The sequence below is a fragment of the Rattus norvegicus genome, chromosome 19 (assembly GCF_021556685.1).
Source record: "Rattus norvegicus strain SHRSP/BbbUtx chromosome 19, alternate assembly SHRSP_T2T, whole genome shotgun sequence".
Lineage (NCBI taxonomy): Eukaryota > Metazoa > Chordata > Mammalia > Rodentia > Muridae > Rattus > Rattus norvegicus.
In genome coordinates, this window is record NC_141552.1 from 29,217,596 (window position 1) to 29,361,774 (window position 144,179).

A 144,179-nucleotide genomic window follows, 5' to 3' on the forward strand; every position below is an offset into this window, starting at 1 on the left:
GCTTCTGCTTGTGAGCAGAGAATCCACCAAGTGAAAAACCCTGGACTAGAGAAAGCACACTACCTACACGCTCCTTTTCTTTTCTTTTCTTTTGAGTCTTGTTATTGTAGCTCAGGCTGGCTTAGAACCTATGATCTTCTTGCCCAGGAGACAGCTCTCCAGGAAGTCTACCTCCTGGAAGATTTTCAATGCTGAAGATGAGCTCATGGGAAATAACTTCTCTCCAGAGAGTTTCTCCTAATATTATTACAGCTGGGACTGAAGACCATGGCTCAAAGGCTCAATGCCAAGATCTTGCTAGCCTCCACTGTATATGTGCAATGCTTCTAGAACTTGAAAAAGGCAGAATAAACCTTAAAAGGAAGATTCTCTTCCTCTTTACTGTCAATCCCTCTCTCCTCACAAAAGTAGCCAATATCAGCTGGGTCTTCTTAAGGATTTCCAGGAAAATTGTGTAAATCACCTGCCAGTAGGTATGCATTCTCTGATGTAAAGGGATCACAGCATGTAGGAAACTGGGGATCAGCATTTGAATTCGAAGTGAGACCAAGAAAGATAGATAGGGCCTGTTGTCTCTCATGCAGAGTATGGAGGAGGTGGAGGAGGAAGAGGAGGGGGAGGAGGGGAAGGAGACTTGTTTAGGGGCCCCATCTGGGAAAAGTATAAGAAGGGTAAATCGGGGTGAATATGATTGAAGTAATTATATCCATGCATGAAAATGTTGTCAGGAAGTAATTATTATTTTGTACAATTAAAATACACAATAAAAAATCAGAATCCAACAAGAAACCCCTTTTAATTTAAGGCAACCAAACCTTGTACTAACTATATGTTGCACCTATTTTCTCTGATGACTTTTGGCTTTAGGCCATACATTTTGAAATGTATATATGGTAAAAATATATCAATGCCTAAGAGACTGGTTTATGTTTGGATTAGATCTCAAGATCTCTCTATTAAGGAAGATTCTATAAATACTAAGAAACAATGGCAACGACTATCCAGATGTGGGTTCTGACTGTGTTCTTTGCACACATGGAGGCTCCCTGACTGACCGGCCTTCCAGTGGTTCTTTGAGCTCTCCTTTAAGATACTTGATTGCACATTGCAATAGTTAAATAGTTGACCCTGAAAGGAAGTAGGGTGGTGTAACCCACAAATTCTAGCGTACAAGAGACATGGGCAAGAGGATAACGAATCGAAAGCCAGTCAGGACTCCATAAAGAGTCCCTTGCTCAAAAACAAATAGAGTCCAATCTTGAGTATTCTATACTCAAGATAAGATGTTAAAGTGTCTTTGTGGTTGTTCTGGAAACCATATCGTTATTATCTTGTCTGGGTTTTCAAAGTCAAGGATGGAGCAGTGCCTAGCGTTGTGCAGTGGCTTGGATGAGTACAATTATCAGGGTAAAAGAAATGTCTGAGGAAGAGGCAGACCTTCCTGGAAGGCCTGGAAAGCTCAAGACACTTTACGATTTCTCCAAGGGGAAGAGAAGAAAACAAGAAGGACTTGGACCAAGACTTAAAGCTTACTTTGAGAAGGTTTGAAATAACTGACTTATGACACAGTTTCAAACTTTTTGTGAAACAGGGATCATTTTAAGCTGCAAACTTACATAGCTGTCAACCTTAAACTCTGGAAGAGAAGCAGCCACATCAATTATGAAGTTCCTCAAAACCTAGATATGTGTGTGTGTGTGTGTGTGTGTGTGTGTGTCACCTGGGTTCCCATTAAAATGTAGATTTTGATTTGGGTGATGGCTGTCAGAACCCAGTTTCTACTACATGTTTGAACAACTACTTGGCTTCAGAAACCAAACCTTTCAGCAGACACACACACACACACACACACACACACACACACACACACACACACACACACTCCTTGACCATTTGCCCCAGGCTTGCTGTTCCCTGCTCCCTTCTCCTTCCACCCCCTTCTCTTGCTTCCTCTGATAGTATTAATGTATGTGTATAAGCATGTTTCTATGTATTTATGTATGTATATACACATGCTTATGTGTGTTTATGTATGTGTGTATGTCTGCTTATATACATCTTGATCTTTCTACTTCCTAAAGCATCAAGAACCGGGCTGTTTTTACAGAAACCACAAATGTATTTCATGGAAAACCATTGGGCACCAAGGCCAAACATCAACAAATTGATACTTTCTTGCTTTGTCACGCCTGATTTAAGGAAATCAACACAAAACGGGCTACGATTTGGAAATTGACTTCAACCACATTTAAACTGTTCTCTTTTAAAATATTAGCAGCTGAGTGCATAAACCAATATTTATTTTCTAATCAAAGGTTTGTGGCAAACGGTTTATAAATGAGAGGGGAAAAATGCCTCAGAAATGTTTCTGGAATCGAACTAGAAATGGGATATTTTATTTCTTTAAGTGGCAGTCGTAGGCCTTCATCCACTAAGATTCTTACTGCTCTGGAGAAAGGGAGAGAGCTTGGAGAACTACTGACCGCTGCAGAGAAGTCCAATGCCAGGACTCCCCACCAAACATCACCATAAATAAATTTTTTTTGTAGAAGTAAGCTGGAGATCCTGCTACATTAAGGGGAATCTATTTGCAGAATGACCGTGTAGAGAGGACCCCTTAAGAGAAGCTTCCAGAATTCCATTATCTCAACTGTCACTCGCCACCGGATTTGTCTTGGCGCTGTGTGTTTTCATGAATTACTTGAGCTGTTTGTTTTTCCTTTATCAGCCATCACCCTGTCAGCCAGGCCATTCATAACAACTTTTGGCAGCTCATCAGGGGAGTTCAGAGGCTGAGTAGGACCCTATCGACTCTCACACCTCATTGTGTGAGACTGTTTACCAGCTCTGCCTCTTCTGTAAATATTACAAGCAGAGCCTGAAAGGAAAGATGTGTGGAAATGAAATGGCTTGCCTGGGAGCACTTGGCTGGGGTGGAGGGAGGACTGAGGAGTGTGTGAGCCTCACTGGACTAAGTCATACCCACCTCTCCTGGGAAGTTTTGTGTGCGCTGGTTAATTAGACAACATTGAATCTGACTTTGCATCTTTGTAGCGGGGGGAGGGTGAAGTGAGACTTCTGTAATTAGGGAGTACAGATCACTTCTGTCACAATTCCACTCCTGTCCTACTTAACGCCTGCTTCTGTAGTATTTTCTTACTCTGTCTTTTGTGCTTGACTGGCAAGGGCGCTGTTATTCCATGAACCAAGTGCCGGACAGTCCCTGGGCTGAGTTTCTGCCAGTCACTCATTAGAAATAACCTCCTGTTTGAAATGAAAGCCACTGATTATCCACTAAGCACATAGCACTGTGGATAACAACAACAACATACACCTTCTTCGGTCTTTATTTTCATCAGTTACACAGGTACAGATTTTTACAGATTTTAAAGTGTTAAATAATTCTGAGTTTATGAGGAAAAATAAAGCTTTCCCAGTTTCTCTTTTGACCCACTTGGGGTGTGTGTGTGTGTGGGGGGGGTGGTGTGTGAGTGTATGGTATGTGTGTGTGCTATATATGTGTGTGGTGTGTGATGTGTGAGTGTGTAGTATGTATGGTGTGTGTGTGTGTGTTATGTATGGTGTGTGTGTGGTATGTATGGTGTATGTGTGGTGTGTGTGTGGTATGTGAGTGTGTGAGTGTGTGTGGTGGTATGTCTGTGTGTGTATGTGTGGTGTGTGAGTGTGGTGTGTGTGTATGGGTGTTGTGTGTGTGTGAACATGGCAAAAGAACTCACTCTGACAATTTTGAAGGTGATGGAATTGGATGGTATTTTTGTGATCTTTTGGTTACAATGCAGATGTTTTTACTTTTTCGTAAGACAAAGGTGTAATTCACACAGGATGGGGTCTATGGGTTTCCTGTGTTCAGCTCAGTGAATTTGCTCTGGCAGAAATTCCCTTTTCATTGCTGTAGCACCAGCGGTAATCCATGGTGTGAAAATGCTTGATGTTCTTGAAATAAGCAACGTCTATCCTTCCAGTATACTCTTCCCGGCTCCTACATTGTGTAACTATGCGGGGGCTGGGGATTTAGCTCAGTGGTAGAGCGCTTACCTAGGAAGCACAAGGCCCTGGGTTTGGTCCCCAGCTCCGAAAAAAAAGAACCAAAAAAAAAAAAAAAAAAAAAAAAAAAAAAACAAAAAGCTCTGTGTAACTATGCATACTCGCTCATTAGTATTTGAGCATAATTAATATTACTATAGGCCGTCATTGGTATGCTTGTCCTGGAGCAGGCAGTGAGGACACTGAGCACAGTCTTCTCTACTATTTCAGTCACCCTTTGGAGGACTTGTCTTGTATCCCTTCCAGACAGGCCATCCCCTGTGCTTGAGGCACACTAACTTCATCCTGGGAAATACTCCTGCGCCATGCTTTCGAGCCCATCTAAAGCACACCGCTCCTGGCCCTATCGTATAACTCTTGTCTCAAAAGCCCCAGAAGCAGAGACCTAGAGGAGGTATACTTGTGTGTGTCTGCCCTCTTTGACCCAAAGTGATATCGAGGTGGGGTAGAAAGGAAGGGTAAGTCTTGAGAACACGAGAATAGAAATGATCCTTGAATCTGCTTCAAGCCTGTTGCCAACAGGGCAACAAGAATTCCAACACAATAACTGACTGTTTGAGGCCTTTCTCCCTCCCCAGCTGCAAACCTACAATTTTCTAGGAATCTCACCAGAACCCCTACTTAGGGGGAAAGGACATGTGTTAGACCTTTTGTGCAACCCTAGTGGCTTCTGTGTACTGTAGTGTAGGGTTACAATTCCACTCCAGGCATCTCTGGGGCGCAATTTCATACACAGAGAGGAAGGGAGAGAGGGAGGGGTTTCTTGGCAATCTTTTGATATGTAATTTGAAAGTCATCAAAAAAAAAAAAACTGTATATGGCTAACGCTAAGACTCCCTCAGAAAGTCCATACCCACCTCTGGGTATGTCTTACTTTCTATAGCTCTTCTTTGAGAAGTCCACGTCCATTCTCTTTGGTGTACCCAACTTTCTTCTGGGCACCTCTCTTTCTCCTCACCCTGGTGCTTACATCTGCACTAAAATATTTTAGGTAAGGTTTACAACTCTGCTTCTAAACTGGCTCGTCCTGGAATTGTTTTTCAGCATTGAAACCATGACCCCTGTTTTGGCCTGAATCGAGGTTCCCTAATAGACTAGAGCAGTCGTTTTCAACCTTCCTAATTTACCTTTAATACAGTTCCTCTTGTCGTGGTGACCACCAACCATAAAATCATTTGTTCCTAATTCATAACTGTAATTTTACTACTGTTATGAGTCACAATGTTAATGTCTGATATGCAAGATATCTGATATGTGGCATCTATGAAAGGGTCATCTGACCCTCCAAAGGCTCATTACAACCCATAGATTGAGAACTACTTCTTAGGCTGCTAAGGGTGCAGTATAGATCTGCAACTCTCCTCATCATCCACAATGTCTTTGAGATTCACCAAGAAGTTTGTGTCTTTTGCCCGCCAAGCTGCGGTCATTCAGTCTTAGCAGAGCATTTCGCCTATGTGAAAACTCATTTGTTGACTGTCATTGTGGTATCCTCCTTTTGGGGGGCACTGAATTGTCTATGACTGATTGTAAAATGCCTGTATAGTCTAGATAACAAGTCCTTTGTTAGAAATGGGTATCAAGGGCTGAGATGACTCTGTGGATGAACACTTGTCTTGCAGGCATAAGGACAGGAGATCTACATAAAAGCCCAGCAGACCTGATGGCTCCCTGACAATTCCTGCATTAGAGACTCAAAGAATCCTGCACTAGGAAGAGAACCCTCGAGCATCATTTATTGCATTAAAGACAGCCCCAGTGGACACCAAAACACACTGATGTCTCATTAAGGAATGACAAGAGAGCAACTTCCTCCTGCATTGGTTTGACCAAGAGTCAGCCCAAATGTGAATTCTCTACTTCTCTCCCTTTTGTCCATCTGCAGTTAGCAATCTATCTGTAATCTGTCCGCTGTGTGTCCGATCTGCCTGTTCCTGATGCTTATGTGTCCTGTGCCTGTCTGTCTATACCTCAGTGTCAATTGAACAGCACAGAAAACACAGCATAGGAAAGGAATAAGGGTTCTTTCTGTTTTGTTTTACAGAAATCGACAGCAAAGTTTCACAGAGGAAGAGGTTGCTTGGCTTCTGTCAACAGACCTAGAATATCATTCAATGCTGCAAACAGAAGCAACTGAGCTATGCCCACAAATGCGTCCCACATTGACGCTTACATACAATGGTATTTGTTATATAAGGTGGCTTGCAACCTATTAGCTGCTTCCAGCAAATGATTATAACAAATATATACACACACTCCTGATTATGGCTCAGGGGCATGGGATAGTACAGAATTCAAAATTAAAGCTATGCACTTAGCTGAAGTTGTGGAAGTTGGCAGCATGGGGAAAATCCAAGGCATAGCAAGGTTGGCTATTTTGTTTCCTTAGAGGCAGGTTAAACTTAGGCTGACTATACAGAAGGCTAGCAGGTTGAGTACATAGTCTTCAGTGATCTCCAGGCATGCTATTAACTTGACTGCGAGGTCTAGCAAAAGTCTTTCTGGAGTTAAGAGATATTTTTATAAAATCGTATCAACATAGCCTGGAGCAGACTGACAAGCTAGAGTTGCAGGATTGGCCAACTCTGGCTTCAGTGAGCCACCTGCTTCAATAAATAAAGTGGAGAGTGACAGGAAGATACTCAACATCTGCTTCTGGACCGCACATGCGTGTGCACACATGTACCCACACACATACACACGTAAACATGTGAATATGTATGGCACACATATACATGCAAAAGATCGGTTTTGAATAATTTTCCCTTTCTGTGACTGTCTTTGGTTTTCAGTTATGTTATTTGTTGACTTGAAAAGTTAAGTTTTGGCTGTGTCCAAGTTATGTTTTTTCTCTTGTATCTCGTATCTGTGGAATGTCAAGGTTTGTCTACACACAGGCTTCTGCAGAGCTTCTCTTGTTTTCCTTTGGGAAGCTTTGTGGTGGCTGACTTCCCATTAAGCCTCCTGTCTCAATCTCCCTTTAGCCCACACTTTAAGAAAGAGATTGAAATTTGTTTGAGGTTTGTTTTTTAATTGGATGTAGTAAATTATTGTGGAATTGTTTTTGTCACCATGTCTTTCTCTACTGGACACACACACAACACACACACAGATGCATAGATATACACACATTCACACACAGATGCAAAGACACACACACACAAACACACACACAGATGCACAGACACACACACAGATGCATAGATGTACACACATTCACACACAGATGCACAGACATACACACACATATACACAGATGCACAGACATACACACATACACATACACACAGATGCACACACACGATGCACACACATTCACACACAGATGCACAGACACACACACACATGCACAGACATACATACATACACACACAGATGCACACACACGTTGCACACACATGCACATACAAACACAAATGCACAGACAGAGAGATACGCACACACCACACCCCTTTCTTGAAAATCAATTGATCATAAGTACATTCGTGATCTATTTTAAGACTCTATTCTGCTGTGCCGGCTTTTCATCTTCATGTGATAAGTTTAAGTTTGGAAGCAGGAAGTACGCTTTTCAAACTTGTTCTTTTAAAGGTTGCTTCAACTGTTTTTCATCTTTTGCATCTTTTAATACAGGGTTAGTTATTTGTCAGTTGCTGGAACAAATTACCAAAGCTTAGAGATTTAGGGGAGAACAGATCGCAGACAGTCTCAGAGTATCCTGGCCAGGAAAGCACCATCCACAGAGACACCTCAGTCTATGGTGGCAGGAGCAATTGGCAGCGGCCGTTCACATGGAGCAGACCAGATTCAGGGCTGGCGTAACACTGAAAGGCCACGGGTTAGGGAGGGAGTCTTAGCGGCCTGCTTCTAAAAGCCAGCCCCGACCTCGAAAAGCTTCAAAATAGCCTCAAAATAGAACCACAAACTCAAGACCAAGCTTCTGAAACGCAATTCTGGAGGAGGGGCTGGAGGCTTTCAGAATCTAATCATCAGGTATACATTTTATAAGAGCTTGTCAATTCCCAGTAAAAAAAATCTTCCTGGTCACCAGTGTCACAAACCTAGCCTGTCTTAGTTGGGGCTTCATTACTGTAAGGAGACATAACCACTGTAACTCTTGAAAGGGCAACATTGAATTGTGACTGGCTTACAGTTCAGAGGTTTAGTCCTTTGTCAGTAGAGCAAGAAGCATGGCAACGTGAAGATAGACACGGTGCTGGAAAGGTAGCTGAAAGCTCTACATCTTTATCCACAGGCAGCAGAGGACTGTTTCCAAAGTAGCTACAGCTTGAGCATAGCCTTCCTCCAACAAGGCCACACCCACCCAACAAGGCCACACCCACCCCAACAAGGCCACACCCACCCCAACAAAGCCACACCTTCTAATAATGCTACTCCCTACAGACCAAGCATTCAAACACGTGAATCTATGGGGGCCATTCCTACTCAAACCCCCACACAACTCGACTCCTCCCTAGAATTTGGGGTGTTATTACATGCAGATGAGTTAAGAGAGACTTGATTGGCACCTTTGAATCATGGATTTTTTTTCCATCCATAAGCACGGTTTTTAATTTGTTTACTTTCTGTGATATATTCAGCTTGTGTTGTTCAATTCTTATATGACTTGTATGAAATTTAAGCAATTTATGGTTGTGTAACGATTGTAGTTGTTTTGTTTCCGTTCAAACTTTTGCTGAAAAACTAAAGTGCAAACGTTTTGTTGTTGTTCATTGACTTTGGTTTCTGCGGCTGATTCTTTAGGCAGTCCTGAGTATACGAACACCGTCTATAGAATAAACATCCTTCTAACTTCTGTGCCCTTGCCTCATCAGAGGGCTTCAGGGACAATGTTGGCCAGAGATGAAGGAGGTGGAGTTCCCATTTCTGGTCTCAAAAAGAAAGCATTCCAGTTTGGACCATAAGTATGGGGTTTTATATATGCTTTTTATAAAATGTCTTCTTTTCTTGTCTTTTAGAAGTTTTCAGCATGCATAGTTGATTTTTTTCTAAAATGTTTTTCTTTCCTTTGTGTGTGTTTTATTTATTTGTTTGTTTTTGTGTTTTGTTTGTTTGTTTTGTTTGCTTCTGTATTTTGAGACAGGGTTTTTCTGTGTAGCCCTGTCTGTCCTAGAATTCACCCTATAGGCTAAGCTGGACTTGAACTCAGAAATCTGTCTGCCTCTGCCTCTCAAATGCTGGGATTAAAGGCATGTGCCGCCACCAACTGGCAATAACGGTGACTTTAAAAAAAATTATCTGTTTTATGTGCATTGGTGTTTTTGCCTGCATGTGTGTCTATGTGAAAGTGTTGGATCTCCTGAACCTGGAGTTACAGACAGTTGTGAGCAGCCATGTGAGTGCCAGGAATTGAACCTGGGTCCTCTAGAAGAGCAGCCAGTGCTCCACTGAGCCATCTCTCTAAGCCCCTAAATGCTTTTCAATCAAGTAAGAAGTACTGTTTTCACTTTTTTCTTACATGATTCACTGTACAGATTTCACTTCTAACGCAAATGATCAATCCAATCTTAAGTCCCTAATGGTAATTTTTTTTAATCCTTTGTACAGATCACTAACTTGAATTTCTAAAATGTGTTCAGGGCTTTGCAACTTCATTCATGGAGGATGCTGGTCTGTGATTTTTCCTTCCTTCCTTCCTTCCTTCCTTCCTTCCTTCCTTCCTTTCCTCCTCCTCCTCCTCCTCCTCCTCCTCCTCCTCCTCCTCCTCCTCCTCCTCTTCCTTCTTCATCCTCTCTCTCTCTCTCTGCAATATCTTATCAGCTTCTGCAGCTAGAGGATCTTACAAGCATGTGGCTGCACCTGGCTCCCTCTAACCAGGCTCTCCTGTGGAGGATGTGCCAGCCTCCCACAGCAGCCTGCAAAGTGTTTCCTCCCATTCTTAGAGTTTTCAGAAGACTTGAGTTTGTTTTTCCTTCAGCCTCCGGTAGAACTAAAGGGGCTGGAGAGTGAGGGTGCTTACGGCTAAAACAGGAGGCTCTAAGTTCAAACCCTCGAAAACTCTTGTAAAAACCTAGGTATGACCATGCATACCCCGTAACCATGGCACTGGTGTGACCATGCATGCCTGCAGCCAAGTTGCTGGTGGGGTAGAGACAGGAGGGCTACCGGGTCCACAGAGATCCTTTCTCAAAGGAGTAACTTGGAAAGTGACAGAGTAGGATACCAAATCTTGTCTGGCCTCCGTGTACACATGGGCACTGTTACCCTCAGGCATATCCACATATAGCAAGCATGCCCCATCCCCCCAAGAGAGAAAGAAAGGGAGGGGGAGAGGGAGAGAGAGAGAGAGAGAGAGAGAGAGAGAGAGAGAGAGAGAGAGAGAGAGAGAACCCTTTAGAAGAACAATTTGCACTTGGGGTTTTCTTTGCTGAAAGATTTTAAATCATGAATTCAATTTTGAGAATGGACATGGGGCTATTTGACTTCTGTTTTTCTTCTTATTTTTGGTAAGATGTGTTTTTCAAGAAATTCATCCACTTGCGCTAAGACGTTGAATTTATGGACAAGAAACCATTCTTCGCTCTGTCTTCTCGGAAAGTGGAGCCCTTTTGTCACAGTGTAATAGCTGTCTTTATCAGTGGCAATACGTCTTGTCTGCAGCCTCTGCTGGTGTTAATAAAGCTGCCCCGATTCCTGATTTGTGTCTGCACGGCGTATCCTCCTACCCGTTCTTCATTTCTTTTGGCCCTCTCACATTTTTGTCCCTTTTTGACTAATTGGGGTTTTGGGATACAGAGCACCTCTAGTAGTAGATTATCACATATGTGTCTTTTTTAAAAAAAACGTCATAGATGCTGTGGGTTTCACCACCTCATCTGACTTGATCAAAGTCAACTTTCAAATACTGTACGATTTGACTGTGTGTCTCTAACAGTGCAGCGGCCTTTCCTCCTGGTCACACACAGCTGCCTGTTCTTCCTGACAGAGGTCACGACCCGGAGCATTTAAACCTAGTGGGTCATAGAGCTGGGGAGATGGCTCAGTCCATAGAGTCTTTGCTGTATGAGGATCCAAGTTTGAATCCCAGAACTCAAATGGTCAGTGCGCTCACAGTCTGAGTGCTGGGAGGCAGAGAAGTGCAGGTCCCCGGCACTCACTGGGTAGCCAGGCTAGCCCAACCAGCAAACTCCAAGTCAGTGAGAGAACGCCACTTTGGCAATTAAAACAAAGTTGAAAAATCTGGCACGGCGGTACGTGCCTATGACCCTAGCACACAGGAGTCACAGACAAGAAGGCTGTTGCGAATTTGATTTGGGGCTACATAACAAAACCTTGTCTCAAAAAATAAACAAAACCAGCTAAGTCAGCTGCTGTGTGCCTGTAACACCAGCCCTCAGGAGATGGAGGCAGGAGAACTAGGAGTTCAAAGTCAGTCTCAGCTCTGTAGTGAGCTTTGAGGCTGGCATTGACTTTACGAGAATATGTGTCAACACAGCAAAGCGGAAACACAACAACAAAACACTTATCATTTGAATGCTCTTGGATGGGCGTGAAGGGGCACATAGGTGTGATACAATCTGCCAGCTTTATCTGGACACCAAATTTGAATGTCCCTAGAATAAGCTTAGCGGTGATAAGGAAACCTGCCACTGTCTTTGGATCTCCTTTTCACATTTTAAAGGAACTTTGCATTCTTGGGGGGGGTGGGGGAGGAGTGGCAACAGCTGGTGTTTATTGTTCATGAGCTCTGAGCTTCCCTGCTCCCGACGCTCTCCCCCACCCCCACTGCTGCCTGAGGAGCTAGACTTGTAGTTACTAATTTAACTACTGCAGCCAGTTTCCCAAACAGAAACCCATCGATCTTTATCGAGGCAGGTGAGAGCACACTAAGTGCAGGAGGACTCTATCATCTGTCCAGTGGTGCATAATAAAATCACGGCAGAATTTAAAAGGACATTTTTCAGGATATACGGGACAAGGTGACGTGTTTCAAAATGACATTTTCAACCTCGTAAGTCATACAGTTTGGCTACACTCATCCTCTCTTACTCCTTCCTGTTTTTTTTCTCCTCCTGCTAATCCCCTCCTCAAATCGCCTCTCTTAAACTCTCACGTCACGTGTACATCTACGTCCTCCATATCTGTGTATGACTACCTACATCTTTGGGTCTGGTCAAATCTAGGTTCGGCATATGAGAGAATGCATACAATGTTTGTTTCTCGGAGCCTGGTTTATTTTGCTTAGTACAGGAAGCTCCAACTCTATTTTACTTTAGACGGCTTGGGTTTTGTTCTTTTTTTTTCTTTCTGTGTGTGTGTGTGTGTGTGTGTGTGTGTGTGTGTGTGTGTGTGTGTGTCTGAATACATAAAACCCCATCTTCTTTTTTTTTTTTTTCTTTTTTTTTTCTTTTTTTCGGAGCTGGGGATCGAACCCAGGACCTTGTGCTTTCTAGGCAAGCGCTCTACCACTGAGCTAAATCCCCAACCCCAAAACCCCATCTTCTTAAATGATTCTGCTGTGGATGGGCATCGAGGCGGTGCCTGAACTTGGCTGTCCTGAACAATGCCCCCAGGAAACAAGGATGCGCACAGCTCTCTGTGACTGGCCGGCTTGGAGTCACGTGGGTATACTCCCAGGGGATGGATGGTTTAGCTGGGTCCTGAGGCAGTGCTTGTTCACAGTGGTGCAACCGGTTTACCTTCCCACCCGCTGTGTGCAAAGGTTCCACCTCCCAATCCCCCCCTGCTCCCCCCCCCCCCAGGGTCCAGTTTAATCCCTCTACATGTTTGTCAAACCTGTTGTTTTCCAGTGCATGGTTTGGGAATCTTTACCAAGAATCAGAGAGCGGTGGAGACACTGTGGATTTATTTCCAAGTCTCTGTTTATATTTTATTGCTCCGTGTGTCTGTTTTGTGCCTGTGCTGTGCTGCTTGTGTTACTATGGCTTTGTCATATAGTTTGAAGTCAGATGCCTCCAGCGTTGTTCTTTTTGGTCAAGATTACTTTTGGCTCTTCCTGGTCATTTCCACTTCCATGTAAATTTTAAGACCCCCCCCCCCATTTCTAGAGGAACGCCAATAGAATTTTTATGAGGATTGCCTAAAATCTACAAGTTGCTTTGGGTCATCTAGCCAGTTTTCACAATATCAATTGCTGTTCTGTGAGCCATGGGAGGGCTCTCTGTCCTTTAGTGCCTTCTTTAGTTTCTTGTTTGGTGTTTAAGGATTTCAATATAGAGGTCTCATGCCTTCATAAGTTGTTTTGTGTTTTTGTTTGTTCATCTTTTAGAGGCATTGTGAATGGGATTGTTTCCCTGACTTCTCTCTCAACATGATCATTATTGCTATACAGAAAAGCTACCGGGTTTTGTGTGTTGACTTTGTGTCCTGCTCCTTTGCCGTAGGTGTTTAAGTGCTTCCAGTGTTGGTAGTAAGGTTTTAAAGTACAGGATGACATCGGCAGCACTCAGGAATGATTTGACTTTGGTCTTTCCTGCTTGCATTCCTTTGAGTTCTTTGTCTTGCTTCTTTCTGGTTAAGACTTAAAGGATTCTACTGAATAAGCTCTATACTGAATCAGCTGCCACATACTGAATAAGAGAGGTCCCTGAGTCACAGACCTAATTTTAGAAGAAACACTGAGTTTTTCTATCTCAGTTTAATGTCAGCTCTTAGGTGACATTGTGACACCTAAGACATTATACTGTCATATAACACCAGAGCTCCTAGACCAGCCTTTATTATGTTGAAGTATGTTTCTTCTATGTGCAGTTTCTTCAGGATCTCCTTTATCATAAAAAAAGATATTGAACTTTTAACGGCACTTTCAGTGTCTCTTGAAGTAGATTTGTGATTTCCAACCTTGAGTCTATTTATTTACTTGTGCACTTATTGGTTTGTGTATGTTAGACCATCTGTATGTCTGCCTGGGGTGAAGCTACCTCACAGGTCACATCATATGATCTTCTTAATGTGTCATTGAGGTCGATAATCTCACCTCTTAACCACTGGCTTTGAATCGCCACCGACAGAAGACGTGATCTCTGCTCTTTGCCTACCATCGCCCCTCCAAGAATACCAAACAAATACCCACTTAGTGCCCAGTACGTACCCCCAAACTGCTCTCTTACTGTGGGTTACCGTAGAGTGGGGAAGCACCATCTGCTTTACAAAATCTCCACTCTTTACCAAGAAGGCTTAAAAACCAAAAAGTGTTTTAGCTAGTACAGTGTCTCCTTCTAGGAGAGGAAAGCTTGTGTTGGTCTAAATGCCCCGAATCCTTGGTAAGCACAGGCAAAGAGGAGGGCTGTGAACATTCTCAGCCTTTGGGGCTCACCCATCCTCCCCACTGTCTCTCCTCCTCAACCCACTTCTGGGTTGCACCCCAGTTCTTGGCTATGATGCTCTAGTAGGAGGACTTGCTTAAGCTCAAAGGAAAATGTAAATATCTCAAGTGTAAAAGAACCCAGGTTCTTAGTCACTTTATTTATCTTTTATCCTGATTATTTTCTTTTCCAACCAAAGTGGGTAACTGAAAATTAGCATATATCCACAGGAGGTGTTCTCTACTGTTTCTGGAACAGCTGTGATTAAACAGGGGGTTCATGATGCAGCTTCTACGTTTAAATTGACTAGACAGAAGCTGCCTCCCACTAGGGACCTAATCATTCTTTTATCTTTTCATGGAATTGAATGAACAAAATAAAGGGGATCCTGGGTGAATCTTTTTGGGAACGAGAAAAAAAGTGCTAGTTTGTATTGTTTGAAGAATAGATTTAATGTCAAGTGCATTAATATAACATAGGAGGAAGCTATAGTTCCTTGGAAGCCCCCAGGACTATGGGATAGGATGCATACCTAGCAGAAGACTATCTCCTCTCCAGTGCCGTACCTGCAAGGCAGGAGAGATATGTAGAACGATGCAATGATAAATCACCCGACTGCATCCAGATTGATCCAGACATAGTCCTGTGTGCTCTATGATAGTGTGTCTCACAGGAAGATTACAGACAAAAGTAACAGTAACTGAGCAGCTTCTCAGGAAAGATATGATGATGCCAAGGTCAGATGGCACACTATGTCGGTCTAGGATCGGGTCCTATCCCTGCCATTCACCAAGACACTCTGTAACATCAGGGACGTAGCCTCACTGTCCTTGCTAGAAGATGAGGTACATCTAATCGATGCTCCAAGAAACTGTTTTGAACACTTGGGCTTTCTTTCAGATCTCCTGTACCCTTTAGTGAGGACATACTGGAAATGACCTGATAATACAGCCACTGTGACATATCCTCTAAGTGTTCATTTGTTAAAACCACAACCACTGGGCCAGCGAGGCAGCTCAGTCAGTAAAAGTGCTTGCTGCCAAGTCTGATGCCCTGAGCTTAACCCTCAGGATGCACATGATGTAAGGAGAGGACCAATTCCTGCCAGTCGTTCTCTAACCTTCACACAACACACGCATGTACACATATATACACAGTTTTAAAAAATGTTTTTAAAGACTACAACTATTTTACACATTTCAAAAAGTTTTTGGATAGATTATGTACCATGGCTACCTCTATGGTGCCATATATATTAAACTAGGGGTCTAAATCTGTCTGCCTATGTCTACCCTGAAGCTCCAACTGTGCACTTGATTATCTGAGGAGATCAAGGCATCTCTGTTCAACACCAGAAAACATGCGCCTGAGAGGACTTTTAAATATGAAACAATGACTCTTTGCAACCCGTAGTCTTCTACAAAACCCAGAGGAAGCTTCTAACATATTCATTCACTTACTTATCTACTGTTCATATACAATATTTACATTTGCAAAGTGCCCTACAGAGTAACTTGATGGGGAGACATTTCTAACAGGGTGTACACTTGTCTTCTCTCTTACATTAATTTATTCTTTTGATTTCTGTAATATGCTCTACACACTTGGTCTTCTGAGATCATGTACAATGGTAATGCGTTTAAAATAATATTAATAAAAGATTGTTTTGTGTCACTCTTAGGGAAGGCTGACTCAAGGATGTACAGCTCTATCCTTCATAAGCATTATGTAAGACAGTGCAACACCATTCCCAGAGCAATGTCTAGAACAACAGCCTTGTTCCATTTTGAAATATATTTACCCTCCCCCCTCCAAGTTAGTTTTCTTTGCTCTTTTCTTTTGGGGTGCTGAAGTGCTCAACACTTTTGATAATGGACAGCCTCTGATTAACCTTTCTACTTCCTTTTTTCTTTGTCATCCCCCCCTTCCTCTAACCCCTATCCTTTCTTTTCTGTTCAGAGCAGGGAGTCCCAGGCTTGGGTGATAATAGCTAAAAACCATATAAGCCAATAGCTTGTCACTTTTCAAGCAACTGTAGCATGTTTCACAGTGTGCCTTTGCCTGCATGTTTTCAGTGTACAGTGCTCAGTGTCTGCCTTCATGCTGTCTCTTCAGTGAGTCAGACTTGCTATGAAGTTCATGGCAAACAAGGGCGGAGGCCAAGGCTGCTGATTGGATACCTTATGGGATCCCAACATGATTCTGTGTAATTAGTAGCTTTAAAAAGCTACTTCTCTCAAAAAGTCCTGGAAGTCAAGTGCTTCTCAGCCCGGGGCACATGGAACTGACTGTGAAGCACATTACCACAAACCTACTGAACCTGAGGTGAGGGGGAGAGAGGTAGGTGGGCTGGGTGGGCCAGATGAGCCAGGACTGAGAACCAGTGGGTCAGGAAGGCTCCCATGTGGCCTCTGTATATATAGAAGTGCCTTACTTTTACAGAAGTCATCAGTCCCTGCTGTCCCCAGCTTTAGGCCCCCAAGTCTCACCTAACTCCAGCTGACCTTAAACAGATACCAATTTGTCAATGTTTTCTGGACCTGGTTTGGTTGTCCATATGGATGGACAGCATCCATACAGCCTTATGGTGCAATGAGAAGTCCAAGTCCCACCAGGAAGATGAGGTCCTTGCTACTGGTTTCTATGAATCGCTGAGCACTGAGCGGCATACCGACAAGCTGACACCCAATGAGCGAGAAGTCATCACTGTGTCGTACAGGGTCCATTATTACTGCTGTTTTCACGTTCCATGGACCAAGTAGGTCCAAGTTCCCCTGAGAACCTACATCCTTGATAAAAGACATTTCTCAGAAAATTCAGCTGCTGTCTCCTGTCTCAAGTTCCTAAATGCACTCCTAGAGTCTTTGCCCAATACCTCAGTGTCTGTCCAGAGCCCGGCTACTGACTGCTCGCACCTGTAGGTCAAGATCTTGCTCTTCACATGGGAGCTGTTAGTTGTGTCCCTGCTTCCAACAGGTCTAACCACACAACACTGAGCAGTCTCCCTCCAGAGTCATCCCAGCCTGGAAACTGTTGTCATCGAGTCAATAGTGAGGTCACTTTCCTTGGGCGTGAGCCCCTTCATAAACCATTTGACCACCCTTCAATTCAGAGAAATCAAACCTTCTTCCCCTTCAGGAAGAGGCCAGGCAAGGCTCATAGCAGGAGGCCTGAATACAAAGGATGGGTGGAGAATAGGGACCATTTTCTCAATCAGTCAACCTCAGTGAGAAAACCAATGATCTACTCATTGGGCATTTGTGGGAAAGGAGCAAACTGTGAAGGAACACCAGCTTTTCAGGAGTTCACTCTGATCTGATGTGAAAAGAGGTGTCTGGTGCCAAATTAAGTCATTTCACCAGAAAGCACCCGAGTTTTGGCCATTTGGATGCAAGACTAGGCTCACATAGGTTCCACCAAAGCCTGGTGACCCATTCACAAAACTGAATGCTCCTAGGAGGCAAATGGGGCTGCAGCTAAGGGCCCTGGGCTGCTGAGAGCCTCTCTGGACTACCTACCTGAGGCAGGGACTCCTTTCTCCAGGTCTCCTCAAGGCACCAGAGCGGACTGAAGAGAAAGTGGCTATGCCATACAGCTCTCCCCCTTGGAAGCAGTGACAAGCTACCATCCCCACACAGTGAAGAGTTGACATCATGTTGAGATGGTAAACTTCCAAGGGTCATGGAATCCCACATCTGTCTGTGACAAAACTAAATGTAATCATTGGTCTTCTCATTGGGCATGAAGTTCGGGAGAAATATTGAGCCAGGGAGCACTGGGTATTGCTTTTTACTGCAGCAGAGACTGGCCTAGCCTGACGACCTGAAGGCTGGATAGATGGCTCAGTAGTCAGAACACTTGCCCTGCAAGCATGAGGATCATAGTTCAGATTCCTCAGATTCTATATAAAATGACAGGCAGGAGTAGTGGCCTTCCTGTTAATTTCCATCTCAGAAGGCAGAACTGGAGATAACCAGAGCAAGCTGGCTAGCCTGAAGGGCAAGCTCTGGGCTTCACTGAGAGACCGTGTCTCAATAGACAGTGTGGAGGAGGAAAGGAGAAGGATTCTTGACATCAGCCTTGGGCCTCGACATGTACTCATACATAGGCAAACATGCCAAGACATACATGCAAACATGGCTGCGTACATGCACATAATACACACATGAAATGGGAAAAGAGGGAAAACTTTACTGATAAAGTAGAGGAAAGCTAATTTTTTGTTACTAAAGGAAGAATGATTATGTACAATAAGATATATTATTTATGTGTGACATATCCTAGTACTATGTATACTACAGAATAATATGTATATGCATATACATACATGTGTATATATACATACATATACATATATATGTATATACATATATGTGTATATATACACATATATACATACATATGCACATACATATATACATGGTATATATACATATATATATATTCTATACTGTGTGCCGCAGTATTCTATCAGTATACATATAGGACATACAATACTCTCCACTATTTAAGGACACTCTTCTTAGATAGCCTTTAAGATATGGTGATTGGCTTCCCCGGAAATGGCCGCCAACAGTCAAGGAAACTTTGATGGAAAATTCGAGGCACTGGACCTTGCAGAATTCACTAAAAAGCAACCATGGTGGCGTAAGCTGTTCAGGCCGGAGGTTGGAAAGTTGGCGGCCACGGCTGTTGGAGGCGGCCTCTTCGTCGGCTGGCAGAGTGGAAAACGACGGAAAGACAGCCAGGGCGCAGCTGAAGATCCGTAAGCATCCGCAAAGGCCAGCCGAGGTCAGGAGCACAGCTGAGGAGGTCGTGTGGTTCGTGGAGAAGAATGTTCCGGTGACCGCAGGGTTTCTCGGGGGCTTCCTGCTGGGCCTGGCATCCTGAGGACTTCAAGTCGCTCTTATAGCAAACCTTATAGAGAATCTTATAGCAAATTTTATAGCAGATCCGATAGCAAATCTTACAGCCAATCTCATAGCGAATCCGAATGGCTTCCGCAGGCTTCTCCTGGTGCAAGGTTCTTCTAGGCGCGCCTCACGCTCCACTCGTCGGAAGTCACCATAGATGTGAACTCTTCCACTAACCTCCCAGCTTGGTTGCTGTGTCGCTTACCACAAATGTTCCTTTCCCCAGACGTGAAGTCCTTTTCCAAACTCCAGTTGGGAAAAGCAGCACGCGGTTACCGTAGTAACATACGTGGGTGGAAAGGAACCGAATGCATTTGCCTTTAAGCATGAAGGGATTTTGGTATCTTGGTTTAGGCTTTCTTTTTAAATGGGTTTTAGGCTTTCAAAAGAGAGGTATTTACACCTCATATTAACATCACTAAAAATATTGTATTTATACTTGACATAATTACATGGCCGAAATGGCAGTGTAAGCGCCGTGACTGAAAATATTGAATAATATTGAATATTAAGTGAACTTGTGCTAAAGACGTATGACGTAGTAAGTGTTATATAGTAACATATATATAAGTAAGTGGTAAGTGGGTCTCTATGGAAACCGCCTGTAAGAACTTCATGAAATACAACATTTAAACAGGAATCTTAAATTTACTTTTTTTTTTTTTTTAACACCCGAGTGCTCCATCTGCACAGACACCTCTGGGCCAGAGGAGTGCATGGGATCTCATTACCAATGGTTATGAGCCACATGGTTACCGGGAATCGAACTCAGGACCTCTGGGAAGAGCAGTCGGTGCTCTAACCACTGAGCCACCTCTCCAGTTCCTTAAGCAAGAACTTTAAAGAGACCTTCCGAGCATTTGGAAGTAAGAGTAGCACATGTGTCATAAATTATTTTCATCGAACACAATCTCCTTCGGAATTATTGTTTAGAATAAAAGTCTGTGTCTACTGTCCATTTTTCCACCATAGCTGTCACCGAGATCTCAACTCCAAGTGTAAAATCGTCTTCCGGAAGCCGGGTCTCCTGCCATCGGCACTGCGCCACAAGGCTCGCTACTTAATGGATTTCAGGTATTTTTGAATACATTATTTGTATAAAGGAAACTCCTCATGAGAGGTCAGGTCTACCCCAAATGAATTCTCAGATCTGTAAACGCTCCTTTGTGCCATGGTGTGTTTTTAAGGCCATATATGAAACAGAATCACTTTTGGACGTACCTTAAACAACGGCACCCTTTGGAAAAATCGAAACTACCGGTGGGTGTGTCCATTCGCCTGTTTGCGTTCCCTCGGTGCGTTTTTATTTTATTTGGGCCAGTGTAAGTTATTCTACTTGTGATACGTATTAAAAGGCAGCATAACCCGCCTCGATGTATATTTTTCTAAAAGAATTTGAAGATGATTTTTCGCTATTTATTGTGGAAACAGAAGTATAGTGATTTCCCCACGTACCCTTAGCTTGCCGACAGCAATCATGGAATTGTATCTGTTCGCCGATTACTGTAAAACGCCCGCCATTTTATTATTTACAATACGTATTTAGTACTGAAAAAAAATCTTTATTATTTACAATATGTATTTAATACTAAAAATCTGAGTCCTTTTAAAAACTTAAAAAATTTGTTTTAAAACTTTTGAAAAATCATTAGGATATATTTTATATATATACATATATATAATATTTTATGGTATTTTATTATATATTATGGTAATGCCCATGGAGGCCAGAGGAGGGAGTTGGATCCCTGAGACTGGAGTTACAGATGGTTGTTAGCTGGCAACCAAACACAAGCCCTCTGGAAGGGCAGTTAGTGCTTTTAACCACGGAGACATCTCGTAGCCTCAGTGAATACACGTTTAACCCCTTAGGACTTGGTTAGTATCCTTCTAGCCATCGTCCCGTTAGAACAGTTATAAAAGATGAATCTGGTTCTCCGAGCTATAATTAGGCTAATTTCGGGGTTGGGGATTTAGCTCAGTGGTAGAGCGCTTGCCTAGGAAGCGCAAGGCCCTGGGTTCGGTCCCCAGCTCCGAAAAAAAGAAAAAAAAATTAGGCTAATTTCACTCTTTGATTTCACCTCGACTTATTTCTACCGACCTTCGCCATCCGAAGGCTGCCAAACCTGCATGATCGTTAAACACTCAAACACCATCATGTCTGTTCAAAGTGTGAGTAATTGGAAATGCCTTCACCACAGGCTTAAAAGGTGCAAGGCTCTCCTTATCTGATGGTGATGTGGGGCGAGACAGCGCAGACTGCGACGGAGGCAGTTAGGGGGTGAAAACTGTAAGCGACCAACAGACACCCTTTGGTACAGGTGCAGAAGATGTGTCTGGCTCCCATCCCGATGACTCTTAGAAGCATCTCTGTACTGGAGATGGACCTTGGTGACCAGGGAAGCCCTGATGCAAATCTCCAACTGGCCCTCTGCCTGCAGCGTGGGGCAGAGGGCTCCCCTCCACCCACACTCTCTGACTCATGGCATGACTTCCTGATGGAAAGCCAGCATTTCTCTCAAGTATAACAATATTAATTATCGAGTCATTTTAAAACACGTGTGATGTATGTGTGCATTTATTTCAAAGGAATGGTATAAAGATTAAATACTTAATGAATCCATTTTTCATATCAATGATATATTTGCCCTCTGCCTAAATATATCTCTCCCTTCTGTTTCTCATGAGAACTACAGCTATCTTTATTATGTAATCAGCAATGCATCATTCCTTCTAAGCAGGATCTAATTTTAGCACCTTGATGAATGGCCTGGGAATGAATTCCACTGCCCTCCACAGAGAGGAATATACATCAGACCTGCCCAGGTGTGTGTCATCTCCTTGTCTCAGGGGCTCTCCTCTCTCAAGGGGCAGCCTGGCTTTTTCTGGATGGAAGCTCTAGCGTGCCTGTGTTTCAGTTTGGCAGGCAGTGCTGGTAAGTAGCCAGAGGTGCAGAGTAACTGGTGCTAGAGAGGTCTGCGTCTCTCCTGTGCCTGCATCACTGTGTAGAATATGGCATCTGGTGCTCTCTCCAGTTTACTCATGGGATCGTGTATATAGGACCACACTGAATTCTCCTACTGACTCACTGTTTGATTAAAATCAGAAACAATCAATCCCTTTGTCCTGTGTAATAGGGCCTTGTGTCATTTAGGATGGTCTTGAACTCTGTGTAGCTAGGGATGACCTGTAATTCCAGTTCCTCTAGCCCAACCCTTTGGGATTGCAGGTATGTGGCACCATATGAGGTCTAAGACTCTCTCTTTCGCCTCATGCTCTCGGTGACGTTAACGGGTACGTCTGCATATCAAGAGTTCACGGTTCAAATTTTAATTTTAAAATAATCGTTCAGTTTTCAGTTCTTCTGTGGGAGGAGAGTCAAGGCCGTAGTTGGTTCCCATTTTATAGATGTGAAAACTGAGACCAAAAAAAATGAAATGATTCATTGAATGAAGGCTTCTGGGATATGGTGTGACAAAGACTAAACCCCTTGGTTTCACACTGTAGTTTCCCATGTGCTTTCTTTTAACACCACTGCTGTGAAATGGAGCATAAAGGCTAAAGATGTTTGCTTGAGTCCGTGTGAGGCTCTGAAGTTCTTTGAACTGAAGCTGTTGATTCTGAGATGAATTTTTCAATTCGTGTTTGAATCATGAATCATGAGACTTAAGTTCAAGTCCTTGAGTAATAGCAGTGCCGTTGGACATCCCTTTTCTTCCTCAGTAGTTGCAGAAGACTGATTCTAAGAACAACATAGCTTAACCCGCCTACTCCCACACTGCTTGCAAAGTCATCCAGTCAGGCTGACTTCTCCTCACCTTAAGCATGGGTTTGTCTTACCCTTGCATATTCCTTCAGTGGTGCTCTACCCTACCCCTGACTCTCACCCCTCAGCCTGCCTAACTTGCCTGAGATTCTACTTGACTTTTGCAGTAACTAAAATAGTGTGTATTCACAAATTCTTTTTTTTTTTTTTCCGGAGCTGGGGACCGAACCCAGGGCCTTGTGCTTCCTAGGCAAGCGCTCTACCACTGAGCTAAATCCCCAACCCCGTATTCACAAATTCTTTAACATCCCTCCTTCCCTTCGACTTAAATGTGTTCCAGACTTCATAACTTTAACATCGTGTGTTGGAGCAACTGCCTTCCTAGAGACCAGACCATAATAGGTCCTGTGTCTCTGTCTTGCTTTCATCACTCACCTCGGTAGATGGGACGCCTCTGAGAAACGATGTTCAAACAGTTAAATGGGAGGTTCGCATCCTGAGGAATTTGACTTCCGGCCAGCAGCGACTAGCACCAACCACTCAGCCATCTAAGTGTCTTACCTCCTGCCCTTTTCAGACAGCAAGTTCCCCCTTGCTTCCCAGCAACCTCATGAGGAACTCCAAAGCAGAAATCACCAGTATTCACTATCCCAGAATTCCTGAGGTGCATATTCATTACTAGGCTAAGCCACTCAATTTTGGTATGGTTTGTCGAACCTCGATATATAATAATTACACCCATCCAGATGTTGTGCTGGCTGGGCTTAGTTGTCCTATGGTAGACGTCCTGAAAGCATTCCACCAGGTGGAGTAGCTCTGTGGATAATAAGTGCATCCTCACACTCTGAGAAGGATAAGTGAACTCCTAGAGTCTCGCCAGGACTGAGCTTCCAGTTCCGCAAAATAGTAACACAATAGATCGCACTTGCTGAGATCACAAGGGAATGGAGGAAGCCCCGAGTAAATGAATTCTAGAGCAAATGTGTATTGTGGACGCAGGCAAAGCCAGGACAGAGACTGGCGAATAGGATCCATGGAAATTAGCAAAGCCTTTCCTGGGCCAAGTCCAGCCTTCCTCTGTCCACATAAGAATGTGTACAAATGGCTGACCAGTGTGTACAAATGCTAGCAGCTACGGGTTTTTCTTTCAGGATGGAGAGCACTGAGACTGCTTGTGCAGAATAGATACACCGAGGCTCCAGGTTGTGTCACCATTAGGTACAGCTCCATCAGAGTGCACATAGCCCACTGACCCCAGATTTTCTTCATGAGTATCTATGTGTCCATTGTTTCTTTAGTCTCTGTCCTTTCTATTCCCCCAATGACGTTAATCAGGGTTGCAAGACCAAGCTGTACAAGGATTACCTCAGTGCCTTTGGTGACTGCCTTCCCTCCCCTGTCTGACTTCCTTATGTCCCTCCTGGTGTTTCTTTCCCTCCCCATTTGACTCTCTGGCTCCCAAGTCCTCATCTTAAAATCTCCTTTGTGGTAGGAAGTGAGCATACAAGTAAGGTCATGTTGGTTACGTTTCTCATAGACTTGACCGGAGCAACTAACGGGAGGAAAACGTTATTTGGGCTCATGATTTGAGAGAGACTTCGTCCACCATGGTAGAGAAAGCATGACAGGGGGAGAGGCTTATTTCATGGCAGTAGGAGCTGGTTACACTGGCTTGCTCAAATGGCAGCCAACGAAACAAGACAGAAGCAAGAGTGGGTAAAACCTTCAGAGGCTCTCCCACTGGGGCTGGCTCTGCTGGCTGGGCTCTACCTTTAAAGGGTCCAGGCGGTCAAAACAGCTGTGTTTCTCACATTCAGTTGCCAATCCCTGAGAGTTTCTTCCATTTAAAATATTCTCCTCAATGGCTCTCACTCAAATACAATAGTTTCAGCTTACACACAAACTTCACATGTAGATATATTTCGGTGAAAATACCTGCTTCTCACATTTTAACACTCTTTCAAACTCAAAGACAAGAAAGAGAATGGGGTGAGGGCATCAGTTGGGGAAGGGGCCTGAGAGCTATGGCTTTGGGGTTCCTGTAAACTGGATCGGGAAAGTTTGAGCCATGCAAGTTCTGGGAATGCAGACAAGGTATCTGGTGTCTTGACTTGCCAGTCTGGCATCTCCTGGGTTAAGCATCAAACTGTCTGCCAGCCTCAAAGACTCCCGAAGACTCAGAGACATCCGCAACATTGCTGGGCTATCAGAGTAAGAGGATTCGTCTCAAAGACACAGGTTCACACTGCAAGCAGCAAGGACCAGATTCTGTCTCTTGGGCCACAAGAATCTCAGAGTTAGGAGCCACTGTAGAATACTGTTCACGATTGAGCCATGTTAACACGCTCAGTAAGGATGGACCAGAGCATGTGAGACCTCCACAACCCCCGTCTCACTCACACACATCTCCACAAAGATGAGTTTATAAAAAGCTGAAAGAGCGAAAAGAAACAAACCGGCAGGTAGGAGAAGTGGGAGGCTTTTCATCTCAAAATAATGACAATCTAAAAAGACCTTAGATCTGTGTGCTCAAAGCACTCCCAGATGTAAAGAAAGGGAAGGGAAGTGTAAGTCACAATTAGAAAGTCTTTGAAAAATAATGAGAGAAGCGGGCAAAATAATTAAAGTTTTAGTAATTGGAATAAAAACCCCGAGAAATCAGTTGGATGTTAGAGGAGGTGTGGCCGTGAAGAGAATAAACAGAAGACAAATGATGTGGAAACACCACTCAAGAAGTCTTATGTTTATTGGCCAAGAGTTTTGAAATGGATTTTAAAGAAAATAGGAAGGAAGGAAATCAAGAGTTTCCATTTTTTAGATCTCACATGCTCAAATTTAAGAAGCACTTAAGACCCTGCTAAGGGCAATGCACCAATTCATTTGCAGAGGGTGAAACTTTAAAGCCACCATGGTGAAAAAAGAAGGACTGTCAGACCAGAATATGCTTTCCAGAATCCAGCAGGGTACTGTGGGATAGTTCCTTATCTCCTGAGTAAAACACCATCACTCCTGACCTCCTGACCGAAGGTAAAGTCAGGACAATTTCAGACAACTTGAGCAGGCAGAAGAATCATAAAGAAGAAAATCATAATGATGACACGAGGAACACATGGAAAACAGTGTGTGGAAGTCGAAATCAATCTTCACCTTCCACAAAGTATCCACTTGTGTTTCAAATCAATACTCAAATAAATTTATAAGCAATAAAAGGCATGGGACATTAACTGAAGAGCTCAATTGAGATGTATTTGTTTAAGAGCAAACTTGAAAAGCAAGAGGATAGGATGTGCCCTTTGCATAACTGAACTAGAATATTACCCAGAGCACACAGCAGCTTCTCCCACTGGAGATCAAAGTTGACTAGAAAGGGTGGGGAGAGAGGTAAAGCAGAGAGAACTGCTACTTTATCTGAAAGAGTAAACAGCTTTCTAAATTTTCATTACATTTAATTATTTGTGTGTCTGTGTGTGGAGACCTGTAGGTCAGAGGACAACTTGAAGGAATTGGTTCTCTCTTTCCACCACGTGAGCCCTGGGAATGAAACTCAGGGTGTCAGGTCCGGCTGCAAGTTCCTTTACCTGATAAGTCACCTTACCAACCCCTTACGGCTTCCGAACTTTCCTCCTCTTAAACCCAACGCAATAGCCAGTCTTTCAGTCTGTACCACGTCCAACATGATTTTATTGTGCTAACTTGCCTTCATAAGTTATCTCATGCTTATTTTCTTTGATTCTTGAATTTCTTTCAGAGGATTATGAAATCCAGAACTATGCATCCCGCCTAGTGTCCAGAAATCTCCTATGGAATGATCCACAAGAGCTCACAGAGTCCATGCGCTCAACTGAAAGCAGTGGGGGAGACGGATGAAGGCAGGGGAGGGATTTTGACCATCCTGTGATGGAGAAATGGCACATACCAAACCATAATATCACGTGAGGTTACTTGCAGCCTTGGCATCATGGGAGGTGGAAGTGTCGGTTAAGAACATGGGCATCGGTGTGGCACCGATCCGACTTGGATATCTAGCTAGCCACATTGCCACTCTGTGATCTGGGCAAGCGGGCACCTGGTTTGAATCAGTCTCTTATATGAAAAGGGAGACGTAGACGCATAGGAAATGTCTAGCACCGACTGTAGCTGTGTCCGTCAGCTTTCACTGTGGCGAACTGTCTGACGAAAACAAATGAAAAGGAAGGAGGATTATTTTGGATTACACAGTTTTGGCTGTGTTTGGCTGGCTTCCAAGAGGCAAGCAGAGAATCCGGGAAGTGGGAGCAGACATGTGGAAGAAATGACTGCTCACATCAGCCAGAAGCAAAAGGAAAGGAATGGGCCTCCTTGGAAAAAGACATACTTGACTAGGGCTCACCCCCGAGGACCTTCCCCCTTTGAATTAGATACCATCTCCAATGGTCTGTAATACTTTGCACATGAAATGTGCCTCCCCTTAAGAAGGGTCATGTATTAAAAGCACACACACACACACACACACTGAAATGGAGTTTGTCGGCATGGGCATCTGAGGGTCCAAACTGACCCTTCGTGAGACCAAGTCAAGCATCCAAAGTACATGAGAGCTGACCTTCAAGTACAGGGACTTTTGTCCCTGCAGCAGATCTAGACAGTCCTGACTACTATAGTGCCACACAAACTAGAAAGGGCTACCTAAAGCCACACCATCTTTTTTTTTTTTTTTTTTTTTTTTTTTTTGTAAACTTGTAAACTTATGATTTCTCTTCTGTCCCCAGCCAAACGGAATTCCATTGTGTGTGTGCACGGCAACTTCCTCATGCACTCATGTGGTGTGGAGGCTGAATCCATTCTCTAGTTATTGGGAAAGGGATCTACTGGAGGAAGGCAGGGAGTCATCAGAAGTGGGGGGGGGGAGGATGGAACCCATAATAGCAAAGTATTCTGAAAATCCCACAAGGAAATCCATTACTTTGCATGCTAACTCAACACTCTCCCTCCCTGTCATCCCTTTCCCTTCCTTTCCTCTTCCTCCCTGTCTGTCTCACAGGGTCTCACCATACGGCCTAGGTTGGATTTGAACTTGTAATCCTCTTGCCTCCTGAGAGTTGGTAGAGCAGACATGTGCTTTGGTGCCCACATACCTAAAAATAGCATCTGGCCTGGCTAGTTCGTTCCCTGGGTAAGGATGCTTGCCAGCAAGCCTGACACACTGGTTTTCACCCCAAGGGCCCACATGGTGGAAAGAGGTTGCACACACTCCTGCAGGCTGTCCTCTGCACCCCGCCCCCACCGATAACTAAATAAATATACTAAAATTTAAAAACGCCCTACTCGTTTATATGCCTGCCCTCTGTCACAGAGGTTATTAGGAGCAAATGCTGGGCTGGATGCCTCCTCAGGTGGACGCTGACCCAGTGAGGAGGCAGACGCAATAGGATGTTCAAAGGCAGCTTTTGAACTACGCAAGGAGATAAGGAAGTCAGCATAATAAGGAAGCACTATCATGCTCATGGGCCATTTAAACGGGATCAACTGCGATTCAGCAGGGCTTTGAAGCCATTTTCGATCACAGCAGCGCACACACTAATTTATTACTGTTTTATTACCCTTGAATTTTGCTTATAATTTTATTTTATTACAGTTTTCTTTTTTTTTACTATGCTTTTTCTTTTAAACACACATCATCTTCAAAGGATCATCTGAAGCACTTTCAGAAGTAGAAGGTCACTTCGCCCTCGGTCCCGGCATGCCTCGGATGAGGTCTGTCCCCTGTGTGGATGGAGCATCATGGTACCTAGGGATCGGCAGCTGCCCACGGTCTTGAGTCTGATATGACGACACCAGGCTCACCAGGCTGCCTGGATCAGAGAACCCCCTCAATATCATACCCACCCCCCACCCCCCGCCTTAGCCGAAATCATAGCTTGACCTGCAAAAAAGGCTAGATTCTATTTCAAGAACGTCTACTTTAAAAGGCCCGCAAACATGTGGGACATTTTGGGAAATGTTTCTATTTAAAAAAAAAAAAAGTCTTCTTTTTAACAACTGTTGGTGCCTCTAAGGGAATAAAACGTGGGTTATCAGGAAAAAAGCCACACGTGGGAAGCAGCAGCCAGGGCAGGATAAATGAGCAGCCCAGAGTCTCAGTGATCTTATAAACGCCGCGGGAGTGATAACCATAAACCCTCTAAGCTCTTTCTCGTAGTAAGAGGAGTCTGTTTTCTTTGGTCGTATAGCTTTTCCTTTTAACTGCATTTTTCAAATAGAAAGAATTTGCTCGCCACTGAGCCACTGATGAGCAACGTCCCTGACTTTACAGCGTGGGAGAAAGGGTCAGGATGGGAGGGCGGGATGGGAGCAGTGGCTGCCAGAGAGGCCTCCATGGTGTCTTTTCATCTCAATTCTCCGTTCCTTAGATGGGTAGGAGCTGAACTCGGAGCTCTGCAGGATGCCAAGGTGGAGGACAGAAGAGGCTGGGATTCTGTGAGGGTCTCTCACCAGGAAATACTGGGCACTTAGCATCTCTTAGGATAGAGCATTTTTCTCCTAGCTGCCGGAACACCATCTACACGGCTTCTCTAATGCTGCTCTGGAAACCAACGGGTGCCCCAGGGACCGGATCCAGGGCCCTGAGATGGACCGGGAATGGCTTACCCACCTTCGCGGCAGCTTCGGCTTCGATGTGCCAGGCTGGGTGACCTCGAGTGCTTCGTCTCTATCAGGCCACTTCTGACGACTCCTAATGTGATCCACATTCGGCACTCTAGTCGCAGGATTTATGAGGTCTAACAAGGGGAGAGAAGTGAGGCTGGGATCTAATTGTGACTGATGTGAAACAGACATGTAGAATGAATGGCTTTACAACATTTTCTTTGAAGTTTGTTAAAAGCAGTAAAGTGATATTCGGCATAAGTAAAACCTGCTGTTAGAGACTCGCTGCACTGGGAACCTTGGCGTTTGCTTTATTTCTTGAATTTTAATTTGCCACTAGGAGGTTTTGAAATTTTCTCTTTAGACATGGGATGGGAGAGAGAGAGAGAGAGAGAGAGAGAGAGAGAGAGAGAGAGAGAGAACTACACAACTATAGGGTGCCTTCTGTGTGACATTTCTTGGCCAGGTATTACAATAACAATAATTATAAAATAGAGTGTGCCGTTATAATAAAATGAAAATCAGTATGACATATGGTGACGAATATGCCTGTAATGATGAATTACATCTAAATCACACTTTTCCGTTCATCTTGTCTGTTGTTAGTTTTTTGTTTTTTGTTTTTTTTTTTCTTTTCTTTTTTTCCAGAGCTGGGGACCGAACCCAGGGCCTTGCGCTTATAAGCAAGTGCTCTACCACTGAGCTAAATCCCCAACCCTGTTAGTTTGTTTTTAAGATGGTATCTTGCTATGTATCCCAGGCTGGCCTTAAACTTGCGATCATGACCACCATACCCATAATTAAAAGAAATGGTTTATTTATTTTGGGGAGATGGTGCCAAGGTATGCAGTAGGCCACGGGGCGGTGCTTCTCAACCTGTGGGTCGCGACCCCTTTGGACATCAAAGGACTTTTTACGGGGTGGGGGGGTCACATATCAGATATCCTGTATATCAGATAGTTTCATTGAGATTCATAACAGTGGCAAAGTTACAGTTGTGAAGTAGCAATGAAAACAATTTATGGTGTATGTGTGTTTGGGAGGGGGTCAGCACAGCATGAGGAACTGCATTAAAGGGTCTCGGTATTGGGAAGGCTGAGAACCACTGCTGTAGGAGATCCTTCAGGAATCGTGTAGATTCCCAGGACCGAACTCGGGACATAGGGTTTGGTGGTAAGTGCCTTTACCCACTGAGCAGCCTCAGTGGCTGCCACGCCCAACTTTGTAATTCCTTTTTTTTTTTAAACGGAAGCTGGTGTGAGGGAGTACAAATGTCACAGGCTCACATGCTCGTTAATATCTCATTTAATTCTCCAGCATGAGTCTAAAAGATGGCAAGGTCTCAAGGAATAGGAGTGACACTTCCAAGATTAATGAACCGTTCGCAGGGTTCTAGACCTAGAAGTGGGAGATCCGGGTCCCCAAACTGTTGCCCGACCCCTTCCACTGAGGGATGGCGGCGACGCTGCCTCAGAGCACATGGGTAGGATTGTAAAACACAGGATGACAAATAAGGAATGTGCTCGGACATTCCTTATCAAAGGAATCAATGGAAAAATCAACTCTGGGGTTGGCATGTGTTTTTCCATATAACATAGGACGATATCTGGATGTATATGTAACCCAGATGTCACTAGTGTACCAGCTCCAGGGACAGGATTTCCTTTTAATCCTCAAATAACGCTGTAAGCCCCGAGCCGACTGCAACACAGGAAGTCCCAGCTTTATTCGTTTCTATGGCCCTCTCTGTCTCCTTCTCCAGAAGCCTCAGAGGACCATTTAGGTGCTCTAGCTGGTCCTGGTTGGTATTAAGCGTCTAAGAGGGCAGCTTGGCACCAGACACTCAATATCCCTTGATGGCTCTCCTCAGTTTGCCATACCCTCCCTTACAACAACTGCTGCTTCCTTGTCACTTCAGGATGGCCAGCCCTGGTCTAACCTGGTCACAGCTGAGATGGCACTGAGATCTCCACTCAGGTTTCACTGGAGTCTCTGGAGGTATAAGTTGTGTAACACAGACAGGATAGCTTGTGACTACGGCCTAGACTGGCATGCAACCTCAGGGTTCAGGGCTGAGATCGTTCCTAGAAACTTTAAGTTCTAAACCCAGGGCCATCACAGACTAAGTCCACTCCTTAGTTGCCCTTTAGCTCATCACCATGTTCTGACCTGACTTTGGCTTCAGTCTCACAGTAAAGCTACTTCAGCTTTCCCAGCTGCTTTGCCCAATCCACCAGCTCTCAGACTCTAGAGTGAGCTTGACCTGAGAGAGTAATAATGGACAAAACTTCCCCTCTGGAAGGTTAGCAGAGGCCCTCTGCTCCTGGTTCAATACAATCAGCAACATGAACAGTCTTTACCTGGCCCAGTTAATGAACAGCAATAGGTCACCACCCCACCCACCCCACCTCCACCCTCAGACTTTCTGCCCTCAGACTTTCTGCCCTCAGACTCTCCCCAACTGAAAGCCACTTGGCAATGGCATATACAGGGCCTGAAGAGCCCAATACAGGAGGAAGCTCTCCATTATACCAAGAGAAATGTTCTCCTCTGAGTCACTGGCTTTACTAAGTAAAAGGGCACCCAGGACATTGTCTTTGTGTTCTGCAATCTCTTGGGGGCAATGTTAAGATTAGAACATAAACACTTTTTCTTAGGAACAACGTTATATCAGCAAATATCAAGAGAAGGCCAAGTTATTGGGGTAAGAGGTGTATTATTCTCCATGGACTCAATGCTATGAAAACACAATACCTTCATAGCCATTGGGGTGTGAGGGTCTCCACTTGGCTACCACACTGCCTTCAGGACTTCTGCCCAGGAAGCGTGAGGGGCACTGGCTCCTTTCACTCAAGGGTGATTGGTCTTGGGGGGGCTTCCTGCAGGTACCAAAATTTGTAGTTGCTAACATCCTAAGTATAGACTAGTGTGCTAGTTGCATATAACATAATCATCCTCCTATACACCAATGGTTTATAACGGCCAATAAAATGTAAATGTCACCTAGGTAGAGGCGGTAATCACTGTTCGCCAACAATGCCACAGGATTTCACAAATATTTAATTTAAATATTTATCACGGAAGTACTATCGTTTTCTGATTCATGGAAATGATGTTTTTTACCTATACCTGGTTAGATTGGGAACATTATGTTCTAAAATGTGGTTTCTGTTCTCGTTTTTAGAATATTCGTGTGTGTGTATAATGTATATTTGCATTCTTGGTTCAGCTGATGAGGGGTCAGACCGGGCAGGGATGGAAGCCTGGAGAAACGGCAAGAGAGGAGCAGCTGGGCCAGGCCCAAAAACCTGAGCTTCCTATGAAGTTGTTCCCATAATTACACTCTCAGAGTTAGGATGTGGGGGACAAGCAGACAGGAGTGACATCAGCACAACAAGGGGGACATGTCCCCAAAGTCATCCTCAATAAAATGTTACACCAGTGTCTGAGTCAAAGGCCAAACCAAAGGGTTTTGAGTTTCTAGGAGTAAAGTGGGGCCAGACAATGGGGTCACTGTCCAGGAAGGAAATGAGAAAAGTCAGGAATGTTACGTACGATTAATTGGTGAGGACTTTGACATTTAAATTATGGCTATTGGGGGAAATGGATAGACCATAAGACCAGTGGGGGAGTCTCAGTAAAAACAAACAAACAAACAGCCCTTAAACATTTGCAGCAGTAACTCTAAAATTGGATGTCTTCATGCTTGGAAACTTCTTACTCATGTTACTGGATTTTTAGGGAATCTGACATTGCAGTAGAGACGATGAATGCGCTTGGATGTAAGACAAAAACTCTACTAAAGCAAGGGGAGAAAGAAAAGTTGAAAAGAGAGGCGGAGTCTCAGACTTCCCTGCATCACTAGACTACACAGATGCTCTTACATGCATCTCCTTCAGAAAAGGAGAGAGCTGTGAGCTCAGGCATTCCTAGCAGCTGACAGATGATGTCAATTCACAGGTACAAGCAGGGCAGTAAACTCCAGGTGACACAGACTGAGATAGAAACATACCCAGCCATGTATCCTAGTGTGTTTCTTAAAGTCTAACCACAAACACAAAACCTTGGCCAGACGGCGGTGATACACACCTTTAACCCCAGCATTTGGGAGGCAGAGGCAGGCAGGCTGTGAGTTTGAGGCCAGTCTGGTCTACAGAGTAAGTTTTAGAACAACCAAGCTTCCACAGAGAAACCCTGTACCAAATCAAACAAACAAACCCCAAACCAACCAAGCAAACGAACAAAAAACACACCAAACAAACAAAAGACAAAGACAAAATATTAAGACCAGAAGATGAAAAGAAGCATGACGTTTAGGGCAAGCTGTAGTAATTAGTGTAGCATTAATAATGAAAGTCAGAAACAACAACAAAAATAGTTGGAATTAATAAGCTAACCCAGCAATCTAGAATTCTATGTTAGGTAAGTATATGGATGATGTGTTCATACATAAACAGACACCTCTCTCTCTTTTTTTTTTAACATTTTAAAATTTTTTATCTGTATTGTGTGTGTGTCTGGTGCCAGATGAGGTCAGAAGAGGGTATCAGATCCTCTGAGACTGAAGTTACAGGCCTTTTTGAGCTGCCATGTGGTTGCTGGGAAGCGAACCCAGGCCTCCCGGAAGAGCAGCCCCTGGTTACAAACTTTGAATCATATCTCCATTTCCCTTAAAATGAAGGGAAAAAATAAAGATAATTCAGGAAAATTAAAGTTAAGAGAAGGTGTTGGTAACAGGAGAATCTCTAAGAAAGAGAACAGAAACCTGGATCCCTACAAAACATTAGAAATGACATCTGCCAATGAATGGAATGTTCCAGAAATAGTAAACAAGTATGTCACTTAAAGGACTTTGTTTAAAAAAAATACCCAAGTGTAATAGTAAGTGCAAGTGAATTAAACAATCTGCAATGAAAAGAATTTGTCAGAGTAGATTTTAAACAATTTTATACAATTTCTACCCATAGGTGACCACGGTAAGAATATAACCGTACAAATTAAGGATGGAAATATTACAAGATATATCTGGCAAAACTTTTATGTCAGGAACACATTAAAAATGATCATGCACTACTAAAAAGACTTTTTGAAATGTGTAAAAGGTTGGAACAGTTGATTCGCAATGGAAGAAAAACACCCATGGTCAGTATCATAGGAAAGACACAGAGCCATTGCTCATCAGAGAAACAATCACGCAAATCATAATGAGGCAGCCGTGGCGGCAGACACCTGCACACCTAGAGTCCCATAACTAGGGAGGCAGAAGCAGGAGGATTACTAGTTTATACCTCCAAACCAAACCAAACATGAAACCATAAATGGGATATCATTATATACCCTCTAGGACCAGCAGAGAACCTGTAAATAATTGGCACTATCACATTTTAGCAAGCATGTAGTTAGTGTGATAAGAATTGAGCGCAATACTGGTGTAGGAATTTGTTTACCCACATGAGGCTGAATGAACAAATGGATATACCCATGAGGCGTGTCGATAGAAGGAATAAAGTGCCTACACGTGAAAACATAAACAAAGATTGAAAACGTTAGCAGGACTTAGTGTTAGAAACACATCTCTTGGCCTAGCACTTGAGAGGCTGAGTCAGGAAGATCACTGACTAGTTCAAGGTCAGCTTGAGTTGCTCGGTGAGGCTGTGCGTACAAAATAAAACAAAATGATCCCGAAGTTTCAAAATCATTTGGAGATAAACAAAACAACAACAACAACAACAACAACAACAGCAGCAGCAGCAGCAGCAGCAGCAGCAAAACAACTGAGTACGAGAGGAATGATTCCATTTGTAGCATGTTTTCTCATAGGCAAAATTAATCTGGGATCCTAGGTACACACTAAGAAGAGTTGAAAGCACACGGCTAAACAAACAAACTTACATACTCAGCAGAATGGGTGATAATAATGCTTCTATGGGTCAGAAAAAAACCATCCTGCCATTTCAGGAATTCTCATTCCACACACACCCCCCCAAAAGAAAAAAAGAAAAGAAAAGAAAAAGAGCAAGGTCCTACAACATGCTTCAGTATGGCTACATTTTACAAACGCTGGTAACGGAGACCTAGGCACAAAATTCCACACATGTTAAATGTCCAGACAGGCAAATCCATTGAGACAGAAAGCAGATGAGTGGTTGTCTGTGGCTTGGGGGGAGCTGTGCAGAGCAACTGTTAATGGCTGTGTGCTTTCTTCAGGGCTGATGAGATGTTTTGGAACCAGAAAATGGTGGTGGTTGTAGAACTTTGTGAACATAACAAATGTCACTAAATCGTATACTTTAAAAGTTTACATTTGTGGTAGGTAAGTTGTATCTTAAACACACATACACACACACACACACACACACACACACGCACGGACACACGGACACACGGACACACTAAACCATAGTGGCTGGAGAGATGGCTCGTTGGTTAAGAGCGATTGCTGCTTTTCCAAAAGGCTTGAGTTCAGTTCCCAGCACCCACATCATGTGGCTGCCAACTGCCCACAACTCCAGGGGACCCAGAGGATTCCATGTACCGTGTTTTGGTCTTCTTGGGTACCTATTCTCACATGCACATACTACTCCCCCCCAACCCCACACATGTGCGCGCGCACGCGCACGCACGCACACACACACACACACACACACACACACACACACACACACATCATTGAAAATAAAATTCATCTTTAAAACCACTGCCATTGATATCTCATGAGAGATTATTAGAAACAACATGGTTTCCTGTCCTCAGTAGTTGTAAAAGGAATAGCTTTCCTGTGTAATAGAGAACTCTGGTAGGAAAATACAATGGGCCAGCAAGCTGGGGCAGCAGATGAAGGTGTTGCTGTCAAGCCAGACTACCAGAGTTCTATCCCTGGAACCCACATGGTGGAAGAAGAAAACCGCCTCCCGTGGGCTGTCTTCTGACTACACACATGCACGGCGGCGCTCCTGCCCACACACTTGCACTCACAAAGGAAAAAGAGTAAAAAAAATGATAAAGAAAATGCAATGGTTAAAAACAATTCCACTAAAACAATGAGGGGAAATGGAAAAATGTAAGGGGGAAAACTTAACAGGTACCTAGAACTGATGTGAACCATTCTACTAAATTCTACCAAGAGATTAATCTAAAAGTAACTTTAAGAATTTGACCGCACACCTCATCCTTACACGGCTTAAATGTTTGAATTTTTCTCCAAGCCTACTCTCATCTATAGTCCTGTGCAAATCCCAACAGGGCTGTTATGAAATTTGACAAAAATAATTCTAAAGCTAATCTAGATGGACACATAGGCAAGATGGCCAGAAGAGTAATGAGGCTGAATTTCATCTCCAGTTATTTAGTCTTCATCAGTTAGAACTGATGTGAAGCTGGTACAAGAAGAGAAGAAGATCTAGATGGAAAATTAACACTAGGAAGTGAAGACATAAAACAAATAAAAAGCAAACAAACAACCAATAAACAAAAAACAAAACAAGACAAACAACATCAACAAAAAACCAAGCCCAAACCTTCAACATGATTGGGACAAAGGAAACATAGCATCAAAATGATTGGGCAAAGATTTGATTGTTAGGATGTGGGGATGGCCTTGTCTATCCGCAAGGAAATTTGAATGAAAGATTAAATGTACAGACCAAAGAATAAAAGTACCAGTAGAAATGGAGACCTGTCATTCATTTCATCAGCAAGGCTTATTGAGGGAGATCTGTAACAGCATGTGAGCAATGCTAGATGCTAATGGGAAGAGAACCCAATGTAACCGGAAGTGGCGGCACATACCTGCAATCCTAGCACTGGGGAGAAGGGAGGCAGGAGGATCGTGACCATAAGGTCGCCATCGTAGAGGCCGAGAGTTTGAGGCCAGCCTGAGATAGTCTCATGAGACGCAACCATGACGTTGTAATCTTAAAATAAGAACTAAAAACTAAAGGAGAACAAAAGCTTCCGGGACCGGGCTGTGACTCAGCTAGGAGCATTCGCATAGCATGTATGGGGTCCCGGGTTCCGTGTCCGGCGTTGTAAAGCATCACATGAGACAGAACGCCTATTGCACAGAGACCTTCTTAAACAAAATTAAAGGGTGAACAAGAGGCCGCGGGTGGGCACTCGGCCTTATGAAGATGTAGGGTGTTGATGGCTTTGGTACATGATTTTGTCAGGCACTTTTAGCTGAAGTGAAGGGATCTAACTGAAATGTGTTTGAAGCATTCCAGATTTCTTGCTGTATGTACTTGGGAAGCCTAGCAGTGAAAAGATTCAAGTATCTGCTAAGGAGGCCATCCTGGATGTCCTGGTCCTACCCGTTTATCCTAACAGCTTGACAGTCCCCAGGAAAGATGGCTGCTTCTCTGACAGTTCTAACAGAAAACCTTTAGGAGGATTTGGGTCCAGTGTGGATCACAGATCCATCTCTGGTACACTCGGGTGGTCCAGAGGTGGGCCATGAGTCACCCTGGAAGTAGGAAGGGGGTAAGTTATGATATCCAAATGATTTACATTTCTCACTCACTGTAATGCAACAGTCCTATTACCAGAAGAAAGGAGAGGGCCAAGGGGCAGAACCCGATAAGTTCCTACAACATATATAAAGAGCTTCAACAAGTCAGTAATAAATAGTATTATCAAAAGAAATAGCACCGTGAAAAGCTACACAGCTCACCATTAATTAGAATTTACCTTTCCCCGTTCCATTCTTCTATAGCCTTGCCAAATGCTTCCCAAAGTAGAGTGAGCTAATTTGACAAATTAAGCTGTAATAATTTATCACACGATGTTAATACTGCCTAAGGAGTTTTTCCCTCCCCTTAGGAGATGTGCGGAACGTAGAAGCCTTCTATGGTGATGTTTCAACTCAAAGGAGTTTCTCTCATTGAGAACTTTAGACTGGGTGAATGACTCAGACACAGCCCCTCAGGCTGGGTGAGCACATCTTTATTTCATGAGTTCAATCAACCCCTCTTCTTTCATCCTCAAAAGTACAGGAGGGTCCTTCCTGTTCACATGAATTTCATAGAGGAACCTATGATTGCATGCAGTTACTTATTTCTATTTCCGAAATCCAGGGGCCTGAATGTCACTGGTTTTATTTCAAATTGTCTCATTGAAAGAAAAGTTTGATAACAGTTATGTGTGTGTGTGTGTGTGTGTGTGTGTGTGTGTGTGTCTTTTACACAAAAATTTCCCTGTTAATAGTAGGTTTTTAAATTGATGGCCCTTTTTTCTTTTTAAAAAAAAAAACAAAATAAATTGTATGTTTTAAGCCTTCCAGATCATAGCTATAGAAGATGGAAGGTGTTGCTAATGTTGTCATTGTTTTAGAAAACCTAACATTCCTATTTACTTACACTCCCCAAACCTAAAAGGCACAATTTTGTACGGTTTTATTGTTCATGTGGTTTTGTCAAATTGTTTGTGTCTTTTTATGGCTCTGAGAAAGGGAGAGTCAGTCCAGGTAACTCTTCCTGGTGACCTTTCATGGAAAACCACTCGTCTTTTCTGGGCCTCTGGTTCTTCATCTGTGAGTAGGGATGGTGTCAGCACCTGCCTGGTGTGTGGTTACCTGCATCATCTTTGGAAGAACAGCTATGGGGATCCAGTTTCATAGATGACGCACTTTCTGCATAGATGCGAGGACCAGGGTTTGAATCCCAGCACCCAATGAAAAATCCAAACAGGCAGGATGACCCACTGATGATCCTAGCCCTCAAAAGGAAGAGACTTCTCCAGCTTCCCAGGGCAAGCTGCTTAGCTGGATTGACCTGACTCAGAGGTCTTAAAACTGGTGATATTGTGGAGTTGGGGATTTAGCTCAGTGGTAGAGCGCTTGCCTAGCAAGCACAAGGCCCTGGGTTCGGTCCCCAGCTCCGAAAAAAAGAAAAAAAAAAAAAAACAAAAAAAAACTGGTGATATTGTTACAAACTAAAGGCTGCAAAACAAAACAACAACAACAAAAGAAGCTAAGTAGCAAATATTTTCATTCATGGTTTTATTGGTATTTAGTCAGTGTACAAAATGGTGAGTTTCAATCTGATACATACATATATATGAATATGTTTATATACACATATACATATATATATTTGAACATATTATTTGCTCCTATTTGTCTCCTCACCCCATTACCCTCTCTTTTTCCCAATCCCTCACTTTTCCCCCAAAATCCTTCCAACTTTGCTTCATGTCATGACATACATATACATGCATATGTCTGCCTGTCTGTATGCATGTACATAGTACATAGAAGAGAAAACATGCAGTGTGTGTATTTTTCGAACCACCCACATGTCTGTTCACACTTTTCTGTAAACTTTACTCAATACCACTCTCTGTGTCTGCTGTGAGCCTAGCCCTGAGGGGTTTGTCTCATACTTGTGAATGAGCGGATGGAGTGAGTGGGTAAGTGAATGAATGAATGTTCCAGCGAATGAACAAATAATAAAGCAGGTGGAAGACGCTAAGTCCTCTTACTGAGACAGTCCTGTCCTCGCTGGTTTGGGCACTGTGCTTGCCAGAGTTAAAGCCCCCTAGACTGACTGTGCAGATGGCAGTGCTGGGATGGGTCTCATCGATTCCAGGTCTATTAAGAAATCACTCTTCAAAGACTTTCTTTTAAAGCTTCTTCAAAAGCAGCAGTTCTATCAACATATGTGCCTCAGCCAGGAATTCTAAAACGCCTTTGAAAAAATGTGAAATACGACGCTGCTTACATGAAATCGTTGGGTCACTTTTGTTGGCCATTCATGCGTATATATTGTAAAAGATGAAATACCATTGAAAGGTGGTCACCAAAAGGGAGCATGATTTCATTTAGGGGAATTAAATGGATGAGAGGGAGGCAATAAATATTGTTGAATTTGCTAAACACTTTCCTATGTGTGGGGAAAATATCATGTGTATATGTTAAATTCTTGAACGAAACAAAGTATCACTTTGGTTGGGGATATTTTGAAGTTTGATTTTTTTTTTCAGTAGGAGTGGTCCCTCCCTCTCTCCCATTCTTTCACTTTCTTCCGGAAAACAGTTAGGTTGTGTTCTGTTTGAATGGCCCTTTACACTTTCTCTTTGTAGGACTTGGCTTATTTCAAATGGAGTGGCATGTGCAGTTGGGTTTGGTTTGGCTCAGAGTCCACTGGAGAAGTGTGACCAGTGCTGGTGTTACTGGTGGCGGTGACATTCACGCACTGGCTTAGTTGACACCCCCTTCACTTACCTGCAACTCAGGGTTATCTTCTAGCACAGCTTGGAACCAAAGGAGGGTGGACCCCCTCAGAGAAGCTTTCTCCAGAAAGACGTCTTTGCAGTGTCTCATAGTCTAAGGCCTGATTCAGAGATAGATGGCAGATGGCGGGAACATGTTGGGCTGTTGTTAAGTAGCCAGTTGAACTTCTTTTCTTTCTATGTCCAGAAAAGTGTAGAGAAATAGCCCTAAGAGTCCAAAAGGCAGAGGCCAACACACGTCTGTCTTCGTTTACAGCACAGGTCAATTAGGAAACAAGTGTAAGACATGACCACACTCACAACATTCCAGAATACTTTGACGGTTTTCTGTTACTTTAGTTTTTAAAGCAGAGTTGAGGCTTGATCAAGATATTTTAATATAGGCTTAGGCATCAGGGTTAAGGGAAAGAGGCACTCAGAAGCAAGTAAGGCAGACTTGAGCACATGGGTGGTGTGGATTTCCAGAAGTCTGCTGGGTTTTCTCTTTCACTGTTGTTTTATTCTGGTGCCTTGGGGATGTGTTCCTTGTGCAGTTTGGACTCTGAGGAAGTACACTGGGATGCCCTCAGACCTGACTGCATGCAGAAGCAAAGAAAACACCCTCAGCAACTGAGGCAGGGAAGAAACATGGCGGGTTGGTGAGTTCTTTGGACAGTTTGACACAAACTTTGCCTAAGAGGACAGAACCTCAATAGAAGCGATACCTCTCTTTTCCTGATTAGTCAGTGATGTGGGGGTCCCTCCTCTGCTGGTGGTCTGGGAGGTACGAAAGAGTAGCAAGGTAGAGAGGAGGTACTCATTCTCTAAATGGACACCGTGCTAAAATAGCGATGAGCCTTCCTTAAGGCCTAAGGCTATATGACCTTACAGTGTGCCCTTACTCTTTATCCAGACCCTCAGAAACAAGAGTAAGCCTCTTTTCGGTGAGGAATCATCTTAAATTTTACAGCCCTGGGTTTTACCATATTGGCTACAATCCTATCCAGTGCAAAGGAGTCACTGTGGGATCTTATTCAAGTCACTTAGCAACCCTTTGAGATGTGACTTCAGAAGCCACCAAAACCCACTCTATATGGATACTGTAAACACACTTGATTTTGACTCTCATATTAGCAATCCATGCACATGTTCCTTAGTGAATCTCATTTTCTTCTGAGAGCCTCTTTTCTTTTAACTCTCACGCTTAAAGAACTGCATTAAAAGCAACATTTAACCAACTCCAATTCTGCTCCAAAATAACTTAGAGGGTCCCGGAGTAACGGTCAGCAGTTAAGACCACTTGGCTGCTTTTCCAGAGGACCTGGTTTCCAGGTCCACACACGGTGGCTCAGAACCATAGGCAACCCTAGTTCCAGGAGAGACATCGCCCTCTTCTGGCACCTGTAAGCACTGCATGCAGGTGGCGGGCAGACACAGAGACCCTCACACAGACTGTTTTTTACAACGAATTTGTGAATGAGTAGGTGTCCCCTTGTAAATCTGTATTATGAAAGATGAAACTCCCCCGGGATTGTGGCATTTTTGACAAGTGAGTACACACAATGACCACAGGGATGAAGCCTTTGTTCTATTTCTTTATGAAGTTAGCCCATCAGCTCATGAGTCTTGAACAAGCTATTAGCATGATCGGGTTTCCGTTCCTGTGGAAATGTCTGTTGTGTAACGTGTAACATGACGTGTGTTGCCATGTTTCTCCAATACGCTATAAAAAGATGCGATTGCTGGTCATAGCCCAGGGCTCGGGCTTCCACATTGGCTCTCTCACGCTCTTCTCTGGGATAAGGGATGAGGATGAGCAAAATCCTCAGAAAAATCAGAAAACAGGTTTTTTTGGACTACTGGATGTGACATCAGTCTCTCCTGACTGGGAAGCGTAGCCGGGATCCCTAAGATGATGGGATCTGACTCCAGAAAGCAGGCGGCAACTCTGAGGTGTGTGTGGGAGTAGGTGGGTACTCCCCGATAGACAGACAGCCCGAGAGAGCCAAGAGCGGCCGTGCGAGGCTCACGGCCTCTGGCAGGCTACGCAGCACCCATACCACTTGCCCTTTGGAGTCAGAAAAGTGTTAATGGCAAAAGGTCCCATTTGGAAGTCAGATTAGGGAACAACCATGCAGTTTTCAGAGGGTTGAGTCTACTATCTATCTGGGTAGGGTTCAAATCCTGTTGGCAAGGCTGGGCCTGGGAGTTATTCAAGACCCGCAAGCCACAGCATTTCCTTCTCCCAAAGGGGTTGCCCCATTTCCACTGCTTCTCTGCGGCCCCTGACAGAGACAGAGATCCAGCTCTAGTTTGATTATTTATTTATTTATTTATTTATTTATTTATTTATTTATTTATTTATTTATTCAATCAATGTGAGTACACTGTCACTCTAGAAGAAGGCATCAGATTCCATTACAGATGGTTGTGAGCCACCATATGGTTGCTGGGAATTGAACTCAGGACCCCTGGAAGAGCAGTCGGTGCCCTAACCACTGAGCCGTCTCTCCAGCCCCTCTCGTTTGATTTTTTTTTTTTAATGGAGAGCCTTTCCTAGGTTTGTAGTTTTTGTCTTAGGGGTTTTATTTTTGTTTCTATTTTCCCAGACAAGGATATTGCTATGCAAATGGATCCCAGGCATCTGATACTTCCCTTGCCATTGAGCCTGTCCCTTCTCAGAGGGTCCTGCCTTTGTCACACTCCTCAGCCCAAATAGCTGAAAAGTCATTCTAGGGTAGCCTCTTCCACAGTCACAGAAACCCAGCTGGTTGTATCCACACAGACACTTTCCTCTCCCACCTCACCTAACCCTAACTCCTGCCCTGTTTCCATTTATGCAGACTAGGAGTGTGGGGCTAACCATGGTCTCAGCCATCTGCTGGTTCTAGGCACTTACTAAAGTCACAATTCTTGTTAGAAATGTTCCTGGGGAATCTTACCATTTCTGTATATGCTCAAATACTTATAGATCATAGGAATTTGAACCCTTGTAGCTAACAACAATGAATTTTGTTGTTCTGGTGGTGGTGGTGGTGGTGATGTGTGTGTATACATGTGTGTATATGTGTGTGTGTGTGTGTGTATATATATATATATATAGTGTGTGTGTGTATGTGTGTGTGTGTGTTCGTGTGCTTGAGACAGGGTCTCTTGCAATGCAAGCTGAAACTCACTGTGAAGTCAAAGATAACCTTGAATTTCTAACTGGGAAAAAATGACCTTCTAAATGGGAAAAAATAAAAAAAAAGAAAGCATCTTCAACAAAGTGGTGCTGACAAAATTGGACAGCTTCATGAAGAAGAATCCAAATAAAACCATACTCATCACTCTGTACAAAACTCAACTCCCAATGGACCAAAGACCTCTCTACATAACACCAGCTGAGCTAAACGTGACAGTGGGAACTTGAAAGCCTTGAGACAACTGATACAGGAAAAGACTCTCTGAACAGAACACAATTAATACAGGCACTAAGATCAACAATTAATGAACGGGAGCCCACGAAACCGAAAAGCTTCTATATGGCAGAGGACACCACCATTCAGACAAAACGGTACCCTACAGAATGGGAAAGAATTTTAGCGACTACATCTATGACAGAGGGCTAATGTCCAAAACACTTAAAGACTCAAAGAAAAAAAAACCTCTTACATATCAAAAAGTAAATAATCCAATTAAAAATTGGGTACAGATCTAAACAGAATTTTAAAAAGAGAAAATGCAAATGGATGGGAAACACTTAAATATTCAGTATCCTTAGTCATCAGGGAAATGCAAATCAAAAGTTCTCTGAGATTCATCTCACACCCATCAGAATAGCTAAGATCAATAAAACAAATGGCAGCTCATGCTGACGAGGATGTGGAGCAAGGGGAATGCTTCTCCCTTGCTGGTGGGAAGCGAACTTACACAGCCACTATAGAAATTAATATGGAAATGTCTCAGAAAGTGGAGAATCAATCTGCCTCGAGATCCAGCTATACCACTCGTGGGCCTATACCCAGAGCATCCTTCATTTTACCACAGAGACTTGTTCAACCATGATCATCACTGCTATATTAATAGCAGCCAGAGATTGGATGCAACCTAGATACCCCTCAACAGAAGAATGGATAAAGAAAATGTGATATATTTACACAACAGAGTCTTAGTCAACCATTCAAAAAGTTACGAAATTCACTCATAAATGGATAGAACTTAAAAAAAAATCATTCTGAGTGAGGGAACCCAGACCGCAAAAGACAAAGCTGTAGGCACAATTTTTTTTTCAATCTATTTTAAATAAGGGCCTAACTTTTCCTCTAGCCCACCACCAGCAGGTAGTGGAAGAGAAAAGTTATTAGGACATGGGGGAAGTGTTCAGCAATAGTTCTGTGGGGGTGAGCTTGATCTTCTTGGGCAGCAGTTCAGTCCTGTAACAAACAACAAATACGACGCAGCAGCTGCAGACCCGTCCTCTAGGCGGGCGGACACCAGGCCTGAACCAGCAGCTACAGTCCAGTCCTTTCAGCAAGCAGACACCAGGCAGCTGTAGTTCACTCCTGAAGAAACCGCGAGGGTGGCCAGCCAGTCTGAGACGAGGCTGCAGAAGCAGGCAAGCTGCCACAGGAACCTCATGAGCGGTTCTTGGGTGAGTTTCTCTCAATGGCAGCGTTACCACAACACTATGTAAGGTGACCCAATATCTGCATGCCGTTAGCAAAGAGTAGCAAGGTGGAGCAAACCCAGCCATAACTCAGAGCCAGTCTCCCACTGACACTGTCTGTGGGGTCATAGTTATACTCCTTCATTCAGAGTCCTTTCACGTGTTCGCCATATCAAAACATCTTTTTGCCTGTGTAAAAATGGAAACAGAAACATGCAAACAAGCAAAAAACTATTATATGAGTTATACTGGCTGGTTTTGTGTGTCAACTTGACCCAAGCTGCAGTTATCACAGAAAAAGAAGCCTCAGTTGAGGAAATGTCTCCATGAGACCCAGCAGTAAGGCATTTTCTCAACTAGTGATCAAGGGGGGAGGGTCCAACCCATTGTGGGTGGTGCCGTCCCTGGGCTGATGATCTTGGGTTCTATAAGAGAGCAAGCTGAGCAAGCCAGGGGAAGCAAGCCAGTAAGTAACATCCCTCCATGGCCTCTGCATCAGCTCCTGCTTCCTGACCTGCTTGAGTTCCAGTCCTGACTTCCTTTGGTGATGAACAGCAATGTGGAAGTGTAAGCTGAATAAACCCTTTCCTCCCCAACTTGCTTCTTGGAACCCTGACTAAGACATGAGTTCTGGAAAGTAATGAAACCAAACTGCCAAACTCCTGGTCCTAAACACAACTGAACAATTTCTGAGATATAACACCTAAGGTTGGGCTAAACACACACGAGCATGTACACACACACACACACACACACACACACACACACACACACACGCCCTGCCTGTCCTTAGAGAGCAGCAGAACAATTCTGTGAGAATTACAGGCAGCTGATTTCAGAGTTTTTCAATCAAGTCAAGTTGCTCCAATTCGTTGATTACGGAGTCAAATGTGTCATTTGCTAGTTCAAATTCAGGAGGTGTTTTGTTTTGTTTTAGTTTGGTTTGGTTTGGTTTGGTTTGATTTTTTGTTTTTTGTCTTTTTCTAACAGAGCACAGGCCGGAAAATCTCTAATTAAGTGACTCCCTTGGACAGGAAGGAACTGAATCTGAACATTGAGGTGGCTTGTGAATGTTCCAGGAAGCATTTACAACTATTTCTGGGTGGTGAGTAAGGGGTTGGGGGATGCTATGCCTTAGGTAGACAGGAACCAAGGACAGAAGCTTTGTCTCAATTCCAGACTGGCACAGAGGACCTCTGACTTCCATCTTGACAGGTGACATGTAGATGTTGCCACCAGAGGGAAAAGAACAGAGATGTACGAATTTCAAAGATCACAGGGTGCTCTCCCTTACTGCCATGACTCTGAAGCCCCCAAAGTGAGTTCTCTGTGGGGCCTTGGCCAATGGCCTTGCTCTACGCAGATGTGTAAATTGGAACTTTGTAGTTTCCAGTGTCCTTACTGGCTGGCTCCGAGTGATAGGGAAAGCTCAGGGCTGGCTCTCTTGGGAGAAAAAAGGCTCTTTGTCACCAGAAGTGAAGGCATTGTTTTGAAGATCCCTCCTCTCTGATTTCACTCTTCTTTGCTCTTCCCTGGGAAAATCCCAGCCCTGGTGGAGTTGATGTGCCAGTGTGCGTGCCCCACACATCAGGACTATTACTGTTTTGGGACCATGTTATACATTAACCTATTTGCATCTCTCTTTCTCTTTTTTTGTCAAGTGAAGATGGTGAGGGGAACCATTTTATAGAAATCTAGGAAGAAGTATACCACCAGCCCAACAAATCCATGTTCAGGACCTTACCATACCCAGAATCCCACTAAGAGTCAATGTTGGTATCTTAAGACTTGTCCTAGCCACCAGTGGCTGGCTGTACTCAGCTTATCAGCCAACATGAATATTCAGTCATCACAGTGGCTCCTCGGGAAGGTTATGGTGGGTATAAAAGGCAGCAGAAGGGCAAACACAGCCTTTAACACTTTCTCAGGAGAAGGGAAAGTTTCCCTCGCCTAAATAGCCATTTTAAAACACGCCATTTCCTTCAATAATGCTGCACACCGGCTCTTTGCAAAAAGCTGTTTCTTTCTCGGCCTCGATTTTCTTTGCCGTTCCACTTCTGAGGTGTGAGATTAATTCCCACAGTCTGTGCTTCCCCCCGGAGTTCAGCGCCCATGTTTACTGAGGTGTACAGCTCTCAAATAACTTCGGTGCCTCTCTCGCTCACTGTTAGGAAGTATATTTAAAAGAAATTGCCTTTTATAGATTTAAATTACAAAAGTACTGATATCATGCAAAAGGCAGTTTAACTCATGCAAGCATACAAATAGGTAAATCTTAGGGAAAAAGATACCAAGGCTAATATGAATTTAAATAGGATTAGCTGCCCGCATTAGCAGATGGCTGTGAAATTTAAAGTACCTCTGGTAGTTATTCTTTTAAATACACCTATAGTCCATGTGAGCGTTTGTAGATTTGAGGAATATATTTTACTTTGTCTTTGGTTTGAATTTTGAAACAAGGACGACTAAGGGACGTTCGCTTCTGCACACTGGTGTCCAAAGAAGAAACGGAATGTCTCGTGGCTCGATATTTGTTGTTGTAAAAATTTTAAATCTCTAGGAGAATATGATGAAGTGGGGCTACAAAAATGTAGATTCATACTACAGAGGAATTAGACACTCAAATGTGGTCTTATTTCCCTCTTACAGAAGCCTTGTCTGCTCTGCTGTGCTCTGCAGTAACAGGGGTTGGGTGGGGGAATTTCAAAGCCATGCTAGGTCAAACACTTCCTGGTTTTTGTCTACTCTGCCAAAGCAGGAATCCTTTTTGTGTTTTGTTTTAGCTTTAGAGGTTTTGTTTTGTTTTGGTTTTGGTTTTAGGTTTTTTTTTTTTTTCTTTTTGCTATTCATTTCTATTTGATTATATGGACAAGTAATTACAGGTATTTATAGCTAGTTCAGCAGGTGATGACAAACTATTACGGCATAATTAATTATCAATGGTGTGGCCTGTGGGAATGAAGTTTGGCTAAGGGTGCCTTACTTCATAAAATGTTGGTGTGGTTTTGAGAGAGGGGTGGATTGGGTCATTTATGGCCATGATGAGCATCTTCTCTGGGGGCTGAATGGCGTCTGACATTCTTCATGCAGGGGCTGCACCCTCGCTGTTGCACTCTGGGGAATCTCTATGCTCGGTTAAGGGCTTGTAAAAAACAAACAAACAAACAAGCAACAACAAAAAACAAAACCCAAAAAAAAAAAAAACCCAAAAAACAAAAGCCAGTTCAGACTCACCGACCAAATCTGGTCCTTGTTTGGTCCATATGGGCCACTTCTTTAAGGCTATGGGCACCAAGTCAAATTCTCTTGGAGGCCGTGGGAAAGAGGTCAGTTTTTGAGGAAGTTATCAACGTCTGCTGGACAGCCATGTGAGTCAGCCATGTCCAGTTCATTAACTGGATGCTGTCTCAATGTGGTTATGAATATTCATTGCATGTGAACCATAAATCGTGGATGCTTAGGGTGCATTGAGGACAGGTGATGTATTTGTCAAATATTTAGTGGAAGCATTTTCTGAGTCCCTAGACTTGTACAAAGCCTTGGCTACATATAGTAAGGTGGCAACCATGAAGGTGTCCTGTTCAGATCTCCTTTCAAAAGGGAGAGTGCCCATTTAGCTTCAGGGAAAGCAGTTACTCAGCAGTCTCTGGCTATTGGTCCTCAGAGTTCACCTCAGCCTCCAGCCAAGACCTTGTTTTGCACAGGCAGTCTTATCTGATGGCTGATTCTTGGCCAGTTTTGCTCTATGCTGTTTTCTACCAATGGAGGAACTTTGTTCGGGAAGTCCCCATCAAGCTGGCTCAGGCGATGTCGGCTGAACATTGAGTTCTGAGGCTCAGTCCTCCCTGTCTCATGTCCTCTCTATTTACCATTCGCAGGATGAGAATCATTAGCCCAGGTGTTCCCTAGGCAACCCTTCCTCCCTTGACCCAAGCTGTCTCTAACCTCATCCCTGCCTCTCAGTAGCCTGGCTCTCTCCTTGGGCCTATATGGAGGCTTACTGACAGATTTCTGCTAAAGTGAGGGAAAGTCTGAGGTAAGGCCACAAAAGACTAACTGTGGGCTTGCTGGCACATTGTTTCACTTGCCCCTGTTTGCCACCCTGATGATCTTGGCTACCATATTCTAAGGAGTCCCATAATAGGATGGCATGTTAGGGTACAAGGGTAGACTGCTGTCCATGAGATAAGACACTGAAGGCAGAATCACTGTAACAGTCGGAGATGAACTGAGGGCCTCAGTTCAAGAGCCAGGGAAGGATTCAATCAACCTACCAATGGATTGATCGGAAAACAATTTCTTCTCCAGGTAAGGATTTTTATGGTAACTCAGCTTCAGCTGATACTCGATGACAGCCTATGACAAACTCAAAGCTCCTAATCCATGCTTGCCCAAATCTATAGCAACAAAGAGGAAATATCTTACTAGTGATGGCTAAACAACTCGACTTCCTCTGTCCCCTTTCTTGGCCATCACTTCCATGAATTTCTCTACCACGTGACACCATGTTGGCTTCTGCTTTCTGTAGGACCCAGTTAGGACCAGCAGACTCTCACGAGTGATACTTGTAGGAAGTCAAGCAGGTCAGAGGCTTTGTCACGAAGCACCATCGCTGGCACATCAGGGCCTGAAGTTAAGAGAAGGGACTCTTCATGCACAGGAAATAAAAAGCCAGAATAAGAAACAGGAGCATCGCCGGGATGTCCTCCTCTGGGACATCCCTCTTCCACTCCCCAGCTCTACAGTGATGGAGGGATCACAACCAGGCTAAGGAAGGATTTTCTTCCTGCTGTGTTATAAATTAGAAGGAAAATGGCGCTTTGAACAGAGGTGGTGTATTGAGAGGCTCTGTGCAGGAAACTCATGGGAGCTAGGTGACATCTTCCTGGATCCCAATGTGGCCCTCATCACACTCCCTCAAAGCTACTGGCTTTGCTAGCGGTCTCCTTATGAACCCGGGAGAGATTCTTAAACCCAGGCAGGCTACCTCTGTCGGCGCCTGCACCGCCAATGTGTGAATATCGGGTGTAGGTCTGTGGGATTGAAAGAAAACACATACACGGGTCACCCATTTTCAGCTAGCGCCACCAAGGCTTTACTGAGATCTCCTTATATACCCAAGGCAAAAGCTGTGGAAAACAACAAGGCAGGTGAAAATCCCCAACCAGGAAAACAGGAAAAGTCTATGTGGTGAAAGTTCCGGGCCCAATCAGGGGGTATAAACAACTTCTTAAACAACAAGCTGGAAGGCTCCATGGGGAGGAAGGGTGCCATGGAAAATCCCAGCCCCAAATGAGGGGCTAAGAGCAGCTCCCAAGGATGTAAACAATTTCTTGCTATAGCAGGCTAAAAGGCTCAGTGAGGGGGGAGGGAAACACCAAGGGAGGACCCAACATACCTCTATCCTTGACTTCATCGTTTTTCCCAAGGCAGGTGCTTAGTAGGACCTCATTTAATGTTCAAACAAACAGATGAGAGAACTAAGGGGGCTAAGTGGTCCAGCTTCCAAGTAGCGTGGGTACAGAGAGTCTGTTCCAATCTCACAGCACACTAATGAGGAGACCGCTTAGCAGAACCCCAGATGCAGGAACTCAGGACTCATTACTGGGCACCAGAACGATTCTTCATGTTCTGATGCCACACATGCAGGGAACAGTCCACCTTCTCTGGGAGGGTGACTGTGTAAAATTGCCTAGGCTGATTGTGTGCACTCCCCAGTGCTGCCAGGGACCAGGCCTGCAACGTGAGGATCCTCATATTCCACTTATCACTCAGCCAGTTCCCCCGTGACTTCCCTGCTTTCAGAGTTGATTCACAGCCTATCTTTGGAATTGTGCCCTAGTCTCTGTCACAAGGCACAAAGTTGTGACAATAGGCCGATCATTGTGGCCATTAACTGTCTCGCTTCCTCTTACCTGACAAGGTACACAGTCGGCTGGTTTTCCCCTCAGTAATAGGAACCAGGAAGTCTGCAGGAATCATGCAATGCAGGTAGGAAAGATCTGGAAGCCCCAGGACGAGCATCCTGTCCTGCTGAGCGGGACATCTGGCAGGCATTGTCTATTTCTATGTTGACAATAGCTGGAGTGTTTCGCTATTGTTGAGCAAATTCTAGTTAGGTGGGTGGGATGTATTTTCCCCAGAATTGAAACATTCATGAGAATGGCCATAGGAAGTATCTTTTTGCTGATTCAATTCAATCAAAAACTTGTTTTTGAATGATTTTTTTTTTTTTTAAATCTAGATTTCTAGACTGAGCCTTGGAACGCATCACTCCGATCAACAGTGCTGTTCTGCTTCTAATTTATAACGCAGCCAAAAGGAGATTCATTTCAGGAGCTGAGGGATCCTTCATTCATCTCCACGCATGCTTCTGTCACCACGGGGGCAGGCTTGGAAGGACAGCGGACGTCTCTGCTCCACAAACAAAACTCTGATCAGGTGGGTGCTGCTTTGTCAGCAGAGAAGCCAATTCTCTGAAGAGGGTACAGTGCTGTGGGGACAAGGTCAGGGGGCCTGCCTCTTGCCCAAGCCGCTTGCCTTGTTAGTCAGAAGACGGCATACTGTATGACCGACAGGGTCGCAGACTGGAGCTGGTTATGGTGCAGAACCTCAGATCTGTCCATCAATTTACAAGTCACCCAGGTGATCCTCACACAGCATTAAAGCATGCAAGGTCACTGTCCTTCCGGACTGGCAGTACATACCTGCCTCCCCCCTAGCTTTAAAATGGCTAATCCAGCCAAGAGCAGTGTCTTTGAGTGAGCTCTCCCAGGCACCAGTGTGATGAAGATGTTCCTTAGAAATAAAAGATTCTGTGGGGAGGCATGTTTAGCATAGTACAGTGTTAATTCAATATTGCTCATTGGCCTGCTACGGGCTCTGAGAAGTGTTGCAACAAAGGGACCTTTGTAACCAGCATCAACCTATTTAATCCTTAAGGCCCTTTTCACATAAAATTGAATATTACTCTCAGTGCACTGAAGGAAAGGGCCTATAAATACCTTTTGCCTTCATGATTTCTAAGATTGACTTGATGCGTTTCAGACAGCTCTCGGGCTGTGACCGACCACACTTCCCAATGATGGCCAATTTAATCTAAGGGCCCGGGCTCAGCTAGAAATCTAAAGAGACAGGAAAGGCAGCAGGCGGTGAGCATTGCCTCCCTGCTGCCCTGAGGCGTCCACTTTTAGCACTGGCTGCTCCCAAGCCAGAACCTTTGGTCACTCCAAGCAACCAGTCTTTGTCCCTGCCTCCTCTCTCTGTCCGCTTCCCATGTGCCCATTACATGAGCAGCACGGGGAAGGTGAGGGGAAGGGAAGAGGGTGGGAAAAGCGGGGAAAGAAAGGAGAACAGTGCGCAGGCAGCCATTGGGCTTCTGTCCTAGTGAATTTGTCCCTGTCAGTTAAAATCAGGAACAGACTCACATCTTCTGGTCCTGTGGGCATCGCGGATCTGCGTCAGAGAACTCTTTCATGGCAAAGACATCAGATCTCTATTGCCTGTTCTATCGGTTCCTGAAGAGCTGTTGTAACTCTCTAGTAACACCATGTAGGTCATTCGAGTTTCTAGGGGTGATGCTCAACCCTGCCACACCTTGAACGTTTGCTCCTGGGTCTTTCTTTAACATATCTTATATTTGACAGAGCAGATCCACACTTGCACAGACACATCCAGATGTGGAAGTGTGGTTTCCCCTGTACTGTCCAGCCTCTTTGAAGGATGCCTTTAAAAAAGAATTTTAAAAAAAGAGAGACTTGTGGCATTTCCAAATCCCCCTCATCCTGTTCCCTATAACCCGCAATTTCAGCCTCATTTTCCTAGGCTTTGTTTTCATAATTTTAGTTAAACAGAACATTGAAAAGACACCATCGCCATCAGAAACGGATGCCTGTTTTTTTTTTTTTTCCTTTTGCAAAAGCACAAACAAGTCGGCTCACCCTTTAAATAACAATATTTCCTGATGTTGGTGTTGAATTAATCCAGGAAATGAATATGTATTGATGGTATTCTTTGGGGTTTTGAAAATCCTTACAACCACATAATTAAATGAGCGCCTTCAGAAATACTGATAAAAGAGCGTTGCCATTCAAATATCTATACAAGACAATGGCCCTAAGCTGTGGGTTTGAGAGATTAGTTTGGCCAAGAGCCAGTGTTTATCACAATATTTCCATCTCAGCTGATAAAATTTAATCATTCTTATTTAAATAGAAATCAGAATTAATGCAGGTCGTAAAGAGAAGGAATAATAAACGAAGCGCTATCTTTATTTCTGAGCTCCTGGTGCAGACGCCTCTTCAGAATGGCGATGCTGGCAGTTCTTCTGGGTTTTTGTTTTGTTTTGTTTTTTTTCCTACCTGGAAGTTTTATTCCAGAGTCCTCAAAAAAGAATGAGGCCATGCTGCTCACTAATTCATTTCTCTAGTACTGCTTTAAGGCAAGTATATCCTCTCTTCTCCGCAGGGGGACATCAGGGTGGTGAATGATGGGGACAGATTTGGACTAAAGCCATCAGGACAAGTACAGGAAAGCCACTTCTCTACAACACAGCCAGCATCAGTGGTCGAAGGGACTTCGACCTGGTGCCAGCTCCATGGCTCTCCAGACTAGAAAGCTGCAGGTGCCACCAGACTGGTGGGGACCTTGGACTGAACCACTGTTCACCAGGGAGCAAGTCTGGGGCCAAGCCTGACCTGCAGAGAGGTGCATTGTAGAATTTGCCATCTTGTCTCTTCATGCAACCCACTTGCATGGTGGGGAAGGAGGCAGTAAGAAGTCATTGCTCACAGTTGCCCTCGGAGTCAGGAGTAAATCCACTCTCTACTCAGCTGGGTACTTACGACTTCGTGTAAGCCTCTTAGCCCGGGTCTAGACCTGGTGTGGACACAGGTCTGAGCATCACTTTGACACATCTACTTCTCTCTGGTGAATGCCTCAAACCAGATCTGCTCAAATGAAAGCATCTCCTTAGCCACAGAAAAACCGACTAAATTTAGTCACTGCGTCTCCCCCACCCTTGGGTCTTATTCAGTTGGGCAGAGAAATGCAGAACATCTTCAATTTCTCTTTTATTTTACATTCCATTTGACTTTTAAAAAAACGTTTCCTATTTAAATGTAGTATAATGTATGTATGTAAGTATCCCTGGGCCTGGGGGCACATACCTGCAATCAGAATCCTTCAGCAGGCTTAGGCAGGAAGATGGAGGCTTGCCTGGGCAATTCAAGGCCAACCTGGGCACTTCAGCGAGATAGTGTCTCACCACGAAGTAAAGGAGGCCTGGAGAACGTGACAGGACACTCGCCTGGTTCGCAGGAGAGCCTGGATTCAATCCTTGCTACCCAGAAATAAGCAAACAAAATCAAAACGATAAACAGCCCTGCCATCGACTGTAATTATTTATAGCATTTAAAACAATAATTAAGGTAGAATTTCATGAAGGTTTGGCATAGTCTATCGCGGTTTAGACACTTCAGACTTCTTTAAGCCATCTAGCACCCTCGTGGAGCAAGTGCCACTTTGTCTCTGTTTTAGAGGGAAGAAAACCCAGCCACAAGTGGCAAGGCTAGGCTTCCCACGGGCTGTTTGGCTCCAGAGTCAGGAGTCACATGATAGGATGTCCCTATCGTCCTGAAGAACTGTGACTTCAGGAACAGGGTTTTTGCTGAAGCCAATGCTGAGGACTTAGCCCTTAAGTGCATCTTTCTGTTACCATCGCTACATCGATCCCCTATCCCCCCCAGCCCGGAGCTGGCCTGAGAAAGCCTGAATAAAGGATCAGACTGGGTGGAGCAGGCAGTTGGAACCGACTTGACTCTATTGCTTTTGACTTTGTTATGAATTTTGGTTTCGGTTAAGGGCCTATCAAACTTCAAAAAAACGGCTGCTTAGGTCACCGAGGAACCTTCCCGAGGCTTCACAACCCCTTAAGACTTCCTTTCAAACCCAGATGTTTCCTCATCATTGCATTTCTAAATAAATGTTTTGAGAAGCTGTGAGCCTGGTACCAATAAGCCGTGTCACTAAGAAAGCTTTCACGCGGCGACCACTTAGATTTGCAAATGCTGTACATTTTCTGAATAACTTTTGGCACTTAGGGCCACCTCCCCACCCCCGGTGGTTAACCATTGCTTGATAATCTAGAACTACCATTATAATCAAGGATAAGATTGCCTGCACAAGAGTGAGTCCCCTACAAAACGCTCTTTGGGGGTTTGTGGGTTCCCAGAGAGTATCACTTTGCCACGATAGCCCCTAAATTGCTTGACATTCAGACTTTGGTGTAAACAGGATGATGGACATTCTAGCTCTGATCACATAGGCAGAGGTCACTCCCGGTAGACACTTAGATGCAAAACCACAAGACATCGTCTACTTTCTTTGGTGCGGATGCATGGTTTGCACATTGCCCTCTCTGTTTAGTTTCCATTCCTCTGGCTGAGAACAGAGGCAAAGAGGCTTTAAGAACAGGCCCGGCTGTGAAGGACTATTCAAATAACACCTGTTTCCCCCTTGGAATGTAGGGGAACACACTGGAACCCATGGAAAGAACACATAGATATGGCCCAGGGATGTTACATTCTCATGAAAGGACTAGCGTTATCTTACCTCCTAATCTCAACAAGATTTGGAAGTTTGGACTTCCAGTACCAAACCTCCCGGGTATTTTGTTTTGTTAAATAATGTCAAAATTTTACTCAAATTTTAAGTTAAAGGGAAAGAAGTCACTATGTTCGTGAGGGCAGCACACCCCTGACAGAAAGCCCAGGGACCATTTCTAGGGTTGCATGCCCTTTACAAGAGCTTAGGTCTTTCAGGGCCCTTGTATCCTTAGAATGTGCTAAGGCTACCCTAAGCACGCATTACCAGCACCTGAAGTTCAGCTCTGCTCACATAGCAGTCTCTTTGGACATCTCGTCAGTTTTTCTGACTATTGCATCTTCATGTTTTGTCTCGCTGTGGAGATCGGACGCCTCACAGATGAGCCAAAACCAGACAAGGGACTAGGGAGCACCTGGGATGGGAAAGTTGTGGAGAGGTTTGGACTTGGGAATACAAAAAAAATGCAGCCTTGAGTAGAAATGAGGCCACCTCCTTCGGGCTCCTGTCATCATCCTCATCTCTGCTGCACCTTCATACTTCATCTTTGTTGTCTCCTGCCCACACCATGGCAGATGTCCTTCCTAGTGGCTGGGCTCTGTAATATGGCGTGTCATACACCTCTTGGGGGCTTTTCACTCTCTTACAATAAGCCCCAAACACTTAGTGGGGCCCATGAGGCTAGATGACTGGAACCGTCACCCACATTGTCCAACCCCGACGACTTTCATGCTTTCTCTAACTTTTGCTTTCATGGTTCCTCCCATCCCAGGGCCTCTGTTGGACTCTATCCTAAAACCCTTCTTGGTTCAGATTTCAACAGGACCCTTGACTCGTTGAAGAAGCTTTTCTCAAGCCTGCAGATGAGTCTAGGTTCTTCTATGAACCTAGTCTATGGTGGGCTGTTTCCCTGAGGGCAGAGAGCCCTGGAAGAAGATGTGAGGATGAGTTTTGACTACCAACTTGATTGGACTGAGAGACTCTGAGGAAATTAGTGGAGCAGTTCTCTTTTTTTTTTTTTTTTTTTTTGTCCTGGAGCTGGGGACCGAACCCAGGGCCTTGTTGCTAGGCAAGCGTTCTACCACTGAGCTAAATCCCGTAGTGGAGCAGTTCTTACTGCCATCTGTGAGCGTTTCCAGAATGACAAAATCTTGAGGCCTCTGGTCAAATGAGTGGTTAATTCTATTTATAGCTTCAAACTTTGGATCTACTATTTGGAGGTCTTGGAACTGTGGGGCCTGGTAGGCATGAGTGGATCACTATGGCTACGTCCCTGATGGCTCTATATTTCTCTGGCTTCTTCCGGTTGCTGCTCCACCCTTGCTTCCTGCCATCTGTCATGATGTGAACTGTTCCTCCACACTCTCCCTTCTCTAAAAGACAGAAACCTCAGAAACTGTGAGCTGAATAAACTTTCTTCTTGGGGCATATGTCAAGTCTTTTCTCACAGCAAGACAAAGTTTAATTATCGCAGAGGGCCTGAGAGACTTTCGTGTTGCCTCAGAAGAGAATTGGCCACCCAGTTAGAGGGGCAGAACTCCGGTTTGATGCTGGGAAGGCTTCAGAATCTTTCTTGTTCAGGTCTACTCAGTGGCACATGACAGACCCACATTTGGGGATTAGTCAGAAAACACCAAGGGCATTTGTCACAGCTAACTAGCTTCAGTTGTCAACCTGACACAAGCTAGAGTCACCCAGCGAAGAGGATATCTGCCATAATCTCATTGGCCTGAAGCATGTCTGCGAAGTGTTTTCTTAATTACCAATTGATGTAGGATGGCCTAGCCCACTATGGCTGGTGCCACCTTTAGCTAGGCATGTTGTTCTGGGTTGAATTAGAAAGCTGGCTGAGCATGAACCAGAGGGAACAATAAACAACATTTTTCCATTTTTTTTTTCTGCTTCAGTAAATAAATGATGGTTTCTGCCTTGAGTTCCTGCCTTAGAATCCCTTAGTGATGGAGTATAATCTAGAAGATGAAATAAACCCTAATCTTCCCAACTTGTAGTTGATTGGCATTTCATCCTAGCAAAGGACTAGCACACCATTTAACAACAGGCTTGCAACTGCTGTCTCCACACAGCTTGCTTAACTTGCTGCCAGTGGTGAGCAGTTTAAACATGGCTCCCATCTGTTGACCCTCATGACTCTTAAGGCCCCTGGGAGCTTGCCATGGATCCACAAGAAGATCCCAGACACAGGGGAAAGAGCTAGCATGAGTGGCCAAGAGCTTGCTGATGAGTCTGGGTGGAGGCCCATAGATCCAGGCAGAACTCTTTCTTACTGCAACAATGTCTAGGAGACATTGAGAGCTGGTGAGTGTGGGGCCAGGAAGGTGGTGTAGCTTTTGAGGAATTGTCAATCATGATGAAGAAATTGGCAATAGTTAGTACTTGCATAATACTAACTTGGTTAGGCGTGGTCCCAAGAAATTTACTTAGGTTAAATCAGTTGACTTATATAACGCACACCAGGAGAGAGAGATTGGAGGTGAGGAGAAGAGAAGAAAGGAAAAGGAAAGAAAAAGAAAAAGAAAAAAGAACAAACTAAACCAAGAAACAAGGTGAGCTTCACCCTCCTCTCTGCTCCAGCTGGGGTGTCTATCCTCTCCCACCCTCAGACCTCGATATCCTGTTCCTTGGTGTCTGAGGCATTTTTACCACCAACTCCTTGTTTCTCAGCCCATCAGGTCTATCACAGATCTTTTTTTTTTAATTTTCAGATGGTAGGATCTTAGACTTCTCAGTCTCCCAGACCACATGGGCTACTTCCAAGGCAAAGCTTTTCTAGCGGTCTGGAAGTGCTCAGACCTGATAACTACAGAGAATGCATTTTAAAGCCATGAATACAATGCCCCGTGGAACGCCCAGATCAACCAGCCTTGGTCTCCATTCAGAAGAAAATACTCTCCGGCGTATGTCAAGAGGCCTGTTTCGCAGCTCGCAGAAAGGATTATGGGACCACATTTTGCTGGCTTATGGATTTGTTGGCCCACTGTGAAGGTTCACCCTTTTGTAATGAACTCTCATTAAAATGCCCAGTTAGTTATATTGATAAGTTTATCCTTTGCAGAAGGCAAGCCTGCTGACGCTACAGTGCCATGGGCCCTGGGTGTTCTTAAGGCATCGATTAACCCTCACCTGCCAGAAATCATTAGCGAATGGATTGCTATTTTCTGATAGTTTTGAAAGGAGAGTGACTCTCGGTAAATAATCATTGGCTGCCTTCCCAGGGGAAGCCTGCTTGGAAGAGTTCTGAAATAGCGTGTTGGTTCATTTCTGAGTGGGTATATGTAAGAAGGGCTGGAAATGACATTCCAAGCAGCTAATTATAGGGTAAGTGTGCCTGCTTACCCAGGCAGTGAGCACGTCAGCTCTGCTCAAACCTATCATATTACATACAGTTTCTGTTCTCTAGATAATTAACAGGATCAAAATATTACTGTCAAATTCAAGGGGGAAAATTAACACATTATCTTAATTGTCTTTTCCACTCAGGTACTAGGAGACATTACCATTTCAAAAAGGGCTTGTCTAGGGCCCTGGAATTTTAAACTGCAGTTCTTAAAGATGCAGTTAATCCCTCCCCAACTTTGATCTGTTGTTGCTGTGTGGTTGGGACACTGGTTACTCCATTTCAATGGTGAGCCATCTAAAAATGGCTACAGAAGGCCCTGCAGTGTGCTGGAGACAGCTGGGGCTGCTTCACCAGCTGTTCCCTGTTCAGAGATGCAAACCTGTCTAGGCAGAGCTTCCGTAAAAAGCCCAGTTAGTAAAGTGCCATTAAAATTAAACCATGACTCAGGTGACAAATACTTAGAACACATTACTTCCTGATTGTTTCTGCTAAATGTTGGTATTGCACAAGCTTGAAAATGCGATTGCCGCGATATCTGCATGCTGGGAGCAGCAGGTCTTAAGGAGCTGGTACCCGTCTCTTCCCAGATCTGCATCCATCACAGCACGCTTACCCTGGTCCAGTGGAAGCAGGGCTTGGGTATTCACAGCATGAAGACTAGAAAAGCGCAAATGACATCCTTTAATTGTTCATATCAAGGACTGGTAAACATGACTCTCAGAGAAACAAATACTGCCGGGTTTGTTTTAGACCAGAGGCACACATGAGCATCCATCCTCCCATGGAACCCAGCATTAGATGTTTTGGCCAGACTGACTGGCCAGCAAGTCCCCAAGGACTTACCCATCCCTACCCTTCACCCCACACTGGGGTTATACGCACTGGTGGCCATACCCCGTGCTTACATGCGCTCTAGGAATCTGAACTCAGATTCCCATGCTGGGCAGGCACATTGTCCCGGGAGCCATGCTCAACACTTGCTTTTTCTTTCTATTGACTTCCATCTTTACCATGAGGGGAAGAAGTGTCTTCTCAAAGTCCCTGACTAATACCCTAGTTACAATATAGAAGCCACGGCTAAGAAGGTCTTTTCTATGCTATAGTGACAACAGCAAAACCCCTGTATTGTATACGACCGTGCTGTGAGCAATGTGGTTTAAATATGAGTCAAGCACGGAGACGAAGGGCCTTGGCTTCATCGTTGGGGACCAGGATAGGCAGCAGAGCCTGTCTTTGAGCCTACTTGATTGTTCTGATAGGAAGGGAAAGTGGCTGTCTGAGGGGAAACTAAGCTTCTTTGAAGACAATAAAGCAGTGGATTCTGGGTCGGTGGAGCAGAGGTACGGACCATACATAGCATGTAAAGTGCCACCATTGAAAGTGGTCCAGGCCAGCTGCTTAATGTCACTAGGAAACTCTTAGAACTGGAGTCATAAGTGCCACCCCGGACCTACAGGACAATGATTTGATAAGAGCCCTGGGTGTTTTAAATACATGTGTTATGGGATGCAAGCCCTTGTTCTGAGGTTAGAAGGCCTAGTGACTTAACCAGCGTAAGGCAGGGAAAGTCAATCCCAAACCAAAGCAGTTCTAGGCAGAATCTACTGTCGGTCTTTCTGCCTCCTCAGCCTGCAGGCAGCCCTACCTATGGTTCCTGCTGACCTCTCAGACAGAAGTCGCCTTGAACCCTCCACCCTGTTAGCAAAGAGAATCTAGAGCAGAGGTTCACAGATGTGTGTATTACGATTCATAACAGTAGCAGTTATGAAGGGACAATGAAAATAACGTTATGGTCGGGGGTCACCACGACAGGAAAGCTGTCTCAAAGCGTGTCAGCATTAGGAAGGTTGAGGACTGCTGCTTTAGAGGAATCTCCACTTTTACATATGGTGAACTGAAGTCGAAGGAAAAGGAATGCTTTATTCCAAATCTAAATAGTCAGATAGCCAAAGCTAGACTCCCCAGAAGGATTCTTTCCTTAGCACTTCATCATGAAAAAACACAAAGCCAGACTTCCAAACTCATGTGCACACATGTGATAGTGGCATTTCCGTGAGTCCTGGACATTATGGCCTGGCTTTCATGATGTTGGCTGACACTGAATTCTACATACTTCTATCATCATTGGCAGCAGCAGCAGCAGGGTCACAATCATCATCACCACCACCTTCTCTACAACAATGCTAATGATAGTGGAGGGGCTTTTGTCCAAGCCACAGGTGCTCCAGGCCGTCCTTGGAGCTGGTATGGAAAAGCACACATGCTCGCCGCTCCTGAATTTCCTTCCACGGTGACATCAGAAACGACACACATGATTAACAAACTTTCCGTGTGTTTTTCTCTGTGTCTGACATCTCCGCACTCAATCAGAGTGAGGGCTGTGATCAGAGCCAGTGTTGATTAACTGCTCCCAGGGCACGAGACTTCTCAAAAACATAGGAAAGACAATTTAGATAAATATCGTGACACTTTCCCCTTAGTCTCTCCCCTCCCTAAGTTCCCATTTTTACTTTTTTCTTTGAGCTTAAAATTAATATTTTCTTTGCGGACATGCTCTGTCCCAGCATGCCTCAGAGATCACTCAAGCAGCTTGTTAGCATTTCCGACTTAATTGGCTCTAGCCCTCCCTCACCCATGTGGAATTCGCCTGCCACAGGTTTCCAATCGCTCTAACGTCAGAGGAAGAAAAAAAAAAAAAAGACCATCTCTTTGGCTTCGCAGTGTGGTTTTCCCTTTCTTTTCAGAGAATCGGCACCATAGTTTAGACATACACTGATATTCTCTTGGGGTCAGAGGCTGGAAAGTTCTAGTCATCTGGTTGACTTGAGCAGATAGGAGGGTCTTGTCTCTCATTTGTCCATATTCTTGTAAATGCCTGGTTCTAACCTGGAGGAATTTTGGCTGCTTCCATGGAGCATGTAATGAATGATGTTATTTCCTTTGGAGCGACATGAAATTTGGAAAAGATTTGGATCTGTGCAATTTCCCCACTGATAACGTGTCGCATTACCTTCTGCGCTCTCAGGGGTGGAAGGAAGATTTTAGTCTTCTGACAGAAAGGAGATTCGTGCTTTTCGTTTGTGGTCTCAGAAATCTGTCAGGATTCGGGAGTATATATTCCTATCAATGGTCACAGCCAGCAGCGAGCTTGGTGACTCAGTCTTATGGGGTTGGTCCTGGGAATGGGTTTATCCAGGATACTCCCCCCTTTATAAGCACCAGGTCTTGCACAACAAAGGACCTTCTTCTCCCTGCTTTGCCTTACTTTTTACCCTTACTTATCCACTTTACTCTGAACTCTTACTAGTGTGCTAGCTTCTAGGAAGCTAATTATCAAGAGATAACTCCTGAGTCCCTCACAAGGCCTGCTCCCTCCCAGGGAGCTGTTTAAGACTCTGTCATTTCAAGGAATCTAGTGACCAACTCTTTCTTTACACATTGATCTGTTCCCACACCACCCCCACTCCTCAATCAGTGGCTACCATGCCCTAGTTTACCTTTCCTTATCTGTAAAATACTGTAAGCAAAAACAGGTTGAGAGGCAAGGGTTTATTTCCTCTGAGAGCCTGTAGTTCATCGTCCTGGGAAAGTCAGGGAAGAAACTCAAGGCAGAAAACAGCGTGAAGGCCAAGGCCGTGGAGAAGTGCTGCTCACAAGTACGGCTTGCACAGACTGCTTTCTTATCGTACCCAGGACCACTGCCCAGGAGTGGCACAACCCACAGGGAACTTGGCCCTCACACACTCAAAAATCATAACCATCGAGTGAGAAAAATTGCCACAGGCTTGCCCACAGGCTAGTCTGATGGGAGCGTCTTCTCAAACTCGATTCCCTCTTCTAAAAGTACTCTGTCTTGTATTAGGTTAACATAAAACTAGCCAGGACAAGTGTTTGTTTCTACTTCGGGCTATCCCGATGAATGAGACAGTTAGATCGCAGTTTCCTCACCTGGAAGGTGGAGGACATGGGTCAAACAAGTCGGGGTGAAACCCAAATCCAAAAGATGTATGAATTTCAAGAGATTACCCCCACACCCAGAGTTGGACACTGGTTTTTCTCTTATTGATTATGTATTAGTAAGAGCCAGCCCAATAATGACCAGTCTTTATGAAACTAAGAGCCCTATTGCTTCCTGTTACCACATACACCCAGCCTCTGCCTTCCCCCACCATGGTTTGGCTGGTGTCTGCTTCTGTGAGAATTTAAGCAAGTCGAAAGATGGAGTTTTCAACCTTGAGCGTCTCCTCTGTGGGCAAGTCTTTTGAACTGCAAATATATGAGCAGAGACTACGTATGCATTCTGCTATTTGTGCTTGTTTGATTGGTAAAATAGAGGGTAAGGGACTATTTACAGATGTCTTGGGGGAATAATAGGAGTGCACGAGAGGGCCAGGAATAATAGGTCAATATTACAGAAAGTGCAGACTGGCGCGGCCTTACGAGCAGTTTGCATGCCTGGATTATGAAGTAGCATCCCCAGGAAGGACTTTGATTGTCCACACCTGACACATTTTCATCTTTGTTGGTTTTTACAAAAGAATAAAAAAGACCTCTTCAAGCAGTCTGTGTAAAACCAGGGCGATAGGCTGCTTTTCTCCATAACCATTGCAGTGAAGAGCATCTAGAGATTCATTCTAGATTCAGGGTGCCAAGAGTAGAAAACAGGCAGTAATTCTGGCTTTGCCAAATAATTACTTAACATTTCTGCTTTTACCTACGCCTAATAATTGATATAATTTTAACAATATTCCAAAGCAACAGTGATTTCTCATGGGAACAGTCAAGAGGCTAATTTCTGATTGTGACCCCATTGGACCACGAGTCACCTGAACTGAGAGCAGATGCCACATGAGGAAGGCAGGTAGCCCACCTGTGAACCCTGGCCACTCACGAACAAGGACGTTGTGAAGGTTCTATTTGAGGAGACAACTGAGGGCTAGACTTTCCCTAAGGCACTATCCATTCAGTTCTAAGTTGGGATCAAATGTGAGTCTTATTTAAGCTAAAGCAAGTATCCTCTCTAACACATACTGGACCCAATCATTGAACATGCCCTACCAGAGTGCAAGCGAGGTGATCTCCCTGTCTCCCAAGGTGAGCCATGGAACAACATTTATTGGCTATTACAGGAATTTCCTTTTGCACGAGCCAATGTGGTGCCTCAAACACCAAGCCAACACTTGCCACCCTCCCTTTCCAGTAAGGCGGAGAGAGACACCTCAAGGGCAGAACTCTGATCAAGTGATGTGCTTATTGGTGCTGTCCGTATCCTTCTATTTGTCTTCTTTGCGGTTTTCTTTCTTATTCTACAAGATAAGAGTGCCCGACTTATGATGTGGACTTCTGAAATGCTTCCTTTGAAAGACTCTCTGGAGTTGACAGGATGACTCAGCAAGTGAAGACGTGTGCTACCGCTTGACGACATGAATTTATTACCCAGGACTCAAAAGATGGAAGAAAAGAACTGACTCCTCATGGTTGTCCTCTCACCTGGCTCACACACACACACACACACACATGCGCGCACACACACACACACACGCGCGCGCGCGCGCGCGCGCGGGGCAAAAGGAAAGAATTGATGAATAAAAGCAATACAGCATAAAAAAACACATCTATATGAAGTTTTAGAGTGAGTCAATCTAAAGGAACTATTGAGTACCACGGGGACTACCCACAGGTGAGAAGCAGAGGGCCTAGTCAATAGACCGCCATGTTGGAAACTGCATTTTTGATGCTCACTTGATAACGGCTGTAGGGAGCTGAGCCCTGTCTGGAAGCAGGGGATATAGAAACAAGCTGGTGCCTGTCTCCATGGGCATTAGCACCTCCAGGGTACAGTGTCCAAATATCTGTCTGATACATTTCTTCCCACTCTTCCCTTTGGAGAGTTGCAGTGTCGATGGGGCGGGTCTGACTGATGCTTTAGTCACTCTGACAGATGGGCGCATGACAAGCATTCATAGTGAGTCATGGGTCACGTCTAGAAGGGGTTGGAGCAGGTTTTTAGAATGGGTGGTTTTCCCAGGTCACGAGGAGGCTGCGGTAGGGAAGGTAGATTGAGGTGAAATCATTAGCTTATTTAAGGGCAGGCCACTCATGGAGATGGGGTTTATTTGGGATGAAGGCAGAATTGACTGAAGGCCTTTCCAAAGGGATTAGGAATCATTAGGACCAAAGGAGGACTCAGCTATCCTCTGACCTCACATATCCCCAAGCTTCTCCTTTCAGTGTGAATTAGTTCAGCTGCTCCTCTGGCCTTACTGTCACACCTAGACGTGTTGTCCAAAGTGCCTATAGTGCTGACAGATCACTCTACAATCTCCTTTCTAGGCTCTGTGTTACAGGCTTTTCTAGGGAACATCTTCTGTTCTAGAACTGTGTGTGTTGTAGAAGGAGCTGGGTCTCCAAGTGGCTGTTGCCGAGGATTTGGGGTTTTGGTGCTGCTTGGCTTTCCACCCAGAATACAAGAAGTGATAAGCACTCCTTTTCTCTGTTTCCAGCACAGTCTCCATAGGAGCTTATAGAAGGAACTCAGGAACTGTGTTCACGTGTTATTCAAACACACATCAAGGTGTTCATCTTCTGGGCAACAGGGCTGGTTTTAGAATCACCTAGGAAATGAACCTCTAGAAGTGTCTGTGAAGACATTTCCAGAGAGATTTAGCTGAGGAGGGAAGACCCACTCCGGATATGGGTCACCATTCCACAGACTGGGACAAGAAAGGGGGAGGGAGGAAGCCACCTGAGGGTCAGCATTCCTCTCTCTCTCTCTCTGCTTCCTGACTGTGGGGACACTGTGACCACAGACCTCCCTCAGACCAGGAGTCAAAAGACACTTCCTTCTCTGAGTCATTTGTGTCAAGAAACAATAAAAGTAACCGGGTCACGAGGTTTGTATTCTCACACAATGGAGAATTTTGTCTTCTTCTAGATCATCTAGAGGTCTATTTCCTAAGTGTCTGGGGGCTAAGGCTCAGAGCTCAGCTTTATGCGTATTTATGAGGATTTGTGTGTTTTGTAATTTTGTGCTGTGAGCTCATTTTTCATGAGGCTTCATGTTCAGAAGCCATGTTGAGGCTGGCCTGTGATTACGTCCTCTCAGCATCCTTGATAATGTCTGACAGGTTTTCCTCCTCAGGGGATGTTCCCAGTTTGAGACCACTCGGCTAGATGATTCTAGGATGAACCTCAACTTAAGAGAATCATATTTGTAGCTATGAATTCTCATAGTAGATACAATGTCCCTCTGCCCAGGCTGGGGCCTAGACAGAGAGTCAAGTTCCTTCATCCTTCTGGCCTGGAGAGATTTGCCAGTTTCTTCTGTCACGGAAGAAGTAGCTCTGGCTTCTGCTCTTGCTTGCCTGCCAAAGCCTTAGCTCTCACTTTGCCCAGCTGGGCAAGCAGGAGCCCTACCCTCAGACAGCTAGGGCATTGGTTCTCATACAACCCCCAAGTTATCATCTGCTTCTTTGTTTTAATCCTCTGGGGATCCCCCCTTACCTTTTATTTTCAAATTCAGCTTTGCATTTAAAGTGATTCTCACTCCACGTCTTTCATTATTGTCCCTAGAGGCTTCATAACTAGAGAACCTGGAGGTCATCTCCCACAAACCATCCCCAGAGAGGAAGCTACAGAGGAAACCTTCATATTCACTAGCTATACCAACCTTGCATGCTCTGTGGTTTGCTTTCCTCATAAAATCAACATGGCGGTGGGGTGGGAGGGGGCGGGGAGCAGTGTCACAAGAGTAAGGGGGAAGAAAGAAGAGAAAGTCTTCCCCACTGAGATGAAAATCAAGTTAAGGGTCCTCCAGGCAACTGAGTGCATGAGGAAGCAATGGTGACAGTGGCAGGCACCTAACTAGATGACGTATGGATTTTCCCCCCTGAAATTATGAAAGAGTCAGGCAGGAGAGAGAAGGATATTTCATTTTAATCTTTTACATCTGTTCGCCAGGTACAGAAGGATAAAATAAGATAAAGCGGTACTCTCTTGAGAAGTCCATATTTTCAAAGGCTTTTTGGCATTAATGCTCTTATTAATTGTCATAGATGGCTGCTGTCATCAAAAGAGTATTACATAATGTATAGTGGTCTTTATGGGATGTGGGGAGAGAATTTCAAGTTTCTAACTCAACCTGAACCACTCAAAATGAAAAACAAAGACCATTAAATCCTTTTCGTCTCTAGTAGGTCCTAAATATTGTTTATTGGGGCTCTTAATTCACCCTGAAAAATGCTGTAATTATTGAAAGTGTCCAAGCTGTTAACTGGAAAACAACATATGCCACATTTACATAATGATTTGCATATAATTTCCATGTAATTCATTTTATGTCAAAATATACAGTTATGTTTCTAGCCCCTCTGTCTTTTCTCTTGTGCCCTTCCCTGGTCCTCCTGAGTGAGTTAGAATTCTCGAGTTGCTAAGAGTTGACCATGAGTTGGATGCTGGGATCCAGTGTGTCATCCTGGTTACAAAGGTTTGACCAAACATTTTTATTTTTCCTGACAGGATTGACCAATGCATTGGGAAATCATGGGTACCAGATACTACATTCTGTTTGAGCCATAAGGGCTCATTGTGCAGATGAAGAACCAGGGTCAGAGAGATTCTGTTTGCTAGGTGGTGGCCTTAACTTGCTTCCTCAGTCCCAGCAACCCAAAGGCTTTCCTAGTTGTGATGGATTTAGGGTGGATCCCCAGGTCACCTGCTTGGTCTGGTCTTCTTGAAAGTGAAAACTTGAGACGAGGACTTTGATGTGGGTGCTTTGCTATAGGAATGAGCCTGAGGGGCAGGGGTGAGGATGTAGGGAAACCCTACTAATTAAGGTTGCAGTCTACCATAGCTCAGGGAGTCCGGATAGCTCCCCTGAGCTCAGTGAGAAGTGGGGGGGCTCTCTTTGCCAGCAGGGTTTCCCCTTCTCTGACCTTGTCTGGGGAGTCTGACCCCTGACACCCTGTACCTGGAGAAGGTCGAGTGGTCCTTGGGAAACCTACACGTTCACTTCCGCTTTCCTCATGAGGACCCGCCCAGCAAGTACCTGGGGGTCCTGGGATTCCTGGGATGCCTCCTGTAGAAATGAGGTATCCATAGTACTTTAAAGTCTAGCCAATGATTTCATTCACGCTGAAAACTCCTTCCCACTCTCCAAGGTTCATCTCTAGCCCTGGTTCACCCCGATAAAAGTGTAGGTGCACAAGGTAAGATTGTCTAAGTCAGCTGTTTCACAGAAGACTCCAGCCTTCCAGCCTGGTGTGCAGCAGCATCTGGATACCCTGAGAAGGAGGAAGCTTGGGGCCACAGCTGGACCCCAACCCATGAGGGGCCTGCCGAGGAGGCAACTAGGGGATCGATGATCCAATGTATTGTGGTGGCGACTGTTGAGATGCACTGGATGCTCCTAGAAAGGTCTGGAATGCCTCCCTCTGGCATGCCCAGCTGGAGGATGAGGGGCTGGGACATTGCTTGGCTGGCTGAGTATATCGTCCTTGCAGTGAATTTCCCCGCACATTTTTAAAATGACATTTTATTTATTTATTTTGGTTATGTGCGCACTAGTATGCCAGGGTGTCAGTTAGCAGAGGAACTTTCAGGAGTTGGTTCTTTTCTTCCATCACGTGGGCCTCAGGGATAGAACATAGGTGGCAGCCTTCACCGGCTGAGCCATCTTCTCTCAGTGTCTACTCCTGCAAGTCCATGAACTCAGCAAGCTCTGTGAGTGTTTGCAGCAATGGGCGGGAAGTGGGTCAGTGTGCCACTGGGACTGAGTGAACTGGCACCACCTAGCAGTTCTGCCCTGCTGAGGTCAAAGGTCAAGCCGAGCCCATACAGAGTGGTTTCCAGACATTCTAGCCCTGTACGCACCAAACTGTCCTGTTTCCGCCCCCTTTGTCTTCAAGACCGAACACTACTTCAGGACAGGGCCTGCGTGACCGTGGGGGGTCTGCAGAAAGTCAGCACCCCACAGTTCAGAGACGGACGCATCGGGTATCAAGCCTAGCTTGAGCTCTGCTTCAGATGAGCTGGTTGCTCTGAGCTCAGGGAGATGCTAAGAGCTGCATTCTCTAACGTGGCATCCTTTCTCCTTGGTTCTGAACAGTCTGAAAAAACCTGGAGAGAGAAGAGAGGAAATGACTCAAAGGCAAAGCTCACACACATCCATTGTAAAGTGGCCAAAGGCTAATGGAGAACCAGCTTCCTGGAGACCCTCCTTTGAGACAAGGTCTAAGACAAAACCTGAGCTTTTAATTGGCTTTATTCAGTGCAGGAGCCTCCAATAGGGCAGCTCAGCATGCAGTGCCATGGAGACACCACCACACATCTTGTGTGGGAATTGCATTCTCTTGAACTATCTCTTCAACATTCTTCCCTTTCCTCTGTTGCTCTCTTCTCTTGCTCCCTGGTTTGTCCACACTTGTACCTGTCAGGTATGTCCCTAGCACACTCCCTAAGTACGGGGCCCCATCCAGACACTGCCCTCCATATATCCCTGACAGCAGAGACAGGTGCTTTGTTCACTCTGACTCACAGTGAAGGAGAGGTGCCAACTGTCCACCACTCGTCCCCCAAGCATCCCAAAGGCCTGATGACCATGGGCTGAGGGTGACCATGCAAGCAGACCAGCTTTGAATGCAGTTGATGGGTCTGCAGAGGAGGGTGGCAACCCCCTGCCATCCCCGTTCTTCTGTGTCTCTGTGGCCCTGATGTTGAGGCTGGCTGCTGAGATCTGCCAGGAGAGTTCCCTCAGAGCTGCTCATGAACCAAGGGGCAGGAACTGCTGAGGTAGGGACTGGGAGAGGTGAGTGGGCCAGAGGAACAGCTGGTGTCGAGCAGGTTTGTATCAGCCTCTCCTTTTTCCTCTTTGTATAACTGTCAGATGCTCAGAGGGAATCCCTGTCGGCACACAGGTCTGCCTGGTGCATCTGCTTTTAGACACGGCTGTGTCAGACCTTCCAGAGATTGTCCCTGAGCCCTTCAATGTGTTCTCTCTCTCTCTCTCTCTCTCTCTCTCTCTCTCTCTCTCTCTCTCTCTCTCTCTCTCTCTCTCTCCTGTGTGTGCATGAGACAGATAGGCAGAGACACAGAGAGCAGTGCATAGGGGAAGGAGTCTCTTCTCTTGATACCCAATACTTATGTGTTTGTGGTCAAGAGTGACAAATTTGTTAAATGTTTAGACCCATTTCAGACACAACAGTAAAACTTTACACATGTTCAGTCTGTACAACAACACTTTGACAAACAGGCTCTATGGCTTGTCCCACTATACAGATCAAGGAGCAAATCCCAGAGTGCAGAAGTGTCAGACTGGTCACGCTGAGTAAATGGACTTTCTGGGCCTCTTCCCAGGGAGAGAAACTGCAGAAACCCATCTGTAGTCCTGGTAGACAGTCAGTGGACCTCGGGGTCAGTTCCTGACTGTGCATGTACCTTTGTGTTTGCGGGGTGTACACATTGAGGACTCTGTTGGGTGCTGTGTGAGGGTGGGCGTGTCTTCTCTGTGCACATCTGTGCAGACAGCAGTGACTGCAATTACAGATGCTGGGCCTCTGGATTCCAACATGGTATTTCCTGCCTGGGTGATTCCCATCAAGTCACTAAGATCGCCCTGTGCTAAGTCATCATCCATATAAAAGTACCTAGCACAGAGCGTGAGAAGCACTTAAAGGCTACTCCAAGTGGCTTCCATAGGCCAGCACGCGCGCGCGCGCACACACACACACACACACACACACACACACACAGAGAGAGAGAGAGAGAGAGAGAGAGAGAGAGAGAGGGAGAGAGAGGGGGGGGAGAGAGAGACAGAGGCAGAGAGACAGAGACAGAGAGACAGAGACAGACAGAGACAGAGAGAGACAGAGAGACAGAGAGAGGCCAGTAACCAGTGGTAATGAGTAATCCCACGTTTTTACAGATAGGAAAGTAATGGGAGGAGACAATTCTGGCACAGAACTAGAATCTCACTCTTTGGTTTGGTCCCAACTCTATCTGGAAGTAGGTGTGGTTCTTTCTACGTGGTAGGGGAGGGTTGGCCTCTTAGTAACATCAAATATTCTGCTCACGGTCAAATCTGTAGTTGAGGTCAAGCTGAGAAACACCCCTTTGTCTCACACTTTTGGGGGAACCTGCGGTTTTTGTTCCATTCACCACTAGGCGCAACGCTTCCACGGAGACCTCAAATTTTACTTTTTTCCAAATTGGGGACTGTGTCCTCGTGCCTGCCTGAGACAAGTTTGCCACCAAGCAGCTTTTCAACGGGACCCCTTGTGGCTTTGTAACTGCCGCTATCTCTTTGAACATTTGGAATTTGTAATGAAGTCACTTTCCAGCCCTGATTCATCCCAAATTCAATATTCTGTTTCCTTTCGGTTTTTTCCCCCCAGCAATGAAAAGATCGGTAACTTTATAAAACATCTGAAAGCGTGGTGGAAGCTTCCTGGGGCTTGAAGTGTTGTGTTATGTTATCTGTGGAATAACTTTGAAGTCCCACCGGTGTAATGGAAGCCGTTATTATGTCATGAAGCTGATTAGCATGCCTGTAGGAAACATTGATTGATGCTGACATCATAGCTGGCTTTGCAATCAGTCAGTTTGTTTTTGCTTCTTTTTTGTCCTCTCTGCCCCGCAATGCTCTTAATGTAAAGGTGGTGGACCACTTTCGGAGGAGGGTAATGGAACATGAATGGATGAGGCCAGATTCACCCAGCAGCCGCAGCCTCCAGACAGCACTGGGAGCAAACGGGAAACAAAGCCTTTGGCAGAAGCTTGGGGGTTGGGGGGGTGGCCGATGGCCCTTTGATTTGCCTGGAAAGGTTTTGATTTAGCTGGCATTCAGACTCTTGATATATAAAACTTTTAAACTCAGTAGTCAGCATGGCTGCCTGAATCCATTTGGTTCCAGTCGCTTCTGATTAGATTGATTGCTGGAGGCTCGGGGACCGTGGGGAGCCTCACTGGCCTTTACTGAGAAAGACGAGCACATTCCAAACTATCTTTTTCTTCTGCCCAGAAGTACATTTCATTGACAAAGAACGCTTCAGAGAGGAGACACAGTGGACTCCTCTTGTCTCAGGTTGTTAATATTTAACACACATAAAGTGATAGCTTTCTGTTTGCCATGAACAATTAATTGATCCACTGAGTATCTATCGGAAATCTGAATTTTTTTATGATGTATTAATCTGGTCATGCCTTTCCTTTTACCTTAGACTTAGGGGTAATATTTTCTGTCATGCGGACATTCTCTTGGAAGGAAGGAAAAAATCACAGGAAGTGTATAGAGCCCATTTGATAGAAAGTGGGAAAGTTCTAGATGTTTCTAGATTCAAGACAGTTTGGTCTTCTTTCTCCCTTTAAGGCACATATGTGGCCTATTCTCCTCCCTCACTATTCCCACCACACTTCCATGCCACCTACCAGGGGAAATGGCCACAATCATTTCCCAGTTTTGACTGGGAAAATGGAGTCTTGGTGTCTGTGGTGAACCAAGGCAGGGAAGACTGGGAAGGGAAACATTGTTATTGTGGTAGTTTATACATGATTTTATTAGAATATATCAATTACATGAATGATGGTTTCATCTTGACATTCTCATACACACGAGTACATAGTGGACTCTCCTCATGTCGCTCCTGCCCTTCCTCCGTTCTCCCACTGCTCCCTTGTTCTATCCCAAATGGTCCCCTTTATTTTCCTATCTATCCTTTAAATCTAGATTCTGCCTATGACAGCAAACACTCACGGGGTTAGAGCATTCTTTTAGCTACATACATAGATGGTATGGCGTGGTGTTTCACCTGGAAGCCCCCCGCGCCCAAGCATCCTCTTGAAGATAACCCACTACAAAGATGCCCACTGCTCATTTTCTTGTGCCCTCTGCATGTGGGCTAGTGAAAAACAAGAGACTTATCTGCCTTGCTCACTCCTTTCCTGATGACATTGAGCACACAGTAGGTCCTCAACAAGTACCTCTTGATTGAGTGAGCACGGGTAGAGCATGGGTTAGAGGTAAGGGAATAAAGAGGGGCTGGAGCATTCAGATCCCAGCAAGAGCAGAAGAGCCACCACGCCAAAGTGGGAAGGGACAAAGGAAGGGCAGACTCGGGAATGCGCCTATAACGTCAGCACTTGGGAGGTAGAGGTAGGACAGCTAGAAGTTTAAGGTCACCCTTGGCTGGCAAGTTTAAAGATCTGCCTGGCTATGTGAAGCTCAGTCTCAAAAAAGAGGAGGGGAAGGGGGAAGGAGAGGGAGGAAAGAAAAGGAAGACATTGAGACAACCCAAAGGAAGAACATAAGGCTGATTGGATAGAGTCCGTGAGATCGGGAACGCTGGAGGACAGGCCATCTGCAAGGAACTTTGGTCACAGAAGGTGACCTCCCAAGGAATGTGGCCCAGAACAGGGAAAGAGTGGAAACTTCAACCATAACCTCCCAATCTGCACCCCAACCCCATTCTCCAGGTGTCATGAATGCCCCCCTTTAACAAACAGATAAAATTTAGCTGCCAGGTGCATCTAGCCAGGATGGCTTTCTTTCCTTTTTTTTTTTTTTTTTTTTTTTTTTTTTTTGCCTACAGATGAGGCCAGATCAAGATGGGACAGACCAACACTCTCAAAAAAATTGAATTTGGGGTCATTTTGGAACTTGTATTTTTAGGCTAGAGAGATGCTCAGCCAGCAAAATCCATGCAGGTGTGCCCCAATTGGAAACCCCCCCCCCACCATGTTGGGAACCCTCCTAAACCAGAAACAGCTCTAACCATCCTGAAGAAGGCTCAATCCATACTATGCAAATGCTCCTGTCAGCAGACAGTGAAACAGAAGCCGGGTTCCATCCTCGGTGGGCAGCACAAGCCCCTGCTGGAAGTGGAACCCGCAGACAATGGCGGTCCTACCTATTCTCACGCTGTGGCATCATCACTAACAATCTTTGCTGTTTCTTAAGCAAAGTGGAAGTGAGACCTTCAGGACTCCATGGCGTGGGCTCAGGAGACGCTGACATAGTCACAGCAGGCTGAAAGGCGTGGGGCCATTGGGAACAACACAACCATCCTCCTTCACTTCCTCAAGAACCGTGAGGCCTAACTATGGCGAGTTAGGTGGTCACACACTCTAACTCGATGTACAGGGAAACATGATCTTAGGAATGCGGTGATGAAAGTCATACAAATTAAAGACTGTAATTGAAGAGGAATGTGCTTGGGTGTTCTGTACATTAGCTGAGGCAAACTCCAGGTAGCAACCAAGTTCAAATAATTACCACTGCTGGATCAAGATCAGCAAACATTCACACTAACTGGGTCACAGACGCTAACCAGCCTCAGGTTCTATCACCAGAGAAGCCTGGACCAAAAGCTTTGCACTTTGGAACTGTGAACGGGACCCTGTAGACCCGAGCATACATTTCTGTTCCATTTCTGAGGACACCTGTGCATGTCCAGCTCTACCCGTTCAGACACCATTCCTGGAGAGGGTCACTTGTATTGTCCTGTGCCCAGTGGGAAGATGTTTCTTCCAGCGATCATGGGAAATGGGGTAGCAATCAAAGGAGATAGGGCGTCTGGGACCAAGGACGTGTGTGCATTATCTTGGTTCACTGATGGCTGTTCTATCCTTTGCTGGGGCAGCTTCTGTGTGCAAACGCTTGTAAACTCAGGGAGGGGGAGTCCTGTTTCTTGTTTCTTACACTTCTCCTTATCAGTAGTATTGCCACATTGTCTAATCCCCTTTTGTCATTTCGATCCACATAAAATATCCCCACGGTCTTCTTTTAGTTGGCACCTCCTGTTTGTTACTAATAATATCATATAGGACAGCCACCCTTATTCCCCCATGGGGATGGTATGACCATTCGTGTTCTTTTAGCTCTCCTGCCCGGCTCTTGACTAAGTAACCACTTCTCCCCAAGGTCATAAATACATTTATGCCAAAAGAGCATGAATTAATCCATAAGTGATCCCTCATCTGCTACACTTCTATTTACGTATTAGATTTTCGTTCACCTAATTTATCCGCTCTTCCTATGTTTGTATAGTGTGTGACACTATGATGCAATTTCCCCCCTTCACATTAGGGCTCAGTTTCTCTACTTATCAAATAATGTCTATTTTCCCACTCGTTGGAGACGCTATTTCCATTTTTTTTTTTTTTGGATAGCAATAAAGACTTTATGAAATATTCAGAATTATTTGGCAATGTTTTATAGCCGTATAGTGTTAAGACGTTTCATCCATGAACATGGTACACTTCACCCAAGATTTAAATGTTCTTTTGTGGTGGTGATTTTTCCCCCTTTCTTCTGAGAAAGCTTTGTGTTCTTCCTATAGACCATCACATGGGGTTATAATCTTGTGTCTGTCAACGTCACTTTCTAGCCTGTTGTTAACATGAGGGTCTGTTGACTTATACATCCTTAAAAAGAGCACAGTCAATGTTCCTGACTTAGAATGCTGTTTGCTCTGGAATTCTTTGCCAGATCATGACATCAGTCTGATATGACATTTGCACCTAAGAATAAGTTTTAAGTATTAATGTTACAAAACCCCGTGTCTATACTAAAGCAGTCATGTACTTGTCGGGTGCTTCGGTGCAGTTAAGCACACTGACTTTTCAAAGTAGCACATTTACACTGCTGAGATAGATACATTGTAATTTATTACTCCAGTTAGTTTTCAAGGGCACTATGGAATCCACTAATTTCCTTATGATAATCACACCTCTATTCTAAAGTAAACTCATTTTTTGTTCTTTGTCTTGTATGCAATTCTTCATGACTCTCTGCTGAGTGGTTCAAAGAGGCACTGACTCTCTCTCTCTCTCTCTCTCTCTGTGTGTGTGTGTGTGTGTGTGTGTGTGTGTGTGTGTAAGAGACTGGGGGGGGGGTACATCCTTTGAGCTCTCTGACATTTCCAGAGGCCAACGTTCTAGCGCAGAACATACCCCAAAGGCTTCTTGTTTTGATTCTTGGTGATGGCTGTTGCTTTGATTTCCAATAGCCTGGGATACGGTGAATGGGAAAAGAAAATAGATGTCTGAGGCTCTGGGACTCAGACATCAGGAGTGGACACTGATCACCTGACATACTTTGGAGGAACTAAAATCTTAAACCATCAGAGTGAAGAGAAAGAACACTTCTTGTCTCTGTATTATGCGTGTGGGGCTATGCCACATTTACAGTAGTACATCTCATTGAGGTTGAAGACGCCCATTAAAATGTCAGTGTCTCCAGCGCAAATGTCCAGGCTGTAACTGTCCAATCCTAGGAGGCTTTGGTTCCTTCACACTGTGTCTCTGATAGTTCTAATTGGTCCCTCTCTTAGCTCCATGGTTATCACCTTGCTTATTTATTTATGACAAACCAACTCTCCCAATCTTTCCTTTTGCTTTGGAAGTTCTTGGCTAGAAGTTGCCAAAAGAGCCCGAGTTAGCCTGCAAAGAGTCCTTCCTCCTAACCCTGGGACAATCTCAAGGAGGATCCTCAGAAATGGAGGATAACAGCCTTGAGAAACTGTGTGCCCTGGAATCAGATGGGAGCTTAGAAAAATGACTGTTTTCATGAATAAAGCACAAAAGCTAGACTCCATACGTTTGCTGGCTTTGCATTCTGTTTTCAACTCTTACAAAGAATGAAATGGCCCATGGTTGACTCGGGAGTGGTTTGAAATGGGTAGAAAGTCTCAATTTAAGTCTGGAAAAATGTAAACTTGTTATGATATAAAAGTACATAGAAAATAACAATAATAATAGTAGTAATAATAATAATAAACACTATTTATACATACAATCCTTAGCAGCTGGCAAAACACTTTTGTATTCTTTATTTTTGTTATATTCCCTATCATCTCAATAAGCAGGCAGGGAAAACTTCAGGTTTCTGTTTTATTGATTTTTATAAATGAAAATGTAATTATATCATTTCTAGCTTTTGTTTACATACCTTCTCTCTGCTTGTTCTTAAATTCATGGCCCCTTTCTTTATAGTGTGTGTGTGTGTGTGTGTGTGTGTGTGTGTGTGTGTGTGTACTTCAGCCAGGTACACTGGTTTGCATAGCTGTCTACAGATCTTTCATTTGTCTTGGTACGTTTGCAGAAGTAGAGTTCATGCTTCCTTCACTCTTGCTTCTACATTCGGCCCTTTTGGTTGTCCTTAGCCAATGGGTATCCGCAAACAGGACTGATGCTGAGCCTTGAAACTCTTGATGCACATGCTTGTGTGTGTGTGTGTGCGTGTGTTCGTGTGTGTGTGAGCCTTGAAACTCTTGATGCACATGCTTGTGTGTGTGTGTGTGTGTGTGTGTGTGCGTGTGTTCGAGTGTGTGTGTGTACTGCTGCTTTCCTCTTCTTCCTCCGAGGTTATCAAGAGAAAGACAACACCAGCTGGCCAAGAAGGGAGATGATGAGACCAACCTCATCCAGCTTGCTCTGCTCAACCAGGTCCAGCCATCGCAGGACCTAATGTGCAATTCTGTAAGTTTTAACCTGTATGTGGTTGCTTCATTTGAGCCAAGGGTTCAGTCGGGCATTACACAGGCAGTACCTGACGTCTACAAAGAGATAGGTAGAAAGTGATGATGCTGAAATTAAAGCCCAGATCTTCAGCTCACAGTTTTAGACTTTCAGCAAAGTGTTTTTCATGCGGGAAGACATTTACTTAGATGTGAAAATACCTTAGGACCAAGCTATAGCCCATCCATCTGAGGTTCCCCAGAGTCTAATTTAGTACCATGTACAAGGCAGGCAGTAAGGAAATATTTATTAAATAAAGACAACAAAACAAACAAAAAGCCAACAACAATCCTTACCAGGAATCAATCTCTCTCTCTCTCTCTCTCTCTCTCTCTCTCTCTCTCTCTCTCTCTCACACACACACACACACACACACACACACACACACACAGACACACACCTTGCCTTTCTGTTTTAATTAATAATGCTAAACTAAAACCGGAAGGCATATGTTATATGCTAACTAAGAGGCAACTTCTAAAAATAGGTCCCTTCAACTGCACGAGAAGGGTACGATTGTCATTTTCTTTGCTGACATCTGTCCATATGTGGGCATTTCCTCTCTGAAGAAAGCTCCAACCCCGTGAAATGCATCGTTTATGTGCCCCCACCCCATTAGGAAACAGCATGGCGGCTGCTAATGAGAAGCCACAGCTAAGGCTGAGTCAGTTTAGGCAGACAGTGGTGAAATGGTCCACCCCTTGGGAACTGTACACAGGGCCACAGTAAACATCAGGCCTGACCCCCACCCCCACCCCAGACTCACCCCTGTCCCCACTCCCGGGCTCCCTAACAGCTTGGGGCAGAGAATTTCTCGACTCTGATTTTTTTTTTTTTATTTCTGTTTGTTTGTTTATCTCCAAAGTCCAAGCCTGTTGGTGGAGGTGGCTGTGACATTTGCAATTCTCCATGCCCCAGTCCATTCCATTTTCTTTCCTGGTGTTTCCTCCACGGCACAGTAAGCCTCCAGCCTGACAATAATTATAGCCAGAATAAAGGGACGTGGGTAATGGGAACGAAGCGGCACTGTGATTGCCTCTGCGTTGTTTGTAACCAGCCATTTATTCAGTCACAGGCAAAAATCACACAGTAATTGGCTGACAATGGGGATGCGAATGCCAAATCCCACAGTGCCGATGCGTCTGCTTGTTGAGGTTTTAGACCTTTTATCCATATTTTGATTAAACAGCTGGAGCATTAAACTGACATAGGAATGTATCCTTGGTCAAATTCTGAGGCATTTGTTTCTGCCCCATTCAAAATGTCGGATTTCAACCAGTAACAGTAGAGCTATGAATACTGTGGTCTATTGACTTTCAAATGTGTTTCTCCCCTTTAGCCCAGTTCATAAACAGGACACCATGGGGAGATGGCACAGGCACCTTTGAACAAATCCGTTTTCAATAGGATGTTTTAAAAACAAACAAAAAACAAAACATTAAACCACATGGTGTAATTTGCCCCCCCCCCCCATTTAGATTATTCTCTCCTTTAACCTCCCAACCCATTTCTAAGTGGACTCTTCCTTAGAAATCATCTACTTTTACTATCTCTTCCAGGAAAGGGAACAGAGGGAGAAAGGTGGACAGAGGTGTTCAGAGTCATCAGCTCTCCTCTGGTCTAAGGAACCAGAAGCCAAGACCTGGCTCTCTGTATTCATTAAAACTGCTCAGACCCCCATTCTCATGAGAGGAAGACTATAAAAGACGGGTGAGATGTGTCCATGCCTGTGAGCAGAGCCCCTGAGAGCACACACATTACATACACAAAAATGAAACATGGGCTCGACATGCAGCCTGATTGTAGAACTCACTTTAGGTGTTTCTGACTCCATGGGCATGATCTTCTCTGGGGATAATCAAGGGTCTAGCCTGGGGTAACCAATACTGTAATGCCCCCAAGAAATGCTCAGCGGTGATAATAGGGGAAGACCTAAGCTCAGGGAACGTCTTTCTCTGTATCGCATAGCATTTCTCTTAGTTTAACAAGTGGGGTGTTCAGTCGGAGTACACAGGACAATTGCAGAAAGAAGATATACTGGGAAAAGCATATTGTAGATACTAAGACTTGTCCTTTGTGTGCACATGTACATGGGTCTCTGGGGAGAAAAGATGAAATCACCACAAAGTTTTATTTTATATACCAATGCACATCTTCTACTCAGAAGACATAGAGTAGCCGATCATGTATGTGTGTGACATATATATATATATATATATATATATATATATATATATATATTCCTGTGTTGAGTTCTTTATAACCAAGTCCCATTTGTGTCTTTAAAAGCTCAGAGCCACTCCCTTAATGCTGCTTTTCCTGCCTATCCCCATGGCTTCATACTGCATCCTGCCTTTGAACCTTGTCTATCCCGAGAGCCCCAGCTATAAGTTCTCTCTTGTGCAGCACCCTTCTTGACAATCTGGGCTGAAGGATTTGCTTTTTCCCTTGTCGTTGGCCCAGCACTCTTCCACAGACGCTATACGTGCCAGCAATAAAACGCTGTAATCCACTGTATTCCTTTCTCAAATCCCCAAAGCTTCAGAAACTCCAAGGGTTTTGCTTCTGTCTTCATTGGTTTGTTTGTTTTGCTTTTTTTTTTTTTTTGATCCTGTATGGTAACAGAACCAGACCTAAATTGATGCAAAGCTATTTTTAGTTTTTATTTGATCTAAATATTCATACGTCTCACTGCATAAATATTCATGCCTTTGCTTACAGAATGTAGCCTCAAGCCCTGCTGATATTTTATGTAATAAGTGATCTGTGGACCACATTTCTTCTCTAAAAGCTGAATGATTCTGAATTATAGAACGTGTCTGGCCCTGGGGGACTCTGCTGTGGAATGAGAGTCTGAGATAGCAACCATGACAGTGGCTGCTTCTACAGACCATTGACTACTTCTACCGACCACGCCCCTCCACAGTGGCCACTGCTATAGACCACGCCCCCTCGCACATTCCGTATTTTAAATTTAAATGAGGACTCCATGAACAAAGTTGTGTCATTGGTGTTATTGTCCTAGTACTTAGAAAAGGAAGGTTCAAAGATGTTCTGTAATTTGCCCAAGATCACACAGCTAATGACTATCACAGCCAGGGATTAAAGACCAAGCAGTCTGGGGCACTTCTACCCTTTGAAAGAATAAACGTTCATTCAGAAGACTATTCACAGCTCAGCCTGAGTCACCATCTACCTGTCCCTAGATGCTCCCCTGAGGACCTTGCTTCTTCTGACCCTGAATTATGGGCTCTACCCTCTAAACCCTGTTTCTACTATCTCCAGTTCAGTTTGTATGGACTTTAGATCTAATTGGGAGACAGCTTTCACCAGCTTCTTGCCTCTTTAGTAGTTCTCAGCCTGTCTTGGTCCATACCTTCAGAAGGGGCAACTTGTCTCTGGCAGCCCAGCCCCTCACTCCTGTCTCTCTGTATCTATCTAGCAGCAATTTTCCTTGCTTGCCTGCTCCTCTAAAGCGTTAAAAATGCTTAGGTCTGTGCTCTGAATGTTAGTATAGTCTCTTGTGTGTGGCCAGGCCTTAGTGACAAGAGGTGACAGTCATTAACTTCTGAATGAGAAGGTCCAGACGTAAGCTTCTTGACTCGAGCTGCCATGAGTCTGTTTATGAAATAACTTCCATGCTCTTCTCTGCAGCAGGATGTAGCAAATATTTCCTTAGTGCCAGAGTTAGAATGGAGTCCAAGAGGAAAACACTGGACCTGGGGTCACTCTTTATCATGAAACTGACAAGGCATGTCAGCTGCTTGATCAGTGTCCACCTCTAAGACAACACATGTGCTAGTTGATCCTCACGGGAGCCCAGTGATGGACTGACCGCTCTCTCACCAACCTTCCTTCCCCTATGACAGAACTGAGGGAACGAGAGTGGCTAACTTATGCCTACTCTACCAGCCAACTGTCACCAGAAGAGCCATATAACAATCCGTTCCAAAAAGCCAAGTGTAGAAAGGACACAAGGACACACATGCATGTTCTTGTTCACACAGGTGCAGGGTGGGACACTGATTCTGGCTTCCCAGCAATAAAGCCTCTTTCCTTGAGCCTTCTTCTTGGATATAACAAGCACATAAGGCAGCAGATCTTTACAGCAAATAGTATCTATGAAGTCCGTGAGAGTTTTTTTTCCCCCCATTTGCTGTGAGATGCCACAAAACTGTTCCTACACCATGTGGGACAGAAGGTGAGCAAGTCTGTGACTTAAACACAGAGCCCTAGATCTCCTTCCCTTTGTGACTCAAACCTATTATCAAGGGACCTACTCTCCCTTTCTTTCCCTATACATTCATCACTGAGGTATACACACAGTCTGTGTCACAGACCTGTCTCACATGTCCTGGAAGGGATAGTTAGAAATCCCTGAGACCTGCTGTTGTTTGCAGTGGGAGAAGTCCAGGTAGGACAGAGTCATGCTGGACTCCATTGTCCCTATTTTGTTCCAGCTCCTGACATTTGGAAAAGGCTTGAGCTTCTTATGAATGTTTGCTATTTTGATCTGCTCTATGAGATGACAGATTAAACTGCAGAGTCCTGGAAAGTAGACTTGCTATTTTCCTTTCCAGAGGTACAAAATCTGAAAAATTATTTTCTTAAGTGCTGGGGTGGTTGGTGTTCACAGTCAGGGTGTTACTCCAGTAAGCATTGTGGATGTAGAGATCCTCACATGGATCCACTCAGAAATGACCTCAAGGTATCCAGGAAACCATTCGAGAGGGATGGATATCTCTCAGCCTGGCTGCCATCCTTGTTTGCTGTCGCAGTGAGCTAGCTGTAGAGTTACTGAGTCAACAGCTTCTGCATCAGTTCTTAGCATATGCCTCAGAAATCCTCGGTGGAACCTCTACCACCTAACACTTCACGCCCTGCAAATGAATATTCCTCAGATCCTTTTGTGATCCCTCAAAGTAGGCAGAACTCCTATTGGGCTCTAAAATTCCTGCCTGTGGTGGACACACCCACACCGGGGTCCCCTCTGCATGAGCGTGGGAGGAAGCCATGCAAAGGGTTAGGTACTGATCGGTTGTTTTGAAATCAGTGAGTGATGTCATTCTGGTTAAGCCTACATAAAGGATTCTCTTGGAGTGAGGTTCTGACCTCTTGTTAGAAGAAACGAACTGACATTCTGCAAGAACCTTAGTGTGGGGAATAAAGAAGTATCAGTGGTGAAGATAGCGAGTGTCAATAGCAAGGAAAGCAAGAGCACCTCACATGGGGAATGATAAGGAGTCATGACAGGTTCCCCTCAGCCTCATAAGAGCCTAAGCAGAGGGGCTGGGGAGATGGCTCAGTGGTTAAGAGCACTGTCTGTTCTTCCAAAGGATTGGGGTTCAATTCCTGGCACCCACATATCCGCTCACAACTGTAATTCCAGTTCCAAGAGCTCTGGCACCCTCACATCAATGCACATAAAATGAAATTAAATACATTATTAAAAAATAAATAACCTAAGCAAAATCCATCTGGGCCAGATCTCTATGTATGACCCATGACAACAGTGAGGAAGAGGACTGTAAGTCACTTGCTCATTGGTCACACAGCAATAGAAGATGACTTGTCCTCCTGTCAAGTGTTGCACCCAGAGAACATATCCATATCTACACCCAGAGCATATACCCATATCTACACTCAGAGGACATATCCATATCTACACTCAGAGCATATACCCATATCTACACCCAGAGCATGTACCCATATCTACACCCAGAGGACACATCCATATCTACACCCAGAGAATGTACCCATATCTACACTCAGAGGACATATCCATATCTACACTCAGAGCATATACCCATATCTACACCCAGAGCATGTACCCATATCTACACCCAGAGGACATATCCATATCTACACCCAGAGCATGTACCCATATCTACACTCAGAGGACATATCCATATCTACACTCAGAGCATATACCCATATCTATACTCAGAGGACATATCCATATCTACACTCAGAGCATATACCCATATCTATACTCAGAGGACATATCCATATCTACACTCAGAGCATATACCCATATCTACACTCAGAGCATATGTCCATATCTACACCCAGAGCACATATCCATATCTACACTCAGAGCATATACCCATATCTACACCCAGAGCACATATCCATATCTATACTCAGAGCATATGTCCATATCTACACCCAGAGCACATATACATATCTACACCCAGAGCATGTACCCATATCTACACTCAGAGCATATGTCCATATCTACACCCAGAGCATGTACCCATATCTACACCCAGAGCACATATCCATATCCACACCCAGAGAACATGTCCATATCCACACCCAGAGCTGGTATTCTCTATCTCCTGGTCAAATGCACATTTACCATATAAACAGGCTTTTCCAGGGTTTCAGTGAGTTCATGCTACGTGTTTAACTATTTATTTAGGGAAATTCCCAGCCATAATGCATGTTTAGATGATATTAAAACTGTCCTCATGGCCGCTCCCAATAGAGGCTTCCTCCCGGTGTGTTCCGTGCGACTACTCTCACACTGTTCCCTCTTCCATTTCATTAAACTGTGGTCCATATCCGGAAGACAATCCTGGGCTCAGTCCCTGCCTTCATGAGATTAGAAGTCAAGAGAGGAAGGCATGACTACCCACCCCAGTTTGTTCAAGTCTCCAGGTTTGCCAAGGCTCCTGGTTCTCAGTCAACCTGCTTAAAAAAGGAGACAAATGTCAGAAGGTGGGCTCAGCAGAGAGTGGGGACAGTGATATCCAAATGCAGTGAGGGGCTGACCTCTGAAGCCAGTGTAAGAGTAATCCAGGAAAACAGGGCTTGTATTATTACCTATAAGGATTAGAAGCAAAATAAAAACAATGGAGTCAGGGAGGAGAGGGAGTAGGGAGGAGAAAAGAGAGAAAAAGAAAAGGAGAGGGATTTTGAGTGCATTTCAGATTCAGTATCAGCATCATTTGGTCAGGCCAAGCTATGATTGATGTGTGTGTGTGTGTGTGTGTGTGTGTGTGTTCAAGACAAAGGGGCAGTTGGACAAGGATAGAGGGGTATTTCTGAGAAAGGCTACAATAAATGCAAAAACAAATTGTTTCAATTCTCTAAAATACCCCAGGAAGAGCTTTGAAATGGTCAAGGTGTGGTTAGTAAAGAGGGACTCTCAGGGAGAGACTGATCTAATCATAAGGACCACAGGGCTGTGCCAGAGTCTGGGAAAATCTCATTAGTGGAAGGTCAGGTATTAAAGACTTCGTGCCCCAGGCCATTTTCAACAGTGGATCTTTGGAGAAGACAGTTGGCTCATGAGGCCTCTGACATCATCAGCAGATGGTCATTGGTGGGCTCTGCATTGAGTGAACTATTAGGAAGTAGTAGAAAGTAGAAGTTGGGGACTGACTGAAGGACATGGGTTATTAGGAGTATGCCTCTGAAGCTTAAGTATCATCCATAGCATATACTCTCTGTCTTCCTTTGTTTCCTATCTGCCCTGTGGTAAGTAGCTTTGCCGTATAGACACCATGCACTGTGATGCTCAGTCTCAAATCACGCTCAAAGGCACGGGGCCAAATGATCATGAATAGAAACTTCTGGAACCATGCACCAGAATAAATCTCCCTTCCTCTAAGTTGTTTCTTTCGGGTATTTGTGAGAGACGTGGGACGCTGGCTAGCATGATTAGTGTTAAAGGAGCAACAAGAGCCATCTGGACTCTGCTTGGATCACTCTAGCTTCCTAGGTGTCTATGAGCTACAGATACCCATAAGAGACAGCAAGGCACAACAGTTGGGTGTGAAAGTTATGCAGGGAAGGGGGTGCAATGACTGTGGAAATAGAGGTGAGGAGAAAGAGTGGAGAGACACTGTGGACAGAGGAGCAGTAGCATTTGGTGATGAATAGGGACAAAGTGTATAGTGGTATAGAAAAGCATCACACCAAAGCCTCTAGCTTAAGTCTCTAGAGAAGTCAGTGCGAGTTCCAGCCATGAGATGGGCAGAGCAGGAAGTGTGGATAAGGGTCCCTCAGACATAAAAGTCAAGTATGAGGGGCCTGAGGGAACTCTGAAAGTCAGAGGAGGAAGGGCTGAAAAGCATCAACTGGGAGATCCAAGTAGGAAACCTTGGGCACTTGCTGTAGCTAGACAGAGCTGGTGATAGGGCAGGTCTGCAGTTGACTAGGGTGTGGGAATGAAGGCAGGGAAATGTAGACTGATTAGAAGAATAGCTTTGATTTGAATCAGTACCATCCCCCCCACCACCACCCAAGGCTTATGCTTAGCCCCAGACATTGGGGCTATTTGTGTAGGTCTTACAAACTAGGAGGTAGGGTAGAGCTCAAGGAAGTAGTTTCTCCCCAAATACATGGAGCAAATACCACAAATTGAACCTTTAAAATTATTCATAAATTAAGAGATTACTGTGTTCTGTATATATTAATGCTTGAAATTACTCCAGCGGCAATTATTTCTCAACTAACTTTTTCCCAAATAACCACACAGAGACCTTTTTTAATATGTCAAAGCCTTAGGCCCTAGCTGGGCAGACTCTCAACTATGTCATTTAAATTAACCAGCGCCCAACTCCATCCAGCCATGTGGCTAGTGATCACATCTATTTTCTTCTACGTCTCCTGGGCAAAAGGGCCTTCCTTCTTCCCAGACTTCCTTTTTCCTTCCCAGGAAGTCCCACCTCCTATTTCCTGCCCAGCCAATTGGCCATCAGGTTTTTATTAAAGCCAATCAGAGAATGCCTTAGGTAGGTAAGGAAGAACAGAAACACAATTTCATACAGCATACCCCAACAATTATATGCACCCCCCAAATCCTTCTAAATATTGTTTTGAGGACAAAAAGAGTAACTACAACACGCTCTTAAGACACCTTACTATGAAGGAAATAAGAGAGAGATTTAACAAGAGGGGAGCATGCGGCAAAATCTGACCTCACTGTTACAGCTTTGGTCACTTTGTGTAAAGTTACAGAACCCTGTGTTTGTGTGTGTGTGTGTGTGTGTGTGTGTGTGTGTGTGTGTGTACGTGTGCACTACAACTACAGTCTCAACCAGCATAAGACTGGAAATACTAAATAAATTTGCAGTGACCTCAGCATGTACAGATCTCTTCTTCTTATTATTGCCTAAATTCAGTTTAGCAACTATTTACATAGTATTTATAGCATATTAGGCATGATGATTTCAAGTCTACAGAAGGATGTGAGTTATGTACATATACTGTACCATTTAGCATATAGGATTGGAGCGCATGCAGATTTAAGCATCTGAGATTAAACTGAACTTGTTTGCTTGACGCAGTCCTTGATTTTGGACTTCAGTGTTCCTTTCTATACACCAAGAGTCTTGAAAGGAGGATTTACTTGAACTACCTTTTAGACACAGTAGAACACAATAGTGAGTGGGTTTTGTTCAACCCACAATCACATTTTGTGCAATCACATATACATACCAAAACATGACACTGGTACTGACAGTGGGGCAGGTAGGAGGCAGGAATAAGGACCTGTGGAAGTTACTGCAGTTGCCCATGTGCTCTGTGGTGGGTGCCATCCAATATTATGTCAACTGTGGAGCTCACAGAACAACCACCTTAGAGATATATTTTAAATATTTATTGTTGATGGACCGGCTGCCCACATTTTTGGATTTGAAAATCAGGTAAATGGGATAGTCATTTTCTAAGTCATACAAGGACAAGAGCAAAATGAGGAAGTAAAACTAAGCCTGAAATGGTGATTGGAATAGGTAGCTTCAGCTGTGAACTTGACGCAAATCAAGAGGGAGCCTCAACTGAGGAATTGCCTTGTTCAGAATGGCCTATGGCCATAACCATGAGGCATGTACTTCATAATTGTTCATTATTCATGTAGGAGGGGCCAGCCCACCATGAGTACCCTATCCCTAGGCACATGGACCTGTGCTATATAAGAAAGCTAGCAGAGCAAGCAAGGGGAAGCAAGCCAATAAGCAGCACTCCTTCATAGTCTCTGCTTCAGTTCCTGCCTCCAGGTCCCTAGTTCCTGCCCTGGCTTTTAGATGGCTTTAAATCCAGATGTTATCATAAACTAGAACAGGGATTACTAGACATATTTACTGGGAAGAGTGATGATATATGTACGTCTATGCTTCAAGTAAGTTTATTTCTCTGTGTGGTGAGTACACCAGCATGGGCATCCATGAGGAACAGCTTCTCATGGTGAATCTAGGACCACATCCTTGTGCTTTTTCTACCTGGGGCCACATTGAGCAGACAGGCAGCAAGGAGAAAGAGTGTAAGAGGCTAGGAAAGGGGGTTGGGGATTTAGCTCAGTGGTAGAGCGCTTGCCTAGGAAGCGCAAGGCCCTGGGTTCAGTCCCCAGCTCCGAAAAAAAGAACAAAAAAAAAAAAAAAAGGCTAGGAAAGTGTTAATAATTTGACTGGGCCCAAACACAATGGGGCTTTGAGCATACAAAGGGGAGCTTGTTGTTGTAAAATTATAAAAAATAAAATGCTGTCTTTTTACCCCACTTGATCGGGCACCGCAGGCCCCAAGATATCTGCTGGGTATCTTGCCAGAAACACACATCCCAACTCCACAGTGGCCCAGTGTCTCCAGCCACCGCACACTTTCCTACACTCAAATTGTCACATAAAAGAACACACAACATAATAACCTTTGACCCAATTGGTAAGATAAAATTGCACACCTAAACATACAAAGTCCAGTACACATCCACCCCTTAAGAACATTAATAACAACCTGTAAATACACAGAGTGGAATCTTAACGTCAGCTTCCATTTTCTCTCCGCCGTGACTACCCTCTCTGTCCCTCCTGTCTCTCCCCTTTCTGTTCCAGTCTCCTCTTCCTCCTTCAGACTTTTCTCCGGCCCATCCTTCCTTCTTGTCCAATTATAGGCCTCCTTCTAGCCTGTACCTGCCCTCACCTGTATTTTACAAATTAAAGGGGTAAAGGTTCTGGTGAAGTCACTTGAGTCCTGAGTACTGACTAGGCAGCTGTCCTTGGAGAAGTGGAATTAGCATCAAAATACAGATAACTCCAGGGCAAACCACAGCAGGAGCTAGCTACATCTTGGAGACAAGGGCACTACCAAAAACAGACACATGCTCTTCCATGGAAAAATCATTCTTGGCATACCTACAGCTCAAAATGAGGATGGCCAGGTTGACTGCAAAGATGGGATTCAGGAACAAGACGGAGGTTGGAAGTTAGAAGTTGGGAGTCATGGAAAGCTGTGGAGTCTGGCTTGGACCATTAGTGGGTTGACAAACTGCAGGTTCTAACAGTGGCTTTTCCCGTTGCAGTTCTATCACAGTCAAGCTAGACTCCTTTGTTTAGGTATCACCAGCAATCTCCTTCACATGCCAGTGGCACCATTTCCCTAAAGAAAGAAAAGCGAGCACTGTCCTGTATGTCTATCTGCCCATCCACCCTCAGACACACTATCATGGGCTGCATTCTGATGTTTCTATCAGTGATAAATTACATTTTTGACAATCTTCCTGTGTGGCTGTAAGCCCGTGGAATTCTTATGTGGTGCTCACGTTTGTGGAGGAGCTGTTATGATGGACTTGTTTGGATTTGCTTAAGTACATATGTTCCTCACATCGTGCCACACTGCCTACCATGTTCAGTGAAGCAGCATGCTGCAGGTTTGTAGGGCCAATGGTCTATAGATACCCTGTAGCCTGCATGAGGAGGCCTCTAGAACATCTAGGTTCACAGTGAGTACAACTGTGATGTTTGAACAATGAAAGAGCTACCTAGCAGCACATTGCATGGAAGGCGTGTGCTTTGCGGAGTGGTACCTGTCCGTGCATACATGTGCACAGGTCTGATGGACATCCGTATTAGCACTCACGTGAGCTATTGTAAGCAGCACTTTTAGATTTAAAAATTGGGATTCTAGTACATATCCTGTTAGGACGTTTTTAAAACTTAAGACGCATATTACCCCCTCACCTTCTCCTTTCTGAGTTTAGTAACCACATTGTTATCCTGTTGTGTGGTTTCGTCAAAGAAAAAGCCATGAAATTATTTATCATTTCCACTGGCTTCTGTTTCGCCATTGTCATAATGGCTATATATATATTACTCTCAGGCATCAATATCCCACTAGCCTATCTGCAAGCCAAAAATTTCACCACAGAAATGGCGAGGTCAAAGGGTTTGCGTGTTCAATTATTTCGGATACTTAGCAAAAACGTTGTGACAATATGCCCTCCCACCAATATTATATAAGAGAGTTTATATTTATTACTATCTTAGTTTTATGATTTTTTTGGAACGTGAAAATGGCCTGAAGATGATGATACAGGAATATATTTATCAATGATAGGGCATTGGATATTCTGTGTACATAAGTTTGACTTCGACTCCTTTATAACAATTCTCATTTGGCTCAAAGCAATGCTGTATGGTATATATTCTACATGTCTGAGCTGGGTTAAAGCAGTACTAGATGGCTCATATAAAATCACATGGATGGATATGAGTTGTGTTTCAACGTGATGCATACAGGTCATATATATATATGTAAATATGTATATATTTATATGTATGTATATATATGTATATGTATATGTATGTATGTATGTACATATCATTTTATATATATATATAATGATAACTGAAATGTTTTCTATTTAAAACACTTTTCATGTTTCTCCCAGGTCTTGTTACAATGCGATTTTTATATCATAGCTCTGAGAACTTTCTTCTTGCAGCTAGATCTTTATTAAAAAGAGCTGTGCAGTTCATGTTATGAATAGGAGTCATAATTATCTAACACAACCACTCCAAGAACTCAGATTCATAATTAGCTGGAGCAGCTGATTGGTGTGGCTTCCTGGATGCCGCTCTTCAATGGTGGACAATTTTCTTTGTGCTTGAAGGATTTGTTTGTGTGTTTCCTATGTGTGATGAGAGCTTTCCCATAATTGGCTCCTGAGGGACGTCGGATTCCAATAGTTAAAGAATAATTAGTGCCTATAAAAAGCGGAATGGCCTCGTCTTCCTTTTGTTGTGGTTTAATTGTATGCAACAAGTCCAGGAGGTGTCTCGTCTTGAATTGTGATAGTGAAGATGTAGCTTGCATTTAAAAAAAAAAAAGTGAATTTGGCAAAATGGCAAATTGGCATAATTTTTAAAGCAAGCAAGCAAGCAAATCATCCCATTAAAACAAGCTGTGTGTTGTTTCATTAGTTTGTAATTTTGATTACAAATTAAACTGTGCCAGAGTGAGAAGTCTCAAGGTTAGAACGGCAGGGAAATGGCACAGGATGAAAAAGTTTCACCCGGAGCCGTGGAATGAGACTGTAACAAACTGCTAATTAGTGCCAACCACAAGAGAAGAGGGAGTGACAGGCCAGCTCTGGAACATCTTACAGACTGGGGCTGAAATTAGAATAAAACAGAGCAGAAAGAATGTATGTATTTCTGCCACTATGCCTTGGTAGTTCTGAAAGATCAGGTTTTGTTTAAAGATATATTTATTTATTTTGTGTATATGGGAGCTCTATCTTTACGTACATTCACGCACCAAAGAGGACATCAGATCCCATTAGAGATGGTTGTGAGCCACCATAGGGTTGCTGGGAATTGAACTCAGAACCTCTGGAAGAGCAGCCTGTGTGCTATTAACCATTGAGTCATTTCTCCAGCCCTGGAGTAAAGTTTTAAATCAAACTGTCAAGATTTTTTTTCTCAAAAAAAAAATGTGAATGGTGAAAGATATTATTTGTCAGAATAGATTAAGATCTTAATTTTGGGGGATGACAAGGGTGATGTGGCCAGCTAGCCCGGTCCAGCAAGGGGGCCTATCTGTTATGCACAGCCTTACCTGGATTGGAGGCAGCTTGCCTTGTGGGATCATGGACTCCGAGTGCTCTCTGAATGATGAGTGAAGAAGCAAAGGCCTGGTGGAACCACAGGAAGAAGCAGGTTTCTGCAAGTCTCAAATCCACCGAATTTTCCCACATCCAAAAGGTTACATGATCTGACCTTAAACCGATGAGGCCAGCAGCATGCTGTACATCAGGAGTATGCCGTCAAATCCAGGAAAGGATGAAAATATGGGCCAAGGCATCACTTGGGTCAGCCCAGGAACATGTGTTGATCCATGGGCGAGGTTATCTCTCCACCAATAGGAATTAAGAGGTTTTACCATATATGGCTTTAACTGCGTTAGGCCACACTTAATCTGGAAAGTGCTGAAGGAAACAGTTTAAGATTTCAAGGCATGTGGCACCAAGGGGGCTTGTTCAGAAATGGAAGCATACTAAAGAGGATTTCCTGAATGTTCTAGAGTTTTCTAGTTCTATGGACGAGGTCTTCATTTTCTTGACTGACCTTGGGGCAGACCATAACAGCAGATTCTCCAAATGTTAAAAAGCATAACTGTCCTTTAGCATTCTTATCATAAAGAGAAAACAAAACAAGAACAAGAACAAACAAACAAACAAACAAAAAACAGAAGAAAAGCACAAGGTAAAACTTTTAATTCAAGATCTTCCTATCTCTGTTGTGAAAGCAGCCTCAGGAGTTGCTTTGAGCCCCTGGAGTTTCCTACTACTACTCCAGATGAGAAGACTAGGGGGAGATAAATCACCAGTTGTTTTTAATTGACTATGCAGTCTAACTATAATAGTTGCCCCATTTTAAATTACCACCCAGTGAGATGAAGGACAGTGGGCCCAACACCGATAACCGTCACATGAGGAACTTCCATACCTGGCTGTGGAGTGGAAAAGTCAACCACTCCTCACTAATGGGGGCCTCACAGGTACAGATCCATCTGTTTGAGATGGGTGAACACTTGGACAGCAGAGGGGAGCTATGTTCCCCTGTACAGAGAGCCTCTAAGGTGACATGGGTGGTCTGGGCCACAGAGCCAACAAGGCCGTACCTTCTACAAAGTCTCACCTGGACAGAGGTACCCGGTCGAGGCATTCCTGAGCATGGTGGCGATTCCAGGGGCTTCTCTGCCATGGCTTATAGTTTTTCGAACAAAGGAAGGAGGCAGATGGGCTGCCAGTGCCAGGACTCGTGCTACATGGAAGGCAGTTGGCAGCCTAAGACTCTTTCATTAGCACAATTAAAGTTGGCGTGGTTAGTGCTATTGAGATGGTGTCCTGTGCAGACCGGGCTGAGGGGGCAGGAATAAACCACCACAGTAGCTTAAGGTTTTCGTTTAACATGGTTTGTTGAATCTGTATAGAGTTTCTTTTGTAAGAGGAAAAGGCAGTGTTACTCAAAAAACAAAATGCCTTACATTTATTTATTGTGTGTGTCTGTTTCTGCATGGGTGCGTAGGTGTGTGTGAGCGTGCATGCATGCATGTGCGTGCCGTTCTTTCAACATGTAGATCCAGGGGACTGAACTCAGGGCATCATGATTGGTGGCAAATGCCTTTACCAACTGAGCCATCTCTCAGGCCATATTTAGTTTGAGGTCAGGGGACAGGCAGAGGCAGGAAGATGTCGAATTTGGGGCTAGATGGTGAGTTTCAGGTCGACCAAGGCTTCATGGAGAGACTCTGGGTTTCAAAAACCGAAATAAAAAGTCAAAGATAAAAGTGTGATGGAGAACAATCTGAATATCAGGCTACACGATGAGGATATCTATTCCATGTAGTGAATGAGATAAAGGTACCATTCCACATATATGTACATTTTTTCAAAACTCCATGAGCTCCTTTAGACTTTCAAATGCAGTTGCAGCCTCTAGTTTATTTCTGCATGCATTTAATCATCGCCTTAACCAAGCTTCTTTGGAGACAGATTTGGTGAGAAGGTCATCAATCTGAAGCCATTTTGGAAGTTGGTTTATAAGAAAGACGGTTTCCCTATCTGTGTTGACTGATAATCACCATAATGCGGCCCCACTGTCCTTCTGTAGTGGGAGGGGTCCCAGTGTTGGTCCAATCACAAGTACACAGCTTAATGAGGTTCCACCTCCTGTGCCCCTTGCCGTTCCTTCTGGGTTAACCTCAATTATAGCCCGGGTCTTTGGAAACAGTAAGTAATCTTGCAGGAATGTGTTGTCCGCTTCTCTACTACCTCGGGGAAGATTTGCCTTTTTGGTGCTCAAAGCTGCTGCTCACCCACACTGGCCTTAAAGTCTTCACATAGTTTGCCTCCTGCCGAACCTGTGTAAAGGCGCCCTCCTTTGTAATGCTAAAATACAAGCTTTGTTTTTCCAGGCGCTTAGGAGGGACACTTACCTTAATCCTCTTAGTCTGTGTGCCTTGAAGTGATCTGTGCTTGGCAGTTTCAAGTTTCAAGGAACCAGCTCTTCCCGCAAGGAGCTTGAATGACCTCTTCTGGGATTCCTACCCTATGGCCTTGGTGGGAGGCACTTAAAAAGACTTTTAGCCTCCATTATTGCTCTGAGCTTGGAGGTCTAGCAAGGGGACTTTCAGCAAAATAAGAGGAGTGGAGAGGAGAAAGGATGAAGGAGAAGAGGAGAAGGTTACAAGACAATACTTTGTTTCTACTCCCCCCCTCCCACTCTGTGCCTGCGCTGGGCGCACCTTTTAAACACAAATATCTTGGCAGCTTTGGGGGTGGGATGGAAGGTGTTCTTTTATAGTTCTGTTTATTTTGATCATAAATCCTGTGATGGGGTATGTGCATTTCCAAACTATGGTGTGTTGAATCTTTAAAAGCGCTTTGCAAGACTCTTATTTATATTGGTCCACAAAGCGGCAACCCTTTGCAAGTTACCCTTACTGAAGATTCTTTTCCTCCAGAAGCGTCTATTAAGAACCAGGCACCCTCAAGAAGGTAGTGAAAGCTACAGAGACGTGAAGAGGAACTCAGAGAGCAATACCGACATTTATTTGATTTAAAGACCCCCTTCTGGCTATAACTCGGGATTTAATGAAACTCATTTAATAATCATTGAAGTATCTTCCTGCGATCTAATGTGATTTGTCCTGAAACCCTCATCATAGGCACCATCATCTCTCACATCAGTTTGTGGAAAAGGTGGAAAATAGGTCTCTTTTTAAAATGATCCCCAGAGGCTCCGCCTCTTTGTGCTCTTTGTCAGTAAAAGCTACCTCTAGCGCTCCCTAGTATCTGAGAGAAATGATGTGAGGCTAGACTTGCTGGTCTGTGGGGCAACTTCCAGTCACAGGCCCTGGATCTTCTCTTACTCTCGAGATGAGCAGAACAGCATGTGCGCTTACTGCTGGGTGGATATACGAACCGGAGCTGACCAGTCATTACATTCCACTCCTCTGGCCCAGGAGGATTTGTGGACACTTGTCTAATCTGATTCTAGGAGGACAATGTCTGTCTTTTCTTGGAGAGAGCTGGAAAAGAAACACCCTTTTTGATGAGATTCTGACGAGTGAAAATAACCATATTCGACAATGGCTTTGTTCAGATCAAACGTGAAGTGTTGGGGGCATGGCAGGGACCTAGAGCCAGGGCTACTCAATCAAAACACAGTGGTTGAGCGGTCCAGAAGCACATTAATGTGAGCAATTCTCAGGCAGCCTCCAAGAGTCTCAGACCAATCCTAGACATGTTGAGTAATCTAAAAACTATCCTGTAAAATACCTCTGACTACACACCAAATTAGGACAAGAAGACCCTCCTACCGACAACCCTAGTGGAACTCTTTTGGGTATACAGTAGAAGAGGAACTAATTGGGAAGAGGCACAGGATTAATTAATTAGTTGGGTGGTAGATGCAGTAAGAGAGGGCGACAAGGTGAATATGATCAAAATATATTTTGCACATATTTGAAGATGTCATAATGAAATCCATTGCAATCTATCAGAATTAGAGAAATAAAGGAGCTTGTGCAGAGGAGGGGACAGAACTGTGAAGTGTGATGGAAAATGCTAGGCCCTCTAACTGATCATCTCTGAGAGTTCCCAAGCTGTAATGATGCCTGTTTGAATTCAAAGAACAGAGGCATGCTCTTATCAGAAACACCGAGAGGAGGCCCACTCTACCACCAGAAAAGGCCAGACAGAAGTTGTGCAGACAGACCTCAAGCCTGAGCCTGTTAATTGCGAGCTGTTTGATGTCGACAAGCTCTTTGGAGATTTAATCTGCAGTATGTTAATAAGAGTAACTGCATAGGTAGCTACAGCAATAAATGAGATAATACATGTAAAACACTTAGCATAATAATTGCACACAGTAATTATCCGTTTAACCTCCCTTCTACTTCCTGACCTCACTCTGCCTCTTAGACGCGATCATCGGCTTTCACTTCACTGGGAGGTGTTTCAAAAGCACCTTCCCATCACCCACCCTTCTAAGGTCTCTGCAGTAGGCACATCTATCGGTCACTGAGCTTAGGCCTCCGAGCCTCAGTTTACCTGTCTGGAGAGGAGAGGGTGGTTGGGATAAATGAGGGAGCTTCTGTGAGTCTGTAAACCAGGAATTCGACAACAAAATTATTAAAAGCTCTCATAAAATGCTAGATATATGCACTGTTCCATCAATAGCTTTCTTTTTACAGATGTATTCTTTGTGCATGTGCATGTGTGTGTGTGTGTGTGTGTGTGTGTGTGTGTTCGTGCTTGCACAAGCATGCTCAAGTGCTTAGGAGGCTAGCAGAGATCATAAGACCTCCTGGAGCTGGAGGTATAGGTCCTTGTGAGCCAGCCGATATGGGTGCCGGAAACCAAACTTAGGTCCTGTGCAAGAACAACAGGGGCTCTTAACTGCTGATCTGTAGTTCTCCAGCCCCACGGCAGGCCTTCAAGATTTAAGAAGACAGACTCAGGTCACTCATGTTTCAAGAAAATGAATGCCAAAGCTTTTACTGGGTACACAGACTATATACCCCAACCACTGAGTGGAAGCACAATGGAGAAACAGAAACTGAAACTAAAGCTGAGACCAAAAGATCTAGCGTTCAGGTGTTAGCTACCCACTATGGTGGACAGGAGGTCCAGGATGTTCCTTCAAGAGAACAAAGGCTTTCAGTGCATTGGCAAGGCTCAGCAGGTGACAAATGCTGACAGAGTCCAGGAGGGTCCAACAAGTCCCCCTTTTTTATTTTTATTAAGCAGCGCCTGTCTTAGGACACTTTGGGGTGCCAATCTCTTGCTCATCTCTGACAAACTCTGCCAGTCTCAGAGCCCTCTGCCTTAGGTGAGGATTGGTCCCAAAGAGTTGCCTGTCTTTGGCTAACTGCTTCTTGTAAAGGCTGAGCCTGATTTGGGCAGAGGGATTGTCTCCTGCCAAGGAGAGCAACACCTGCTTAGTCGATGCCCGAGACTGGGAGTGCTGTTTGCCCATGTGAAAAGAAGCACAAGGCCAACTACTGTGCTGCCCGAGGGCCATAACACCAAGGGCCATAAGCTGTTCCTGTAAAAGCACTGACTGCTGAATTGAATTTAGAATTCCCAATTGTCAGCAATTTCTCTAGAAAGTTTTCCCACTGTGCTTGCCTTAACATCAGACTAGGGGAGGGGAATCCCAGACAATGCGGCCACAGTGGCTGTGGCAGCAATGGCTGCTACAATAGCAGCAAAGATGTCAAAGTCTCTCTCTTGACAGTTGAGGAGCAGCTGACCCTCTCCCGAAGGACCAGCAGGCAATGGAACTATGTCTGATATCCACACAACCAGGGCAGAGTTCCCTGGTCCCCAGCAGCTTCACGTAGATGGCATTCCTGCGAAGAATAGTCAACACTATCTCCAGCATAGCACCATTCGGGTAACACAAAGATCCATCCATTGTTCCAAACGTATAAATCTTCTCAAATACTCAAAACATTAGCATTTTCGCTAAATGATTGACAAAAGTCAAAGCAATAGTGTTATAAATTAAATAGCTGATCACTATATAAGCAATAATCAAACCCACTATCTTACAGTTTCTGTTTAAAGCTTGACTCACTTCTTCCAATATTTATAAGCCTTTTACAGAATATCAAGGTCCTCTAATACTCACAAACAATAAAAGAAATATGTCAGATTTTGATATAGTAACAAAATTAGAAAGTGTACTATCAATATAACTTACTTTACATATTTTACTAATATTTGTTCAAAATCTAGATCCTGTATCAATTTTTCCACTGTAAATGTAACTTCATACAAGACAGTTGTGAATTTTTAAATGTCTCTGAAAATGTCCAGAACCAATCTTTCAAATAAAAACTGTTCTTTCCAATATTGGATTGACCAGTCTATGCTTGAGTCAGGATAACTTGTCACATTAAAGGAAAGAGAAGAGTCCTAACTTCTCTTTGATCTTCTGAAGGCATTTTCTACCGTCTCCATGTTCTCTCTCCCTCAAGGTTTGAAAACTTGAAGCAGGGCAGCTTGTCCAATCTGGGATGTAGGCAAGTAAAGATGGGTCAGGAACATGTGTCCAAAACAGCTTTCCTGTCACCACTGTCAGGGCACTCAGCAAGCTCACAGGTCAGCATCATTCTTTGCCCCAGCATCAGCAGGTCTCACCAGCTGGCACACTACTGTAGCATCCTGCAGAGAAAACACAAGCATGACTTCTTCCCCATATTAAATACCTGAACAGGATCATGCCATGTCAGTAAGTGAGTGGATGCTTCCATTTCACCCAGGCATAAGTATGCCTAGTTGTAGGGTGCCATAAACACTCAGAGAGTTCCTTTGCATCCAAATTTTAAAATTTAAAATAAAAGAGCATTATTTAAATAACTGTATGGCATTCAGGGATATAACTCCCCCTTTTTATTTTTTAAGATAATGTTTTAAAGTTTTATAATTTCTTGTCCTTGAGAACTATAAGGAATCTTGATAATATGGGTAATATCTATTTGTCAAATATTATAGGCTGTAACCCTGTTGGGTTAACTCTCAGATTGGGAAAGGAAATAAATGGGGCACACTGGATGACTGACTATCTGGGCTGCTTGTTCTTTAGTTACTCTATTGTGAAACCTTAAAGAATTAGCATTAAGATGAAATTTTTTATGCATCTGTAAAACATCATATTCAGTATTACTCACTAACATGTAATAACATGGAGACCGAGTGTAAGAATCAAAACTCATTGCCTTGTGCTAAGGGGCTGGGTAACATGGAATATCCTCTTACATGGCCCACAAAAATAGGTTCCCGACGCTGTCATAGTAAAGCCTGGACTTGTAATGAGCAGGCACAAATGGATGAAACAGGAGCAACGAAGGCGGCAGTCTCAAGGGGTGAAACAATCTGAGACACATACACACCATCAGTGTATATGCTACAAGGTTCTTCGGGAAACATATCCAAAGCTACTTGTAAAGTTCTCAATTCTGCTAGCTGTGCAGAACAATTAGGAATTTTTATAGCCTCTACCTTTCCTTCAGACACTACCATAGCACATCCATTGGAGGAACCATCATTAAATACTAAATGAGCCTTTTGTAAAGGGGAATTAACAATAATTCATGGAAAAATTACTGGATGCATTTTAAAATACCAACAAAGCTTACTATTAGGATAATGGTTATCAAACTGGCTAGCAACAGTGCACATTAAAATAGCCCAATCTATAAATCCCTGGGCCAAACTTTATAGCTGTTCTTTGGTACAGGGAGTGATAATAAGATCTGGTTCCTTGCCAAAGGTCTATAAGCTAAATTTTTGAGCTTTGAACAGTAGTTAGGCAATGGCCTGAGGATAAGCCATCACTCTTTTTGCAGGTGAAACTTGTCCATCTTGGCTTTTGGTAGGGGAATGAGCAGATAATGGACAATAAATCCATGGATACTTCTGCCTCAAAGACTTCAGGGCAGAGGCTACATACACCTGACACAGAGTAGGAGGACTATTGGCCATTCCCTGCGGCAACATAACTCAATGATAGCGATGAGAAGGCTTCTGAAAGTTTATGGAAGGGATGCTAAAAGCAAATTTCTCACAATCTTTAGGATCTAGTGCAATAGTAAAGAAACAATCCTTTAAACCAATAACTAATGTCAATTTTTTGGTATAGGAGAAGGGAGACCAGGCTGAGTAGATCCCATTGGTATCATCGTTTTATTAATTTCCCTTAAATCTTGTAATAATTTCCACTTTCCAGACTTTTTCTTAATCATAAAATTGGGCATATTCCAAGGGGAAATGAAAGGAACAACATGACCAGCTTGTATCGGTTCCTGTGTTAATTGATGAGCTGCCTCCAATTTTTCCGTGGACAGGGGCCACTGTGGAATCTGTACCTGATCATTTCATTCTTAAGTGATGGGCAAAGGTTTAACGTTGACAGTGACCCTTAGGATAAATGTCCCTGTTTTATCAGGAGGATGTCCCATCCCCCGTGTCCTTCCTCATCTCTCCATCTTGTTGCTTTTTTGAGGAGCTATGGCTGTCCCCACTGCTTGTAAAGTACGTAATGACTAATTACACTTTTAGTTTTTTCTCATGTTAAATCTGTTGTAACCAGAAGTTCTGAAAAAGTGTCAATAGTCACAAATAAATCTAGAAATATCCAATTATTGTCTCTAGCTATTACTATTTTGACGCTATAAAGAATGAGATTGTCTAATTGTCCCTATGTGAGGCCCAAAATCTGCCTAGTATATAAATCTATCGTGACACTGCCCTCACGAAGGGGTCCAGGCAGTCCAGTCTGAGTTCTTAAATGACCTATAAAGGAACAGTACACTTCTTTTGAATCAGTTGTATTAACATAAATAATTGTAAAATTCCAGGGTTAGCAGTATCTAAAAAGGAAAACTTTTAATTAATTGCAAACCATAAGCTACACGTTGGCTATCGGGATACGGATTGAAAGCTTGATTTTTCAACATTTTAAAAACAGCAGCTACAGCATGTAATTCAATAATCTGTGTTGAAGCAGGGGGAAACTCAAGAGAATAAACGTGATTCAATTACATGTGTTGCCTTCTCATTAGATAACCAATTAAATTGCTGTTTGGAATAAGGTATGTTTCATCAGATTCTTTTTCAAAATACTTCCATGACTCAATCTTACAATTTTATACATCTAGCTTCCTTTACCTTCTGCAAAGCTATTCAGTCCCTCCTTCATTAATTGTCTAGGGGAACAGAATTTGCATCTCCCTTGGGAATACCAAACAAAGGCTTAAGTCCCCCTGTGGTGAACTTTAGGTGAGGTCTTAGATAATCTACATATCTTAGAAACTTTTAAAAATAACTTAAAATAAACTATCTTTCTTTACTTGAATTTTTGAAAAGAAACTATCTTTTCTTACTTGAATTTTCTGTGTCACAATTTATTTAGGATATAACTGATGTCTCAAATATTATAAAGGATATTGCTTTTGAATTTTTTCTGGAGCAATAACTACTCCCCAAATTTTAAAAGCTTGTTGTATGGGGGCTGGAGAGTTGGCTCCAGAGGTTAAGAGAACTGTCTGCTCTTCCAGAGGTTCTGAGTTCAATTCCCAGCAACCACATGGTGGCTCACAATCAACTGTAATGGGATCTGATGCCCTCTTCTGGTGTGTCTGAAGATGGCAACAGTGTACTCACATATATTAAATAAATATTAAAAAAAAAAAAAGCTTGTGGTATAAGAGCAAAGTCTTGTAGTAAAACTCCTTCGGAGGAGTCAGTTAATAAAATATCTATATAAAGAAACAGCATAAAAATAATCTTTTAAATCTATAATAATTCTATATGTATTTCTTGAAATAGCAGTTGGAGTGAGCAAACAGGCTGTAATGTTCTTATAAGTTCCACAGCCTCGTCAACCCTTTGTAAATCTTGTAACAATCTCCACCTGTTGGATTTTTTTTTTAATTACAAATATGTGTGAGTTAGAAATCTTCAAGTTTTCCTTGTAACACCAGAGCACAACCACAACTTTGGAAAGCAAAACTCAACCTCCAACAAACAATCTATTCTCCAAAATCCAGTCTCTCCAAAACACCAAGTCCATTCCTCATGCTATAAAGTTTGACTGCCAATTCTTGCACATGAATGCACGATGGTGCAGGCTCTAATACCTCAACAGAGAGATTTTGCCCTAAATTCTTTTATAAGTCTGGTTTACAGAAAAATATTATCCCAATTTAAACCCATTTCCCTGGGTTAGCTCATGACACACGTTGTCCAGAATGACTCCAGTTTTAAGTCAACTTTCTGTTACAAGTGTTACAAATTTTTAACCATACCCAATAACTTAAAAGTCAGTAATCTATAACCAAGACAAGTAGAGCGTATTATACATTTAAAACCAATCAGAAGCAAAAAATGAAGTGGCTACACATATCTTTAGTATTTAAACCAAACACCATTTTTACTTTTTCTAGCTGTAATTTTAAGAGAAGCACCTTATCACTTTTTGAATCCAATAATCACAGTCAGAGATTTTTCTAAGAGAAACAGCCATCGGCTCCATTAACATAGAAGCTGTGAAGCTGCTGGCTCCTTTAAGATCTGCTCCTGCAAACATTCAGCCCCCTGGAGGGGCTTCTCCAACTGACCTAGGCTCATAGCTACAGATGTAGGGCAAAGGCCAATTGAAACTGCTTTTTATTTATTTGTTCCTTTCTTGAAACGAGTTAAAACTAAATCAAGGGGTGAATCAATCAGCATTTAAAGTCTTAAACATGTGTTCTTTTAAACATGAAACACAAAACATTCAAGAAATGAGAAGCAAAAACCACAGACATGGACTGACGGACATGGACAGCTTGGTGCACCAAGGACAGACAATAGACATAGAGGGAAAGAACTAGATGGTGTCCCACACCAAAGGGACCCAGATATCCTTCCTAAAGGACCCAGAACCAGAAATAAGAACTTCTCCAATAGGAACCAGCAAGGAGGCTCCCACCCTCCTTCTGTCCCTAGGGGAGCTTCAAAAAAGCTTAAGCTCGTCCCCAGCTCCGGAAAAAAAAGAACCAAAAAAAAAAAAAAAAAAAAAAAAAAAAGCTTAAGCTCATTTTCCTTCTCTATCTCCAAAGCATCCACAGAGAGTCCGGGAGGACTGTTTTTCTCAAAGCGATTTTCTCTCATGTCTAGAGTGTAAACCGTCTCTAGTCAGGGTCCAAAGACTAAAATCATAAAAGAACTCATACACAAAAAACACTTTACCATTATTACCTTGTCCCTTTTTACAAGGTTTACTCACCACTGGCCCAAATCTTTATTTTTCTTTGCATGTGCTTTCAATTTCCACAGTCTCCTTCTGTATCCTGCTAACTGAGGCCTTTCCCGGCCCATTTTCCCCCAATACGTCCCTCCTTCTTCACTGGCTGGCTTCCTGGGACGATCTCATCAGGTACTCCTCTCTACCTGATCTCGGTGGGACCTCCATTTGATCAGATGCCTGCATCGTCAGGACACTGAGAACCGGGAACAGGACTGCGAGATTTAAGAAGAAACACACAGACTCAGGTCACTTACGTTTCAAGAAAATGAATGCCAAAGCTTTTACTGGGTACACAGAATATATACCCCAACCACTGAGTGGAAGCACAATGGAGAAACTGAAACTGAAACCAAAAGATCTAGCATTCAGATGTTAGCTACCCACTATGGTGGACAGGAAGGCCAGGGTGTTCCTTCAAGAGAACAAAGGCTTTCGCATGCATCAGCAAGTCTCAACAGGGGGCAAACACTGACAGAGTCCAGGAGGGTCCAATGAGTGTTATTGGTATGCCTCATCTATTCTCTTCTGTCCATGAGGAATTTGAGGTGTGACTCTGTCTAGATGGGTTTGGCCATGAATCAGAATGACATCTACTGGACACTTGTGATTTTACTGTAAATGCCATCAACCGGTAAGAATGGTCTTTTGAAGTTTGTAACCTACAAGATAAATTGCATTTTTAAAATACCCAAGGAGTCCTTCCATTCACCTCCCGGCCCCCCAGTTCTTTGATGCATGTAATTCTTTAGACTTTGGCCCAATTCTCATCTCTTGGCAAATGACCAACTCACAGATTCCAAGCAATATTCCAAATGTATTCAGCTAAAACAAATCAAGTCCGACAGTTGTCACAGAAGCATTTAACCAAAATTACTTCAACATTTTAACAACGCTTGACGTTTGCAGGGATGTCTTTGAAGTCCAGAGCTCCCAAAATATTTAGTGTTAACAGTTCTAGACAGGTGTTTTGCCGAAGACATGTAAAGATGTGTTGAGTGAGGATTATTATTTTGCAGCGAGCTTAGCCTCTGGAAAAATATTTATGTCTTAATTGGATGGAATTCCACCTGTCATTTTATCAAACACGTTGCTTGGGGTCCATTTTGCTTTAGAGTCCAAGAAAAATGAAAGTGTTTTAGCTGAGAGAGTTAACGTGACACATGTTTGGGCTTTTTTGGAATCGGTGCATTTGTTTGGTGATAATTATGAGAGAGTGTTTTAGCAATTTGAACCAGACTTTTGCAATTAGAAGATACAGAATTGGATCTGAAAGAGCAGCTTAAAGGAAGAAGAATGAGTCTCCTACACACGCCTACCACGTTTCAAAGTCCCTTTAGGAAGTCAAAGGTACAGACCTCAAATATGACTTCGTTGCAGAGTGAATGGAAAGAGTCAATCTGCTAGCTAAAGGCAGCTATTCATTTCAGGAATGAGTTGCCCAAATATATGTATATGTGAGACCCTGGGGAAGAGGGACCCTTCCTTCTGTTTCTCTCACTTCACTTCTTTACTATTATTATTATCGTTATTATTATTACTGTTGATGATGTTGCTGTTATTACTATTATTATTATTATCGTTATTATTATTACTGTTGATGATGTTGCTGTTATTATTATTACTATTATTACTATTATCATTATTATTGTTGTTGTTGATGATGTTGCTGTTATTATTATTACTATTATTATTATTGCCTTCTTTACATCCATAAGCTTTTGGCTTAATGTTCTTTCTCAACAAAGAAAACTGAGGCTAGGAAGGGGACCTGGGTATCTTCTGATTCCATCTTTAGGTCAGGGCAAGGAAACCTCCCGCCTTGCTCACATAAGTTGGGGGTGAAGGAGACTGTCACAGCGTTGACTTTGCATTGCCTTTGGCCCACCCCTAAGGGCTGAGAAGGCTATGTCCATGCCCAACACATGTTCCTTGTGTCAGTGTGTCCTTCCTTGACCGTTTGATTTCAGGCTCCCTGTCGCTCTGACAATAGGGCCTTAATGAGAGAGACCTGAACACAGGTATTTGGAGAAGGGGAGAAGAGACCATTAGGGGCAGTTTTGGAACATTACATTTTGAGTGGTGGTCTTAGTAATAAGAAACTGTAATTAAATCATAGAAGTCATGATTTGATGAAGAGAGTTTGCTGTAGTTCCTCACAGGCTTGTGATTGAACGTTTGGCCCCAGGATAATGGTGTTGTTTTGGAGTGCTGTGCAGCCTTCAGGAAGACTGGGAATGGAGCCCTACAATCCTGTGCTCTCTCTGCTTCTTGACTCACCATGATATGTGGGGGGGGGGGGCGTCTCGCCACAGTCTTCCCACCATGAACTCTGCTGTGACCTTCACACCACCATGATGGTCTGAAATGCTTGGTAACAAAAGCAGGAATCCTCCTTTCCTTGGCTTCTGTCTGGCATTCTGGTCAGAACAATGCAAAAGCAATGAATGCAAGGCTCTACAGAAACAGGGAAATGCAAATTGCCTTAGAGTTTCCACTTCCTGATGTTTTCTGTCTCATGATTTCTCCCCCTTGACTCCTTTGCATAATGTAGAGAGCTCCCACCTGTCCTCCATTCTCATCTCTAAGTGAGAAAACTCTTAGGCACAAGGTTTTAGTTGATGATGAAAGAGTCCTCCGGTAGAAACAATAAGTGGAGTGTGGCTGGGCAGAAAGAGGGGTCCCAAGGACCTGGGAATAAGGCAGAGGAGATCTAGGTGTGGTTAGGAAGGACAGGCAGCGTGAGGACAGTGAGGAGAAGCAGAGCCATAGAGCTGGCACACATTCTTCCACAACACTTGGGGAAGGCACTAATGGTCTCTCGGTTGACCGAGAAGCAGTATGGAGTCAGAGAAGCTTGGTCTTGGCTTGGCTGAGGTTTTTCTCCATCTATTTGCTCCCAGTCTCCCAATCTTTGAGGTTTCTTGTTGTCCTACATTACTTGATTTCTACAGCAGTGTTCTAGGTGCTTGTTTTGGTCCAGTATTTGCTTTGCCTGATGTTCCAATCAGGCCTTGTGCCCACTGTTAGCATCATTCAATGTCCCATTTGGACTGGCTATTCAGGGTCATTTTTTTTTCAAAGAAAAGCTATTCCTTAGGTAAACCAAGTCACAGTTAGGAATGTTAGTTAACTTTGCAATGTACACATTACACACCGGGGCTTATGCCAAGCTTCTGTTTGATCTCATCTTACCATGTGACAAGGAAAAGGACTAAGATAAGACATGTGAATGAAGGTGAGTAGGGCACACACAACCTGCCTGGTCAGGTTCTTGCTGTGGCTGACTGTGACAGATGTTTAAGAAGTTGAGAAGTACTAAACGCTGACCTGCCTTAGTGGGAGCCAACTTTACCTGCACTGGCCATGTCAGATCTCGGTGAGTAGTGTGGGCTGAGGAGAGAAGCCCAGCCTTTGGTTGTGAATATGCTCTATCTTCCTAACTGTAGACCCTGGACTCTGGGAAGACAGTGTTTTGAAGCTTCATCATCTTCATGTGGAAGACAGAAGGAACAGTGCTTAGCTCTGAGGCTCGTTATCAATATGCCTTCAGATCTATAAAGCAGAATGAGTGATCAGATTGTTGTTAAATGCTTAATAAGCACTCAGGGGTGCTAGTATTTCTGAACCCCCCTACTGCAAACTCTGGGGGTTTTGTTTGTTTGTTTGTTTTTCTGAAATAAGGTCTTACTGTGGATTGCAGGCTGATCTCGGACTCTTGGTTCTTCTACCTCAATGTCCCGAGTGCTGGGATTATGGGCATGGGCTATCATACCCAGCTTAAAATCTGAAATGTTTGAGTGTAGGATGATCTCACAAGCAGAAAATTCCATTCCTGACCTCATGTGATAAGTTAGAGTCACAGATACACTAAAAATATTGTATAAAACCTTCGTATAAGGTGTGTATGAAATATTAGCAGAATTCCTGTTTGGACTTGAGTCTTATATCCAAGATACTTATCTCCCTCTCCTTCCTCTTCTCATTCCCTCCCCCTTTTTATTCTCCCTCTTCCTCTCCCCCTTTCTGAGCATTACACACCCCCCCACACACACACAGACACTACTGTAAAGTCTTCAGTATTAGAATTCTTGAATACTTCTGGTCCCAAGTACACTGGGCATAAGCTACTCGGTCCATTATTTCTGGGGAGAAACAAAAGGGTCTAGAACGTATTCTGTAGTTACACATCAAGCATGGCCTAGACATGGACACTAACCCAGGAGTCAGTGGCAATGCAAACCTTGCTCTTGAGTTCTGTGGCATGCCAAGTGTCTTCCCATCCTCTCTGGATCCCAGATGGACGGTGAAACCGAAAAGTTGTTAAGGTCACTGCTGAGAACACTGCCATGTAGCCTCTGCCTGCAGCCCGGCCAGATGCAGTTCACATCGGAGACTGTGACTGCTTATAGTAAGCAGTATTCGGTGGACAATGTAAGGGTTCCCCTCATCACGAGAAGTTTTAAGGAGCACTATTTCTGATGACTGACTTCCTGGTACATTGGTACCATTCCCTCCTTAGTCTGGGGTACAGCCAAGCACTCAACACATTCAGAATTCTAAACAATACAAATCTGGTAAGGTCAGGCCCTGAGATGGTTTTGCTGACATAAGACTTGGGCTTCGTTCAACAGACAAATTGTTTTTCTGGACAAGGCATACCATGCAGTGCATTTATTTAGAAAGAATATTTGCAGAGAAAAATGTGCTGAGAGGCTGAGTTCTCGTCTTCAAATGATAGTCTCAAAACTAAAATTGTTAAGCAATTATTGTTTAACTGTTTGTGAAGGGACTTGATTGGAATGTTAGTGTTGGGAGCATCCAGACACTTCAACCCTCTCCAATTGTGGTTTTTCACTCTCACCCAGATGTTAGCTGAGGAATCCTGTCTCTTGGGAGCAAATCCCACGCCTGCAGAGAGCCCAGGGCCCTTCTAATCTTTCATGGGATTCTGGAGGGAGCAAAGTGGCTGCTGGCTTGTTTGCTTGGCTTTGCTTGGTTTTCATCCCATTTCTCTCTGGGTTTTGGTCGAATCCTTTTGGTCTATGGATTCTCTCAACATACTTCCCTCCTGACTCTGTCTCTCAACCTCAATTTAGCTATGGAGCTTGAACTTCTGGATTGCCACACTGAAATGCCTATGCCTTGGCCCTTTTTATAGAGAGAAGGCTTTGCTAAAATTATGGGAGTCAAAATTGAGGCTGGACTTCCGGGAAGGGCAAGCCGCACTGACCTATCAGCAACATAGATGCTGCCAGTGAAAGCGAAGAAGAGCGGGTTTCTGGGGAAGGGGAAGCCGTGTCCATCGCCTATGCTCTTTCCTTCCCTTCCGAGTCATTGGCAATGACCCTGATATTGAAATGGCTTGGGCCATTCAAACAATGCAGCATGCTGAAGTGTATTATAAAAAGTGGAGGCCATTCTGCTGAAAGCTTGAAGGGATTGGAGAAGATTACAGCTATGGTATTTGCCGCGACTGGATTGTTCCCAGGACAACACTGAAGAGAGCACCATCTTTGCACCCAGGATTCAATTTTTTGGCCATTGAAATTGCTCGGAACCGGGAAGGCTATAACAAAGCAGTTCCCGTCAGTGTTCAGGACAAAGGAGGAGAGGAATAAAGAAGAGGAAGCTGAGAAAAGAGCTGATAGTTGAGGAGAAAAAGAGGAAGGAGTCAACAGAGAAGGAGAAAAGTCGAAAACTAAACAAGGGAGGAGAAAAAGCAAGCCAAGAAACCCGTGACTCAGCTGAACCCACATGTGTGTGCTGCTCGCACAGCCCCCTTTGGTTAAACGATGCCCTTGTGCAAGTGGAGGACTCAGACAGACATCCTTCTAGCCAGCAAAAGAAGACATTCTGGGCATAATGGCTTAAACACCTTAGTGGGGTTTCTTCATTATTGCTGGATACCCTGTTTCTTGGCTGTAACTGTTGTTGAAATAAGACATTTTGTGAATAAATTCCTTTTGGTTTATTTTTTTAATGAGGCTGATAGACGCATTCATGAAAATATTATAGCCTTTACTTTGTTTCACTGACACCTTTACTTAATGCCTGTGCATAGAGATGTAAAGACCAGGGAGCTCTGTGGCCAAGAGTGGTTTTCACAGAATGGTGATCTTGCTTAGAAGCCAGCCTCCCTCTTGTCCCTTCTGTATTTTCCTGAGGACAGAAAAGCAAGCTGGATCACTTTGACCTCAGTGGCAATACAATGGCCTCCTCCTGACCACTGGGATGGTTGACCGTATAGGTAACTATATAGGTAATTATATAAGTAATATGGGGACTATACAGATAAAGAATATTTCTAATAGGGAAACCACTCTCCAGAAACAAAATGTCAGTTGTGCAGACAAATGGTATTCCGAGGCCCCAGCAATACAGCCAGGATGAGGACACAGGCTCCCTGAAGATCCCCACGAATGTGTGCTATTCCCCGTTGTGTCATGGCATACATCATCTGAGAGGACAGCCATTCTCGGCTCAGTGTGGACACTCGGCACTAGAAACGGAATCCAGAAAGCCAGGTCTTCCTTGGTAAATCTTGATACTTGAAGACCGTGTTGTGCCTACAAGATATCAGTGCTAACTCTAATCACACTAGAGCTAGAAGGACCCATGGAGGGCCAGAAGCCATGCTGGAGATGGGCAATGAGGATGCACCAGGCACTTCTCTCGGTTCACAGGGAACTTTACTGCATGGCTACACGTGTAGTTAGCTACACAGATGTACACTACACTTCCACAGGCTCTAGAGAGAGAGATGGACAGTGAAAAGTGCGTTTCTGCTCTCTGGGGCGACAGAAAGCAAAGGTCATCATGCGTTTTCCAATGAGCCCCAGGGTCATGGAACAGGACCTATGTGAGTCAGGTATCCACACTGTCCCACACGTTGGGCACCATGGCTTTCTGGCTGTGGATAGTGGAGTCTCAGCTCTGACACAGTCTATTCCTCCCCCAAATCCCTGTGCTATGCCTGCTGCTCCAGATCTTCTTTCTACTGTTCTGTTGGCTTCAGCCCCTTCTTAGCTCTAGTTGTCTGAGTCTGAGGAACCTGCTGTCTGCTTCTAGCCTTCCACTTCCAGGTCATTTCTGTGCACATGGTCACTAGGGCATCTCTTCCTCAGTCTCGGGATTCAGATGCAGTGCCCTCCATGCTACATCCTCTTTCCCAACTGCCAAAGCCTACCACCTGCCTATCATTTGCTGCCATGCCACCATGTCGCTTCTGGTACTTCATGGTGTGGTGTGCAAGGAAATGCTCCTATGGCTCAGAAAAACATCACATGTTGCCTGTCTTCTAATTGCTGGCACCAAACAGAAGAAGGGCCTAGTTTGTAGTAAATAATAAACAGTTGTTAAATGAAAGAAAGAGTTGTGATCAGATGAAGGGAGAGACGTGTTCTAAGGGGGGTATTCTTTTAATGTTTTATGGGACTTCAAGAGTGTGGTGTGCCTCGGAAGAACGTGTATCATCAAGGGCGTTCTGGATGGCAAGTGACAAACAAAGTAAGCGCTTGCTAACTTTAGAGGAAAAAGAATTTGTTGGAAACAGTGTGCAGACTACAGCTTCCATACCCAGCTTGAGAACCGTGAGTGCAAATTGGAGGTAAGCATCAGGCAAAGGGGACACAATCGGGGGCACAGCAGTAGACAAACTGGGGACAGTCAGCTGCAAGGCTCTGCTGGCCATCCCAGGTGACCCTTGCACTTCACCACTGCTTCTTGACTTTAGTCGTCCTCCATTTTGAATTCCCTCTTGTATGAAAGCCAGGGGAAAGGACCTGAATGGCTGATCTGGGTTCCACCCCTACACGGGTGTTTCTGGAAGAAAGAGGTGAACATTCTTCTGGTTGGTTTTCGCCATGGCAGGTTTCTTCCTTCCACCAACAGCTCAGAAGGCCAGCGTCACTTTCCACGCAGGCCGGTTTTCACGATGCTGAGATGATGACCTTAAAGCAAGTAAAGAGAGGTGACAGTGGAGATGGCCAGGAGCTGGGAAGAAGGGCAAGCCAGGAAGGCATCCTGGCTGCATTTAACAGCAGACTGAGGGCACGCAGGAGTGGAGAGGGCTGAGGTGCAGAGGGGAAGAAAGAGCAGTAAGACAAGAAAGGTGACCAGTGACAATGAATTCTAGTCCCCAGGACTGACCCACCCAGCTGTTCTTTGGGCTGTCAGTTTGTAAGAATTCAGAATGTGTTTTAAATTGAGGCCAGGCAGGAAAGCCCGGCACTTCCTCTTGGCTTTCGTTCCTGTGCATCTATTCCTTTCCAAGTTGAAGGCCATGCTGGGGCATAACAGATACCTATAAATTACACAAGGGGCTGAACTAGGGTTTGGACCTGCTTTGTTCTTATTTGAGATGAGAATCGTTGCTGGCTTCAGAAAGTAGAGACATTTCAACGTCCATTTGTTTGAGCATATTTGAGAGTAATTCTTCAAGAGGTGACACAGTTATCAGCAAGGGAGTGGGGGAATCAGAGGGACTCTTAAGTGGACCAGAAATGACTTTGAGTCTTTTGATGCAGGGACTGGATTTTGGGAGGGTCACTTTCGTTGCTGCGACCTAACCTCCCCCGCTCCCGCCCCCGCCCCCAGCCTATCGGAGGGTGGGCGCCGCTGATGGCTATCTTCTCCTGGGCTTCTCATCCTCTCGACAAGGCAGTCTTTTGTGTCCTAGAGGAGAGGGAGCTTGAAGCACAGGGACAAGGTGTGGCTGATGGGGCCCGATAAACGCCAGACAAAAAGCCCACTGTAGTACTGAAAGGCTCTCCAATGTAGCTCTTTAATTTCCTCCCTTGGAAATGTTCCTCGTCTTTTCATCCCGGCCTTTATCTTAACTTCTGATCGGAGCAAAGCAGCAGCCTTTCAAATTGAACAAATAGGTTCCTCTGCTGGTGACAAGTGTACCTCATTTTCTCGCAAGCCTTCAGCAAGGTCACACCTTTTTAATTTATTTTCTGTAAGAAAAATCTAGTGGCCGGATGGAACAAGGGCCTGCTCTCGCTAGAGGTCATTCCTCCAGATAGTCATAAAACAGAGCAGAATTAAAGCTACATCATGTCCGCCCTCACCTGCTGCACAATCCTGGGCAGGCCAGAGAAGATCCTGGCCAGCCTCAGGGGCTCCCCGGCCTGGTTCTGTGTGCCACTGTGCCAGGCTTTCCCCACCCTCCCCTCTGCTTATCCCAGCCTCCTACCCCACCCTTTCTAACTCCCCAACACAGAAAACATGTTTCCCCTGCCAATCAAGATCACCAGTGGGAGTGCGGTCAACATTTCTCATGCAAATAGATAGGTAGGGGATAGTCTTCTTTTAATTTATTTGAGCTTCTCATTCCTCCTTCCTTTTTCTTGCCCCTCCTTAATATTTTCCTCTGCAGGGTTTTTTTTTCTTTTTTGGGGGGGCGGGGGGTCATTTAAAAGGTGAGTAGTTTTATATCAAAATAAAGAAAAGGGCTTTGTTCTGAGTTTCAGTTATTGGAAATGTGTTGAAGGGTCCCTGCCAGCTCGCATCATATTCCCTACGCCGTCCTGGTAACTTTCTTGTTCTGCCAACAGGATAATTGTCACGTGCATTTGCAAGTGTAAATACATGCATTTCTGCATGAATGCATATACACCTGTTATTACAGACAGGAGAGAAAGAAGGATGATGGGTATAAACCTTCAACCAGGTCATTTCGGAAGGATTATGCATGTATTTGTAAAAGGTTTTATTTTTAAAAAAATTAAAGAAAAAATACAAAACCACTTTTCTTTTGGTAGAAGATGAAGAATGTGCTAGCTAGAATGGATGGTAAACGAAATCCACTTGCCTTCCAGATAAGATCACCAAGGACACACAGTGTTGCTTCCCAGGTGTCTCCTCACGTCTAATCTCGTGCTTCCGGCATTGCGTCATGAGCGTCTCTGCTGTGAACGCTCACAGGGCGCTGCTATTGTGTTGTGTGTGGGCACTTAAAACCCACTTATTTTCAGCTTGTATCTGTTTAATTAAAGGAAACATGCACACGTGTGTGTGGTGGGTGTGTGTGTGTGTGTGTGTGTGCGTGCGTGCGTGTGTGTGTGTGTGTGTGTGTGTGTGTGTGTGTGTGTGTTATATATGGCCATTTGCAGACATCTCAGATCATTGTCTTAGTTTGGAGAAGACTCAAGTGGGTTTTGTGGTACAAAACAGAGAACAAATTCAACACAATTGATCCATTCTGCCAGACTGAACTCCCACAAGACAAGAGTCACTTAGACTGCTAACAGCAGTAGTCAAAGTATATATTAAGAGGTTTTTTGTTTTTTGTTTTTGAATCTTAGAACTTGTTATGTCAGAGAGTAATGAGGAGGGGGTAAAAAAATTAAAATTCATAATTATGTGTTTTATTAAATTATTGAAGAGTTTAAAAGTACTAAACAGATTTGCTAAATTGATATTGTTTTCAATTGTGGTTTTAAAAGATTTGTGTGTGTGTGTGTGTGTGTGTGTGTGTGTGTGTGTGTGTGTGTAGCTGTGTATGTGAGCCCAGGTACCTGCAGAGGCTAAAAGTGTTGGATCCCTGTGTGTTGGAGGCAGCTTGATTTCCCCAGACACCAGTTCTCTGCAAGAGCAGTTTCTGCTTTTGACCCTTGAGCCATCTCTTCCCAAAATTGTGTTTTCTATTAGTGATGTCAAAATTCACACTTAGTGTGTTGATTATCAATAATTGTTTATTATCGTTTGGAGACAAGGAATGAAGGAAAAGCTGACCTCCATCTCTCAATCCTCCACTCCTGCCTAGAACATGTGCCGTCATGTGCCACCATACTATTTCCATTTCTTCTCTTGTGCTTTGTGTGTGTGTGTGTGTGTGTGTGTGTGTGTGTGTGTGTGTGTCCTGATTTGTAAGCCACTGACGTGTACCTTTGGGTTCGGTTTGGGTTTGAAGACTCCAAGGTGCATCTGTGTGTTCAACTTGCCTAGCTGACTCTCTGGTCACCCTTGTAGTCTCAGTTGCCAATATCTCGGACACATTTCATAGTCTCATCAACTTTTATCCTTTCTTTTTTATGTGTAACTCTTGATTTTGATTTTATAATATTTATGTGTTCGAAGGTATGTATCACTAATTTTTTTTTTCTAAATAGCTCAATGATTTCCCTAAAACTGACTTCTTGAAGCTGCATTTCTTTTAACAGAGATGTGGAATCTGGGTCTTCTGCCACTGCCTGTTTGTTCTAGTTCCCATCTGCAGTGACCGTTGAATAAGTGTGGTTTATGTTTCCCCAGTAGTCCACCATTGCTATTCTTTTTTATAAAATCTTCAATACTCTCCTTAATCTGCTTAACAGATACATTTTTTAAAATTCCTGAATGTTAATGTTTAGCAAAAAAATGTAGTATTTTAACCAATAAACTTTTATTCTACCCAATAACTTTTTTTGATTGTACCCATGACCAGTCAGAGGGAGCCAGCTATGCCGGACTCCCACAATCCCCAGTGACAGGAACTCACTCCTTTGGCCACCTCAGTGCTAGTGATTTTGGTGAACTGAGAAGCAGAAGTCAGACTGTAGCATATGGATGAGGTCCTTCGAGGTGAAGGCATGTGTGCACTTGATCAAAGAGGGTATTGAGGGGGAGGGAGTCACACGGCTGGACCAGGAGGTGCATGGACCATGTTCTTATAGTTCAAGCTGGGGAAGGGACAGATGTGTCTATGGTGTAGAGAGGTGTACTAGATGCTCTTCTGTGCAATAAACACCAAAAGGACGTTAAGAACGAGTGTTTATTTTGGCTTGCGATTGCACAGGTGTAGTCCGTCATGGTGGGGAGCCCTGTGATTGGCAGGCATTGCAGCAGGAGCAAGAAAGAGGCTGAGAGCTCACATCGTTAACCTCAAGCATGAAGCAGAGACTGGAAGTGATGTGAGGTTCAAAACCCTCAGTGGCTACCTTTCTTCTGGCAAGGTACACTTGAGACCACGTGTTCAAATACCTGAGCCCACAGAAACAGCTCCCACTCAAACCTCCACAATTTACATAATACAAATTCCAAAGTCCCCATGATCTTTTGCAATCTAAATACTATTTAAAAGACCGAAGTCCATGGCCTAGGAGATGCCTAGGAGCTTTTGTCGTTCTATGGGGGACCTGGATTCAGTTCCCAGCACTCACTTGGCAGATTTTAACCAATTGTATGCCAGTTCTAGAGCATCTGACTCTGTAGCCATGGCACACACATGGTGCACGTATCTAGAGTAGTCAAACATCTGACATGGGGTAGGGCTCGGGCAAAAACTAAAACAAAACCTGTCCAAAGTCTCTTCTGAGATTCAGACAGTGTCTTAATTGTAGCCCCTGCAAAAACAAAAGAAAACAAAACCAAAACCCTAAACTTTATACTTCCAAATGTAATAGCACAGAATACATATTCCCATTCCAAAAGAAACAATAGGGACACAGTGAGGAAATAATCAAAGAAAGACCAAAGCCCAGTAGGACAGATTCCAAATCCCGTTGTTCCATATCTGGTGTCCAAGAGCTTAGATGGTTCTGCCCTTCTAGCTTTGCTGCCTGAAACATATGCTTCTCTCTAGGGCTGCTTCCACTTCCTGTGTGCAGTTCTCTTTGCAGACATTCCGTGGTACTGGAATCATCTTGGGTATCTGCACAGCAACCCAGGCTTCACTGTCACAGCTTCACACAATGGTCCTTCATAGGCTCTAACCATCTCAGTTCTTCACTCAGGGGTTCCATGGCCATGTGCTGACTTGCGTCAGTGCCTCTTTGAAACTGTGGAGAAGAATCCACAGGCCATTTATGCTTACATCCTCTATGTTCTTAAAGCCAACAGCCATGGATGATACCACACTTGGTACCAGCTTGGGATGGACCTGGCCCTCTTGAACCATGGATGCAGTTGTTCATCTCTCTCACAAATAAAATCATAGGTGGGTGGAGTCTACACTGAAGGCCTTCATCCTTCCATTGTTCAAACCAGGCCTCTCTCCCCTTGATGATACCAATCTTCTTAAGAATTACAGCATCAGCCAGCTGTGGTGCAACATGCCTTTAATCCTACACTTTGGAGGCAGAGGCAGACAGATCTCAAAGAATTTGAGGCCAATCTGATCTACCTAATGAGTTCTGGGACCACCAGGCAATTTAGAGACATGTCTCAAAACAACAAGACACCTCACTACCCACCCACCCACCACACACACACACACACACAGACAGAGAGAGAGAGAGAGAGAGAGAGAGAGAGAGAGAATTACAGCCTCTCTTCCAGCAGATGTCTTATCTGCAGCATTTAAGATTCCTAGTTTATTTCCCCTCTAAACTGATATTTTGTATTTCTCTCTGCCTTGCTCGCTCTTTTCAGACGTTTAAGTGTTATCAATAGCTGTATTTTGTTATCTTGAAACAGAATCAAAGTTAGGTTGTCTTGAAATCTCTGCCAAAAAAAAAAAAAAGAGTTTGTTCCTGGTTAATTTAGCTTCAGTCAAGTTCTCAGGACAAGGTAGAAGGCAGTCAGATTTACATCACACAAACTGCCTCTACCCTCAGTGCTATTAAAGCACTGAGACCTTTTGAGGCAGACCTCTACCACCCATTTGCTCTCAGGACGACTGCCGTCCTGGCTCCCCCTAGGATGGCCATTAAGACCTGCTCATATTTTTAGCACATTTCTAAAGTCTAAAAGTCCTCATCTCTCCAAAACCCCAAATTCTCAGGTTTTTCATGGTCACGGTTACTCTTTGGTATCAATTTCTATATTTGTTTGTCTTGTTTTGTCTCTTTTTTGTGTGTTTTGAAACAAGGTTTCTCTGCATAACCCTGACAGTCCTGGAACTCACTCTGTAAACCAAGATGATCTTGAACTCACAGAGATCCATCAGCCTCTGCCTCCCAAGTGCTGGGATTAAAGGCATGCACCACCACTTAGTTCCAGTTACTCTTTTCTTATTACTGTGATAAATTACTTGGGTTTATTTTGGCTTAAGGTTCCAAAGGGATGAGGGTCCCTATCAGTGAGGAAACATGAACAGAAATAAATGGCAGGATCAGGAAGCTGGGAGCTCACATCTGAAACTCAAGCAGGAAGTGGAGAGAGCAAACGGAAGTAAGGTCAATCTTTGAAGACTTAAAAGTTTGCCCATAGTGAGGTGACATACTCCCTCCAGAAGGGCTCAACTACCTCCCCAAACAGTGCCACCAATTGGGGAACAAGTGTTTAAATATCTGAGCCTACAGCGGACATTTCTTATTCAAATCACTTCACAGGGGAAACTGTAATTGGTTTGTGGGGTGGCCTGTAGTATGAGTGGCTTCTCAGCTGAGGAGATCACTTGACCTGTTCATTCTGGTGAGTTTTTCAAACAAGGTCCTTGTTTGAGGTTACTGACAGGATCGAAGACAGAGGGAACAGCAGTATTGGAGGAAGGGCCCAGCAGTTAATAATTGCACTCCAAGAGGAGCACCACGGTTCAGAATTCGTGCTTTTTTATACGTAGAGATCACTCCCACTTTCTGATGTAGGGGTGAGTGGAGTAGGGAGATGTGATAACAGTGCACGCTCCTTCTTCCTGCTGCCCCTGTGGGCAGAGATGCGGCTTCCTCGGCTCAGCCCACAAAACAGATTCAAGCAAATGTGGGTCCATGAAAAATCTGTGGGACAGATCCTAAGAGGTAGATGATGGGTGACAGAAGACGATGCCACGTCATAGGTGGATAGGTAAAGAATCATTAAGTGATAGGTAAATGATGGGTAGAGATATGACTTTAAGACACTGTTTTAGTCAATGCTCACTAGAGGAACAGCCCAACAGTGGCTGGCTGTCTACCAGTGAAAGGTCCGAGTCTCCCACAGGGGCTTGCTCTGTCCACGAGGCTGGATCTCAGCTGGTCTTCAGGATACTCCAGAAGCCCCAAGAATTCGGATCTAATGCCAGCAAAGGAAATGGCCTCATCAGGTGACGCAAGAACACACAGGCAGAGTGAAACCTTCCTTCCTCCATGTCCTTCAGAAAGGCCACTACCAGGATGTGCGGCCCAGATTAAAGGTGGCTCTTCTCAAGATCCAAATTAAAAGCAGCTCTTCCCACTTCTAGCGTTTTAATTAAGAGGAGAAAACCCTCCCAGGTGCACCCATCGGCGTGGGTTTTAGTTAATTCCAGGTGTAGTCAAGTGTACAACCAAGAACACCATCACAGGTCTACCTCTTTCTTGCCAGTTTGACCCACAATCAGATCTTATATCATGCCTAATTTCCAAGTGAAAATAACCCAGTCGTAAGTATGCCTAACATATATAACTATCCCTCGTACAACCACAAACACCTGAGTTTTAGAACAGGTAGAAATTTCTCTTGAGGGCTATTCTTTTGGTAGCTCAAAACTTAAATATGTTAACACTAGTGTTTCTCTCAATTGATGTTACGTTACATGATAAAGAAATTGAGGGGGACCTAGAACATGCCCCTGTGGTTAAGAGCACCAGCTGCTCTGCCAGAGGTACTGAGTCCAATTCCCAGCACCCCCATGGTGGCTCGCAATCATTTATAATGGGATCTGATGCCCTCTACAAACTTTCAACTGTGTGTGTAGACAGAGCATTCATATAAATAAATTTAAAAATAGAAAAAAGAAAAAAATTGAGGAAAGAAACACAGATATGTGAACAAATATATTCTTAACAAAATATGACAAACATTCATGTTAATTATAATCCTCATTTCTGAAACTGGACACCTGGGCTTTAGCTGGTATTTATAACTACCTTCCTCTACTAAGCATTCTGTGTTTCTTCCACCCTTGGCAAGCACCTCAGTGGGTCTTGGCTCTTTTCCTGGAGGAGTGGCATATACTTTCATTCCTGAAGGGTCTGGGCACTTTGTCATCTTGCCTGGATTGGGTAGTTGTTTCCCATTGACTTTAATCAGAGGACATAATAGTACTTAGACCCCCTAAAGAATTCACTGCAGTCCAGACAATCTTTCTTACTTCCATTGTGAAGGAGTAATGCATTTTCTCCCCTTGTAATCTGGAAGGATCACCCCATTCCAACACTGTTGTTACTCCTTCCCTAGCTCGTTGGCTTAAAGGCATCAAAAGTCCAAAGTGGCCAGGGTAAGTCTCAACTTCCAGTTCAGTGAAATGTTTGTTGTGTCTCATGGCAGACACACACCCCACTTCTGGTGTCAAATTTTTGTCTTAGTTAGGGTTACTATTGCTATGATGAAATACCATTACCAAAAGCAAGTTGGGGATGAAAGGATTTGTTTGGTTTAAACTTCCACACCATAGTCCACGACCATTGCAGGAAGTCAGGGTAGGAACCCAAACAGGGAAGGAACCTAGAGGGAGGAGCTGATGCAGAGGCCATGGAGACATTCTGCTTATTAACGTATCATCGAGGTTTGTTCAGTCTTCTTTCTTACTGAATTCAGGACTACCAGCCTAGGGATGGTACCACCCACAATAGGCTGGCCTCCCTTTGTCCCCTATCAATCACTAATTAAGAAAATAGTCTACAGGTTGCCTACAGCCTGATCTCACGCAGGCATTTTTAAAATCACTAGGGTCTCTCAGGTGAGTATAGCTTGTGTCAAGTTGACATAAAACTGGCCAATATATCTGTGACATTCAAGTCACAGATTCTCCTTAACTTCAGAGAGTATTTCCAGGTCTACGTGGTCATTCAGTCTTGGCTTCTGTGCAAAGCATACTTCTTACATCGGTGTTTCTCCACCTGTGGGTCTGGACCCGTTTGGGGGTTTAAACAACCCTTTCACAGGACCGTATATCAGATATTCTGCATATCAGGTAATTACATTATGCTTTTTAACAGTAGCAAAATTAGTTTTGAAGTAGCAACAAAATAATTCTGTGGTTGTGGGTCCCCACACCATGAGGAACTGTATTAAAGTGTTGCAGCTTGAGGAAGGTTGAGAACCACTGTGTTAAATGAAGTCTTTGGGATTTGCTAAGAGTCAAGAGTTACGAGTGGATTGGAACAGGCATTTGAACTTTGATGAGTGGCCTTAGCAAGTTTGTGCTTCAGTGGCTTCTCCCTCAGCCCATTTCTATATTCCTTATGCATACTATATACATATACACACACACTTCCAATGTCTTTCCTCTTCTTTCTTGGCTTCTCTTCCTTAAAACATGACCAGCCAAAGCGCCTGTGTTTATACAAGTCAATTTCTTCCCCAACCTTAGCTCCATTTTGAAAACCCTAAGAAAAGGCTGTGATTGGCCAATACTGGATCTGCTGCTCCAACTCAAACCAGTCCCGTGCTCCATTTACTATGAGCACAGTGTCCACCAGACTATGCACATGGAAGAGGGAGGTGGTGGAAAAGATACAGTTCCCAGGTTTCTTCTGAATCCAGAAGAAAGTGGCCAATGTTCAAACCCCAGGGCCATTTTGAGACGTGATGGAGCTGTTTGTTTCCAGCACCTTCTACTCAGTGTCGTTCCGGGGAACTATTTCAGATCTGTCCCTGGTGACCCACACCTATCTTTCTCCAAGCAGGAAGAATCTGTGAAACTGGGTGAACTGGGAATAGTGCTACTGTAGTGGTTGACTGTGAGACCCTAACTGACACGGTATGTTTATGTAGCTCTGATCTGACAAATAGCCACAGAGATGTGTTTATGGTTTGGCTCCGGACAATGGTGCTATTTTGAAAGGATGTGCAAACTCTGGAATGTGAGGTCTCAGTGGAGGTCATAGGTCACTGAGAGCTGGTGGTCTTTGAGGGTCTAATATCTCAGCCACTTCTTGTCACTTTCTCAGCTATCCGAACCTGCATGACATATTCAGTTCTTCTCCACTACACACCCTGCCACCCCTCATGATGACCTGGTTTTGAGACCATGGGGAAAATGCCATGAGTGGATCCTCTGAAACCATGAGTCCAAAACCAACCCTTTCTTCCCTAAGCTGTAACTGGGTCACAGCAACAAAATGTAATAAATACATTTTGTCATCAGAGAACGCTTCTTGACTCATGGTAAACAGAGTTCCAAGATGACTACTGGGGGTTTCTCTGAAGCCAAATGGGTGCCTCCATGATGGCCAACCATTTGAAATGCCAAGTGTGTTTGACAACAGTTACTGAGACCAAAAATAAGAGTGTGACCATATTCGACATCGCCTTGGCATTGAGGGAAGGCAGCTGTGTTCAGGAAAGGGAGGGGAAGGGGGACAGAGAATCCTAGCTGTTGACTCAAACTTGTAGAGATGTTTTCTCTACCCCCCAGCCAACATTCACTTACTTCCTGTTTCGGGAACTCAGTTTTGAACCTGCCATGCTATGAGCAAGGAAGGCTGGGAAATACACTTTCAGGGGTGGGGTGGGTGTCCTTTTGGTTTTGGTTGTTTTCATGGGGAAAAAAGAGCTGACCATGGGCCTCAGAGTTGGCGAGTGACAGGTCTGTCTTCCACCTCTGCCTTGATGCCCCGCAGTTCCCATTGAGGCAATGCAATAATCCTCTCTCTGGTACAAAACTGCATGTTTCGATGTGGATCACTTATTATCGAGCACCTGATTCATGGCAGCACTGGACAAGATAGAAAGATAACCTTGTTTTTTCTGAGCATCAAATTGGTGGATGAGTAGACAAAAAAAGAGGCTGGCTTGGGGTCAAAGCCACCAAAGCAAATACTGCCAGGCATGGGAAGTGGACCAGAGGCTTTTGAAACTTAGCTAAGGGGGAACCCAGGCACCAGGACCAGGAGCAGAGACCAGGGAGATGGCACCCAAGAGCAAAGCCTGAAAGTACAAAGGTCAAGGGATAGAAATGGTCTCAGTGTATCTGACCTTTAAGTCAGGGTACAGGGGAGGGCAGGAAGGCGGAGTGGAGATCCAGGTGAGCAGCCTCAGGCTTGCTCTCCGGCCTTCCATACCAGTGGGATGTCTGCTGAACAAGCTACAGGTTTAAGCTTATTTGCCTAATGGGTTGGCAGGTTTGCAGTCTGTTGTCTAATTGGTGTTAGGTCTCAGAAACCTGGGGCAAATGGCTTGCTGGGGTGCCTATTAACATATCAAAGGGTTGCTAGCCCGTTCTCCCGGTGCCCATCAGTACCTGTAGCTCCTCCCACCTCTTCCCCATTATTCAGTACCCATGCCTGCTTCCAGAAGTTCTCACCCCACTTCTTCCCCTCAATCTCTCACCTCCTCCCCTCAACCTCTCATCCCCTCCCCTCAACCTCTCATCCCCTCCCCTCAATCTCTCTCCCCCACCAGAGGCTGGGGTTCCCCTTCCCCTGACCCCCAGCCTTACCCCTATATAACTCAGCCATTTTGGTTATGCCAGACTCTGGGCCACCTCTCAGGTCTGCCTCTCCCCTCCTGCTCCTTTCCCCTCTCTTCTCATGGTCCGGGTTTAGTCTGCCAGCCATATTCAGCCTGGACCCTTCTCCCTGCCTGCTTTCTCCCTTATGTGTACGATAAAAATCTCCATATTTTAGTAGTAGTTCCGTCCTCCTTCCATTTCACTTTTTCATTCAGTTGGGATCTAATGCCCACCTTAGTCACACCTTGATCCTCCCCAGTGGTACACACACATCACACATGTCAGACAGGTCACACACATCAAACACACACATATACATCTTACTTCCGTCAAACGGGTCGTGCGAGCAGCCCACACGTCATACATTGCATTTGCAAATACTTTTATTCTCCCTTAAAACCCCCAGCACTGCTACCTGCCGGCTGGCTGTGCTGCTGCACATCTTAAAAGCCAACGTGAGCAGAGATCTCACTGGCTCCTTAGAAATGTATTGAATGTGAAGGCATCTTCAAAGCATGCTTGAGGTGCGCCTTGAACAAAGGAATTGTTGCCAGTGGGTTTAAAGATGGGGCCGGGAGCCAGATGCAGATGGAATTACTTAGAGGCAGTTAGGGAAGGAATTCAAAGTGCAAGCTGAAACACAAACCTGGATTAAACCTCCTGACTCTGAGGAAACTCGCACTGTGAAGTTTGCCTCCTCCCCCCGCCCCCCATCTCTTCCAATCCAAACCCCAAACTTAAGTCTCAGATGAACAGGGGAAAGTGTAATTAACTGAACGGAGTGGCAGAAAGAGAATTGTGGGAGATGGGAGGCAGTTAAGTATGATTCATGGGATGGAGAGCTGAAGCCCATGCTAGGTGCTGGGAGAGGGGCTGTCTGAGAGACTGTGCTGGGGGCAGTTGGAAATATGGCTAGAGTATGTGCCAGAATCTCAGCGGATTCTATAATTAAAGGAGTAAATATTTTATGAAGACAATGTAAGTAAGACCTTACCAGCACCACACTCTGTGCCAGAAGTTATTACAGAAACCAAGCGCTCGGTTGCTGTCTCCAGGAACCTGAAAGGCTGGCCCAGATTCTCCCCTGACCAGTGGAACATTGCTGATGAAGGAATTAGAAAGCAAGGAGCCGCCAGGTCCTTGAGCATGGGATAGACAGAACCAGGATGAGGTCTTTCTGAAGCAAAAGCCACCCTTAGACCTTTACCTCAAAGTTTCTCTGGTATTTCCACAGCATAAACAGAAGCACCCACCATGCAAAGCTTAACCTATCATTGACCTCCTCAAAGAAGACACAGACAATATCTTGAAATCTTTGGGGAGGTCAAGATTTATTGGAACTCATGAAAAGAGCCACAGAACCAACTGTAAAAACAGGTTCAATAGCTCAAGTCAACAAAAGATTCGATGGAAGGATGATTTGGGGTACATCTGTTCATAGAATGGAACACTATTCAGCAGTGAAAAAGAAGGAGATCCTGTCATTTGGGACAATACGAATGGACCCAAATGATATTAAGTAGGCCAGACACAGAAAGACAAGTACCACAAGTGCTTTCACAGAAGCACTGTGGCTTCCCAGAGGACGGGAGGTGAGGCTGACAATGACGATGACCAACCATAGAGAAAATGACATCTCTTGCCGTTGCTCCTGAGAACAATATACTGTATCGGACAGAAACTTGCTGACGACAGTCCTCCTAGCTACAACTATGTGCCCTTTAACTAGCGTCCTGCCCTCGTCCTTTAAAAATCTGTGTATCAACAATTCAAAAAGGAACAAGCAAAACCCAACTCCAAAAGTGGTCCCAACAGCTTGAACTGGTCATTCACAGAAGCCACGGGAGTCACAGGAAGGTTATGGAAGGCACAGTTATCCACCAGCGAATCATAACCTCAAACCAAATTCACAGTGGGATTCCACAAAAACCCATCAACGGCTGTGCCTGCTTCTAAAACCCCAGCCCAAGGGGCTTCGTAGGGCCCCTTAGCTTCCTCTGCCCTTCCCTCCATCCTAGGGCAGCCACCCCACCTGTCTCCTGTCCCCTCTGCCTCTGTCTCCATTCTGGCAACACTGCATTCACAGCCGGCCAAGCCTTCAGTTTCCCAATCTTTTGGGAGTCCCCAAGCCAACGGAACAGGAACCTTCCCTTAACCACCTTGGACCCGAATTCTGCCTCTTCTCACAAACCAGCTGAGCCTTAATTTCCTCTGTGGATTCCCAGACCCAGATGACTTTGACTCGGTCTACCCTGGGTGGGTTCCTTCAGTAAGAAGTGTCCAGTGTGCTCCTGCAGGGCCCATCTCCTGTTTCTTTTCTTCACTCCAACCACACAAAGACTTGGCTACCCTACTTCCTTCCACTGGGGCTTTGCACCAGCCTGCGGCACTCTTCCCGTCCTCATTGAGGTAACTGCTATTCAGCGTCCCCATCTTGTCTCTGTTGTCACTGAGATTGTCCTCACTTTCACAACTCAGACGCCCCGGTTCCCCTATTCTCAGATCACCACGGTTCCCAGCATTGCTGTGCGTTTCACAGCTGTAATTTAACACTTGCCCCACATGAGAGGTCCTCCCAACGCCTCTGCTAGACAGGGAAGTCATGTTTTCCTGTTCAAAACCCTTCACAGCAGCACCCAGCGAAGAGTGCAAAGATCCTCTGGAGGAGAGACAGGAGATGAGGAGGCAAGCTCAGACCTCCACCACCCGGCCCTCATTCCCAGCGCTGCCCTTCCTAGCTGTGAGACCTCCGTCAAGTTCCCTGACATCTACCCCAATGCAAGGCAGGGCTTGAGAGGACGTATGGAGAGTGAAGCCTACGGACTAAGTTCTCAAGGCTTAGTTGTGGCCTCGGATTCCCTCACAGGAATAACATTATGCAGAATGAAAGACATCCATGGCTGGCAGGTGTCAGGAAGAATTGTTGGCAGAGTGTCCGCTGTGCCAGTGTGTGTGTGCCATCTTCATTTGCCAAGGAACTCAAGGCCTCATAAACATGAGAGTGATTAGCTTAGGGAGGGGCAAGACCCACAGTCGTGGTTCTCTTCAAGGAATGAGGCTGTGGGTTCCATCAGTGGTTCCTGTGTGTGAGGAGCACGCACGGGAGGCAAGGCAAGGAACCCATGTCACAAAGAGGAAGAAGAAATAGGGCTGCTGAGTTCGAGGCGGTCGCCCATGCATTCCCGCATAGCTCAAGCCATCTCGGCGGAAGGACCAGCATCTACCTCTCCCAGAGCGCGGCAGCCATTTCTTTTCCGGCCCGTGGTCACTTCCGGCTGTAGACGTGCCGTGCAGTGAACCAGGGCTTCCCGAGTCCACACATGGATGTTGCTCAGATTTCTGTCTTCTCTCTTCCACCTCCTGTAACCAGCATCAAATCCCAAAGCTCAAATAGAGGGAGCATTTCATGCCATTGGAAGCTGCACAAGGTCTTCTGGGCCTGACCTTGAACAAGCCAATTTGGGGAGGTTCCTCTCTACACTAGGTCCAGCCCAAGGCATGAGATACTGAAGGAGCTGGGGGCAACTATTCAGGCGATGATGGATATACACCAAGGTACTGCGCCCAGTGCTAGCTTTTTTGTTTTCCCCATAAGAAAACTTACAATGGAAGTAAAAGGTTGGGAAGTGGAGACCTGAACCAAATGAGGGAGAAAAGTGGTCAAAGAGAAGGCAAAACTTCTCACAGCCTGTGGAGGGGCTGGTCATGAGGAGCTGCAGTCAGGAGAGCCGAGTTTCCAAGTCCGGGGAACACAAGCCTGGACTCGCAGCTTCCTCAGCAGCGCATGGTTTTGAGACGTGAACAATGCGTGCCTTTGTCCTGGTAGGGAATGCCTCTGTCAGAAGACTGGGCTCTGAGCTGAAGGCTGGTGACTCATACCCCAGCGCTGTCTGTCCAAAGCTCCGTGGGACACTGATTCAGTGATTCAGAGTGGATGGCAACCTCTCCATTCTCTTATTCTCCACTGCCTCTTTTCTTTAACAGAGGAAATTGAAGATCATAACCATCCTCATGTCCACAAATACATGGCAAGAAGTCCTTGTAGGTTGAATGCGAAGTATCAGGTGTCCCCCATAGACTCGTGTGGTTGAATGTGAAGTATCAGAGTAACCCCCATCGACTCGTGTGTTTGAATGCTTGGTCCCTAGCTGATGCTCTGTGTAGGGAGGCTTTGGAACTCTTAGGAGATGGGGCCTGTGGTTGCTTAGGTCACCAGAGGCAGGAATTTTCAGGTTATTAGACACTTCTGGTTCTGGCCACTCTCTACTTCCCGGAGCAGCCCAAATGGACTCCGACTGGCTCTCCCACCATGATGGACCCGTTGAAGCCAAGATCCAACCTAAGTCCTTCGTGGCTTGTCTCTTTGAGGTGCACAATCGAAACAGTTACAACTGTTCCAAGAGTATCCAGGGCTTACTGCACAGCGCTAAGTACTCTGCAAGCAAGGCTGGGTGGCCCCCAGCCTCTGACCCCACAGGCTTTCCAATTGCAAACAATGGCTATCCTAGTCTCCTTATTCTGTTCTGCTCCATCAGGCATCTGCTAGAGGAGAAAGTCAAGCAATCCAGAAAATTCTCAGCCAGCTGGAAACAGGTAACTGAGAATAGTCCACAAGGCATAAAAGGGTGTGCCGTAGATCCGATGTATGCTGTAGACCTGGAATGTGGGTCGTAGATCCAGGGTTGTGCCACAGATCTGGGGACGCCGCGGATCTGAGGTATACCAATTGCAGTTACATTAGACAGGCTTGTCTTGCAATTATGCTTATGTCCCTGTAAATAAAGATGGAGGGAGACAGCAATCCACGCCCGCCAGTTTGGAGCACCATCGCGGTGCTCCTTCCTGCAGTCTGTCGCTCTAGTGAAGTCAGCATCGATCTCTGAGAGACCAGTCAGCGCCTGCTGCATGCAGATTGGCAATTTGACAGTGTGCAAGCAACAAGAGTTGAATTCAAAAAGGCTTTGAGCTCTGCCGCATGCTAATCCAGAGAACTCTTAAATCTGGTTGATTCTCTGGCATTGGAGGAACACAGATCCGTTCATGAACTATGCTGATCCTGGAAACCTCTCCCACCCTACCCTGCCCTGGCTCTGGCACCCTTTCTTTTTCTATTCTACAGCTCCAATAGCCTTAGCTTTTTCTCCAAGGCCTGGCCTTCAGTGCTCTCCCACAGTTCTCAAGCGTTAACTGCCTCTTGTCAACTAACTGCTCTGGTCACAAACCCCCACTCCGGCCCCGCCCCTATAGCCCCTGTTTTGGCCTGACCAATCAGATAATCGCATTCCTCTAGCCACACGGTTGGTTCAGAGGTGAACATGTGATTCAATTTGAACCAATGAAAGACATGCATAGGCTCTGTAGGTCTTGGAGCTAAGGTGACAGTGTGAGGCATCGACAGATGAGCATCTGCGTGGAAAAAGCATGCCTGAGAAGAATTTCAGCCCCCAAAGAGCAAAATCAAAGAATGTTGAAAATCTGAGTCCAGAAGATAACAGATATCAGACAAGCCACCAGATCAAGCCATACCTGAAGGCTTTTCATTTTCCTTTGTTTTTCTTCCGCCTGTGATAAGAATCAATCTATAACCCCAGTTTTCTGGAGGCTGAAGCAGAAAGACTGCAGTTTCAAAGCTAGCCTGTAGGGGTTGGGGATTTAGCTCAGTGGTAGAGCGCTTACCTAGGAAGCGCAAGGCCCTGGGTTCGATCCCCAGCTCTGAAAAAAAAAAAAAAAAATCAAAGCTAGCCTGTGAAAGCAAAGAAGGAAGAGGAGGAGAAAAAAAAAAAAGGAAAGAAAGAAGTTACTTGTTTCCTGTCTCTTGTAATTGGTAAACTTTTCACGTTTCCTAATTTACAGTTCAGAAACCTGCTATTTCTTCCCCGTGTCTTTAACAAAATCCCCGATAAAAGAAATTTCCAGGGAAAACGTCTTTCTTGACTCACGGGTGGGAGGTGGTGAGGATACAGTCCATCATGGTGGGACAGAAGGAGAGGAAGCTTGGAGCAGCTGATCATGCTCTGTCCATCGTCAGGAAGCAGAGAGGAATGCTCCCTTTCAACAGGATCTCTCTCTCTCTCTCTCTCTCTCTCTCTCTCTCTCTCTCTCTCTCTCTCTCTCTCTCTCTCATTGTTTTTTATTTGTCCCTGACTCTTGACATTCAGGGTGAGTCTTCCCCTCAGTTAACCGTCCCTAGAAACTTCTACACAGACATTCAGAGTTATGTCTCCTAGGTAGTCCCAGATTCTATCAAGTTGACATTAATTTGAACCATCATGCTTGAATTTTGATTCTACTCCGGTTATGTCTCGCTTCCAGAACTTTCTACAGGAAAAGACTTGCTTTTCCCAATGCCTTGTTGGAATTCTACAGAGCCTCCCCACTGGCTCTGGCCATTAGTATTGGTTTTTGCAAGGATACAGATGGGGACCAGAGGGGGAAAAAACAACATTGATGCATCACATGTCACCAAAACTTACTCAGCCACAGAACAGCTGATACACTCCTGCCACATCTACTTCTGTGTGTGGGACTCCGGTTACAGTCATAATCATAGCAAACAAACCACTTTTCTATCGGCTTTGTGCATGACCTCCTGTCTCAACTCTGAGCTCTCGGGTTCCTGTTTCCTGCACATGCCATCCCACCAGCACGCTGGGTTCAAAAACACCAGGCAAAGATCTTGAAGGGTTGCATCTCCGCTGTTCTAACAGATGTAATACGTGTCAGGTCCCCTTCCGTAGCTCCGTGTCTGCAGCCTGAAAGGACAGGTTAAGCCACATTGCGCTGTGAGGGAGGATGTGTTTGTCTGCTAAATGGCTTTCACTGAAACAATCATAACTATTCATTTAGTTCTCAACCCTGGCAGGGAGGATCAGGGGACTTGCTGGGGCTTCGATTCAATCTACCTCAGGTTACCGTCAGTGTAGGTAAGCATGCAGTCTGGAAATGTCTAGCAGGACCCTGGTATTTAGTGTCTAAGAGACACTGGGCTGTCAGGTAAAGCAGAGCCAGGCCAAAATGAACCAGAAGCCCAGAGTGGTCCATCTGTCTCATGGTCATGGATTCAAGGCTCACCTGCAATGTTCCCATCCCAGATGTACCAGGTGTCACCTGCCACAGGATAAAGTAACTTCCACAGGTGCAGAGAATACAGTTCACTGTCCCTCTCCCCAGGTCTGCAGAGTACCTGCCATGTCCTAGATGCCTTAACATTCTTCATGAGGGAGAGTCACTCTGGGAACAGGCACACCTCTAGAGAAACTCCAAGCATGCCCCTGGTTCAGGTGGAGATCTCCAAGCTGTAATGTTGCTCGCACCAGCGTGTAACAACCTGTGTTCCTTAGTAACACAGTCATGGTGGTTAGAGTGGACATGGCCTCCAAAGACCCACAGGGAGTAGAAGTATTAGGAGGTGTGGCCTTGTTGGAGGGAATGTGTCACTGGGGTGGGCTTTGAAGTTTCAGAAGCTCAAGACACGCTCAGTGTCCAGCTCTCTGTCTGCTGCCTGCTGATCCATATGTAGAACTCTCAGCTACCTATCCAGGAACATGCCACCATGCTTCCCTCCGTGATGATGATGGTCTAAATCTCTAAACTGTAAGCTAGCCCCAGTTAAATGTTTTTCTTTATCAGAGTTGTCCTGGTTATGGTGCCGCTTCGTAGCAATAAAACCCTAACTGAGACACAATGAAATGGACTGCCCTTACCCTGAAGATCGGGGTCTCTAATCTGGTGACTTCTAGAGGGCTAGCTCCTTTTAGCTCTTTTGTGTGTGAATTTAACTTGTACTGCACCTGAAATAGAATGAATCACAGGACTAGGGAGGTGGTGCAGTGAGTCAGATAACCTGATAGCCTGAGTTTAAAGAAGCCACATAAAAATCCAGATGCTATGCTACACATTTGTAATCCTAGCACTTCTACAGCAAGGTGGAAGGAAAAGGTAGAATTGGCTGAAAGCCCTCAGGCCAGCTAGCCTGGAGTACCCTGCACAGCAGAAAGCAAAGAGGTGAGAAGCCACTCCTGAGAGTTGTCCTCTGACTCCCTACGTATGTCATGGTGTGACTGCTCACACATGCACACACGCAAGTAAAGACAGAAAAAGGCAGGCATGTGGGGAAAGGACTCCCTTGTAGGGAGAAGAGAGCTCTCTGTGAGTTAGAAGTCAGCCAGATCTACAGAATGAGTACCAGGGCTGCCAGGGCTACACAGAGAAACCCTGTCTCAAAAACAAAAAACAAAACAAAACAAAACAAAAAACAACAACAAAAAGCAAAAAACAAAAAAACCCCCAAAAAAACAATAAAACAAAAACCAAAAGACAAAAAACAAAACCAAAAACCAACAACAAAAGGCAGTAATAGAAGAAAGCCCTTCCTGAAGGGCTACAGTTGACCAGAGTTGAGGAGTTTTTGGTCCCAGGGGATAAAGCTATGATGTCTGGTTTTCTCAGCCTCAGCCTGGCCTCCCTGTGGTTGAAGACTTAAGAGATGTTGGAGTATGGGAGGGGGTGACATGTTAAGGTGTTCCTTAAATTCTGTCCGGGGCTCTGAGACAATCAGACACATGTATCCTTAGAGACACTGAACATTACTGAAAAAGGCTAATATTTCTTGTAGGCTAATGAAGAGAAGGTGTGTGATATTGGGCATGGTGACATGGTGACATTAACTTTTCTAGTCACTATCAATGATCTGAAAACTGTATAGGGGAATCTAGAGGTACCAAACTCAAAAGCGGATTCCCCTTTGAAGAACCCTGAGGTTACAGTGAGAGAACACCCCCCCTCCAAACCTCAGCAGTTTCTTTACACAGCAGAGCTGATCTGTTTCAGAGACTGATACCTCTTAAGACTTTGACTCGGACCTTCCGCACTGAACAATGTGGAGATGCAGTGAAGCTTGAGAATGAAATGGGCCCAGTTCCATAGGAGACTTTATGGAGCAAAGAAAGCCAAGACAGCCAAGGAACTGCAGGGCAGGGACACAAGCAGCATTTGGATCCTGGTGCTGCTCCTGGCCTGTGTGTGGAAGCATTGTGGCCATGTGGTTAGAGAGCTCATCCCTGGAACTAGATGGTCTGTGTTCGAATCCCATCTTGCTGTGCTACCTTGGGCAGTTTATTGAGCTTGTATTAGTCAGTGTTCTCCAGAATAACTCTGAACTTAAAGAATGAATCCCCCCTCTCTCTTTCTCTCTCTCCATATATATATATATATATATATATATATATATATATATATATATATATATGATTAGAATGACTTATAGGATGTGGTCCAGCTAATCCAACAATGGATAGTTGTAAAAGTCCAAGAACCCAGTAGCTGTTCACTCCAACCAGGGCTGGATGTCTTAGGCAGTCTTCAGTATACACTGGAATCCCAAAGAAGTACTCTAACTCCAGGAAAGGAGTGGATTTGTTAAGAAGGGAAGAGCAAACAGACAAAAAACTTCCTCCTTCTGTGTCCTTATATAGGTAGGCACTCAGCCAGTGTGGCCAGACTCTTTCTAGATTGAAGATCTGGATTAAAGGTGTGTCTTCCCACCTTAAGATCCACATCAGAGGTGTATATCATCCTAACTCAAAGATGCAGATATAAACGGATCCTACTTCACATAAGAAAAAAAAAGTCCGGGGCTGGAGAGATGGCTCAGTGGTTAAGAGCACTGACTGCTCTTCCAGAGGTCCTGAGTTCAATTCCCAGCAACCACATGGTGGCTCACAACCATCTGTAATGGATCTGATGCCCTCTTCTGGTGTGTCTGAAGAGCTACAGTGTACTTATATAAATAAAATAAATAATTATAAAAAAAAAAAGAAAAAGAAAAAAAAAGTCCCTCACAGTTTTGCTCTCCATTTCCGGATTTTAGCTTCTGAAGTATAGCCAAGTCGTTGACAACCGAGAATAGCCATCACAGTTGGAAATGGTTTCTAGGTTGTTTGGGAACCGAGGAGTGAAGAGCACACCAAGTGTTCACCAGCATTGCTGGATTGTGGAGAAGGAGAACAAGCCAGCGTACAGCAGAGAATGAAACATCCCTCACACTGGGCTCAGAGCCGAGGGCCTTGTGCCACCGCCTGGCTCTAAGCTTTGGGGAGACCTGCAGGAGATGACCTAGTGCCAACTAGATTAACTAGGATAGAGTAAGAGCCTAGGTCTTCTTCCCTTAAGGGAACACCACTACGCCTAACCCACTCACCAAGCATGGTTTTCAACATTGAACCTCATGTGTGGTCAGTCTCAGCACTGACAACCTCATGGCGTTCCTGACAGGTTTGCAGACATTTACCACCACGTTGCAGCTGCCTGCCGTGCTCTGTATAATAGCACACGGTGCAGGGTTGTAGTCTTGTGAACCCCAGGGTAAGCCATGCAGTCTGGTGTGAAGCAGGCTTGACCATCGATGTTATGATGCTTACGAGACCTAGAAAATTGTCTGATGGCCCAGTCTTTGGAGCTAGTCCTTGGCACTAAGAAACATGACTTTATTTTCTGTCATTTCCCTTTAAAGGCTCCAATCCCAACCAGGTGTGAGGGAAGTAGAAGGTAGTCTGGGTATACAGTGAGCTCAGAGCTAGCCTGGGCAACTTCTTAGCCTGTGTCAAAACAAAGCTACAATGAAGATCTGACGATACAGGTCTGTAATCTTGTAAAAAGTATCTTTCTTTACATTTAATTGACTTGTGGGTGCGAGTGTCCATGCCACAGCTTTGGTACGGCCTTCAGAGGATGCCTCCCAGGCATTCTCTGCTTTCACCGTGGGCCCCAGGGATTGTACTCAGGTTATCAGGCTTGGTATCAGATACCATTACCTCCTGAGTCATCTTCAAAGCCCTGGGTTAAATTGCAAAACCACTCAGACACGAATATGCACATACACAAACACACATATAATGCATATACACATGCACACATATATATGCAGACATACATACACACAAACATGCACACATATACAGGGATACACTCAAAAATACACACAAATACACATACATATACAGACATATATACATACACATATACACACATACAAACATATACATATACACACAAATACATGCATATACACATATATGAAGATATACATACACATATATGAATATATACATGCATATGCACATATATACATATGCACCCATATACACAAACACATACATACACACATATACACATATAGGCATATATATGCAGACATACATACACACATACATGCACACATACATGTATACACACAAACATACACACAAATACACATACATATACAGACATATATACATACACACACACATACAAACATATACATACTACATGCATATACACATATATGAAGATATACATGCATATGCACATACACCCACATACACAAACACATACATACACACATATGCGGACATACATACATATACACAAACACATACATATACACATAATACAGATATACAGACACACATAAGTAGACACACATACATAACTAAATTGGGGGGTTACTTCAGTCATACCTCCGTCTCCTTCCCTTCCCAATCACTGCCTCCGTGTCAGGCCCTCTTCCCTGCTACTTGTCCAGACATCCTTGTCTCTGGGGCCATTTCTCTGGGAACCCAAACTAAAAATAATTCTCTTAGCTGTTCTCTGGCCAAACACAGCAAAAGCAGACTGATTTAGTTCCCAGGAGCCTCTGAGGTACCCAAAGAATGCTCCAGGACCACTTGAGACCTCTAGTTAGTTATTTTTGAGCTAGCGTTTTATCGTATAACCCAACTGGCTTCAGCTTACAGTCCTCCTGCCTCAGTCTCGCAAGAGCAGGATTGTTGGTGGGTACAGACCTGGGTTTCAGATATTCCCTCTCTGGAGGGATTTCGGAGACCTTGGGTGGGGGCGGGAGAAGTGGTTTCCAGGGCCCTCATTTGCATTTAAATTTGTGGCTGAAATTAAGGCTTTTTAGAAACTTTTAATTTCTATTTAATTATAAGAACTCCACTGCAGGGTATCTATCCGATTTAAAAGAATAATTAAAATTAAGTGCAGCTACAGTGATTCGCCGTGGCGGACGGCTGTCCTCGGGATTCGGCAACAGCACAGGACTGGAGAGGCTGGAGGGGTTCTGTATGCAAATTCACACCGCACCGCAATAGGATTTGGTGCTAGAGAAATCCCGACGATGGAAATCATATCTCAAGTTTGAACATCAGAGCCGAGGAACTGTTACTTGTTACCACCACTTCTCTTAATATCCTCAATTAAATGATTAAAAAATAGAACAATAGATAAGCCAGATCAATTAATCTTCTAAGATGATCAAAGGGACTCGTAGGGTATTGTGAACGCTCTAACGTGATCACGGTTTTATCAGGCAGGAGAAATAACTCAAAGAGGCTCCAACAGCATTCATCTACGCTCAGAGGGTTTTTATTTGCAATTAATCAGATTGACTTTTTGTTAATAGGGAGAGCTGTCGATGTTGCCCATTAATTTTAGAAAAGGATATAATTCAGACATTAAAATGGATGCTGTTCCTGGCTGGTTGTGTGTCAGTGTTAATAGGCGATAATACCATCAGACTGTCTTGATCCTGTAACCTGTTGGAAGGCGGCTTCAGGCGGGGCCGGGGACTATCCAGTGGCAGTGACAGTCTCTCTGAGCTCTCATGGCCATGGAGACAACCCAGCTTGGTTCTGTGTCTGGGGTCCAGGCTGGGGTCCATGAGGAAGGGACCAGGTCAGGCAGCAGCTTGGACAAAGCAAGGAGGAGTGTGACATTAGAAATTTGAAAGTGGGGACTGGAGAGATGGCTCAGCGGTTAAGGGCACTGACTGCTCTTCCAGAGGTCCTGAGTTCAATTCCCAGCAACCACATGGTGGCTCACAATCATCTGTAATGGGATCTGATGCCCTCTTGGCGTGTCTGAAGACAGTTACAGTGTACTCATATAAATAAAATAAATTAAAAAAAAAAGAAATTTGAAAGTGGCAAAGAAAAGGGAAAGGTTGTTCTGAGAGACTCTAGTCAGTCAGAGTGAGCATCGGGGTTAAGAAGGATTTGATTACCCCAAAAGGAATTAAGATAGCTTTTTTGAAAAGAAAACAGAAACAGGTTTTGTGTTTTTAAAAATGAAGTAAAGAACTGAAAGTCTGTTTCCTAAGGCTGCTCAAACTGAGTCAAAGAGCGGCTTACAATGAAAACAAAGCTGAGGCAGGTAAGTTGGATCAGCAGCCTGGGTGGTTGCTGCCAAGGCTGACATTCTTGAGTCCAGTCTGTAGGAGGTCGCTCTGATGCTGACTGTATTCAAAAGTGAATCGGTACCCCAAGATCTGATTGCCCTACCTTACCCACAGGAGGAAGTCCTCAGGTATACCAACTGATGTTATGTAACCCAGCCCTCCAAGTTAATTAATTGGTCAGTGAAAGGTTAAAGCCTGTGATTGGGCAATAGATAGAGGTAGGCGGGTTTTCAGTTACCTGGCTGAGGCTCACAGGTAGAGAGAGAAGAAAGGCATGGAGAGAAGAGGAAGCCACCATGAGAGGAGATGAACCATGAGCATGTGGCCATGTGACTGGGATGTGAATCAGAACAGCTCAAAACCTGTCCAATCTAGGCTCAGTTTGTAAATAAAATACCTGGATTGTGTGCCTTTTATGTGGAGTAGCTAGAACTTATAATCCCATTTACACCAATCCCTTTGGTTTCATATGGTAGGAAGAGACTTGACTTCCGCAAGCTGTCTTCTGATTTCCACACATTCACTGTGGGACATGTGGGTTCACACGGGCACAGAGAGAGAGAGAGAGAGAGAGAGAGAGAGAGAGAGAGAGAGAGAGAGAGAGAGAGGGAGGGAGGGAGAGAGAGAGAGAGAGAGAGAGAGAGAGAGAGAGAGAGAGAGAGAACCACTTTAATAACAATAACAATGATGGTGGTGATGATGATAGTTAAAAAACAATGGGTCCCAAGCTTTGTGGCATCAGAATAAAAATGGAAATGAGATGGGTATTAACCTCTTCTTATTTAAAATACTCCAATGCTTAATTTCTAGACATATTTTTGTAAGGGTGAGAGAGTGAATACATTCAGAGGTTAAGTGAAAATGGCAAGGTAACAGAGTAGGACACTCGTTCCTGTGCGAGCTTCCTTAGGTTCCCTTGGAATGGAAGTTTTGTGTCTGACGGGATCAAATTCAGAAGCTGTAAGAAGACAGCCGTCTCCATGTCAGTGTCTGAGGTCAGATTTAATTTTTCACAGACAGCATGAGTTGGTGTCACCAACGATCGGTGGGATCAACTGAGGCGATACTGGTTTCCCCAACTTCCAGGGACAGGTCAGTGATCTGAAGCTAACGAGTAATACCGCAAAGAGCTGGTATTCCCTGACCATCACCCGGACTTCTGGCAGGCGACAGCCAAGGTTGGACTCTCCTCAGTAGCGGAGGGGAATGTCAACTTTGCTGAGTGTCTCTGCTGTCCTGGCTCAGAACACACAGCACCTGGGTTCACTGCAGGAACTGCGCTTGGCGCATCTTCCAGTTGAACTCAGGTCAAGCCGTATAGTCAAGTGTGAAACGGGCCAGGCTACCTAGATTGCGATGTTCCCACAGCAGCATCCTTGCCAAAGGATCTGATCTTCAGAACTTGTCCTGGGCACCAAGCAGCATCTGACTTTATCACCTTTCCTAGCAAAGCTTAGAAGGCGGAAGCCTGAAGGCTAGCCTGAGTTATACAGTGAGTTGAGGGCTAGCCTGGGCCACTTATTGAGGTCCTGTGTCAAAACAAAAATGAAGACCTGAGTATATGGTTCAATCCTAGAGAGCTCGCTCTTTGTCTTTTGAAAAAGGTTCCGTTCCTTCCCTTTGCTGGGGAACTTGTTCACACGATCGGACATGGCTTTCTGAGCCGATGGAGTCAGGTGTGGCTAAGCCACAGACTGACACTCAAGAGCAGGAGACCGCTTAGAGGTGACTGTCATTTGAGATTCCTGTACACCTGTGCATTACCCAAAAGGCTCTGGTTTGGTTTGTTTGTTTGTGTTTTGGGGTTTTAGGTTGGGGGGGGAGTGCTAGAGACAAATCAGAGTCCATGCCCTATTTTTTTTTTTTTTTTTTTTTTTTTTTTGCCATTTCATGCATGTGAGATCCAGGGCAGATGACCAAACTTTATGGAGTTGCCCTTTGCTCACCTGAACAAGCTTTCCAGGAGCGAGAGACACCATCTGCATGCCCAAAGCGCTGCGTGCAGGAACTTCTTGTTTGTAGTACCTTGGAGAATCCGGGTTTACAGGGAAAGTGAAGACACATCAGCATGGATATGTCAATGGAGGCCTGGAAGGAGGAAGCAACTTGTCAGTCCTCTTGCTGGCCTACAGCACTGACAGTGACCAAGGTCTCCTGCCCACCTCCCTGGGCTCTGACCACCAGTCAGAGTTACTCGTCCATGTTCCTTTAGGATAGAAGGAGGAGGCTCAAGAGACCTCTAGGACCTCTGTGGTTCATCATTGCGAGCAGTGCATCCCAGAGAGTTACAATGTAGCATCCTTCCAGCTCTGCCCACCTAGGGCTCAGCCTGAAGTTTCCTTCCCTCCGGCCCCCTAACTAAGCATTCCTGTTATCGCAGGGTCAAGAAGTGAGTAGAGAAACTGAGCGCAGGCTGCCTCCCTGTAAACCAGCGATTAGCCTTGCATTACAACCATGTTTACAAGGTGCCTGGGATGCCATTAATAGGCAGAGACCTAGCCTCTGTGATTTAGTTCAGGCAAGCCTCAGAGGTGCCCTGGGCAGTTTGAAAGCCAAGAGCACTGTGGCCCGGCTGCTCTGCCAGCCTGGTGGGTGTGTGCTAGAGCTTAAGTACCAAACTTCATCAGCAATGTAATTCCATTTATGCTCTTACATAATTAAATTGAGGCTTGAATTGTGCTTTTTAAAAGATTATGTGACCATATGTAGCCTGAACACTTGCCAGGTTGCAGTAAAAGGGCTTTCCGCAATTCCTTCCTAATAGGTTTGGTCTCTCTTACTTCTTGCTTCTTCCTTTTTCTCTCTCTCTCCCCAAATTGAATCAGAGCCAGCCAGTAGTTAATAAATCCATTGCAGATTAAATATCTGTATTGCAAAAATATGTTTTCAATATACTTTAAAACAAAACTAGAATCTGGTGGAATGTGGGTCCTGTATCAGACAGGTCCTATCTGTGTTACCACATCATTAGGAGGACAATGGCCACCTGCGTCTTAGATGCCTCTTGTAGCACAGGCAGCAAGCTTTAGACTCTGGAGGAAGCAGTGCAATTAGTAAACCGAATTCTGAAAGGAAGGATGAGGAAGGCAATGAACAAAGTCTTCTGTCTACCACTGTGGATGCAAATTCTTCAGCCTTATAGGGAAGATGCATCTCTTGGACCCAGCGACCTTGGGGAATTCGAGAGAGAGAGATAAAAATTTAACCAGAAGGGAACTTTTATAGCAATTAATTTTATAGACAAACAGAAATGCTAATGGCTTCTAATGAAAGCCAGCCCTTGGTTTATAGAACAATCATAGAATCTTGGGGAAAAAAAGCAGAAAGAAAAGGAAAAGCGAGTGGATGCCAAGTCTGAGAACGTTGCCAGCTATTTGTGTGTGGTAGGGAATGGTGGGGCCAGGGTACCGGCCAGGGCTAACCAACCAGGCCTGGGTCTTGGGCATGCGCTCTACCTCGGCGCTGCACCCCTGGCCCTGACTTTTGTTATCGGCTTGATAAAATCAAGACTACTCTATGCATATGCATCAGTTCCTATTAAGTTGCCTCAGCAAATCCGAGTGCCATTAGATAATGAAATCGGGCGAATGTGTTCTGTAGTTCCGGTTAACACCCCGGTGGGTTAATGGTCACTGCCGAGCCCACTTGGAGTCAAAGGCAGACTGTGTGTTCTAAGGACCTCAGACTTGTTTCTTAGCAGATTGCTATTCAAATACAAAGCACTAAATTAAAGTGGTTGTTGTGTCTGAATTCTGTTTTCTCGCGTTCAAGGATAATGGCTGAATGGGTGCTTCTTTTGACCTGAAGCACAGATGTGGGAGGGTCCGGTCAACTCTGTCTGGTAACCAGGCTTACTAGATGCCTGCTCTGCGTGATGTCTCCTCATACTGCCCCAAGTCTACCCTGGCCAGGATATTCTGGATGATTCCAGATCCATCTAGATTACAATGTTCGTTCCTTGCTTAGCTTAGCGTCAGCTCTTTGCCCCGGACTAGAGATTCTCAAAAGTGAACCTCGACTTTGACTAAAGAATCTGAAAATCTAGCAAGACTTTAACCAAGCTTAGGAGCCGAATTTGAACCCCAGGATCCCTCATGGTTGAAGGAGAGAATCGACTACCAAAAGTTGACTTCTGACCAAGAGGCATGCCACGTCAAGTGTGGGTACGTATACAATGTAACAAAATGTAATTTAATTTTTTTTTTAAATTGAGGAAGCCTGGCATAGAAGCAGGTACCTATAATTCTAGCTATTCGAAGACTGAGACTAGAGGATTTCAATTTCAAGGCCAGCCCATGGTATGGATTTGCGGTCCTTTTTTAAAAATAAATTTAAATAAGCAAGTGTTAGGAAAGAACTGAGAAGATAGCTCAGTGCTGGGGTGTTTGCCTAGCGCGTGCGAGGTCCTGGGTTCCATCCCGAGTACCAGAAACAAACTCAGAAACAAGCAAACAAATAAATAAAAATAAATAAATAAAATAAATAATAAATAATAAATAAAGCACGAAGAGAAAGGAAATCAAAGGAAAGGATATGAGAGATGAATTATAATACTTTATATTTTGTGTATTTCTACATACTATCTACTCATATATTCAACACATTCTATTTAACAACAAGACACAGAATCGATTTTACATAAATACCAAGCTTAAATAACAACTGAGGGAACCAGCCCCAAGGAGCCCTGGTCTTGAAGCCCATCTCAGCCTCATTACATGTGAGCCATGGCCCACAGGTCAAGTGCAGCCTATACTTGTAGTGATACTAGAATGCAGTTCATACCTCATTTGAGTGAGTCTGGCTTTTTGCTGTAGGCTGGGGCTGTTGAACAATTACTTGTAAGAGCCTAGTGACCTAGATATATGTCAGTTGGGCCTCTAGGCAAAGCATGTTGGCCCTTTTCTCTGCCCCTTGCAGGACAATAATGACGGTAAGTATGAAATGTCACACAGTATGCTGTAATCCTTTTCAAGGTGGGTGGCAGCTAAGAAGACCAGAAGCCTTGAGACCAGGCTAAGTGTCCGTGGGCTCTCCACCCACCCTGTCTCACAGTCACGGTTCTGTCTATACCCTCCAAAAAGAGGACAAGCAAGTGGTACCTCTTAGGAATCCATTCATAGCATCAAGGTGTTGAAACGATCTGTGAGAAATTTGATTCTTTGAGGATTTAAGATAATGTGTGCCCAAGCCTTAATGTGATAGCTGGCACACAGTAGGCCATCAGCCTTCTTGATGAAGCAGTGACTTATTACAGCCTCTACATCCATTCTCTGTTGTCTGGTATGAGGAGTGAAGTCATGGGTGTTGGTAAGACCTGGGAATTTGGAGGAGTCCTTGGTGGAGCTGTCCAGGGATTCAAGGGCTGTTGTCCTTGTCCCCACCCTCAAAGATACATGTGCCCAAGTCCTTTCTGTTTTGGATTGCTTTGGTTTGAGACAGGGCTTTACTCCCAGGCTGGCCTCAAACTGATGGTTATTCCCTTGCCTCAGCCTCGCAGATGCTAAGATTGTAGGCTTGTGCGTCAAACTTCAGCCTGCAATGATGTCTCAGGTGATCTCTCCGGGCTACCCCATCTGCCTTGAGTCACTGTCCCTCACTTATCCTGAGCTGTCCTTGCTGACATCTCTTCTCTTCTGCAGTTGCCCCCGTGACAGGCTGTGTATCTTTACTCTGCTATGGCATTTCCACTCGTATCCTCCATGAAGAGGACAAGGTGTTCCTGCCAGGTTTGTTCAATGCAGCGTCTCTGACCTTAGAGCCACACCTGGGACACAGCATGTGGGCAGGAAATATCTATGAAGCCAATGAACGTGGATTAAATTACAGGTGTGGGTCCTAAGTGGTTGTTTCAGTCCACATCCCTGGAAAGACTTTCCTGGGGAGACATGAGAGTACCACAAACGCCAAGCAGAAATAGTGGAGTTCTCTGAGTTCTGAGAAAATGGAAGGATTCTGTCTATCAGCACACGATGCTTTGTTCTAAGGAGGATCCGCTTTCATCTAGACCCAATGTCGTCTACTGTTTCCAGGCTTCGTCCTGACAGGTGAGCATACCCAGCAAGCAGGAGGCAGTGCCTTTCTAGCCCTGCTTCCTTTTCCAGTCTCCAGTCAAAACCATTCCACACCGCTCTATGACGTCATCTCGCTCGGCTCCCATCAAGACTCCTCAATCCTATGAGGTCTCACTCTTCTTTCTCCATGATCCTTCAGGATCAAGAGGTTTTGAGCCGTAGCTCCCCCAGCAATGAAGCCTTTTTAGTTTGAGATTATTTTCCTTCAGAGTCTACTGTCCACTAACGTGGGTTGCTTCTGAAAGCCTGTGGCCATCTTGACTGTGTTTCTTTCCCTGGGCCTGCTTCGAGTTTTCCACTGTCTTTTTGGTAACTACTTCTCTTGCCAGCTTCATGTGGTGATTTGAATAAGAATGGTCCCCATAGCCTCCCCCCCCCCCCACCGTGTGTCTGAATACTTGTTCGACTGTCGTTGGAATTGTTTCGGGAGGGTTAGCAGATGTGTGCCAGTGGGGACTTGACCATTCCCAGCCTCCTTTCTGCCTCCTTCTTATGATTCCAGATGAGAGCTCTCAGCTGTTCCTTCCACGATGTCTTCAGTCTGCCACCACGGACTGCAGTCCTCTGGAGCTGTAAGCCCAATTAAATGTTTGGTTTTCTGTTGCTGCAGGTGGTGGTGGTTTTGTTTTATAAGTTGCCTTGGTCATTTTGTCACGGCAACAGGAAAATAACTAATGCACCTCTTTTTGGAGGAACACGACGAACCCTTACTCCTGGCCAGTCCTCTAGTGGACTTCTCTGGGTCTCTGCACTTTCTTCTCAGTAACTTTCCTCACCCTGTCTCTGTCTTACTCTAGTTCTCTCCTGGGCTCTACTTAATTTGCTATTTAACAAGTCATTTGAGCTCTAAATGTCAATGAGTACATTCTTCATAAAGGGGAGGTTCTTAAACAAGGCATTCATAATTCGAAATTTCAGAAGCACCCATATATATTCAACAAATGAGTACACTAAATGAGTGGTGAATGAGATTACAGTGTACCCATCAGTAAACATTTGTGTAACAAAGTAAAATTTATTAAAATAGAACAGGTCCGGGGTGTGGCCCAGAGGTTTCGTTTGTGCTGAGTATGCTAGACCCTGGCTTCAAACCTTAGCAACAAATTCCAAAAAATAATATTAATATAAGAAGTACAAATAAATATTGCAAATGTGATTGTTTTTATGAACATGTGTAAAAGCAAATACATTAAAAATAGAATGGTTATATTAGGATTGTTTTGGTTTAATTCCGAGATGTCTGTCATAGGCTCCTGGTTTGAATGTGTGCCCTGTAGTTGGTGGCAGTAAGCTGTTGAAGGTTATGCTTGGCCCCCATCCCTACCTCCATCATCTGTAATGGTGATTGGCTCTCCTGTGGCACTCCTTCCTGCCACCTTGCTGTTCACCCAAGTGTATGGGACTGAGCCGTTGTGAGGCAAGCAGCAGCCTGAAGCGAGTAGCTAAACAAAGCCTTCTTCCTTGGGTGGATTCTGTCAGCGATTTGAGGATAGCAACAAAAATTCTGAGTGCTCCAAATGTTTTTTCACACAGATGACCTTTCCCCTTCCAACCATTCTATAACTCTGTTGTACTGATTACCTATGAAAAAATCCTCTCTTCCAGGGGCTAGAGAGTTGCTTTAGTGCTTAGGAGCACTGACTGCTCTTCCAGGGGATCTGGGTTCAATCCCTGGCACCAAGAGGACTGCTAACAACAGTCTGTGAGCCCAGTTCCAGAAGATCTGACTTTCTGTTCTGGCCTGCGCTGGCACTGCACACGTAGAGTGTGCAGACGTGCGTGTAGATAAAACACGCATGCACATAAAATAAAAATAGCAACTATAAAAAACACAAGCCTCTTCCTTCAGATACATTTGCTTTCTGAGAGAGTATTTGGATGCAGTCTAAATTGCCAAGATCACGGTCTACACCACTGAGAAGTACTCGCAAACCGAAATCTTAGTCCTTCTAAAACCTGGCATATCCTTTCAACACCAGGGTTGAGTGTAACAAAGTGAGATTTATATATTTGAATGTGTTGTCATGGTTAAGATATTCTTGAATGTGTTTTTCTGATTTTTTTTCCTCTCAAACCTAAGTGAGAGTCATAGTTTGCTCTAAAAACCACTGATTGAAAAGCAGAAACATGGAATTCCATTCTAAAGGCTACAACATAAACAAAACAACAGAAAAAACCATGTCACCAACTGTAGGCCACGACTCAGAGGATGGAAGCTTTCTTTTTCTAAAATTCAAGTCGCTGTTAATTGCTAAACCAAAGACAGTTTTTCTGGATGCTTAAGGAGCAGAAGTCAGTATCAGGTGTCTTCCTCAGACCCTTGGCTTCCTCTTCCCTCCATAGTTTCTCCCTTCCTCCCCTCTTTCCTTCTAGCCTCAGTGGGGTTTACTCCACAGACTTCAAGGTGCCATTTCTGGCTCTGTGTTAAGCCAGCATCCCGTTGTCCTGAAGAAGAGGGTATGGGGGACAGTGCAAACCCCAGGAAAAGGTCAGGATTTTTGATTCTCTGTTACCCTGTTTACTTTCTTGTTTCCGAGGTGTTCCT

The 144,179-nt window shown here is 44.4% G+C and overlaps 1 non-coding gene and 2 pseudogenes across 1 annotated transcript; 2 read left to right on the forward strand and 1 right to left on the reverse strand.

The window, feature by feature from the left end:
• Positions 1 to 12,437: 12,437 nt before the first annotated feature.
• Trnas-aga11 (transfer RNA serine (anticodon AGA) 11) lies at positions 12,438 to 12,518 on the reverse strand. Its single transcript has one exon. It is a non-coding gene; the product is annotated as a tRNA-Ser (tRNA).
• A 6,395-nt stretch (positions 12,519 to 18,913) lies between these two features.
• LOC103694293 (FUN14 domain-containing protein 2 pseudogene) lies at positions 18,914 to 19,241 on the forward strand (annotated as a pseudogene).
• A 484-nt stretch (positions 19,242 to 19,725) lies between these two features.
• Positions 19,726 to 108,807, forward strand: LOC147999343 (protein PBDC1 pseudogene; annotated as a pseudogene).
• The last annotated feature ends 35,372 nt before the right edge of the window (positions 108,808 to 144,179 follow it).